Genomic DNA, 127844 nt, shown 5'->3' on the forward strand with positions numbered 1-127844 from the left:
ACAGTAGTATACCGCTGTTCAAAACTCATAAATCCATGGACAAAAAACAAAATCGGGGTAACAAACTAAAACCGAGGGAAACGCATTAAATATAAGAGGAGAACAACGACACAACACCGAAACGCAACACACACAGAAACGGACCAAGCAACAGACAAAACACCACGAGAATAACAAATATAACATCAAAACCAAATACATGAATTTGGGATAGACAAGTACCGTGCCACGTCTTATCTAAAAAATAAGAGAAAACACAAACGACTCAACGTTAAAATGCAACACACACAGAAACGAACAATATTATAACAATGGCCATCTTCCTGACTTGGTACAGGACACTTTTAAAGGGGAATAAAAGTGGTGGGTTGAACCTAGTTTTATGGCATGCCAAACTTCGCACTTTAATGGCAAAGTTAAATATAACATTGAAATGACAACATAATATTACAGGACTACAATACAAATAAAAAGGAGACCATATTAGACAAAGAAAAGCATGATTAATAGATAACAAAAAGCATCAGGTTTAAAATTCAATACGCCAAAAACGCGTCTTGTCCACACAAGACTCACTAGTGACGCCCAGATATAAAAGATCGAAAGTGAAAAAAGTACAAAGTTGTACAGCACTGAAGATCAAAAGTTGAAAAGGTTTTGCCAAATACGGCATTGTTTGTATGCCCGGGATAAGAACATTCTTATTATATAGAACAATTCATGCTATTGCAAACAGTAAATTTTAACAAATGAAAGAGATATACATAATGAAACTGAAGTATAAACTAATTACAGAAAACTAAACCCGAATACATAACGCCCAGATATAAAAGATCGAAAGTGAAAAAAGTACAAAGTTGTACAGCACTGAAGATCAAAAGTTGAAAAGGTTTTGCCAAATACGGCATTGTTTTTATGCCCGGGATAAGAACACTTTTATATAGAACGATTCATGCTATTGCAAACAGTAAATTTTAACAAATGAATGTGAAAGATATATTCATAATGAAACTGAAGTATTAACTTATTACAGAAAACTAAACCCGAATACATGATGCCAAGTTCAATACAGCATAGACACACCCGAATCAGTCCAGGCGTCAACGCAATTAAAAAAAAAATGACGTCACATACGATGGCGAAAAGGCAAACGTTATGCCACATTTGAATTTATGAAATTTAGAAACAGCATGACGTCACACATGAAAAACTATAATTCAAAAGTGAGATAGAATTAGGATTGCTTTAAGATTATATTAGAACTAAATACTGATGATTTATTAAAACAAAAAGCATATTGCAATTCTTATTAATAGCAATTAACTGTAATATATATATGTCCAGTTTGTTATGAATCCAACTTCAAACGTAATTAATCGTACAAAATTAAATATAATAAATAAAGGCGGTGATTAATTTTTCCATCCGTAACACCTAAATATAATAAAAAGACGTCAACACATTTGACAAAATGAGAATTACAAATATAACATTAAACATGTAAACTAAATACATGAATTTGGGATAAACAAGTACAGAAACACGTCTTATAGTAATACGAATTCACATTCAGCAAAACAGTCACAATCGGGAATAAGTCACGTTTGGTAATTAAAAGATTAGACGACATAATGACAAACCACAATCTACCATGTGGTAAAAATGTCCTTAGCTAGTTTGGTTAAAGAGACATCATTTTAAATGTGTTGCATACTAACCACGTATATGGTGTGTTCATATATATAGAGATCAAATTGTTCACCTCTACAAGTTATTTTTATTTTCTACAGGCCCATTGTATTTTTGCATTTTATAAATATTAATAACTCTAAAAATTCTTACACATCTACAGTGTACATAATTTTGAACCCCTTTAAGACATTAATATTTTGTACGAAACCAATAAATCTTATGGCGCCGAATAATTGAGAATATAATTTGAGCTTGCTTGGTAATATGATATTGGGTAATTTTATGATAACCTAAGATAAAAGGAGGATTTAAACATTATAGTATACCTACTAATATGATTATATCATCGGATGTCGATTGAATATTGTATACAAAATGAAGATTTGTAACACTGGACGTTAAACAACCCAACAATATATCAATCGTACCTACTGTAACGCATGTATAGTCAAGCATCTGGTTTCATATCTGTAAACACTCTTCATTTACAACTTCATATTGGTTTTTTATTATGACATAAGTATGGTTTTGTACCAACATCAAGATGTATTCCTAAAATTATTTACAATTGTATATAATGATAAAACAGATATTACAAAAACATATGGACAGTACAATAGATCACACCAACCACCAACATTGTCTCTTCAAAAAGACAAGAAATATGAACAACGCATAGTAAAGATACATCCACTTTGGTACAGACACAAAATGTGCCGATCTAAACCATACGTGGAAGGTCCAAGCACATAATAAAAAACCTGCCCAGTTCAGTCATGAACAGAATTTACGCACTGATCTTCCTACACGCAGAGGGTCTTTTTCGGAATTTAATTTCAAACCATCATATAGAAAAAGTTATTTCTAGCCCTTTACACCATGATTAAAACCGTTCTTACCAATTTTTTTTTAGCAAAGTCATGAATACTATTCGTACCAATATTCTGACAACATCCTGAAGAAATTATAAAATAACAGTTTTATCAATGAGAAGAACATTATCCACTATCTACGGGGTGCCGAATGAGACTCTTGTGTTTTTTTACAAAATTCAATTCTGTCATAACAAAATCATTTTTGTCTTACAGATACAGACTTGTTTTATGAGAACTTCAATTTTGTGATGACAAAATTCATTTTTTTCATGGCAAAAGTCAATTTTGTCAAAATAGTATGCAAATATAAACTTATTTGCATACCTTTTCGACAAAATTGACTTTTGTCATGAAAAAATTGACTTTTGTTACCTGATATGGAAATTAAAACACAAAAGTCAATTGTGTGAGACAAAATTGACTTTTGTGAGACAAAATTGACTTTTGTGAGACAAAATTCAATTTTGTCAATTTTGTCTCACTAAAGTCGATTTTGTCTCACAAAAGTCGATTTTGTATGCAAATTAGTTCACAGTATCCAAACTAAACTAATTTGCATACAAAATTTACTTTTGTCCCCCAATTTTTAAATTAGTAGGTAACAAAAATCAAGTCTGTGATACAAAAATTAGTTTTGTCATGACAAAAGTAACTTTGTCCACTGAAAGATAATTTTGTGTGACAAATTTAAATTTGTAGTATACTACAAATTTTGTTAAACTGAACTCATTTTTGTTGAACAAAACTCACTTTTGTCCGTACAAAATTGAATTTCGAGTACAAAACCACAAGAGTCCCGTTCAGCGCCCCGTACTATCTTTATAATGAAATTGAAAAATACATTTTTATTTTATTTTTTAGATAAATGACATAGAAGTCAATATACACTTTACTTCAGTTTGATATTCTTTCTGATTCAAATCATGATCAAGTTTCAATCATTATTAAACATTTTGGGTCAATAATTTACTACTTCCTGAAATTTGATGGAAATTAAATTGTTTTATTTCAAATTGTAAAATTTAAAATGTTATAAAAGTTTCAACCCGAATGAAAAAAAAACCCCATACATACAGTGGATTTTTATTCAGCCCACATAGTTGTTCTTTTTATCGAATGATTATTTTCTCGTGTTCCGTTATTTTTTTAACATATATAGACGTTTAAAAATAGTACTGGTGTTAAAAAAAATCCGGGTGAACCTCTGTGTGTTTCTCTCGGTTTTAGTTTATAACCCGGATTTGTTTTTTCGCAATAGATTTTATGACTTTTAAACACCGGTATACTACTGTTACCTTTATTTAACTAAGCAACTAATAGCAACAAATGCATCAACATTTTTTTTTACGGAAATGTTATGCCTTTTTCATGATTTTCGTTTCTAGAATGGAATCGATGTCAATGTGTATTTCTTACCTGCAATATATTATCGTATAGTATTTATGTAGATCACACTGCTGTTTTTACAGAAAGTGTGGATTGTTACCGATCCAATTCATTCCATTATGTCATTTTTTTTTGGATATTTCATGTATCCAGCTCGAAATAGTTTTGCGATAAAATGACATTTGTAATTAAACATGATATTGCTATTAAGGGGTCCCAATTAGGGCTAGTGGGATTCCCTACTTACGGCCGATCAAATGATGAACGCAACATTTCTGTTTGTTAAAAAAAAAACATAATATTAGATGTAGCTTTCAGTTTGATATTACAACTTCTGAACAACATCATAAATACAAAATATTACAGAGAAGCGGTATAATTTGTCCTGCTGTTGTTATTTTTATAATATGGCATATTTTAATCATATCACCGTCATTAATTATCTTTTTCAAAGATGTATATATACATGACGATAGTCCATGTATTTATTTCACTTGCATCATCAAAATCGGAAACATTGATGTCATCGATTGGAATTGTATTTTCTAAATTCTCTGTACTTTTGAAGATATCAATGTTTGTCTGTAATACCAATTATGAAACGGTTCCTATAACAGAAAACAATAGCTAGTAATCTTAAAATAATGAAACAAAATGAGCAACAGGGTACTGAACACAAACTAGAATACATGTATGTACATAGCTGATATATCGAACAAAACACACACTTTTATGCTTCCATTTATTTCATAAAAATGTAAACCTGGCAAACAATGAGTCCAATATATATCTTCAGACACATACAAAAAAGATTACATATGTATTTTAAAACAAAAGAAGGGCGGATCAACTTTTTTAAAACTGCTTTAAAGAAAGGTTGAATTTATGTCCGCAAGAAAACTCGATACGGTGACCTATAGTTGTTAAGTTCTGTGTTATTTGATATCTTGTGGAGAGTTGTCACATTGGAAATCATACCACATCTTCTTTTTTAAATAATTAGTAAAATTTTCAAAAATATGGTTACAGCAGTCAACATTGTGCTATAATCGTAATCACTATAAAAACTATAACAACAAAGAAAAACATATAAACATATAAACAAAACACATTAGCAAAAACGAAAGACAAGCATACAAAGAATTACCATAGTAAGATAACACTATGATAGAATGTAGGAGCACTGAGCTACGTCAAATGGAAATAACACAAAAAGAGACTAAACAGTAAAAGTAATAATTTACAAAAAAAAATTAAATGAACGCTATAATACGTAATTTAGATGGTAAACAACGTCAGTACCTAGAATCTATACTTCAAGAACATCGTATACTATTTATGAAGTTGATACGTAACATTTATTAAGAAGGTACTGGTATCTTCCGATAAACTTTTTTCTACGAAAAAACGATACGTTCTCTGACATAACCCTGGTTCATCATGGCAACTTTTTGCTCAGACACTGAAAAAATATTCAAATCATAAGTCGAAAACGAACTAACAACGCAATGGCTAAAAGGGAAAATGACCAACAGGAACACGAACACAAAACAGGATAGAAAACTGCAGACTGAGCATCGCGAAAGCCACCAAAAACTGGGACGGGGTCGGGGGGTTGATATCAGATCAGATAACAGACCCTGCTTCAGATGTGGCACCCTTCGTGTTGCTTGTGTAGTACAAACCAAATCATAAGTCTTATTCGGTAGGTCTCTTTCGTGGGGAAGGGAATGGGATTGTAGATACGACCATTGGAACATATCCCCGTCGTCATATGTGAAACAGATATTCTATACCGGTCAACAAACTCGTGATCGCATCCGTAAACTTTACGAAAGAATGATTTCAACTTCACCACTAGGAAATCTTGGTTTAAGCTTCCTTGTTAGCAGCTATCCTCTACAAAGGAAATCATGATAGAAAATATAAACACTGGAATATCGTATTAACTAAAATTATATACTTCATTAAGCTTCTGTATTTCGACGAAATTAAGAAAAAAAGTTAAAATCGTTTTAATAATAAAAAATAAAATGTGACAAAAAACAAATGATTTTGGTACATTTATACTATTTTGGATTTTGAAGATGCATTATTGAATTTACTTTGAACAAGTTTCCACATAAATGTAAGAGATGGACTTAGTCATATCAAAACATTCACGTGCATCTTTGCCACCAGTTTTTTTGAGAAAAAAACTTCAAATTGGTAACATTATTTTCATGTATAGAAAGTCAGGTAGACCCGTTATATTCAAGCATGTTTAAGTCACCTGTTTTCTCCTATAAAGGGGCAATAGCTTCGAGATAAATCATAAAAAAAATTGGTTCAATAATTAATATAAGTGAAATAGTGAAATAATAGTTCGTTATTAGCAGCCAGTATGGTTCAATTTTGTCAAAACAAGCTAAGAAGTGTAACGGAAATTGGTCATAGTTCATTTATTTCTATGCGAAACACCAGTTGTCTTTCCCTATAAATTGTGTTTCTATATGTATATAAGTTTTTCCATAGTTTGCGCACCATCTATTACTTAAAACACCCCTAAAGTTGGTATAATCTTGATTTCACCCCTTCAAGTATAATGGACCATTCCATATGGTAGTATATAAACCAGCTCAAGACAGAGAAACTTTGTCACATGGGATCCATCAGTCACGTCTCAGGCATTACAGCTGAACGGACGTGCTGGGCCAGCTCTCCTTTACCCGCTATCTTCGATGAGGGTTTACAGTTAGATGATCAACGACTTACTACTTAAGATGACAGAAACCAATCCATGCCGTACAGAGAGACGTAGTAGTTGGCGTACCCGCGTTAACATGCACTCCAAAACCATTGTATCATGGGGAGTGTTATGCCGATTAACGTCCGAGTGTTGTATCCTAGGCGTTGGGTGATACGACCTTCATTTCACTGCCTCACGGCGTTGGTCCTGATAACGCTTCCTGTCATCTTTAGAACTACGTCCACGATTCATCTACCAGTACTCCATCATCGAGGTTAGCGGGCTGCCAAGCTGACCAAACTGGCCCTGAAAGCAGCCGTTGTGAAGAATAAAGATCCAAAATAGTAAACAAACCAAAATCTACTCACCAAAACCAAGATGGCGGCCTCCATTTGGCGTCCTTTGCTACCTGTTTCTGACCTACGGCACAAAATATCATAAAGCTCAACAAACGCCTTCCGGCACCGATCCGACCGTGCGAGGGCTGAAAAGCCAGTCAAGGTTGTTAAACACTTCCATATATATATATGAAACTTTGTCAGTTATATGTGGACCGTTGAAGTGATAACATCAGTGATTATTTTCCAATTGGTAAGTAGAGTGAATTAAGTGATTCCAGAGGATATATAAATAGTGTTCGGATTTATATGTGGATATTGCAATAGTGATTGTGATACAATGTATAAAGTGAATCTGATATATATAAGTGGTTATTGTATTAATGAGAATACAAGGTGTATACTTGCTGGTGTTGCAAGTTGTACTATGTGGAAGTGTGAATACTTCATAGATTTGTATTAGTGAGAATACAAGGTGTTTACTTGCTGGTGTTGCAAGTTGTTATATTGTGGAAGTGTATTAGTGAAAGTGCAGGTCGTGTTAAACCTTACCAGTTGGATAATATTCATTGTGTGGGAACTCAAAGGGATAGTTAGTGCGTGAGTTCAGCTGTGTTTATATATATATTCCTTAATTGTGAATTGAAACATTGTGCAAGTGTAATTGTGTCATTGTGTTATTGTAGTTAGTTGCAGACTAACAAGGTGATACTACATATTGGTGGACGTTGTAAATAGAAGTTGTATATATGTGATTTTCTGTTCATACGTTTTGTGTAATACTTACTTGATGCATGTAGCAAAGTAATCTGTTGTACTATGTGGAAGTGTGAATACTTCATAGATTTGTATTAGTGAGAATACAAGGTGTTTACTTGCTGGTGTTGCAAGTTGTTATATTGTGGTAGTGTATTAGCGAAAGTGCAGGTCGTGTTAAACCTTACCAGTTGGATAATATTCATTGTGTGGGAACTCAAAGGGATAGTTAGTGCGTGAGTTCAGCTGTGTTTATATATATATTCCTTAATTGTGAATTGAAACATTGTGCAAGTGTAATTGTGTCATTGTGTTATTGTAGTTAGTTGCATGACATGGTGTAATAAAGGGCCGTATGCATGATGCATAATAATCTGTTAGGGACATTGTGAATAAATCGGTCTGATACATGTTGCATAGTGATTGCATAGTGACATTGTGTATATATATTCTGTTATGAAACATTGTGTCTGTGCATTGTGAATGAGGTACTTCACCCGGCATTTTGATTAATGTGCATTGTGTAGCTTATATATTTGACATTGTGAATTCATTTAAGGGTGTGTTAATTGTTTTAAATAGGACAACTTGTTGTGGTGCAAATTCAAGTTGAACACTTGAAATCCTGATTTATTCAGATACATATCCATCGATCGCCCGGTTACACGTTACAGAAACATCGATAATGAACTATTCACTTGCAAGTGAATAATTCGATCTCATTGAATCAGTATTCATGTGAACTTCTATTTAACCTCTTAGCTAGAGATGGCTTATGCATGATTGATGCGTGTTATGCTATTAAATTGATTGATTGATTTTTTTTGGTTGATAACTTATTTGCTTCTGCTATGTTTCCATAATCATCTCCTAATACAATGACGAGACAGGATCAGAGGCAAGTGTGTCGTAACATTTGATGGATAATATACTGAAATATTCAAGTTAATAGATTACCTTAGCCGTATTAGATTGTCTTATCCGTATTCATGGTATTTGGCAGAACTTTTTGGAGTTCTGGGTCCTCAATGCTCTTCAACTTTGTATTTGTTTGGCTTTATAACTATTTTGATCTGACGGTCACCAATGAGTCTAATGTAGACGAAACGCGCGTCTGGCGTATTAAATTATAATTTAGTACCTTTGATAACCAATTATAATGTTAACACGTAAATATATTCAAACAATTTTATTTCTTTTAAAGAACAAATTTCAACATTATTATGACATTTAGTATGGTTTCAGGTTTTATTAGTTTTACATTATCGCATATATTCTGTAACATATTTCAATAGTATAAAAATAAAAAGAGACGCTAAAGACTAAAGTTAAGTGAAATAATTGAAATGTATATGTAAATCAATAGATTCGCAACTCGTGGTAGAATCTTAGTATTAAACGAACAATGAAATGTATCATATGTATAATCCGGTATTTAATTAAAGATTAAAGTAATTCAAGAAATATTGTGTGGAATAAAACTAGCCGCATACAAGGGTTTTGCTCATTGTTGAAGTTTGTACGGTTACCTTTAGATACCAATACCAACGTTGTTTATACAGTTGAGTTGTCTCATAGGCGACCATTCCGCAACTCCTTAATACTAAATAATTCAAGAAATAGTATGTGGAATCAAATCGGCCGCAGGTGAAAAACAATAAACGAGGACTTGCAAGACGATACAAACCGCAGGCATTTTTAATATTGACAAGTAGGTGCTCTTCTGGTAACAGAAGTAACAAAAGTTCCTCTAAGGAAAATTAGAGTGAACGAGGAGCACGACCCCACACTGACGCTAGGCCATAATTTGAATAACGCTTCCTCGGTACTCGGAGGATAAAATTCAAAACTGGTAACAGTGATGAACCGGCCGCTCTGGTAAACAAGAGAAAGCCGTTAATAAATGACACAACTTCCCTGTGGTACCACAGTAGAATATTTTATCATATGGTCTAATGTAGAATTATAGGGTCATGACCCCCCCCCCCCCCCCCCTGTCATCTTGCCAGATCCCGCCTCTACACCAGTACTGCGACAACTGTTTTATTAAAGATAATACTAACAAACAATGAAAAAATATCAAAATGCATTAATAAGAAATCCGTCTTTAGAAACGCGTATATCTATATGTTTTTACAGTTGAATTCCAGAAATTAAAGTTTTCTCCTTTCATAGTTAGTAAAACGTCCACCATCAAGATATCAGCATATTATAAGATGTGTAAAAACTAGCACTGTCTGTTTCAAATCAGTATCAAGTATTTATATAAGACTGTTTCATCCTCAATTTAAAAGCATTCGAAAAAACGTGTAATCGCAATAACAGTTCACGATATAACTTGACCCAACCTCTGCAATATTATGTTGTTATAAAGAGTCGAAAAGTTCATCCTCTTCGATATTTACCATACTCCATTTCAACTTCCAAGCAAGGACCGAAACTCATAAACTCGGCAATCGCAGGACTTCGGGAAAGTTCGGAGAGCCGACAACCTTGCTTCGGAAGTTGATAAAGGAACAACCATGGAACTAAGGAAAACCCGCGTGAATTTCCCCGATACAATGGATAGCAACGTCCGGGGATATGGGTTAGGAGTCTGTTTCCCGGCCGTTATTGAAATTCTTGACAATACCAACCTAATGGGTTAGCAACACTCAGGGTCTATGGGTTTTGTAACGACGTGCGTTAACCAATCAAAATCCTAGAAATATACTAAGCCGGGGATAAAGATTATCTATCCCGTTCCCTATAAATCTTTTTTTTTAGACTTTTTTAAAATTTGGATGTTTTACATTGTTATAAATCCAATACCGGCGTTTCACATCAGCGTATACAAGTAGCTCCGACGTACGCTGGGCGTGGTAAAAAATCATGTAGCCTACGCTACATACGTCTGACGTTTGTCTAACGTAGATGGAATGCACGCTACGAAGGAAAAAAAGTCTCTTGAACGTATTTGAGACGCGTACAGGTAAAATCTGGGACGATAATCCGTGCTTTCGGCGTGTGTACATGGGATGTTTAATTATGGGTGCACACCCGCATACGTTAAAGTCGAACGAGCTTGAAGCGTGTAGAAGGTCATACTTTGACATGTACTTGTTAAAGGGGAACTAGCTGTCAAATTCATGTTCAACGATTTGAATCTAATTCTCATATTTAATTTATAACAATATAAAACATTTATCCAAATTATAAAAAGTCTAAAACAAACAATTTACAGGGCATGGGTCGATAAAATATAGCTTCGCTTTGTGTGTTTTTAGTCAGACGCTATCTAATTAACTATCGACCTCCGATAGCCATATAAGCGATAAAAACATAAATATAAATAGATATAAAATATGTGCCATTGGATTTTCTAGGTCTGTTTAATTTCACATTATAGATAAAAAAATATATGTTAATCATCGTTTTACCTGTGTAAGAATGATTTTTTGTGGATCAAACAAGTCAATCAAATGATTTACCTTTGTCACTTTCAATGTCGACATTCTTTTCCTTTAAATAACTGAACACGGACATTGCATGCGTCATTCGTCTTTAGCTAAGGGGTTAAATTGAAGTTAACATGAATATGGATTCAATGAGGTCGAATTATTCACTTGCAAGTGAATATTCATCATCAATGTTTCTAATCTTATTTTGACCAAATTGAACCTTACTGGCTGCTAAAAGCGAATGATTATTTCACTATTTCCCTTTCATTAATGATTGAACAAAAAATATATCGTGTCTTGTGCCCCTTTAACAGTTTGTCCGCAGCGTAACGGGTTGCGGGGGACAAGGACATACCAGGCGCTCGTCCGTGTGTCCGTCCGTGTGTCTGTCCGTGTTACCGTCTGTGTGTCCGTCCTTTCATACGTCACACAACTGGTTTCATTATCACAATATGGAAATCAAATTAGAATATATGTATTGTAACTGTAGCCGTTCAAGAATTGTGCTCATTTAGAATTTATGTGGAAACTAGGCATTGTGTCCTATGAACACTTTTTTCAATTTTTTTATTTGTTTTTTGAGAAATAATGAAAATTTATAGAGATTATTAAAAATTTAAAAATTAATTTATTTCTCCCACCCACCCCATTTGCTTTAAACAGGTGGATGATAATTTCTGTTTTAGCCATGGTGTTGTCAGTTTATATTCGATCTATGGATTTGAGTGTCCCTCTGATATCTTTCGCCACTCTTTTACAAATTAAAGTGATGTTGCCATTCTGGAATTTGTGAAAACACGGAATAAAAAATAGGAAATATACTTTCGCCTCTATTTTTAGAATCGTCTTATGCTATGATAGTACTATCCAATGGATTTTAGTGTAATCAAATAGTCTACCGGTAAATAAATGACACCCCGTGTTGTAAGATCTTGTAAGAAATCATAGCATAGTAATATGACAGCGTTGCTCTATGGTATATCGAGATAACAGTAAAGTATACAAATTGACCAACATGACATAACAGCTAGTATGGTGACTGAGGTGACAAAATAGTATGAAAATTTTTCTAAATATTATAATTAAGATGTCTTTATAGTATAAAGTGTATCTTTATGATATAGCGACATCGCATAATAGTATAGAAAATGTAGCTCCATTTCTTCACAGTATAAAAGCAAAGTGATAAAAAAAATTTATAGAAAATTGACTATAATATTGCCGCGCGCTTAGCGGAGAAGCTCAAATACCAATTTCAAAGTCATATTTACTCGATGCGAGGACGCTACCACAATTCCCAGCGGTTTGATACTGATTCCAGTAAATGTATAAAGATTGACACATTGTGAAAATGAACTGGTGGGCAATAATATTCAAGTTCAGAGCAATAGGGATCTGCTACACTTTAAGAAAAACTTTCTTTACCAAAACTAAATATGGTGGAAACAACTTGGGTTCTATCTAATTTCAGATCAGAATTAATCTCAATATATCTACAATAAGGTTTTTTTCTGATTTTTTCCAAGTGAGGGAATACATGATACACATGGGGAAAATATTGGCCCTTCCTCTTTAATGAATTTCTTGATGATGAAAGTTTCCCCAATTCATATATTCAAATTAATTGAAATATATAGTATCTATAAAGTATTCAAGATACGAAGAAATCTCCATAATGTTACCTGTTATATATCTATATATATATAAATAATCACCCTCGAGTAATCACCATCAGTTTTATATTTGATAAACATATATATAATATGCTAGCTATAAATAAACACTTGGGAATTTATATTCTAAAAATAAGTGCATCACAGGTTGAGAGGTGTATGCAAGGGCTATTGTATATTTTTTAATTAACGTGCTCTACAAGAACACAACAATAATAAATGATATCAACAGACAATATTTTGAAAATATGCGAAACTAAATTTTTACTAAATGATATCCGCTATATCGGAAAAACCAATCCCCGAAAACGTAGTAAACCTCCTGTTGCAAAACTTTATAAATAACCTATGAAAATTCCAAGATAACTAGAATTGTGAATAAAATAAGTTGATTTTCCCTTGGATTGTTGCACACACGTTTTGAGGGTAAGAACATATATTGTAATTATTCTTAAATGTAGAAAACACCTTGGGAAACCCATTTTCACTGTGTCCATATAGGAAAGTTCTGATTAAAGTAAGTAAAACAAAAACACTTCTCAAACTATATATATAAATTTTGAATTTGCTTACCAAATATGAAAATATGTTGATTTTTTTGGCGTTAAATAGTCATGAACTTTCAAACTTGATGTAGTTGCCGAAATTCACCTAAATGAGCTTACTTTAAATATAAATCAAATATAAACGGTAATAACTGTCCTTTCCTAGGTTCAGATATTTCAGTTTTACACGTGAAACTTCACAAAAATTTACGACAAAAGAGACGATTTTTTGTTCACTATTGTTTATTTTCCCTTTTTGGACAGTGATAATCCTTTTGCTTCATCTTACGTTTTTTTTTTATATATATATATATCGCATCTCGTTCGGTATTTACAATTGTCTGTGGTGACGGTACCGTTTGGATTTTAATTAACATGATATGTATTACTGGTAAATTGATAAGTCGGAGAATGAAGCTTTTACTCAATTCTTCCAAAGATACAAAGTATTTGCCTGTAGAAAAAATTATTCCAAACGGCATAGCACATCAAAATTTTTACCGAGATGTTGTTTACCGAGCCTGGAAACTTAGATACGTTCAGGGTAAACTTATCGATCTTTTAAATAAACTTGTTCTAAGAAAGTACCAATATAACTCTGTAATTAGATATTTTAATATTGTTTTATATGCATAACCAGGGGCGGATCCAGCCATTTTAAAAGGGGGGGGGTGTCCTAACCCAGGACAAAGGGGGGGGGGGGGTTCCAATTACATGTCCCCATTCAAATGTATTGATCGTCCAAAAAAAAGGGGGGTTCCAACCCCCGGAACCCCCCCCCCCCCCGCTGGATCCGCGCCTGATAACTATTGAATTTGTTAACCGTAACTTAAAATTAGAACTAAATTAGTGTAAATGCTTATGCATGCATTGCTCTACAATCTGTCGATACCTTATCTTGACATTGCACAATGTTATGTTTTCCTCTGACAGTTAATGACGTCTTAAAAGTAAATCCATTGGATTTTGTATGTTTACTGATTGATATTTAATTATTTGATACATGATTTCTTTTATTAGTTGATATTTGTTTGAGCTAGCTGTCAGTAATTTCCTTTCAAGTACTCTCATATCTCAGTGTACTTAGTGTCACTTTAATTGTTGGGAATTATTAATACCCCTCGACGTCCTGTTTTTTTTTTTTGGGTAAAATAATGTGTTTCTGTTTTGTATATATCTTTTGTAGTTTGTTCTCATGTTGAACTGAAAAACCAATATCCCAGTTTAGGGGGAAGGTTTGACGCCAGGAAACTAGTTTAGTTTTACCCCGCCACATTATGTGTCTGTCCCAAGTCAGGAGACTGGAGTCTGTATTTCAGTTGTTGTCGTTTTAGCTGTATATCAGTCCGTTAGTTTTCTCGTTTGAATTGGGTTTTTTTCATTTGTCATTTCTGTGCCTTTTATAACTGAATATGCGGTCTGGTTTTTGTTCGTCGTTGATGGCCGTATACGATGGCCTATAGTTGTTAACTTTTATGTCTTTTAGTTTCTGCATGCTGGAGAGTTGTCTTATTGGTTATCATACCACATCGCTTTTTATTCTTATATTTAAGTATTTTATCAACTGAGACTTACAATGATTTTTGTTGGTTGATGACCATTTCCTTTGTTGAAAGTATATATATATACATAAGATAAGATAAGATAAGATAAGATAAGATAAGAATTTTATTAATCTAATCAAGAACCCATAAAGGGCATCATTTTACAACACAATATGATTGGAAAAAGCAAAACAATCAATAAAGACAAGTTTGCTGTTTGGTTGTGATGTCTTTTAATCAATGTTCTGCTTTTTGAAACTAGGTTTGGTTCACAACCAAACAGCAAACTTGTCTTTATTGATTGTTTGATCAAGTAGCATATATGTATCTGAAAGAAATGGAAAAGGTGAGTCTAAAATTTCTAAAACCAAACCTAGTTTCAAAAAGCAGAACATTGATTAAAAGACATCACAACCAAACAGCAAACTTGTCTTTATTGATTGTTTGATCAAGTAGCATGGCTACTGCTCTTAAACTATGGTTATATATGGGAAAAAAGACTTTGCATACTATTTACAATATGTTTTATTTAACCTTTGATAGTATTCCTTTATATATACTATTGGAGCAATTTAATAGTTTCAGGGTTCCTTAATTCTTTTAATTAAAGTTGGTAAAATATAAGCTACAATCCCTGAAGTCTAAACTTGTTGATTCGGAAATTACAACTTACGCAATAGATATGGAATGTTGCCAGCCTAAGTCAGTGTAAACAAAATTATAAAAAGAATATTCGAAATCCCAATTTATTTATAATGATTGTGAAACGTTATTTATATTTAGAAACATTGAAACCCCCATTATACACACACGCAATACATGTAATACATTGTCAGTCAAGGCTAGAAACGACGAATAAAACAGAATGCAAAACGAGAAAAGAAAATCGAGAAATATGCGCAAAAACAACGAAAAACATATGAAAGAATAAATCGAGAATTGACAGTTCAAATTTAACAAGGGTGCCACTATATCCCTTCCGAAACTTTTACTTCCTTATATAAGGAATGTTTCCTTCTTCTATAAAATCTTAATAAAGACCAATTATTATATCGGGACAGGTACGTATACATATTATCTTTCTGTATAACTATGATCTTTTGACTATTGTTTTTATCTGTCATGAGACCAAGCTAAATATAGTCCTATTTTATAAGTTTCAATAGGTAAATCGACTCGCTGTCATTAAATAGAACTAATGAAATATTATGTCTTTGATACTGTTACTGGTTTTCCCACTTAAAGGGGCATTAGCTACGAGATATTATAAAAAAAAACATTAATGAAAATGAAATAATGAAATAATAATTTGCTTTTAGCAGCCAGTTTAATCCAACTTTTTCAAAATAAGCTGAGAAACATCGCTAATGAATGATGTATTTGCAAGTGGATAATTCGTCCTCTTTCAATCCGTATTCGTATGATCTTCTAGTTAACACATTAAATGTGTGAATCAAGCATAAATGAATGATTCGGTCCACAAAATTTCATTCTTAACCTGTTAAAACGATGATAAACATATTGTATGCTCCGCCGTTGCGGAGGTTACGTTTTTATCTTGTGTGTATGTCCCGAAATTAGTTTCTGTTCTCTAACATAAGTAATCGTAGATCAGCGGAATATAACGTCATAATTATTCGGGTTAAAACTCAGATTGCTCTTTCGTATACTTAAGTCAATGTATCTACACAGTGTGAATGGACAAAAAGTATCAACTGAACATAATTTCCCAAACTGAGGGATGAATCAGGTGTAGAACAATATGAAATAATTTTACATACAAGTGAAAATGAACGTTTGAGATTTCAAAAAAAATGTTGTATTCACTGCATGCTTAAACCGACCAAAAACCACTAGTGGCCTTAGGTTTATAAAGATAGCACTAAGCGTAAACGACCATCATATGTATTCAAATTTATTTTATTTCTGAATATTTTACTAGTGTTAGCACTTCAGTTAACTGTGTATGTAGAATTTGAGCAGTGTTAGCAATTGGAGAAATTCTCAAAAGGCTATCGTTATCCCTATATGGGCCCGGTAATACTACCGTGTCTCTGACCTTAAGGCAAATTTTGAAATAATTCCGAATTCATTGAAGGCAAAATAATACGAGTATCGTTTTCTTTTCTGCGCTTTAACAAAAAAAAACACCCGAAACTGAACGATAAAAAGTGTTGATCACGGATTACACGTTGCATGCTATATAAGTGTCGAGATAGCTGTAGGTCACATATTCTTACTGATTAATTCAATATGACAGACGGAGAAGCAAAAACACACACATAAGCTGGTATCCACAATAAAGAAAGTGAATGTGATATTTCTTTGAGCAGAAACACTGTAACGTCTAGTTAATGGTATGAAAAAGCGGTTCATTTATAGTATCCGCACATGGTATTTAAAAAGGCTTGCGTGGCGGGCATGTCAAGAAACACATTGGAACACATTGGACAAGTAAATACTGATGCTACGAGTGAAGCAGATGTTGCTTACCATTCCGGAGAACATGCATGTGTTCACTATTAGTGTTTGAAAGGAGTTAGTAAATGAGACAGCAACATGACTATACTAAAACTACCAAAAACATTTGAATTCAAAATACAATCTTCAACAATAGTCTGTCAGGTGTTTTTACAATGTATTAGCTCCAAATAACAGAAAAAAAACCCACATTTAGGTATGCCATAAGGCCACCACTGATTAGTTTCTGCATTGTTTTCCATTTCAGAGATGTGTGCATGGTCTACATATTAAACACGCTAGTCTATGGGTGAGTCAGTGTTGTTTTATATATATATTGTAAAATTTGATGTGACGGTAAGTTACAATATCATCCTACACAACAGACAAAACACACAGCTGATCTACAATGTACACCATCCTCTTGCCATTATACGTAGTTTTTACTGTGTTACAGTCCTAGATAAAGCCAACGAGGAAATGCATTAGGTACTCGACTAACGAAAGCTCTATTTGTATATTAGATAGTAAATAAAATGGTCAAGGGCCTTAGGGGGCTGGGCACAGTGCAGTCTGTGATCGAATTCTGCTGTCGGAAGAACACCATTTTTTGCAGAATGTATCATTGTTGGGCTAGATATGAGACAAATTGCATATGAATTATATGTTATCCGAATAAGGACATCCGTCGAAAAATTGTCTCATGGTTAGACATATAAATAAATTATATATATTAATAGTGAATAAACTCACCAAAGATACTAGGATTTAATTTTGAAATGATTGTCTTGATACAATAATTACTATTCAAAGCTTACATAATTGTTGAGTTTGTCCAATTTGATGGATTAATCCCTTCGTTAGTATTACGGAAACTTCATACCAAATCTTTTAGTTAATACGAAAAAGCTTTTATTGAGATATGGTAGGATTTCGATCGACACAATATCAACAAAGACCAAAGGACAATGTGTTAACAACTGCATGCCTTTTACAATGACCAAAGAACATACCGTATAGGAAGATTTAAACGGCCCCCAGATAACGAAATGTTAAATTCATTTAAAAAATTCCACTAAAGACCAGATTTAAGCCAGTAACATACATCGGAAAATAATTATGACAAAATAATAGCAATGACAACCACTAAAAAACAGGCTCTTGATTTGGAACAGACATAAACAGAAGGATTCAGAGTTATCCATGAGTGTGCGTTTTTGTTCCGCCTTTAATTTGAACTTCACATTATCAAATAACAAACGCAAATAATTTAAAAGAGGACGAAAAAACGACACAATAAAAAAAAAAGAAAAAAAAAAAAAGAAACAACGAACCGATATAAGAGTACTCGTAGCAACTGCGAGTTTGTTTAAGCCGATTTCAACCAATTCAAAACTAAAATATTATTCAGTACATCACTATCAGATTAGTGATTCCGTTTAAAGACTTCATAACTAGTCTAAGAAAATGAGAAAAAATATGACTTTGACTAGTCAAGCGCAAATGCCTTATCAAACCAACGGTTGTGTTACTTGCTATAAACTTGTTACTTGTTGGCCGTATCACTATGTAAGTCATTAGTAGTTTGTTTAATATGGTATTCCTTTTCTTCATACAAACTTTTTTTTTGTTAATGATTCATTTGTATTCGCATTTGGTAGTTATAGTTGAATATGTTGATGCTTTCTGATCAACGGATTTTAGCAGGAGTAGCGTCAATGGTGAATGTGTCGTCAGGAATTGCTCAACCTGTCTAAGGAAAACAAATATTCCTGTATATTTTATCTTTTAACTGTCATGAATGTCAGCGAAAGCGAACAGCAGCAATGAGACAGCAACACGACTATAAAACTACCAAAACCATTTTAGTTCTAAGAAGTTAAAATACAATCTTCAACAAGACCAGGTGTATTTACAATATGTCAGCCTTGAACCATACCTATTAAAAAAATGTGAATAAGTATTACAAAAGCTATTAAAAATCTACAGTCAAATATTCAATTCTCTAAATAACTATGACATAAGGCCATCACTGATTAGTTTCTACATTTTTTCCATTTCAGAAATGTATTGCTTACATGTTTAACACATTAATAAAAAGGTAAGTCAGTTTTGATTTTTTTGTTATAAATTTGTGCTACAAAAAAAAAATGACAGAAGATTCCATAGGTGCAATATAAAATCTAATTATGCTAAGAAAAAAGAAACAGAAAAAAAGCGTGGTCAAAAAGAAAGAGCACGAAAAGTCATAAAGCAGTTTACAAAACAACAGGAGCCGAATCCATGCTTTGTGGATAGAGGGCGCGATCTTGATAATTTCGCAGCAAATATTGTGACGTTTTCATTTTTAGATTTTAAGGGGTGCACATCTGCTACTCTTCCGATTGAATGTTGACAATATCGACAACATCGCATTGTCTACTTTATCGTGTCATTATTGTGTTTACATTGTATCCTTTCTATATAAATGTTCTGTACCTTTGTGTTTATACGTACACATCGTATACATATAGTGATGATCATGTTGATATATCGTGTCAACATCGTGGTTATGTGGTATATATAGAGTTTTACCTCGTTCACATCATATACATCGGGATGTTGACAATATCGTGTTTATGTTATATATGTTTACATCGTTCACATAAACCTTTCTGTTTACATCGCAATGTTAACAATATTGTGTCAATATCGTGTTTATATTGTATATCTAGTCTATTACTAAGTCTTTCTGTCTACATAATTCACATCGTATACATCGAAATATTAACAATATCGTGTCAACATCGTGTTTATATTGCATATCTAGTCTATTCCTTTCTGTTTACATCGTTCACATCGTATACATCGCAATGTAAACAATATCGTTTCATCATCGTGTTTATATTGTAAATCTGGGTTGCGTTCAATATCGTAGCGGCTACGTAGTGCTACGTAGATTTCTCACTATTGAACGTGTAGCTAGCCTATAGCTTCTACATAGATATTGATAGCAGCTAGGCAAAAATCTACGTAGTGCTACGTAACCGCTACGATATTGTGTATACATCGCGATGTTAAAAAATATTGTGTTAACATCGTTCACAACAGTACTGAAATATTGCAATGTAAACTATGTAAACACGATATCTTTACAACATTGTTTACATAGCGATGTTAACTTGTCAACAATGTAAACAATATGTAAGAGTTCAGACAATGTAAACGATGATGACACAATATTGTATAAATCACGATGTCAACGATGTCAACGATGTTAACAATGTACAAGATTTCAGACGACCAAGTTAAACGATATTGACACGCTATCGTGTTTACATTGTAAATATCGCGATGTTAACGAAATAAACACGGTATCTTTACAAAAGTGTATACATCGCGATGTTAACAATGTCAACGATGTAAAAAATATGTAATAGTTATCAAAAGTACCAGGATTATAATTTAGTACGCCAGAGGCGCGTTTCACTCATCAGTGACGCTCAAATCGAAATATTTATAAAGCCAAACAAGTACAACGTTGAAGAGCATTGAGGATTCAAAATTCCAAAAAGTTGTGCCAAATACGGCTAAGGTAATCTATGCCTGGAATAAGAAAATCCTTAGTTTTTTCGAAAAAAATCAAAGTTTTGTAAACAGGAAATTTATAAAAATGACCACAATCATGATTGATATTCATGTCAATACCGAAATGTTGACTACTGGGCTGGTGATACCCTCGGGGACGAAACGTCCACCAGCAGTGGCATCGACCCAGTGGTTTAAATAGTTATCAAAAGTACCAGGATTATAATTTAGTACGCCAGACGCGCGTTTCGTCTACATAAGACTCATCAGTGACGTTCAAATCGAAATATTTATAAAGCCCAGACAATGTAAACAATATGCAAGAGTTCAGACAATGTAAACAATGTTGACTAGATATCGAATAAACATTAGGTATTATTTAATAGTTATCCCATAAGGACGCGGTGTGTCAGTGTAAGATCACCCCGATGGCCGGAGGCCAGAGGGTGATCTCAGTAACACTGACACACCAAGTCCGAATGGGATAACTATTTTACATCCCAGCTGTTTTAGATTAGACGGAAAACCATTTACAATTCATAAAATCTAGTTTATAATGCCACACAACCATTATAATATACTTTATATATTACTATATGATGTATACCCTCAGTGACCCTCAAACACGATGAGCAGATATCAAATAATGTCAACTCGCCCCACTTGCCAATCGGCCCACACTATATCGCCACTTTATAAAAGAATCGCCCCACTCTTGTTTACCGACTCACCCCAGTTTTGAAAAAGTGTAAAATCAAATTGAACAATCAGTCTGAAAACTCACTTATTCATGTTTTTAACGAAAAAGGTTTAAACCTCACTGAATAAAGGTTTGACAACTCGCCCCACTTATAAAAAGATCTTGCTTCCTTTAAGTATGTCAAATTACTGTTAATTCGTATCCAGTCGTCCTGGTGTAGTGGTATGTGTCGTGGCTTGATATTCTAAAGGTCTTGAGTTCGAATCCCAGCATATTCACTGGATTTTTTCTACGTGAATTTTGATAGAGAGTCTTTTCCGTATAATTAATTACAAGTTTTATAGTGGATTTGACATTCCCGCCAAAATGTTACAGAACAAAGGAAAGCATGTTAAACAAAGAAACTCAAACTGGGGTGATCTGGTAGGGGTGATCCGGCTCAGATCACCCCTGTTAGAACAAAGGAGCTGGGATGTAATGAATGTATCAACGAAATGTATCAATGACGTGTATTTAAGTTGCGTTTGGTCATTTGTAGTGTAAAGAGTAGAAAAGTCATAAATGTCAACAGAATTAAAAGGACCACCAAAAGCATATATTTTATCTAAAACCTCTAAAGATTTGTTATCACTCCAAAAATAAGTAAAACCATTATTTTCATTATAAAAGTTAATGACAAGTTCTTTGATAGTAGTAAGAGAGGTAGTTAGAAACACTGATAGATAAGTAGTAAAACACTTACTAGATGCGGAGATGAAACGGAATTTAAATGTTTTTTTTTCACAAGTGAATGATTCGTCATCAATGTTGCTTAGGTTATTTTGAAAAAATTGAACAGTGGCTGCTAAAAGTTATAGTATTTCACTATTTCACCTTCCTTATTGATTGATAAAAAAAGTTCATTTTTTAAAATTTATTTATCTCGTAGCTAGTGCCCCTTAAAATACGGATAAAACGCGTTGCGCCGGGGGGACAAAGAAACACTACATGTGTGCGTCTGTCCGTCCGTTCGGTCTTCTTAGCGCTCTCACATGTACGATTCTTGCCAGATTTTTTATAAAAGTTATATCATAGGTTTATTTCAGACATGTCTTGGACAAGTTCAAAAATCTCTTAGCCGATCGTATATTTTCAAAAGAGTTATCATGCCTCTTGGAAGCATTAATTATATTGAAAATTGCATCGGCGCATGTCTCAGAAAAATGTTTTCATCTATACCTTAATATAACATATATAATAGGTATAGAAGAGGATTTTTTTCTGAGACAAGTGCCTGAGAATTCTTGCCATAATTTTATGAAATTTTTATCGAAGGTTAAATTTAGCAATATCTTGAATGAGTTCAAAAATCGTTGCCGATAAATTTTCTGAAAGACTTATATACCCCTTGGCAACATGAATTCTATGGAAAATTGCTTCGTTAGCACTCGTATTTGATCAATTTTGTCAGAACTTTATGAAATTTGTATCATAGGTTTATATCAGCAATGTCTTTGACAACTTCGAATCAACGTCCTTGAAAATACTGATTTGATATTTGGTACATAGTTTTATAAGACAAGTTACAGATCAAGTTAGAATTTTGTTCCGGTCGGATGATTTAGTCAAGAATTATGGTCGATAAAAAAACTCCATATCTAATGTTAAACCATATTTCTTTTAGGAGTTGTGTCCCTGGGAAACATTATATATTTGGAAAATGACATAGTTAGTGCTCTCAGACATGTGTACTTGAAACTTAAATCATATGTTTATATAAGCAGTGTCTTTGACAAGTTCGAAAATCATTGACGCTAGTCCATTATTTCGAAATTCTATTTTATAATTTCTTTCACAGTAAATTATTTATACTAATATAGTCAACAACGTATACAAGTTATAATTTATTCCCTTAATTTTCAGACATTCAAAAATGGATATTACCATTGGATGGTCAAATAGTTTATGGTCATCACCTTGCATATATTGCAGTTCTAAAAATGGAACAGTCACCAGGTACCATAAAAGATCATAATCACATCTGGTTACCATTCAAAAATAATTATTCGATTGTCGCACATTTTGTATATTTTTACAATTACATGCATGGTAAAGAATGTCAAAGTTTGTTTTACATGTATCTATAGAAACATGGCATTTTGTGTTTTTATACGACCGCAAAAATTGAAATTTTTTTGGTCGTATTGGTATCACGTTGGCGTCGTCGTCGTCGTCGTCGTCGTCGTCGTCGTCGTCGTCCGAATACTTTTAGTTTTTGCACTCTAACTTTAGTAAAAGTGAATAGAAATCTATGAAATTTTAACACAAGGTTTATGACCACAAAAGGAAGGTTGGGATTGATTTTGGGAGTTTTGGTCCCAACATTTTAGGAATTAGGGGCCAAAAAGGGCCCAAATAAGCATTTTCTTGGTTTTCGCACTATAACTTTAGTTTAAGTTAATAGAAATCTATGAAATTTTGACACAAGGTCTATGACCACAAAAGGAAGGTTGGGATTGATTTTGGAAGTTGAGGTCCCAACAGTATAGGTATTAGGGGCCAAAAAGGGGCCCAAATAAGAATTTTTCTTGGTTTTCGACCCATAACTTTAGTATAAGTAAATAGAAATCTATGAAATTTTAACACAAGGTTTATCACCATAAAAGGAAGGTTGGTAATTGATTTTGTGAGTTTTGGTCCCAACAGTTTAGGAATAAGGGGCCCAAAGGGTCCAAAATTAAACTTTGTTTGATTTCATCAAAAATTGAATAATTCGGGTTCTTTGATATGCCAAATCTAACTGTGTATGTAGATTCTTAATTTTTGGTCCCGTTTTTAAATTGGTCTACATTAAGGTCCAAAGGGTCCAAAATTAAACTTAGTTTGATTTTAACAAAAATTGAATCCTTGGGGTTCTTTGATATGCTGAATCTAAAAATGTACTTAGATTTTTTTTATTATTGGCCAAGTTTTCAAGTTGGTCCAAATCGGGGTCCAAAATTAAACTTTGTTTGATTTCATCAAAAATTGAATAATTGGGGTTCTTTGATATGCCAAATCTAACTGTGTATGCAGATTCTTCATTTTTGGTCCCGTTTTCAAATTGATCTACATTAAAATCCAAAGGGTCTAAAATGAAATTAAGTTTGATTTTAACAAAAATTGAATTCTTGGGCTTCTTTGATATGCTGAATCTAAACATGTACTTAGATTTTTTATTATTGGACCAGCAATAGAAAGAAATTTTCCATTGCACAGTATTGCGCAATAGGAAGAAATCTTCAATTGCACAGTATTGTGCAATAGCAAGTATTTTCAGTTGCACAGTATTACGCAATAGCAAGAAATATATAATTGCACAATATTGTGCAATAGCAAGAAATTTTCTATTTTTTTTTTAGTTATCTTTCTTTGTCCAGAAAAGTAGTTGAATCAACTTAAATCATTGTTTTATACAATATACAATGTATATTCACTTTTACTACCAACTGATAAATTAAAACAATCTTTACCATTCAGTGATAACAAGCACTTTTTTTTACCTTTTGTTATTTTATGATGTATTTAAATGAGTAGTTATTGTTGCAAACTCCATTAGAAATTCGAATTGAGATCAGTTTTGGAATAAGAGAAAGGGGGGATGTGAAAAAAAATTGGGGGGGGGGGGGGGTAAATTTTTCTCATTTCAGATTTCATAAATAAAAAGATAATTTCTTCAAACATATTTTTGAGAGGATTAATATTCAACAGCATAGTGAATTGCTTAAAGGCAAAACAAAAATTTTAGGTTTATTAGACCACATTCATTCTGTGTCAGAAACCTATGCTGTGTCAACTATTTAATCACAATCCAAATTTAGAGCTGAATCCAGCTTGAATTTTATGTCCATACTTGCCCCATCTGTTCAGGGTTCAACCTCTGCGGTCGTAGAAAGCTGCGCCCTGCGGAGCATCTGGTTGATACCGAATTTGATCAACAAAATATTTAGTGAGGCATTATTCTTTTCATCGGTAATTTGTATGTTTCTCTCAATATAATATGAAATTACAATCTATAATGACAAAAACAAGCCCAACATATGTTTACGCCTATAAAATTTGAAAGTGGGTTCCAAAATTATGCTTGATCATGCTTTAACCAAAAAAAAAAATGCACAACATCATTAGCGAAAACCAAATTGGATTTAAAGAAAAATCCCGTGACTCACAACATCTTCACCTTAAAATCTATTTTTCGAAAAACTAAGGATTTTCTTATCCCAGGAGTAGATTACCTTAGCCGTATTTGGCACAACTTTTTGGAATTTTGGGTCCTCAATGCTCTTCAACTTTGTACTTATTTGGCTGTTTAACTATTTTGGTATGAGTGTCACTGATGAGTCTTATGTAGACGAAACGCGCGTCTGGCGTATTAAATTATAATCCTGGTACCTTTGATAACTATTCTATAATAGAAAATAAGAAAAATAAGAAACAGATGGTGTTTGCTGCCTTTGCTGAACTCAGGAAGGCTTTTGATACAGTTTGGAGAAATTTATTATTTTATATCCTTTTGGAACTTAAGGATGTTTGCTTGTCATGTTTGGGAATTTTTGTCAGATTTTCGAAATCCTCGGGTTTTATCCATTTGAATGCCTTAAAAAAATTTGTCCATGAACCCCCATTTTTCTTTTTATAAATCTTTAATTTACATGTATGTCACAGGGTAAATGGCCACTTGGTCTTTGTAAATAGGGCGTCGACAGGTATAATTATAAGCCATTTGTAAAAGTCTTATAAAATCTAATTTATCTTTTAATAGTTTTTGAGAACTTTAACTGGTCAATGATAAAGCTATGAAAAGTCAAGAGAGAACATTTTCCCGCCAAAATTCCAATGACTAATATCTTGAAAACAAGCACATTGACCAATTTTATTTTTTTTTTGCTTTTTTTTTTGCTTTTTTGATTCCTCAATAAATCCCCTATCAATATATACTAGTTTTATGGAAAGTTATTTATTTTGAAACTTAGCAGCAAACATCCTAAAATAATCCTGTAAACTTTTTAAGATAACTCATTCCATGTACGACGATACTGCATGTAGAATTAAATTCCAAAATGGTCTCAGTGAATTATTCGTCTCCAACCGTGGTGTTAAACAGGGAGATGTATTCAGTCTGTTATTATTTAATCTTTACATAAATAATCTGGTTAAAAGTCTCCAAGGTGCTAATACAGATCTAATTGTAATTGGAGACACAACAATAAATTCCCTTTTATTTGCAGACGATATAGTTTTATTATCAAATTCTGAAAAGGGATTACAAACAGCTTTAAATGCTCTTAGTGATTTTTGTCAATTCTGGAAACTAGAAGTCAACATAAACCGAAATCAAAAGTCATTAATTAAAGATTAAAATAATTCAAGAAATAATGTGTGGAATAAAACCGGCCGCATATGGTAAATGTTTTGCTCATTGTTGAAGGTTGTACGGTTACCTGTAGATGCTAATACCAACGCTGTTTGTACAATTGAGTTGTCTCATAGGCGATCATTCCGCAACTCCTTAAAACTAAATAATTCAAGAAATCTTAAGTGGAATAAAATCGGCCACAGGGCCGTGAAAAAAACAGTAAACGAGGTCTGGCAAGACGATACAAACCGCCGGCATTTTTAATATTGGCAAGTAGGTGTTCTTCTGGTAACAGAAGTAACCAAAGTTCCTCTAAGGAAAATTAGAGTGAACGAGGAGCACGACCCCACACTGACGCTATAGGCCATAATTGAATAACGCTTCCTCGGACGGTACTCGGAGGATAGAATTCAAAACTGGTAACATGATGAACCGGCCGCTCCGGAGAAAGAGAAAGCCATTTATAAAGGGGGGAGGAGGAGGAGGAGGGATTGAACAAGCTTCCCTTTTCAAACGTTAAAAAATTTGGAAGTGAGGTCACAATACGATAAAGTCACGTGACAGACACGGTCAAAGTTCAAAATGCAAAGATAAAAGGGGGGACTCGAGAATTAATACGGAATTATAACTTTTATTAAACCTGTATTATCAGTAAACCCATAAACATTATTATATTTAACTCAAATGGAAAAACGCATAATAATTTTTTTAAATATTATAATTAATGAATTCTGGAAACAGTTAACTTTAAATGTCAAGTTAAATCATAAGTTGCTATCTTGGCCTGAAACTGCAGCACACATGCAGGAAATCTAAATCTGTGCAGCTCATTGCTTGTTGAAAAGGGTAGAAAAGCCTTTTTTTAATAAAAAAAAAACCCAATTGGACTGAGTAACCAATTATTTGACTCCCTCGTTAATTGTGCCTATGATTGCTCTATACGGTAGTGCAGTATGGGGAATAGCTAGGCAAATAACACAGGGATTCAGATCCCTTTGAACACTTGCAGTTTAAATTTATTAAAGAAATTATAGGAATACATTGTAAAGCATCAAATGCTGCATGTTTAGCCGAGCTGAATAGATTGCCTTTATCAGAGACATATATATTGAATATCTTCAGCAATTAAAGTAACGCGTATTAATTCAATTCAATTCAATTCAAAGTTTTATTGCCATATAAACTATACAGTTTGTGACATATAACAACAACAAAAACAAATAAAGACAATAACTAAGTAACTCAATATATATACACAAATTCAGGTAAATATAAAGGGTCCCCTGTCCTCAGTTCCATTGACTTTTTTATAAAGGATCCTAGTTTATTCACCTGTGTTGGTGTTGATGGGTTATTATTTAACTTAGGTTTAAATGAGATCTGGTATAACCAAGACAATTTGATTATTGGTACAAATTTATTATTATTTGTAAAAACAAGGATATATGATCAAGCAAAACAGACTTTGAATGATCAACTGAACGTTTCATCCAAGTGTTATTTATATAAATATATTGTCAATAATGTATGTTTACAGAATTATCTAACTAAACATATGAATTTTAGAGTGTATTTAACTCGCCTTACATTGTCATCTCATAATTTGTTTGTTGAAGTAGGCCGTTATCATGGGGTAAATAGGTTAGATAGAAAGTGTACTCTTTGTACTTTGAATATCACTGAAGATGAATTCCATTTTGTTTTACAATGTGATAGCTATAGAGACTTGAGGAGACAGTTTATTACAGCTTTTACATTAATGCTAGCAAGACAAATCTTTGTTTGGCTTGCTTGCTTTGTTTGTATCAGTGTTTGCTCAAGCATGGTAATTAAGATAGGCGGGGCTTCAGCTTGAATACTTAGATTGTATTGGACGTTATGTCTGAGGTGAAGGACACTTAATTTTAAAACATCACATGACAAATATTCTCACATGTTTTCTCACCTGTAAAAATACAATAATTTGTCAATGAAAGAAAAATATAAACTTTTTTCTTGTATGAGGCTGAGAAACTGGCCTTCAACATTAATTGACCTAATATTGTTTTTATAACATAACAATCTATTAGTTCAGTCAGTTATTTCCATGTCTGTTCTTCGATTATGCAAGTCAAGAAAATATTCCAAAAAATGGGAAACAATTGTATCGACAAGAGAAAATCGAGTGCACCTTTTTTTATGTTAGGGTGTGTTTGAGATGAATATTTTGTCTTGAAAATGTACAAAACAAGAGTATTTGATACATCATCTCGCTTCAGACTCCATCATTTTATATAACAAAGCTACAGGTTGACTTCATAACATAAAAAATCACAGTACTTAAAGATGAAATTATAGGGGTCAAGTGAAATACCTATCCAGTGGATCACAAAATCAGAGTAGGTGTGTTTGAATAGCTATTTTACTAAAAGTGCTTGACGACAGTCTTTAAGTTGGATCTCTGAAGAAAAAAAATTGTCTTCCGTTTCTACGATTGTGAAAATGAACTGGCGTAATAGGAAGATAATTTCGACGAAGTAGAATCCTGTCTGTATTGTATATTTAGAGGTAAGGAAACATGTGAGAATAAGTATCATGTGATGTTTTAAAATTTAGTGTCCTTAACCTCCAACATAACGTCAAATAAATTTTAAGTATGATGTATACAAGCTGAAGCCCCGCCTATCTAATTACCATGCTTGAGCAAACATTGATACAAACAAAGCAAGCAAGCCAAACAAAGATTTGTCTTGCTAGCATTAATGTAAAAGCTGTAAACCTTATTATTATAGACGTCCATCGTCGTTCAAATTAGTGCAACTTCTCAGCACTGAAAATGTAAAAGATTTGCGTAATTTGTGTAAATTCTTGTTTAATGCACTTAATCATAGGACCAAACTGTTATTGGTCAATACTTGATATTTATTTGCTTCTCTGATGTATTATGTCATGTTGTGTTATAGAAATGTATTTGTATTTATTGCACTGATAAGCATAATGTGCTTAAAGTAATAAAGAATTAAATTGAATTGGGTTAAGTATTATATATATAACTTTGTCATTGTCAGTGAGATTAGCAAATGAATTATTTTCTCTGTTAATGCAATTAAAATATGTTAATCTAATATTTGAATTATGAGAACAATTTATTAAGAAATGTTTCTCATCATCTAGTACTTTGCATTTTTTGCAAAGTCTCTCTTCGCGAGGAATTTTAAAATGCCGTCCTTCTTCAATTAATAATGAATGGTCACTGATTCTAAGTTTTGTAATTAATTTTCTAAATTCAAAGTTTGGGTTAGAGAGGTAAGGTTTGATCAATAGACTTTGGCTCAAGTCCTTTATAAAAATTTAATTTACTTTTATCATCAATAGATTTCAACTTATCCATCAACAGGTTGTTGTAATATGAGTTTATTTTGGGTTTAATATAGCTTTTAATATTTTTTAATTGTTTTAAATTATTACAGGTTTTTAGTCTATCTATATCGATGTTAGATTCAGAAAGACTATCTTTTAATTAATGCTGAGACTACTATAACTGTGGTATAGTAGTCTCAGATTAATGAGAGCAGCATCATGTTAAATATATGGCAAACCAAAGTGGACAAAAAGAGCTATTTTTTAATATTAAAAAATCATTTTCTAATATTAAAAAATGATTTTTATACGACCGCAAAATTTTAAAAATTTTTCGTCGTATATTGCTATCACGTTGGCGTCGGCGTCGTCGTCGTCGTCGTCGTCGTCGTCGTCGTCCGGCGTCCGAATACTTTTAGTTTTCGCACTCTAACTTTAGTAAAAGTGAATGGAAATCTATGAAATTTTAACACAAGGTTTATGACCACAAAAGGAAGGTTGGTATTGATTTTGGGAGTTTTGGTCCCAACATTTTAGGAATTAGGGGCCAAAAAGGGCCCAAATAAGCATTTTCTTGGTTTTCGCACTATAACTTTAGTTTAAGTTAATAGAAATCTATGAAATTTTGACACAAGGTTTATGACCACAAAAGAACGGTTGGGATTGATTTTGGGAGTTTAGGTTTCAACAGTTTAGGAATTAGGGGCCAAAAAAGGGCCCAAATAAGCATTATTCTTGGTTTTCGCACAATAGCTTTAGTTTAAGTAAATAGAAATCAATGAAATTTAAACACAATGTTATTGACTACAAAAGGAAGGTTGGTATTGATTTTGGGAGTTTAGGTCCCAACAGTTTAGGAATTAGGGGCCAAAAAGGGACCCAAATAAGCATTTTTCTTGCTTTTCGCACCATAACGTTAGTATAAGTAAATAGAAATCTATGAAATTTAAACACAAGGTTTATGACCATAAAAGGAAAGTTGGTATTGATTTTGGGAGTTTTGGTCCCAACAGAATAAGGGGCCCAAAGGGTCCAAAATTAAACTTTGTTTGATTTCATCAAAATTGAATAATTGGGGTTCTTTGATATGCCGAATCTAACTGTCATGACTGTGTATGTAGATTCTTAACTTTTGGTCCCGTTTTCAAATTGATCTACATTGAGGTCCAAAGGGTCCAAAATTAAACTTAGTTTGATTTTGACAAAAAATGAATCAGTTAGGTTCTTTGATATGCTGAATCTAAAAATGTACTTAGATTCTTGATTATTGGCCCAGTTTTCAAGTTGGTCCAAATCGGGGTCCAAAATTAAACTTTGTTTGATTTTATCAAAAATTGAATAAATGGGGTTCTTTGATATGCCGAATCTAACTGTGTATGTAGATTCTTCATTTTTGGTCCTGTTTTCAAATTGGTCTACACTAAAGTCCAAAGGGTCCAAAATTAAACTTAGTCTGATTTCAACAAAAATTGAAATCTTGGGGTTCTTTGATATGCTGAATCCAAAAATGTACTTAGATTTTTTATTATGGGCCCAGTTTTCAAGTTGGTCCAAATCAGGATCTAAAATTATTATATTAAGTATTGTGCAATAGCAAGTCTTTTCAATTGCACAGTATTGCGCAATGGCAAGAAATATCTAATTGCACAATATTGTGAAATAGCAAATTTTTTTTTAATTAGAGTTATCTTTCTTTGTCCAGAATAGTAAGCAAGAAATATCTAATTGCAAAATATTGTGCAATAGCAAGATTTTTTTTTAATTGGAGTTATCTTTCTTTGTCCAGAATCAACTTAAATCTTTGTTATATACAATATACAATGTATATTCACTTTTTACTACCAACTGATAAATTATAATAAATAACATTCAGTGATAACAAGCAGTTTTTTTTACATCTTAATATTTTATGATGTATTTAAATGAGTAGTTATTGTTGCAAACTCCAGTAGAAATTTTAATTGAGATTAGTTTTGGAATAAGGGAAAGGGGGATGTGATTAAAAAAATTGGGTTCAATTTTTCTCATTTGAAATTTCATAAATAAAAAAGAAAATTTCTTCAAACATTTTTATGCCCCACCTACGATAGTAGAGGGGCATTATGTTTTCTGGTCTGTGCGTCCGTCCGTCCGTCCGTCTGTCCGTTCGTTCGTCCGTCCGTTCGTCCGTCCGTCTGTCCCGCTTCAGGTTAAAGTTTTTGGTCAAGGTAGTTTTTGATGAAGTTTAAGTCCAATCGACTTCAAACTTAGTACACATGTCCCCTATGATATGATCTTTCTAATTTTAATGCCAAATTAGAGTTTTTACCCCAATTTCATGGTCCACTGAACATGGAAAATGATAGTGCGAGTGAGGCATTCGTGTACTGAGGACACATTCTTGTTTTGAGAGGATTAATATTCAACAGCATAGTGAATTGCTCTAAGAGAAAACAAAAATTTTAAGTTCATTAGAACACATTCATTCTGTGTCAGAAACCTATGCTGTGTCAACTATTTAATCACAATCCAAATTTAGAGCTGAATCCAGCTTGAATGTTGTGTCCATACTTGCCCCAACCGTTCAGGGTTCAACCTCTGCGGTCGTATAAAGCTACGCCCTGCGGAGCATCTGGTCTAATATTAAAAAATGATTTTTTAATATTAAAAAATCATTTTCTAATATTAAAAAAACCTTTTCTGATATTAAAAATACATTTTCTAATATTAAAAAATAAGATACTTTATGATATTAGAAAAGTTTTTTTTTAATATTAGAAAATCATTTCCTAATATTAGAAAATCATTTTTTAATATTAAGAAATCATTTTTTAATATTAGAAAATCATTTTTTAATATTAATAAATAGTGTTTTTCTTTTTTAATATTAGAAAATGATTTTTTAATATTAAAAAATGATTTTCAAAAAGAAAATAGCTCTTTTTGTCCACTTTGGCTTGCCATAGGCTATTATAAATAAGATTATTCAGAAATATTTACTTAAAAACAAAAACTATGGTTATGGCAACAAATTACAGAAAAACTACAATAACATATATGGGATACCCCTCTTTTCGATATATCGCCCCTTCCAAACAAGTTTTAAAATAGTTTCTAAATTCCCAAATCTAAAAATAGAAAGTAGACGCCATTTGTTAACAAAAGCCACCAGAAGCAAGGAGCGTCACAGGAGTGTGGAAGATGATGTGGCATAATTTGTACTTTGAAATGACGCGTTCTTTACACTGAAAAGGTAATAGCCGAATAGGTGTGTTCTCTAAAGGGAAAAAAATGTAAAATAGATCATTGGTTACCACTTGAAGATAGACTGCGTAGAGAGGTCAAATTCAATTCAAAAAATAGTTTTTGCCTTTGGCAGTTTGGCGGTTCCTATGGTTTGAATCCCCCCCGTAAATTATTATCGAGTAACATAGTGGTGAAGGGAAATTGATCATGTGCAATAATCATATGCACAAGTGCATGACATGGCTACACATATATATCCTGTTTGGAAATTCTAGATTAACTTTTAACCATGCTCTATAGGCTTAGGTTATTTATAGCTTTCAGTCTTGCATAAAAATTTATTATAAATTACTTTATAGTTTATTGAAATCATTTAAATTAGTATGTCATGTTTACAAAAGCAAATACAGCAGGAAACATACTAAAGTTAAGCAAAGATCTATTTTTAGACCTCATTATGTTAACAATCACTAAATATATATCAAATATTGGTAAAACCAACATACAATGGTTGCAAATTGCAAATTCTGGAAGGGGCAGGGTTTCAAAAGCTTATTTAAAAGGTACAGACTTTTGTGGTAATATGAAAAATATAAGTCTTGCAACATATATAAATAAAGCATTTTTTTTGTTAAAACATCGAATAAAATAAGTACTATAAATAATGGCAGTGGCTATTTTCTGGCTCTGACAAAATAGCCTCTTAGGTGCATAGCCTCAATGCTATTTTGCTGGCTCCGGCAAGATAGCGATTTATATAGAGTTTTGCTATTTTGCTGGTCTTATTTCAGATTTTGAATCAAGACTATATGAAAAATATTTTTAAAGGAAACTATTTATGCACAAATGGTATTTGTGGCTAGATGTCAATAACCTTTTATTACCTTCCTTGTCCTTCAACTTCGGAGAACTGCACTCATTTAATTACATGTACATACGTTAATTTCTGTTAAACATTGAACGTTCAAATATGGAAAAAAACAAATTTGACTTTATCAAACAAATTTGATTTTCGACAGATATGAAAAGCTACAGCAGGTTGTTGAGCACTTTGAAAACAACAACTATGTGTATCTGAGGATATGTGAAACGAGGACTACAAAATTCATGAAAACCAGACAAAACTTTAATAATAATCTATAGTCTATACAATAAGTTATAGTTATTGACCAAGCAAGTCGGTAAATATAATTTAATCTGCACAGCTTGAGTGACCTACCTTAACCCGAACAACGTAGGAGTTCGGGTTTTTGTGTCATCTCGTGCTGTGCAGATTAAATACATATACCGATTTGATTGGTCAATAACTGTTTTAACACATGACGCAATAAATTTATGTAAACGTTTTAGAAATTTCGAAATGTGGACGATATTCCGCAATCCACGGATCCTAGAAAAGTTTCTTGTAGGGTAAAGACAGGGAGAAATACGATTTTTGGTAGGTTTTAAATTGATAACTTTTTTATATTTTGGCATATTCAAAAATTGTGATTTGATGGTAGATTTTTTTTTTATCGTTTCTGTTTAATTTATTCCCAATTCTTATTTAATTAGAGGCAATTAAGACTTTGACAAATAGTGTACTTTCAAATCGGTGTATGATAAAAAAAAAAATCATAACTGAAAGGGTTATTGAGTTTAGATTAATTGCTTTTGAATTTCTTTCTCCAATTATTGCTTTGAGAAAGATGTTATATTACCTAAAAAAGTTTTAAATAAACAAAAAATACCTTTCTCTTTCCAATCTTTTACTACCCCAGCCCCCAAATTTCTTTCTATCTACTGTATAATTTTTATACGACCGCAAAATTTGAAAATTTTTTCGTCGTATATTGCTATCATGTTGGCGTCGTCGTCGTCTGAATACTTTTAGTTTTCGCACTCTAACTTTAGTAAAAGTGAATGGAAATCTATGAAATTTTAACACAAGGTTTATGACCACAAAAGGAAGGTTGGTATTGATTTTGGGAGTTTTGGTTTCAACAGTTTAGGAATTAGGGGCCAAAAAAGGGCCCAAATAAGCATTATTCTTGGTTTTCGCACAATAACTTTAGTTTAAGTAAATAGAAATCAATGAAATTTAAACAGAATGTTAATGACTACAAAAGGAAGGTTGGTATTGATTTTGGGAGTTTAGGTCCCAACAGTTTAGGAATTAGGGGCCAAAAAGGGACCCAAATAAGCATTTTTCTTGGTTTTCGCACCATAACGTTAGTATAAGTAAATAGAAATCTATGAAATTTAAACACAAGGTTTATGACCATAAAAGGAAGTTGGTATTGATTTTGGGAGTTTTGGTCCCAACAGAATAAGGGGCCCAAAGGGTCCAAAATTAAACTTTGTTTGATTTCATCAAAATTGAATAATTGGGGTTCTTTGATATGCCGAATCTAACTGTCATGACTGTGTATGTAGATTCTTAACTTTTGGTCCCGTTTTCAAATTGGTCTACATTAAGGTCCAAAGGGTCCAAAATTAAACTTAGTTTGATTTTGACAAAAAATGAATCAGTTAGGTTCTTTGATATGCTGAATCTAAAAATGTACTTAGATTCTTGATTATTGGCCCAGTTTTCAAGTTGGTCCAAATCGGGGTCCAAAATTAAACTTTGTTTGATTTCATCAAAAATTGAATAAATGGGGTTCTTTGATATACCAAATCTAACTGTGTATGTAGATTCTTCATTTTTGGTCCTGTTTTCAAATTGGTCTACACTAAAGTCCAAAGGGTCCAAAATTAAACTTAGTCTGATTTTAACAAAAATTGAAATCTTGGGGTTCTTTGATATGCTGAATCCAAAAATGTACTGAGATTTTTTATTATGGGCCCAGTTTTCAAGTTGGTCCAAATCAGGATCTAAAATTATTATATTAAGTATTGTGCAATAGCGAGTCTTTTCAATTGCACAGTATTGCGCAATGGCAAGAAATATCTAATTGCACAATATTGTGAAATAGCAAATTTTTTTTTAATTAGAGTTATCTTTCTTTGTCCAGAATAGTAAGCAAGAAATATCTAATTGCAAAATATTGTGCAATAGCAAGATTTTTTTTTAATTGGAGTTATCTTTCTTTGTCCAGAATCAACTTAAATCTTTGTTATATACAATATACAATGTATATTCACTTTTTACTACCAACTGATAAATTAAAATAATCTTTACCATTCAGTGATAACAAGCAGTTTTTTTACATCTTAATATTTTATGATGTATTTAAATGAGTAGTTATTGTTGCAAACTCCATTAGAAATTTTAATTGAGATTAGTTTTGGAATAAGGGAAAGGGGGATGTGATTAAAAAAATTGGGTTCAATTTTTCTCATTTGAAATTTCATAAATAAAAAAGAAAATTTCTTCAAACATTTTTTTGAGAGGATTAATATTCAACAGCATAGTGAATTGCTCTAAGAGAAAACAAAAATTTTAAGTTCATTAGAACACATTCATTCTGTGTCAGAAACCTATAATGTGTCAACTATTTAATCAGAATCCAAATTTAGAGCTGAATCCAGCTTGAATGTTGTGTCCATACTTGCCCCAACCGTTCAGGGTTCAACCTCTGCGGTCGTATAAAGCTACGCCCTGCGGAGCATCTGGTTTAAGATACGTCCATCTAAATGAAGTTTGATGGTTCTCCAGGTACCCCCCCTGTTTTTGATCCTCATTAAATTCGATCCAAAAATAGTCGCTTTATAGGAATAGATAATCAAAAAGTCGTTAAAAATTCCATTGAGTCTAAAACTAATCCAAATCAGATTTCGTTTATTCGGATATTCTTTGTTACATTTCTTTTTTGGCAGAAATTATAAAAAAATGCTGAAACTATCTTTCAGACTTAAAACACTGATTTAAGATTTATGTTGTACACAAAATATAATAAAATATGTCCCAGCTTTGATAAAAAAAAAAGGAATGAGAAACCTTTCTTTTTTCCTATTTTGAAACTACGATATTTGTACAAAGTTCAACTTTGTTGTTATTTCAAGTCAGACGGCGGATTCAGGGGTAGGGGCGACTAGGTTGTTCACCCTAGGATTAGACAAGATATCGTGTTTTAGCATTAAATTGTCAATATTGTTTTTAGTCGCGCTACACTCAGTGATATTATTTTAATTTTATTGAATTAACGCCCCCCTCAAAATCCAGGAACCGATTTGAACTGTGCAGTATATCTGAGGTAGTTAATGCACACCTTTGCTGTGCATTATCCAGATTATAGCACAGTAAGAACAAAGGGATTTTACCCATGCCATGTGTTAAAATAAAATGTATTATAAGATCAATAAAAATAATTAATATTGTACACATGATGCATAGAAATATAGCTTTTGACAGAATTTATTCTATGAATGCTGAATACTGAAATGTATCTATCTGCATTTTCTGCAATAGTGATGCAGACGCAAAAGAAAAAAAAGTGTTGTGTTCAGTTCATGTCTGCAGTGGCAGGTGCCATGCAGACTTAAAAGAAATTCACAAAATGAAAAAGCAAGACTTGGTTTTGTAAACCTCATAAACATGATAAAGCAGTTTGATGTTGTTAGGTGTTACTTTTTATTTCAATACTAATAGGATATTTGTATGCCCCACCTACGATAGTAGAGGGGCATTATGTTTTCTGGTCTGTGCTTCCTTCCGTCTGTACGTTTGTCCGTCTGTACGTTCGTCTGTCTGTCTGTTTGTCTGTCCGTCCGTTTGTCCCACTTCAGGTTAAAGTTTTTGGTCAAGGTAGTTTTTGATGAAGCTGAAGTCCAATCAACTTAAAACTTAGTACACATGTTCCCTATTGGTTGATCTTTTTACTTTTAAGGCCAAATTAGATTTTTTACCCAATTTCATGGTCCATTGAACATGGAAAATGATAATGCGAGTGGGGCATCCATGTACTTTGGACACATTCTTGTTTAATAAAAGTTTTAATCGGAATGTCGATTTTTTTATATGGGTTAATTTGTATGCTTTGCTTATGCATGTGTATTATATGTTTTTTAAAAGACTTATTTTCTAGTCTTCCTATTTTAAGAAAAAAAGTACTAGTATCTATTTGAATATTTATGCTTTATTTTAGACTTCCATTAAAGAAAAAGAACTACTAGTAGTATCAATCTTTATAGTTTTTAAAAAGACACGTTTTTAGAGACTTCTTAATTTATATGCATGTTTTGTATAAATGTTTAAAGAACACATATTGGTAAAGAGATTTCTTATTACAGTGCATGTATGTTTATTAATTAAGACTGGCAAAATAGCAAAACTCTATATAAATCGCTATTTTGCCGGAGCTGGCAAAATAGCGCCAAGGAGACTATTTTGCCGGAGCTGGGAAAATAGTACAGGTCTAAGAGGCTATTTTGCCAGAGCTGGCAAAATAGCCACTGCCATAAATAATTATATAAAAGTTGAAATAATACAATGCCTTCCATGTACATGTATACAATAATCAAATATATTCTAATGCAATTTGTTCATAACGATAATTTTCACTGGATGTTGACAAATATGTTGAAGGGAAAAATTCCCTGTTCTACCAGTCCATAACTAAGAAAGCCACCATTATATGAATTCCAATATTTATTGGTATGTAATTTCTCACAGAATACATTTAAACATGAAAGCCACGTTTTGAGCCTCAAAATGTTGTTTTTGCCAATATTGAAACCATTTGAAGTGAGCGAAAGGTATAAATGCGTGTAAGATTTATATGTTTGACATATAGTGAGCATACATACATGTATGACCTCACATTGTTTAGTTGCTAAAGACAAGGCAACAGTTTTGCAGACTTTTTATTTATGTTATTTTAAGCCAAAATATTTGTTAAAAGGTATTTATTTTGATATGCTGAGTTAGAATGGACTTTTTTACCCCATTGTTTTTTCACATGACGTTTGCCGTACCTGCTCAAGGGAGAAAATCACTCTCATTTAGATGATCAACAATAATCTATAATTTAGGAGACAACTGTATTATATTGTAAGCTTGACCTTCCTAAAACTTTACTGTCGCAAATTTAGTGTAACTAGGTACACATAGCAGAGCTAGGAAAACGGATATTTGCGACAGCAAAATCAAGTTTTACTAAGGCCAAGCTTAAAATACAATACAGTTACCTCTCAGTTGAGATGACCAATGATAATGTGTTAATGGATATTTTACTTATGAAGATGTTGTTAATTTCATTGACAACGGGGAAGTGCGTTCATAGTTTCTAGCGATTATTTTTCTTATCAATCTTCTGTGCTGAGAAAGGAAATACTGACAAATGGAATTCACAACAGACTGGAAAAAAATATTGTTGAACATTCAAGGGGACACATTTTCACGGTGTCTGTTAACCGTTCAGTGTTTCCAATACACCCATCAATTCACAGCAGTGGAATGAATGTACCGACTCGACATCCCTACGCGCCTCTTAGGCAGTCAGTGGGCCCCAGGCTTCTGAAATTTTTTGGATCTACCACTGATCATTAATTTCAGAGGCACTATAATAGTAAATCCCTAATTTCAACAAAGTTAAAGGTCAAATTCTGATGTGAAAAAAGGTGTTTCTGCTCCTTATTCATTGTTATTGGGCATGTTGGGTGTACTAAATTGTAGCAATCACTAATATAAAAATACTAACTTAACTTTAATTATAGACAAAAATTTATTCTTAGTTAGGTTATTTTCTGTGTCATTTAGTCTCTTGTGGAGAGTTGTTTCATTGACAATCATACCACATCTTCTTTTTTATATATAAGAAGATATGGTATGAGTGCCCATGAGATAACTCTCCTTCCAAGTCACAGTTTGTAAAAGTAAACCATTATACATGTTATGGTCAAAGTATGCATGTATAACAGGAATAACAGGTACATAAATGGTACAGGTTTTAAATTGCACAATTAAAAAAAAAAAAAATACAGTATATGTGTATATTAGAACTGTAATAGTTGTGTTTATTTTATAAGCTGTCATTTATCATGTTTATCAGATATATAGCTCTATAAATAGCTGAATTTTCTTTTTTTTTAAATTTATAGTATCACTTGGAATGCAAGGAAGATGCAATAAATTTTACAGACATACAAGAGCAAGTTTAATTTTCCATGGGAAAATTTATGGAAGCAGCATATTGACTGTTCAAAGACTACTTATTTCAGTATTCAAGCGACTACCATTGAAGGAAAAATTTATAGAAATAAAACATCCTCCAAGGAGAGACAAAAAGATTGTTCAAATTTTCAACTTGATGTACTATAACATATAACTTTTGAACATTTATTAATATTGAAATTATATACATGTAGTTGTGCATTTGCTGTGTATGTTATTGCTTTAATTTTGTGAATTAGCACCCTCCCCCATAATGAGTTCCATGTCATCCAGATCAATCATATCTACTCCAGCGGAAACACCAGAATTTGTTGAATTAGATCTCAGAAACAATAGTTGCCCTATTTGTAATAATGTGTTAAGAGACTGTGTACAGTTGCCTTGCGGGCACAAGACTTGTGAATCCTGTATTGACCAGTTATTTAATAATTCCATTTCGGAAGGAACCTGTCCAGTGAATGATGAAGACTGTTTTGCTTTTTCAAGGAGCAGTGTAAGTTTGAATACATGTACCTATCACATGCACACTTTTATACATTACTGTAAAAATCAGTTGATGAACAACACCAAAAAAAAAACCACAAAAAGTAAGTACCGGTAACTGCACTTTTATTGCTGTTCTTCATCTCAAAGTCACAGTGTGAACTACAAAAAATGTATGTCTTTTTTTATTGTTCTAATTTAACAAGGTGAATTCTTTTTTCCATGGATAAGCTCGATATAATAAAAAAAGTCTAAAAGGATTAATTGATATAACAGATACATGTGTATTAGTACTTAAATAATCCTATTATATACATGTACAATAATTATACATTTGTAGGGTTGAGACACTGTTAGCTGCAAACAACTTGTTATGCTTGCATAAACTAAAACATCTTTGACACTAATATGTACAGATTTAATGACTGTGGTATACATTTGTATATATGAAATGTCAAATCCATTCTACTACTACTAGCTACATTTAGCTCTCCATGTAATGTACACATCATTACTTGTCTGGACTATATATGGAGATTGAGACTGCATATATTTCAGTACCATATCAAAGAAGTTTTGTCAGTGCATTACTTTTTTAATTTCATTGGTAAATGTTCAAATTCTTAAATGATATAATTTCAAACAGCATCTACAAATGTATTATACAGCATACATGTACAGATTGATAAACAGTTTGTGAAATGATTAATTAAGAATATTACCATTGTTTGTAGGTTGTTCCAGATTATGGCACCAGAAGAGAAATTCTTAAATCCAAAGTATATTGTCCATACAAGACAAATGGATGTGCCACTATAATAGAGTGGCAAAAACTTCAGGTAATGCTCAGTTAAAAAGTTTGTATTAGGTCTATTTCATGTAAAGAAAAAAACAAAAGGAAATTTCATATATTTGTGAATAAAAAGACATACAGGGCAATGGTATATATTAATTAGACAGTAACCCAACATGACAATTCCATAAGACATCTGACATTTGCCTGCAGGGCACCAAAAGTCTTCCACGACAGTCAAATGTCTATTCAAAATGTCAAGCTCTTAAACATCCAGAGAGAAAAAATAACAGAGAATTCAAAGATCAAAGATGTATTTTTTTAAAATTTCAACCTTTTATTCTGAATCAGTTGATTAACTGATTTGTTTTATTTTTCAAATACATAATACATTGTAGTTTATTAAATATCTGAACTATTTAAGGTTCCTTAGGGAGCTACCATTTGATTTTTATGGGGGGGCTAGGATGAAATTTGAAAAAAATAGGCAGGACAGGAGTTCTGAGTAAAAAAAAAAAGGCAGGATGAGACACTTTGCAAAAAAAAAAGGCAGGATGACAATTTATCAAAAAAAAGTCAGGACAAACTAATAAAAAAAAAGGCAGGACCGAATAGAGTGAAAAATAAAAAGGCAGGACAGAGATTACAACTAAAAAAAATGCAGGACAAAATTTTTCATCTTAGCCCCCCCATAAAAATCAAATGGTAGCTCCCTTAACACCATATAGACTTCCAAAAAAGGGTTCATAAAACAGCTAATAAATCTAAGACCATAAAATATACCAATTTTAGTGTACATATATGGATAAAATAATTCATGGATTTGTAATCATTATAATTGTTGGCAGGCCTTTTTAAGAGAAGAAAAATATTTTTGAGATATTTTCTGACTTATGAAGTCATCTTTATATTTAAACATGAAATAGTTCCTGTATAGATAAAAAGTAAAGGAAGTAATAATCATTATAAACTTATTTTTTCAAACTATTTTTGAATTCAGTATTAAATAAAGATAAATGCTGGCTTTTATTAAATTGATATTTATATGATGATATCTTATAATATATTTCTTAAAATAAACATACTCCAGAAGTGCAGTAGCCAGTTGGTCAGGAATTTTCCTGTAAAATTTACAACTAAAATTTTCATGTTAGATTAATGATTAAAATTTGTTTTACTGTAAATTTATAATAAACAAACATAATTCTTCTCTATCATTTTCAGTTTTGATAACACAGAAGTGGGAATTTTGAAGTTCTGATTTGAAAAAAAAAGAAATATTTGCCATTTTCCACTAACATTTGAGATAATTACAAAAAATCTTGGATATAATTGGCTCAAGAATTTTTATTTGAATTAAGGGGAACTTAATATTTCCTTCTGTTTAATTCAATCTAGTAGTGTTATAGCCTTTCTTTGTAATCTTTTATTGTTTAGCACATACTACAGTCAGTTAAACTATATTGAAATATATCTAAATACTAAATACAGATTCACTAGTGTTTTATATAATGACTTAAAAATATTGTTGCAATTTACAATTTAAGTAATGTAAAAATTTGCATATTTATTTCAACAGAAGAATGAATGATGCATCTTGTAAATTATCAAGTAATTTTCAAAGATTAAATTTTCAAAACAAATATATAATGTTTCAATAAAACAGAAGAAATCTACAGGTCAATATATGATCATCAACAATAGACCAATGTATATACAGTGTGTAAGTTCTAAATCACATAGAACCCAAAAATTTGTAAATAAAATTAAACATACACCATTTAAGATATTCAATCTTGTCACTCAACACCAACTTGAAATTCCACAAAAGACATATATCTATAAACTATATGTTATGAATAAAGACACTGACTAAGTTTCTGATTTCTAAAAGGAACATGATACTGAATGTCTTAGCTGTTTACCCCTTCTACAAAAGTGCCCCTCCCAAAGACAGTACATGTACTATAGAATGGATAGCCACTGAAAGCAAGCCTATACATGCTTATATTGAAATTATGTTGTCTGATACTCTTATATCAAGGCTGTACTTCATACTTAAGTATGAACACGATCTAATGCAATGCCTAAAGTCACTGTCTGTAAGAACATTAAATTTTAATGACCTACTAGAAACATAAATAAAGCAAATCTGTATGTATTATTCAAAAAATATATTGTATAATGTTAAATGTTCAAAGGCAATTTTTAATTACAGAACCATAAAGAAAGCTGTGAACATAAACCTAGAGAATGTCCAAACAGAAATGAAGGTTGTCAAGAAACTTTATCATTTAAAGATTTAACAGATCATATCACCAACCATTGTCTGTACTCTCTTGTATCATGTCCAGATTGTCAAACACCTGTCATGAGAAAAGACCTTCAGGTACAATTAATTGCAAAGCAGAATTACCTATTGGATCTCTTATTTGGCTCAGAAAATTATTGTTTTACTTACTTAAAAAAAGTTTGATTTATAACATTAAAAGAAAAATAAATCTACAATTAATTGGTTTCAATATATTTCTTCTCTATTATTAAATTTCAAATTAATAAATACAATTTATTTCTGAAATAGCTATTTTAACAGATTTTTTTCACGATTTTACATATTATTTTTTTTAAAGAATCACCAAAATGATTGCACAAGATTTCCTATTTCCTGTAAATTCCATTGTGATGTAGGAGTGCTACCACGAGAGGAGGTAAGAACAGTCTAAATTTAGGTTGATTTAGAGCCTGTTGCTCTAAATGACCACTTATAATGCTTGTAAAATATTTTTTTTAATTTTTTTTCCAATGAAAGAGTTAGAAAAACATCTTCAAAAATGGATTTATTTTCATATAGAGTTGACAGGATTTTATGACACCAAAGTTTCATCGAAAAAAGACTTTAGCACTAGGTTTAGTACAATTATACATTAAACAAATACCAGATGACTACTGTTGATCAGGAAACAAGGTAGGAATCTATTTTCCCATTAAACTTTAACAATTATCACTATTCATGTACCCTTTTTCAACTTGAATTCCAGAAAGTAACAATAAGAGCCATATTGTATGTTGAAATCAAATATTGTTTTTTGAATAACAATAAACAAAACTCCTTGAGGGTTGTGAGCTTGCTAAAGAATTTTGATTTTTAATTAATATATCATTATAGATGAAAGTCCATGAGAATGCATGTCCAAAGAAGCTTACGAAGTGTCCATATTCCAGTGCTGGCTGTGCCTTTGAGGTAAGTGTTTTTGATTCCTTTCATGAAAACCTTAAAAATATAAGAAAAATAGATCAATATTGTTTTCAATTGAATATTTTGCAAAGCAAAGGCTCAAAATTCTGAAAAAAATATAATTCATTTAAATATGGAATATTGTTAAAAAAAAAAAATTTGAATTTTTGTTTTTTTATTTCTATTTTCTTTTCATTAGGTAACAGAATAATTCGATCATGTTTAAATAATATGTGTAGTTGTCTAAGACCCTAATAATTGTTGACATGCTGCAGTCATTTTTACTGTAAAATTATCAAAGGAATTTCTTAAAATGTACTTACCTACCATTGAGTATTTTTAGAAAAGCTGTGTAATATTGTTTTATGTCAATATCAAGAAAATATATACAACATCTGTGTTAATCATATTTATTGTCAAAGTTCTCTCTCAGCATTCATTTTTATACGACCGCAAAATTTGAAAAATTTTTCGTCGTATATTGCTACAAAATGTATCACGTTGGCGTCGTCGTCTGCGTCATCATCCGAATACTTTTAGTTTTCGCACTCTAACTTTAGTAAAAGTGAATGGAAATCTATGAAATTTTAACACAAGGTTTATGACCACAAAAGGAAGGTTGGTATTGATTTTGGGAGTTTTGGTCCCAACATTTTAGGAATTAGGGGCCAAAAAGGGCCCAGATAAGCATTTTCTTGGTTTTCGCACTATAACTTTAGTTTAAGTTAATAGAAATCTATGAAATTTTGACACAAGGTTTATGACCACAAAAGAACGGTTGGGATTGATTTTGGGAGTTTTGGTTTCAACAGTTTAGGAATTAGGGGCCAAAAAAGGGCCCAAATAAGCATTATTCTTGGTTTTCGCACAATAACTTTAGTTTAAGTAAATAGAAATCAATGAAATTTAAACACAATTTTAATGACTACAAAAGGAAGGTTGGTATTGATTTTGGGAGTTTAGGTCCCAACAGTTTAGGAATTAGGGGCCAAAAAGGGACCCAAATAAGCATTTTTCTTGGTTTTCGCACCATAACGTTAGTATAAGTAAATAGAAATCTATGAAATTTAAACACAAGGTTTATGACCATAAAAGGAAGGTTGGTATTGATTTTGGGAGTTTTGGTCCCAACAGAATAAGGGGCCCAAAGGGTCCAAAATTAAACTTTGTTTGATTTCATCAAAATTGAATAATTGGGGTTCTTTGATATGCCGAATCTAACTGTCATGACTGTGTATGTAGATTCTTAACTTTTGGTCCCGTTTTCAAATTGGTCTACATTAAGGTCCAAAGGGTCCAAAATTAAACTTAGTTTGATTTTGACAAAAATTGAAATCTTGGGGTTCTTTGATATGCTGAATCCAAAAATGTACTTAGATTTTTTATTTATGGGCCCAGTTTTCAAGTTGGTCCAAATCAGGATCTAAAATTATTATATTAAGTATTGTGCAATAGCAAGTCTTTTCAATTGCACAATATTTTGAAATAGCAATTTTTTTTTTAATTAGAGTTATCTTTCTTTGTCCAGAATAGTAAGCAAGAAATATCTAATTGCAAAATATTGTGCAATAGCAAGATTTGTTTTTAATTGGAGTTATCTTTCTTTGTCCAGAATCAACTTAAATCTATATGTATATTCACTTTTTACTACCAACTGATAAATTAAAATAATCTTTACCATTCAGTGATAACAAGCAGTTTTTTTACCTCTTAATATTTTATGATGTATTTAAATGAGTAGTTATTGTTGCAAACTCCATTAGAATTTTTAATTGAGATTAGTTTTGGAATAAGGGAAAGGGGGATGTGATTAAAAAAATTGGGTTCAATTTTTCTCATTTGAAATTTCATAAATAAAAAAGAAAATTTCTTCAAACATTTTTTTGAGAGGATTAATATTCAACAGCATAGTGAATTGCTCTAAGAGAAAACAAAAATTTTAAGTTCATTAGAACACATTCATTCTGTGTCAGAAACCTATGCTGTGTCAACTATTTAATCACAATCCAAATTTAGAGCTGAATCCAGCTTGAATGTTGTGTCCATACTTGCCCCAACCGTTCAGGGTTCAACCTCTGCGGTCGTATAAAGCCACGCCCTGCAGAGCATCTGGTTTTTTAATATAATACATGTATATTTTTTTTTACACCTTAAATGTTGAATTTCAGGGAAAAGAAAATGAAATTCAAGACCATGAAAAATCAGCACTTGTTTATCATCTGTCTTTAAATCAAGATTATGCCAAAAATATGGAACAACAAAACTTCAATATACAGCAAGAGATGCAGGTAATAGTCTACAGAATTTGAAAAAGAAGCACTGCCGTATATATTTTCTTATAAACATAAATCCTTCCAAAAAGTTAATTGCCTTCATACCAAACCAGAATAACAAACTAATGATAAATCTATAGAAAGTGAAACATGTGACTGACAAGTAAACATCAGCAAATTAAGGCAGTAAGCTCATGTTTATTGAGATAATGAATATCTGCATTTCTGAATTTCTTGTTAGTTTGGGAAGTTGAGGATAACTCATTTTCCTGTTTTAATGTTTTCAAGGCTGTTTCATTTCTGGTTGGATATGAGGGTTCATAATAGGGATAGACTTGCATGACATGGGCACTTTTATATGATAAACTTGGCTTCTGCTGCATCCAAAAGTGAACTTTGGTCATGAAACTAAAAACATTTTGTAATTTTCATTTTCAAAACTAATTATAGAATTACTTATCAATATTCAACATTTAAAAAAAAAATAATCCATTGGCCCCAATCTTCCTTTACACTACAAATAATGTCTTAGTTTACAGATAACCAGAACATTATCAGTAGGATGTAAACAAGGCAGCATATCAGAAAAATGAGGCAGTGTTTAGATCAAATATTCTAAAGTATGAACAAGATATATACAACAATTTTTTTTTACTTTATTGTCAAATGGAAATTAAATGTTGGTAATAATTGTAGTTCAAGTTGAGTAAAATGAGGTGTTTTTGGTTTTGCCTTACATAATTTGAGTGTTAAGTCAGAAACATATATATCTTAATAGATCACAAATCTTTAAATTTTAGGGTACTGAATTTATCTGTAAATGTATAATCTATAATGAAATAAAACAGAATGTTATAACATCATTTCATATGTAGCTTGCTTTTTATAATTATCCTTTATAAATGCTGCAGTCTAGTTAGTTGATCATGCCTGAAACTGAAGCAAAAGTAAATACATAACTTATATAAAGTAAACGAAATATAATAATACATAACTTGGCTTCTTGTAAAAAAAAAGTATATTGGGGGATATAGAAGGCAATGTTGTAGCCAAATGTGTATGATGTTCTATGATTTCTGTCCCTTATCACACCATTGCATATGACGATGTACACAATTTATTATATATCACTTAAGTCTCACCATTGTTTTGCATCATTTCTTCAAAGGGAAGACATTTTCTTCTACAGTTTGAAGGAGAATGAGCCTTGGTTTTAAATAATTGACCAGTGAACTTTAAGTAAACTGTAGCCAGATACATCTTTCCTTGTGGGTACTTGTTAATGTAATGGTGTAGTAAATCACAATTTAAAGATGTAATTGTTTATCATTGATCACCTGGATTGTAAATTTTCACTGGTTTACTTTGAATGCTTTACTGAAATAATATTTATCAAATCCCTTTTGCACCATTTTTAGAAAGTCAAATTTAAAAGATGAGCTTCTCCCTTTTCCTTTAAAGAGAAGTAAGAAAGGAATTTAGGCATTTCTTGACTATATATCAATAGGGCTAAAACGCAATGCATGTATAATTCAGATTAAATTTTCTATTCATGTTTCACATTTTTTAATAAAATCATGTGAGACATTTGTTGATTTGTAAACAAAATAAAGAAGATTTCTACATAGACAGTAGAGACATAGGCTCCAAATGAGAACCTTTGTATACTAAAGGTAGCATTCTAAGAAAGTATGAAATATTCTCCTTTTGATGCTGACATTTTATTGTTCCAACAAAAAAGGTTTTTTTTTTTAAAAAAAACTTTTGATTGTCTGATTAGAATATATATATCTATAATACTAAAATTACGAGGTCCTATTTGTCAGCCGTCATCACGTAAAAACAACGAATCAAAGAATTCAACTTTATATACAACTAATATAGTACAAAGGTGCAGATTAAAAATTACACCACTCCAGGCCCTTTTGTTTTCCACGTAATTAATATCGCCAATAATTAGGAAGTTCCGGGTCAAATCCGATACGATACCAATAGTATAATCACCTGTTACCAATTACCTTATCTGTACGTTCCGCATCTGACAGGCGCACCACCAAACGGTGTATTCAGGATTAGTATGCTATATAAACGGGTCATAATCACAGGGTTGACACTACTTAATTGTCAAATTGTTACCTATTGTAGTATTTTAATAGGACAATGCTGTTGATTAAAAAATACTCCATTCCAGGACCTTTTGTTTTCCATATATTTAATATTACAAATGTACCAATAATTGATAAGTTCCAGTTCGATGGGTTCAAACAGAAAGATTTGAAAGCAGAGAAAATTGTGTATCTTATAATCGGCATGACTTTATCAGATGACAGTACTAATACTAAGATAAGGCTTGCGCATAGTTATATACTTTAATTCAGTCACAGACCCGCGATATCACGGGTGTGTTCTAGTTTTAATTAAAGAGACATTTGATGAAGCCAGTATGAACATAAAAGACATGGTAGATAAGAGAATGCAGTTGTCCCTTATCACCAAACTTTCAGGAAATTCAAAATTTCAGCTTTCATTTTGTCTTCTTCAGGAAATAAACAAACACAAATACATGTAAACATTTTTATTATACTTTTTCCAAAGAACCATATGATTTGTTTTGTATGAACTTCAAGGCTTATGGCATTTTATGAATTTGGGAATGCAAGGAAAGTTGAACTGTGTTAAGATGGATGGTGTGCATGTTATTACAAACAAATTTATGTCGTAATGTGTGAAAAAAAAAAATTCATTTGTTTATCATCAGATTTATTATAATCATTGTTTTCACATATTGTGTCGTATGTTTATTAATTTCTTAGAATTTTAACTTCAGCAAAATTCGTTCAACAAGAAAAATACTACAGGAAAAGTGCACATTTCTTGAGATAATTATATTAATGTACTAATGAAATGATAATTTCATAAAAAAAAAAAACTAACTAGTGATGCATATATACTAATGGTGAGAGGAAAAAAGGAGGCAAATGTTGTAGATTTCTTTAGTAGCTGTATAAAAAAAGATACCAAAATCAGATATTAAATCTAAGGAAAACAACATACATTTGTGTATCAGATGGATGATAAAAAATGTAGTCAACAGAATAAAACTTCAGCAATCGTATTGAAGAAGAACCCTGTAATTGCTACTCTGGTTTTATGATACCTGGGATACATCATATTTGACAATATTAGAAAGAGATATTCAACAGTTCTTGGAGGATATATCATACCAGTATTTGAATGCAAATTATCAATGGAGAATTGAGACTGCTTCAAAATTGCAACTTTTGCTCAGCTTTTAAAATTTAGTCAGACTGTACCTTTAATCTGCAGAACATAACAATTGGTACTTTGGTTTTAGAATACCTAGAATACATCATATTTGACAATATTAGAAACAGATATTCACAACCGTTCTTACAGGATTTCCAACTGATGATTTGCCGCAGGCTGAAGGAACTTGCATCAAAAAGCAGGAAAATTTAAAAAGAAGATGTTTGCCAATATTTAGTGGACAACCACCTTACAATAACTTAAATAAGATGAAACACTTGGTGAACTGCTGCCAAGGGCAGATTGTTTTTTGTGAGTTAAGTCAACAGAAAAGTGACTACATAGAGAGAATTGTTAGATGCAAAGTAGCATAAAAAAATAGAAATAGAAACATTTATAAAAAGAAAAATTGAGAAATAATTCAGTTTCAGAGATGGCACAAAGGAAAAGAAGAGGAAGGAAGCCAACTTATATGCAATGGCATTTAAACAGGAATAGAAATGACATGAAGGAACAAAGGAGGAAGGAGGTCAACAAGTATTTGCAATGGAATTTTAGCAGGAATAGAAATGACATGAAAGAAAAAAGGAGAAAGGAAGCCAACTTAAATACAATGGAATTTAAGCAGAAATTGAAATTGCACTAAGGAAAAAGGAGAAAGGAAGCCAACTTATATATATGCATTGGAATGTTAGAAAAATAGAAATGGCACAAAGGAAAAATGGTGGAAGGAAGCCAACTTATATGCAGTGGAATTTGAGCAGAAATGGGAATTGCTAAAAGGTTGAAAAGAATAACAATCATTAATCCTATCTGAACTTACAGATTGTTTTGTTTGCTTAGTCATGATTTGCTTTTAGATTTCATTATAAATTTGGTACGTAGACTGAGATCTGCTTAAATGTAGAGATGCACCAAGTTCAAACACTGGATGTTTGTAAAGTCGGTTTGATAAATAACTTTGCAACAGTGTTTCCCTTATTGTATTCATTATATTTTAATTATCAGACATCCTTTCAGAAAGATTTTTTTTAAGGTTAATCGTATAATTTGGTTAACCATTCTAATAAATTGGATTCTTGCACTATTTCAGGATATGATTTGGATTGTTTTGGGAGAACACTGAAAAGCTATTGTTAAAATTTAAGCTATGTGTTGTAAGGAAAGTGTTAAATGTCTAGTTCGAGATAACAGTAATGGAAGTTCATTTTTTCTGTAATGTAATTGTAGAAAATCGTTGTTGGGAATAAGGCAGATGATGTTACAGTGTATGAAGGCTGGAATTTTTTATATTGACAATATTTTTCAAGCATTTAAATTATTCATCCATTGATCATCTTTTTTATTGCATACATTGTTATCCTTACTTATATATCTAAGTATTGCTTATTCATTTACATGTTTTTTGCTTATAAATGCATTTGTGAAATGATCAAAATGTTGGCCATCCATATCAAGTTAGAAATTTATACAGAGGTGGTGGTACTTTTTGTTTTTGTAAAATTATTGGTTATGTTATTTTTATATGATATGTATACATGGTATACAACTATGGATAAAACCACAGTGAATGAAAATTCTGATTTTTGTCCATCTCTTTTTAGAAATTAATGGTGTCATGGGAAGATATATATAATGTTCTTTTAATCAAGAAAATCAATTTAAAAAAAAAAAGAAATACTTAGTTTTAATGTATCAACTTATACCCTTGTAGGTTAGATAATTTCTTATCCCCGGCTTAGTATATATCTAGGATTTTGATTGGTTAACGCACGTCGTTACAAAACCCATAGCCCCTGGGTGTTGCTAACCCATATCCCCGGACGTTGCTAACCATTATCCCGGGGAACTTCACGCAAGTTTTCCTAAGTTCCATGATTGCTCCTTGTGAAATATTGAATTCTGTAAATTATCCATGATGTTTGTAATTAAATATTTAATTCATTAACGATTTTGTCCTATTATGCCGATCATTGACACTCATTTCATTAAATGCATCACTTGACTGCCACATTTTCAAGGAATGGGACTACTGACCTAGCTATGCAAATTACCCACGTTGACGTCACACCATCTATGGCGTAACGCTCACAACATTGAGCGCCAAATTTGACTCAATCCAGTTTCTCTGTCTCCGTATTAAAAACGTCTTATATTTGACTACCTGTAGGGTTCTACCAAAGGTAGTACCCTACACCCCGTAAAAAATATGTAAAATTTCCAAATTTCAATAAAACTTTTTTAGATAATAAAAAAACGTTGTTTTCGCGTTACACTTTGTACCCGAATTTCCATAAAACTCGCCCGATTCGGACTAAGACCGGGGATAAATTCGTTATCTCCGTTCATATCCGTAGATATGGATATTTTAACACCCTTCAGTACCCTGTACACCCTTCGGCTACGCCTCATGGTGTACTGGGGTACTTCAGGGTGTTAAAATATCCATATCTACGGATATGAACGAAGATAACTTATAATATCTGGTTTGTTTATGAAAAGCCATGATGATAATACCTGAGTTTGTTTGAAAAAAAAATGTATTTTTCAATTTCAAATATGGGTTTAACTTTGAATCATGTGTTAAAACGTTGTTTGTACAATTTTTACTCATTTAATTTCTTCTGTAAACACAATTTTATAATACAAATTAAAGCATAGGGTTTCATGATAATTGATCAAATAAAACTTATAAAAAAAAATTTAATGGTAAATCACCCTAAACATTATTGTACATGTATGTCTTTCAGTGTTGACTTGTTAAGCACAACTGAGTGATGAAACAATTAGAGTTAATTGAATGTTGTATTCTACTTTTTTTTGTTTTGTTACATTGCCTTCTTTTAGAAATATGGTCATATTGTAAATTATAAAATAGACATAATCTTATTTTCTTTGTTATGTTAACAGACTCTGAAAGACCAGAAAGTACATATGGAAGAAGAAATAATAGCCACCAGAAATGATTATAGAACTTTGGTACAACATTATGAAGGTTTGAAAAAGGATTACGTAGATTTTCAGGTAAGAATCAAATAATAAAGCAACAATTTATACTTCTAAGATACTTGGATATAAATGATAGGGATATTTGACACAACCTTTTTCAACTTTTGATCTTCAGTGCTGTACAACTTTGTACTTTTTTTCACTTTCGATCTTTTATATCTGGGCGTCACTGGTGAGTCTTGTGTGGACGAGGCGGGTTTTTGGCGTATTGAATTTTAAACCTGATGCTTTTTGTTATCTATTAATCATGTGTTTCTTTGTCTAATACGTTCTCCTATTTATGTGTATTGTAGTCCTGTAATATTATGTTGTCATTTCAGTGTTATATTTAACATTGCCATTAAAGTGCGAGGTTTGGCATGCCACAAAACCAGGTTCAACCCACCATTTTTTCCTTTAAAAATGTCCTGTACCAAGTCAGGAATATGGCTATTGTTATATTATTGTTCGTTTCTGTGTGTTACATTTTAATGTTGCGTCGTTTGTTTTCTCTTATTTTTGAGTGTAAATTCACATTGCGATAAGACATTTCACGGTACTTGTCTATCCCAAATTCATGTATTTGATTTTGATGTTATATTTGTTATTTTCGTGGGATTTTGTCTGATGCTTGGACTGTATCTGTGTGTGTTACATTTTAGTGTTGTGTCGTTGTTCTCCTCTTATATTTAATGTGTTTCCCTCCGTTTTAGTTTGTTACCCCGATTTAGTTTTTTGTCCAGGGATTTATGAGTTTTGAACAGCGGTATACTACTGTTGCCTTTATAAATATTCGCAACTAGGTTATTTCAATTAAAAAAAATACTAGAACACACCCGCGAAATCGCGGGCAATCAGAGCGTGGTTGAAAGTATGTAAAGTGTTGTAGGAAAAATTTTGCAAAAGATTTAATGACTGGAGAATTTCAGGAAAAGTATCAAAAGTCATAGGTACTTCCTTTATTTCCCAAATTCCCATTTTTTTGTTTTCTATTAATTTCAATATGCACATACATTTAGTATATTAAGAACATTCAAGTCAGGAGCCTATGATTCAGTGGTTGTCGTTTGTTTATGTCTCAGCCTTACATATTATTTTTTTTCGTTCATTTTTTTTGTACATAAATAAGGCCGTTAGTTTTCTCGTTTGAATTGTTTTACATTGCATTTCGGGGCCTTTTGTAGCTGACTTTGCGGTATGGGCTTTGTTTATTGTTGAAGGATGTACGGTGACCTATAGTTGTTAATTTCTGTGTCATTTTGGTCTCTTGTGGAGAGTTGTCTCATTGGCAATCATACCACACCTTCTTTTTTTTTTGTTATAATGAATTTTTGTAAAAGATTTAATTGATGGAGAATTTCAGAAAAGGTATCAAAAGTCAGGTGCTTTGGGACAGGACAATTGTTTTCCTAGCCCTGCTAATTTTTTTATTTTATTTGTATTAACATTAATAACACATGCATACTTTTAGCGCTTAACTGTATACAATGAACATTCATTACTATAAATAAAGTGTATTTGCTTTTTACTTTCAATTCTCAGGTTACTAATCGATCCACGGCGGTCATTTCTATATTATACAGACTCTCTCTCTTTTTAATTTACCCTGTGACCGCCGTGGATAGTAAACTTGAAAAAGATAGCAGATAGAAAATACACTTCGTTCGTAGTATATGTATGTTCAAAGAATACAGAAAAACACAAAACAGAAGTCTAATATGACTTAAAATTTCGCCCAATGACGGAATCAATATCCGGATGCGTTTTTTCTTGTTTTTCTCCCAAAATAACTCAATCTGAATAATCATAAAAATGGATGACAAATGCAACTATGCACTGTACCTATAGGACACAGAGGCATGATGATTACTTTATTGTGGAAAGAAGAGAAGCGACACCCAAAATGAGGTCTTCTCGTTTAATAGTATAGATGATTATTGCTTGTTTTGCTATTTTATCAATACTATAACCATTTAATTTTTATCAGGTAAAACCCTCATTTTTTAGGTATTCCTAATTGGCCATGTTAGACAAGATCAATTTTTTTTTTATAGCATATGTATAGGTCGTGGACTTAACTTCTTCAGAAATATATTCTTATATCTTTTAATTTATTGAAATACATCATTATGTCAAAGTTTTATTTTGTTATTTTGTGAGTTAGTCATAATACAAAAAATCCAGAAGTGCCATTTTAGCTTAGTTTGAATTAGAATTATGTATAAATTTATACATTTTTGCAACTATTTATCAATTTTAGATGAGAGTTGTCTCAACTGTAGAAAAAGTGTTTGGGATGGAAGAACTATTAAAAAATGTTCCAAGCAAACATACGACTGATAACCTTGGACGGGAATTAAGGTCATTAAAAGATAATCAGGAAGAATTAAATAGAAAACTATCAGACTTTGATAGACAAGGTTTTACAAGTGGAGGAGACACAAGACGGGGTAACACAGATCCTAGTAGCACAGGTAATTATAAACAACAATCTGTTAATAGCTTTCCACAGCAGATTGATAAATACATATGCATTTATTGTCACCATGTGACATGAAATAACAATATATAATTAGAACTTAAAGACACTGATGCTTACATATTAAAGCTTGTACTGGAATGTTTGAGTTATGTGTCAATGGTATTCATATTTGGATACTAATATCAGTTTGCTGAAGGAACTAGATGCACATATGAATTGGAATTTCAGTACCAAAATCCAAATGTATTTTTTGGTACCTATCATTAACTTTAAAAATGGGATTCTAAAAAGCCAATCAAAAAACAGTGTCAAGACCATTTAAAGAAGAAATATTAGACTCAGTGTAATCATGTGAACAGAATTCTAGTCTGTTGTTCTGCAAGGCATAATTTATCACACCGCTTGTTTACAAGAAACTATGAGAAGTTGATTATAGACATATGACACCATATGTTATTCTGGTTTGACGATTTGTGAACTAGTCTCAATGATTTATGACTTAGATTACTTATACCCAAATGTGGTATTTTGATTGTTGATGACTGTTATGTACAAACAATGTATTGACCTAATAACTACCAACACAGATATACTTTGCTATGAGATTATTTGCCTTCCACTCATATTTCATAATGAATAAAGAAAAGATCAACTAAATGTATGTCTAGGAACTACCTATACAAGAACATGTTTTATGCTACTTCAATCTATGCTGTCTTGAAAATTAGATAATAAAATCATTTACAGTTACTAGTGTTCTTTATTTTTTCAAATTTAGTTATTTGGTAAATGTTACAACTGTTATCCTAATGCTAGCAAGTTAAAGGTTTGTTTGGTTTGCTTGCTTTGTTTGTGTAGAAGTTTGCTCAAGCATTGTCATTAAGATTGACATCTGCAAACAACATAAGAAGGCAGATTTAAACTTGTATATAGGTAAATTTTATTATTTGATAATGTCCAATCAAATTTGAATATAATGTATTCAAGTTTAACTCTGTTTTTCAGATGCCAATCTTTATAACAATGCTTGAGCAAACTTTAATACAAACAAAGCAAGCAAGCAAACCATTAACTTACTAGCATAAGCATACCAGCTGTAAAATATGTATGACTATGAATGTGACCTAAATGGTCCAATGCCCTTGGTAGCTGATTGTGTCCCGATATTTTGTTAAATATACTTATTTGGTAAATGCTGAAGTATATGTAAATGTGACCTGAATGGTCCAATGGCCTAGGTTGTTAGTTATATGCAGACATTTAGTTTGGTAAATGCTGAAGTATGTGTAAATGTGACCTGAGTGGTCCAATGGCCTAGGTTGTTAGTTATATGCAGACATTTAGTTTGGTAAATGTTGAAGTATGTGTTAATGTGACCTGAATGGTCCCATGGCCTAGGTTGTTAGTTATATGCAGACATTTAGTTTGGTAAATGTTGAAGTATGTGTAAATGTGACCTGAGTGGTCCAATGGCCTAGGTTGTTAGTTATATGCACACATTTAGTTTGGTAAATGTTGAAGTATGTGTAAATGTGACCTAAATGGTCCAATGGCCTAGGTAGTTAGTTATATGCACACATTTAGTTTGGTAAAACTTGAAGTATGTGTAAATGTAACCTGAGTGGTCCAATTGTCTAGGTAGTTAGTTATATGCAGACATTTAGTTTGGTAAATGTTGAAGTACCGGGTATGTGAAAATGTGACCTGAATGGTCCAATTGTCTAGGTAGTTAGTTGAATGCAGATATTTATTCAAATAAAGTTATTTGGTAAATGTTAAAGTATGTGTAAATGTGACCTGAGAAGTCCAATTGTCTAGGTACCTGATTATGTTCAGATTTATTGTAAAATATAATAAAGTAATTTGGTAAATGTTGAAGTATGTTTGATGATCATTATCTGTACATATGGTCCAGTGGTCTGTGTATTTTTTTTTTTTACATATTATTCAGTTTTCTCAAAACTGTCCAGTGGTCTAGGTAGCTGATTGACCACTCATTGAAAAATTGACTGTAACTTATCTGACACCAGTTCACTGAATGACATAAATATCTCTGCTATCTAAACAAATTCTTCGAATTGGGCAGTGTTACAAAATTTGTACATTTGTAAATAACTCACCAGTTGTTGATAGACTGGTTGCTTGTACCAATTACAATGTTTGCCAAAATATTGTGGTATTATAGTAAAAGGGACTAAAAACCATATTATGACACAAAAACACAAAATGCACAACTAGAAAAAAGAGAATTAAACACTATCAAACCAAAAATAACATATATAAGGTTTGAGAAAGTCTATAGAAAAAATGGTTTTATACTGCAATAGACAAATGTATGAAATGATATAGAAAATAGATGCCCTGTTTATTATCACTATAGAATATTCTTAATGTTCTGTTAGTTCAGATAACAGTTTCATTTCAGGAGAGTTTCAATATTTATTTAAATTTGATGATTGTTATGCTTAAAAAATTGTTTTATAGCGGTTCAGACAAATTTTTTTTCATATTAAAAACATGATAGTTTTGAGTTGCATATAGTCCTATCATTCATTTGTGATCATAATATTATTCAGCTCATAACAATATCTAATTAATATTCCTTTCTTTTCATTTTCTTTGACATCTTAAACTTGCTTCTATCTTAATTGTTACTTTCGATTTTGCAGAGGCACTTAAAAAACAAATTTCAAATTTGGAGAAACAAGCAGCAATTCAGGACATTCGTTTAGCAGAATTAGATTTACGATTTCAAATCTTAGAAACTGCAAGCTATAATGGCATTCTTATTTGGAAAATAATGGATTTTGCTCGCAGAAAAAACGATGCTGTCAGTGGTCGCACATATTCTTTATTTAGTCAACCTTTTTATACCGGACGATTTGGATATAAGATGTGTGGAAGAGTATATTTAAATGGAGACGGAATGGGAAAAGGAACACATTTATCGCTTTTCTTTGTTGTTATGAAGGGAGAGCATGATGCGCTTATGCCTTGGCCTTTTCAACAAAACATTCAAATGGGATTGTTAGATCAGCAAGATGGCTCATCACCAGTATCCGATAGCTTTAGGCCAGACACTTCAAGCTCTAGTTTCCAGCGACCAACAACAGACATGAATACTGCTGTAGGATGCCCAATGTTTGTTTCTCATGCAAAATTAGAAACAAGGAAATACCTGAGAGACGATACAATATTTTTGAAAATTGCTGTTGATATATCAGGTCTGCCACACCATTAAGAACTCATTATGGGGGAGGGTGACAAGTCTTGCCACATCTTCCTGTCCAGTTTGAATGAACTAAAAATAGTCAAACAAACTGGACAGGATGGTGCAGCAGGCTCTTTTTCTGTCTTTTTGGGGGGTGGATTATTTGGACAGCTTTTACAGGAAACATAAGTAACAAATAATATTCTAAAAGTTATTTATTTTACTAAATTCCATCAAATTTGAATGTATATTGCTTAAGTAATATTTTACTTTTTTGTAGTTACATAGTTAAAGTTTGCAGTATAAAGAGAATATTGCTATCAAAAACTTAATTTTTGTACCTTCAAGATTAATTTTTAAAATTTCAAGTAAAAAAATGTTGACTTTGATTACCACTTCAAATTATCTCCCATACATCAGTGCTCAAAAATTTAATAAAAAAAGTGTTTTTATTAATATATTGTTGGAACTTTGCCTGTCTTTTAAAGTTTTTTTAAGTGAAAAATGTGTTAAAAAAAGATCCTTTCCAAATGGATTTACTGAACTAGTGATATTTATCCACAGAAAATAGTAAATAAATCTTCAAATTATTTTTTGAAAGTACAAACTGTATTCACAATAAATCAAGGTTAAGTTTTATAATTATATAGCTTACAAACTGTATTCACAATAAATCAAGGTTAAGTTTTATAATTATATAGCTTACAAACTGTATTCACAATAAATCAAGGTTAAGTTTTATAATTATATAGCTTTTTCATCTCAATATTTTAATGAGAAGTATTTTTTCTCCAAAAAAAATGATTGCACATTACAAGGAAAGGGCACCTGCCTACAAATATTGTTGCAATAGTGGAAAACTTTTTTTCCCAAATGCTCAGTTTGAAAAAAGGAATCATAATCCAAGCTTAAAAAAATGTGGCCTATTTGAAAATTAAAACCTTGAATAAGCATATTAAAAAGCAATAGAATAGATAAAGAGGACATCACAGAAGAAAAAGCAGACATGCCGTTTAATGGCTTCAATTACAACACTAGTTTAGAAAAAAAAATATAGTTTATTTCTTATTAAATCTAGTTTAGTTGAAGTTTGGAATTTATATAAGAGATGAACTTTTCATATCTTAGATTCCTTGTCCATGTTTGGCTATTCTTTAAGTTTTTGTTTGTTTTACTAGCTCTTCAACATTAGTATTAAGTATAGGACTTTAAAATTGCCTTCAGTATAACTAAAGAGACACTTACTACTGAAGAGACATGTGTTGTCGAAATGCGCATCTGGTGCAAGAAAATTGGTACCGTTAATTTTATTACTACCACTTGGTCGATGCCTCTGCTGGTGGACTATTAGTCCCCGAGGGTATCACCAGCCCAGTAGCCAGTACTTCGGTACTGGCATGAAAATACGGATTTTTTGTGTTATTAAAATTTGCTGTTACAAAATAGGAGAAATTATTATAAATTAAGGAATGTATCTCCCTCATGCAAAGCTCTGATTCCTTTCACGGATTTGGCTATACTTTTTGGACCTTTTGGATTAAAGCTCTTCATCTTTTATATAAGCTTTGGATTTTAAATATTTTGGCCACGAGCATCACTGAAGAGACATGTGTTGTCGAAATGCGCATCTGGTGCAAGAAAATTGGTACCGTTAATTTTATTACTGTTGAAATGTGCATCTAATGCAATAATCGTGTGATAATGTTAAAACACATTTTGTTTAAAATTAATGATTTTCATAGTTTATAAACAGGCTAAATTCTGTACTCTCAATTTTATGTAAGCAAATTCAGATTGATTTATAGTTCATAAATCTGCCTTATAAAAGGTAAACTGATTGAGTTGAATCAGGACTGAAAAAAAGTATCTCTTTTGATGTACATGTATAACATGAGGAAATACTCATATATTATTAAAATATTAATATTATAGGAATGTATATATCATCATGTTGTTCTTTTGTTTCCATGTAAAGCTGTACCTGTGAAATTTTAAGAAAAATTTAACACTATTTGAAGTTTAAATTATGTTTGGTTTTACAAAAAAAAAAGAGAAATCTTGATATTTAACTATGAATTGAATTCTTGTGAAACATTTATTTCAGATTGGAAATAACTTAGTTAAGATACATTTCTTTAGTTTTCCTTCTTTTGTTAGACAATTTAGAATGATTCAGAAAAAGACATATTTCAAAGGATGTAAATTGACAAAAAAATGCACATTTGTATTTGTCAGATTTTAAAAGTATGTTGTCACATTTCCTTGGTAAAAAACACTTTTTAATGGGAATCAGAACACATTACTTTATTTTTTGTGAATAATTATACATACAAGTACAGATGAATGATGTTTTGATGTGGCAGACTTGAAACTAGGAGCTATCTGGAAAGATAACATTATCACCAAGACTGAAATACAGATTGGAATTTGCTCAAAACAATGTGTTGTTATATATAGTGATGATTATTCTTAAAATATAAACATTTATAACAACCATCTTGGAAACAAGAAAATACATTTTGCAAGAAATTATGAATTCAGTGACTAATGATTTCGACAACCATACTGGTTTATGTACAGGGCATTAAACCTGCAAATCTTGTATTAACATCTAAGATGATTATTTAGCCTGAATGTCAAGAATGACTATTAACTGTTTATTCTGTTTGAAATCTGAAATAATTCAATAAGTGTAAATGCAAATCTAATTGATTGGAGAATCCTAAAAGAAGGATATTGATGTGCATGCTACTGTTTAGTTGAGATACATTGTATATTGTTTGACAAACCAATTATAATGAATGCCTGAGCCTTCTAGATGAAGTAATGAAAGTAAAAATAATATATGATATTGTTTAAAAGTTCAGTTGTAAACTTTATACCCATCACATCTTTGTGTTCAAAGATTGATAAAGACAATATATATTAGATTTTCTGGTGGTAAAAAGTAGTTCTAACTATTATATGATCTCAGTGTGATTTCTGAACAATGCAAGTTTTGTTATTGATGTAACAAAAAAAATGGCAACTGAGTGTTGGTACATCGTTCTCTGGAGTAGACATTTTGATTTATGGAGGGAGTTATCAGTATTATATACATTTTATTAACTTCATGTCAAATGCATTTTTTTTCTTCATTGGAACTCTATATCATATTTTTTTAACAATATATAACTTTCATTTTAGCCATGCAAGCTAGGAGTAAACTGCAATAAATAAATAATTTTTTTTATGGCCCTGCAACAAAGTTGTCGGTGTCATATAGTTTAATCCTTGTTTTAATATAATTCCTTTATGCCTGCATTTGCAAATTATATTCTACAACATGTTCAATATAAAAAAACAAAGAAGATATTTAGCATGTAAATATGTTTTCTTCGGTTAGTTAGGAATTTACTTATTTTCTAATTACTTTCTCAATATAATCACAAATCATCTTCTCGTTATTATATCTTGTTCATTGATAGTTTTAATTTTATATACTCTTGGATGTCTCAAGCTATTTTAGTGTCTAATAACCAGTTATACATGTTATAACAAATATTTTACCATTAACTAGTGAGGGATATATTTGAATGAAACAGAACTATTGGCTATATACATACCTCTATTACTGTATTAGCTATCTATATAACTCTGTTTTATGGATATACAATTAATGTATTTTCCTTTTGTTGTGCTTCATAAAAAGGAGGGACCGTTAAGGCAAAGTGATATAAGTAGTTCAACTTCAGTGATCTTCATTAGTCTTTAGCCTGTAAACTCTGAGGTTGTTAGATGAAACCTTGCTCAGGGCAAGGTGCTTTAGACTCTTTATTCACTATGATTGCCAATTCAGAATTTCCCTTCCAAAACTTGAAAATAAAACTATATTTTAAGGTTTTGACCCAAAAAGGAAATATGTTGCTGGTGGAAGTTTATCCCATCTAGGATATCACCAGCCAAAAAGGTACCTATTACTTTTCTTAATAATTTTTCGGTAGTAAAAAAACATTATAGTTTAACAAAAAACTTAATATACATTTTAAAAATTCTGCACTCAGCAGAGAAGTAAGTCAAAATTATACATAATTGCAAATAAAAGTTAATCAAATAACAAGAAATAGATTGAAATAAACTGCTCAGGACAGTAACTGGATTATATAACTGGTTCCATTATATAATAACACATGCTCATTTATTCTACATGTATTAATAAGATTTTTAGTAAAAATTGCAAATAACATCTCTAGCATATTAAATCATTAGTATTTCACTTGCATTTCAATTTCATCAGAGTCAAGATTCATTACGTTTTAGAAAAGGCATTAACTGAATCAAATTGGATAGGAGTGTTACAGCTGATTGCTTAAAGTGTGTAGGCAAAGGTAATATATTTTGTTAGCTTGGTTGCCAGCTGAGCCGTGAAGTCGGTATTAGGTTGGGTAAACTGCCCTCATTTAAGAGTAGACTAGTCCGACAGATAACCTATCTATCTGTCTGTAGGAATAGACTTCTTTGAAAGGAGGGTTGTATACCTTACCTAATGATGACTTCACAATTCAGCTGGGAAGTAAGTTAACCTAAGATATTACCATTTGCTACACACTCAATACAATCTAGCTGTAAGACTTGTTTTCATTTATCATATAAACAGTAGATAAAATCCAGTTCAAGATTTTGGTCATATTTCTTTCATATTTTCACATGAGATCACATAAATCTCATTTTATTGGGAGACTAGGTAGTTTTCCATTCTTTTATTATTTTCATGATTTTGAGATTTGTTTTAGATCTAAATGAGTCAGAGAAAAATAGGGTTCAATTTTGGGAATTTGGGTTATTTCCATAATTTTTTTTGTCAATATTCATATTTAAAAATTGCATTCATGCGATGTATTTCAAAGCTGTGATAGATGTGCATTTAAAAAAAATTACATGTCAAATGTTCTGTGTCACTTTAAATGTGTTTTTATAGCGGTATGTCAAAAATAAGTTACTGACCGTTATTGCATATAAGGTATTGTCATATATTTATAGGTATTGGCTTTCATTGTATATTTTGAGATAAAAATGCAAAATGTAGAAAAATCTCTGAAAAGTGGTCTTGACAATAAAGTGTTTTAAATCACCAATTGTCAACCCAATATGCGGCAAAATAACTTTTTATGTTTTATGGTATAGAAAAGTGTAACAACATTGCTGTCTAATAAATACATACGGTAATAATATTTATTTATCTGTTTGTGAATGATTTTATGTCACCATTTGATATGTATAGAATTGTTTCCTTATACATTTCCATCCCAGATTTTTTTATATATATATATAAAAAAGATAACTGTACTTTCAGAAGTTTATGCAGTTTTTAAATTTACAAATTGTACCTGGATTAATAATGCAACACTTAAATGTAGCAAACAACTTTAAGAGATCACTTTTGCTTATTTTTTATCATGTTAAATGTGAAAAATATACTTCAAAAGTTTGTACAGTTTACCAATTTTGATGTGATAGGCACACCTAATTATTGTACATGTACAATGTACATGATTAAACACAAGATTATTTATTTGAAATCAGTAAAATAAAAAAATATGAAAATATCCACATTTACTAGTACAATAATAGGGGGAAAAGCCAGACACGAAGGTATGTGTTTTACCTTCAAATTTTGAATTAACAGTAGGTAGATGTAACTGTAGGAACACATACTTAGTTAATTTCTCAGACTATTCCAGGGGATACTTAGATTAATTTTAAACCATATATATTGAACAATAAACAAACCTAATTTATGATATAATATAATTGTCATGTGCACAAAAGTAATACTTGATTATATAAAGTGAAAATAATATGTTTAAATAATCTTTTTTATTATAAACCTTTTTCAATGTAAATATTTAATTTTTTTAATTTTAAAGTCATAATATTTTGTAAGACTTAATATTTGTGAGAAAAGTTTATAGTTAAAAATACAATAAATATGCACCAAAGTAAAGGTAGCAAAAAGCTGAAACCAGATGTATATAGAAAAAAAGTCAATGAGAACAAATTATCATCAAACACATTTAATAAATAATCTTTGATATTCACTGTGATTTGTTTCCTTACTTTTCATTTGGGCTTTGTTGAGGTTTGTGTATGATAGTAAACTATTTTGAAATAATCATATTGTGATGATGAGGAGCTTTTTTTGTTAAAGATCTTGAGCTCATTGCTATCATTTTGTATTTATGTGTATTATAAACATTATTATTGCAGTCAATGCAGTGTATTGTACAATTATATAAATAATTATTGTTAGAATAAGTATTGTTTTCTTTGGTATCAGTACTTTAGAAAGCAAACATGACTTTGAACAGTGTGTTTGTGTAAAGGAGACAACAAAGTATATCAATAATTGAAATAAAAAAAAGAAAGAGCATTTAAAAAAAACCTCTCATATCTAATAGACATTTTGTTTAGGGGCCAGCTGGAGCAAGCCTCGGTGTGCAGGATTTTCAAACTGTATTTAAGACCCATTGGTAGCCTTTGGCTGTTTTCCGCTCTTTGGTCAGGTTGTTGTCTGTTTGAAACATTTTCCACTTCCATTCTCAATTTTATTTTCATAAAATCCTAAATTATGAACTACACATACTCATACACTTCTCAAATGTTCCAATGGCTTATTACTACTGCCTTACTTTGTGGTAACAATTAAAAGTGCTTAGATGAATACTCCATCATTTAGAAACCTCCTGGGTATTTTAAAACCCAAACTATTTAAGTGGGAGGTCTCTTAAAAAAAATTATGCCACATTTAGGGGCATTATGCTTTTTGTCTGTTACACTTCAGGTCAAAGTTTTTGGTTAATTGTACAAGGTGAAGTCGAAGTCTAATCAAATTGAAACTTAATACACATGTTCCCTATAGCTATGATACGATTTTTCTAATTTTGAAGCTATATTCTTGTTTTGACCCCAATTTCATGGTCCACTGAACATGACAAATGAAAGAGCAGGTGGCCCATCCATATACTATGGACAAATTCTTGTTTTCTTAGATTTGTAGTGATCAATTAATGGAACAGGGAAAGTACTGCAAGGAATATACCAACATTTTTCAATTTCACTTTGTTGTCTTAGATTTGTAGAAATCAATTAATGAAACATGGGAAAGCACTACAAGAAATATACCAAAATTTAGCAATGTTTGTAAAAATATTGTCATGAAACCAATTTTACACATTTTTTCATTATGAATTAGGAATGTTTAAAATCTTCTACAAAACTACTCTTATGTAGCTTATCTGCGAGAACAACATGCTAGGTAGGTTGGACATTCTATTTATTGTGTAAATTTTCTGGACAAATGCCTTCTTCTCAAAGAATTCTTTTTCTAAAAAAAACAGCATGTAGGCTCATTCTGACACTGGACACCAAAGTTGAAATTAATTGAGTGTTTTGTTCATTTTGTCAAGTACTTGAGCATATAGGTAATATGTTACAGTTATTTTAACAAGGGGATGATGTCCAGCTGCCTAGACCAAGGTGATTATAAAACCTAGTATTGTAAACAAAATCAATATTTTCAGTTGCATTATGGTATGGTAAAGTCGTTGTTGTTGTCCACACGAAGACAGTGTTTTTCTCAATAACTTAGTTAAAATGGACCAATTCATGTTCCCTGACACAAACAAAAGGGTAACAACAATTAAAAGAATCAATTTGGGATACTTGTCATCATCCATTTCTGGAAGAATGCATTCGAGTGCAAGACAAAAACAAAAAGTGTTTTAGTTCTTTTCTCTATCTCGAAGTCGCAGACAATCCATGAAGATTGAGAAAAAGTTGACACTTCAATTCAAAAAGGTCAACAATGGTTCGAGCGAAAGTATTCAGTAAGTAAATAAAATCATCATAGATGCCATTATTAAATTTTCTACGTAAAACACTGTTTTGTCTACAGAAAAGTTAAAGAGGTCAAATAAAGTACGTAGTGGCAGAGCATTGAGGAACCATTTGGTTCCGAATAGTTTTGAAAATTACAGCCAAGGTAGTCGATTACTGGAATAGAAAATCTTTTGAATTTCGAAAATTCGTAGTTTATTTAACAGTTAAATTATAATTATGACCATACAAATGACAATTCATGTCAACACAGAAGTGCTGACGAAATGTCAATAAAGGTACATACTGTACATTGAAGCACACAGATACACTGGATAGATATCTTTCAAATACTGTCAACATATGAACATCAATCTATTCTCAATCGGTAGAAAAAGGAAAAGTATAAGCTTGAAGTTTTACCTTTTTCATTTCATATGAAAAACTATTTGTTTCTTAATATTCTTTAAGGTATACAATATACCATCACTCAAGTTGATTTAATACTGCTCATACATTTGTTTCCATTTACCAATAATAATAAACGGTAAAAATAAGGAAATTGAGTGCAAATATTGTACAAATTGTTTGATATAGTGCGAATGAACGAATGAAGTGGTTAAACATAATGTACAAGAGATTTGATATTCAAATGAGACTAAAGAGAAAAGTAGAAGTTTGTCGTTCTCTAAAGCTCTCTACTGATGAAAAATGTATTGGGTAATATGCTCTATTGCACTATTGTAAACGGAAAGAATGAGTGCCTCTATATATCTTGACATGTAAATAAAATGTGTCTTAAATTGAATTGGTGAAATTATCTGGTTCTCGGATCTACAGGTATAAGGATGGAGTTTGGTGTAATTGCGACAAGATGATGAGAGATCTTATACATAAGACAAGTCAAGTGTGCAATCAACGGACTGATAATGTTGGCCAAGTCAGTGTTCAGCAGGTCCGATACACTACTTCTATTATTTTGAACATATTGCAGACAAACCGAGCAGATCGCCTTTGGACAATTTCATTTTGACATTATGTTTGTTGACTTGTGTGTTGGTCCCAGACTAAGCTGATGGTTTTGAGATTACGTTTTGTTACTTTTATATGTTACATTAGTTATGTTTTTCTCAGAATTGATTAGAGTGTAAAACCAAGATATTTAGCAGATGGCACTTATTCTAATGTATGATTGTGGTATATAATTATTTTAATAGGTTATTTGTTCTGCATTACAGATAGGACTATGCAGTAATCGGAATGAAAAGCCGTCAACCAGTCCTGTTTCCATGTTGCCGCTGCATCAATTTTAATCTGAAGTCTTTTCGAGACACTTATGGGATCTGATCGACCAGTACATGCTACTGTGGTCTGCAAATAATCTTAAGTTTGCAATGATTTAGGTTTTCAGAAAGGTCATTTATGTAGACCAAAAGTAAGACTTGGCCTTGAACGGTACATTGAAGCACACCTGAAGGGACTGGGAGGTTGTGTGACGACATACCATCCACGACAACTGTTAAGAGCGGTTTAATTATTCATGAGTCGGAGTTCCTTCAGAAACCTATAAAAAAAGAAGATAAAAGAAGCCAGGTTATTTAATTTCGCATTCTGATATATTGATGATGTTTTTTAAATTTACAATCCAAACTTTTCTGATTGGGTTCTATTGATATATCCCACAGAACTAGAAATTGAAGAAACAACAGACACGGCTTCCTCTGCCTGAGTTTTAGACTTATACCTCGAATTTGACATACACGGTGAATTTAGTACCAGAAGCTATGACAAGCGAGACGATTTTAATTTTGAAATTGTCAATTTCCCCAAACTTAGTAGCAACATAGCATGTTCACCAGCATATTACATATACATTTCACAACTTATTCGGTATTGCAGAATTTGTAGCTGCTACTCAGACTTCGTCAAACGTCACCAGTGTCTGAACAGAAAGTTGACGAACCAGGGGTATGTCAAAGAAAGTCTCGTTCTTTTTCTAAAAAAAAATCATCGGAACTTACCAAGACCTTGTTGATGAATATTATGTATCAACTTCACAAACAATACACAATGGTCTTGAAATATAGCTTCTGGGTACTGACGTTGTTTATCATCTTAATAACGTGTTATAAATTCTTTCTGTGTCTTTTTGAAGATTACTTGTCTGTTAAGTCTAATTTAAGGAATATATCCATTTGACGTGGCTCGGTACCTTATTGTGTTATTGTGCTATGGTAAATTATTTTAATTCTTGTCTTTCATTTTGCTTATGTGCTTTGTCTATATGCTCTTTTGTGTTTCTTTGTTACATATTTGTTTGATTTTATAGGGATAAAGATTATAACACAATATTAAAGTCATAAGAAACGAGTGACCGGTGAAAAATAATGTTCTTCCAATTCTTGAACTAATGCATACAAACATCCTAAACTTCGTCTTCTGTGCTCGAATTTATCATTTTTTTCGTGTAAATTTCGTATAATTGTCAATTTTTTTTCTCAATCGGTCAGTGTTGTTGTGAAAATATGGCAGGTAATTAAAGTTCGTAACCCGGCCTATTTTGACATTTTTACCAATTATGTCTTTGTTTTAATTATTCCCACATTGTTGTCAATATAATGGAAGTTTATGCGACTGTAATACAAGTGATAGGTTTAGCTAGCTATAAAACTAGGTTTAAGCCGCCTTTTAATGCATGAGAAAATACCTGTACCAATTCAGGAATATGACAGTTGTTTTCCATGCGTTCGATGTGTTTGAGCTTTTGATTTTTTTCCGGTTGATTGGGGACTTTACGTTTTGAATTCGGTATTTTTGCGATTTTACTTTTTGAAAGTAATAGAGAGATTCAAATTATTGTAATTCCAGAAATACCATAATAATCTAATTTAAATAAAAACCTTTTGATGTGTTACCTCATCGAATGCTTAACCAAAGTCTATTATAAATAGATCAATTTGATAAAATTTATACAGTATTTTGAAAGTAGCAGTACAGCAATATTTATATATAAAGCTTCTCTCTTTTGGAACACCTAATATCACCTCCGGATTTGTGCAACTATGAATATATAAACGATGATGAGATATTCCATACGAAGCGATACTAGGAGCATCGACAAGGAAATCGTCTCCTACAATGCGTGCAAAACTGGCCGTGCCCATCCCAAGTCAAACGACGTTTCGTCACAATAGGAAACGGGTTACAGTGTTTTTACCAATTCTACGACTATTCTGGTATATTTAAATACAAGACCGCCGAGTAATGTCTTTTGATAATTGAGGCTCAAAAACATTGTAAATTTAAACAATTGATGGTGGCTTTGATAACAATTTTCTAGAAGACCGGCTACGTCTCGAAGTACATGTGTATCCAAGGTTGACATCAAATCTGCGACGTCACCTTAGTTTTAGTACGTAAAACGTCAAATGAATAGCTGATGTTTGTTATGTTAGAGTCAGGTAATAAGACGTCATCCCCCACATGTATGGTGCCTTGACTAATGGAGTAACCGAAGCTCCAGTCAATTAGAACGGATTATCGGAGAACCGTTAACAGCCGTTTATGAAAAAATGACGAAGCAAAAGAAAACTCTGAATTCGACAGACAGAGAGGGGCTATTAGTCACATGCAACATGAGAAGAAGTTACTCATCGCACTAAATGAACTTATTGTTAATGGATCGGAAACAGAGACTGAAAATGTAAACAAAGATGAGTATACTACAAATTTTGTTACACCTGTTAATTTCCTCGCAAACTACTAAGAGCATACCTCTCGAATAAGGAGCACATCCATGTTAACACAAATTGAATAATATGCACGGATATTTTTACGTATCAATTGAAATTGAAAAAGAGACATTTATTGCACACCTACATCCGTTAATATTATTATTACCACTTAGTGGATACATCTGCTGACGGACTATAAGTCTTCGAAGGTATCCTCAGTTCGGTCTGTTTCTGTAATTAATTCTAGCATAACTTTTGATATCATAACCCTCAAACCACCATTCTCCATGTGAAATTATTTGATTGTTAATTGTTTTGAATAGACCTTGAACGTCAAAATTTCTTGTTTGTGATGTTTGCATTTTCTGATGCCCAACACGCGACATAAGGAATGTGTTTTTTTAATTTGATAGATGCTTTTTGTGTTTTTGTATATGTTTGTTTGTCTTTAGATTGTAACACAGTGATGACTGCTGTAACCATATTTTGACTATTATACCGATTATGTATGTTTTGTTCACGCATTGTGCAAAAATAACAGAATTTGACGAGACTCATCAAAGTGAGAGGGTTAGCGCTATAAAACCAGGTTTAATCCACCATTTTCTACATTTGAAAATGCCTGTACCAATTCAGGAATATGACAGTTGTTGTCCATTCGTTTGATGTGTTTTATCCTTTGGTTTTGCTATTAAATTAGGGACTTCCCGTTTTGAATTTTCCTCGGAGTACAGTATTTCTGTGATTTTACTTTTTTCAGTATCCAGTACGTCTGTACTGGCCTTCAAATTCGGATAGTATGTTATTATTATTTGCCCTAAATTTTTTATAAAATCTATTTTAAATTAAGGAATATTTTTTCCGCATGCATATTTCTTATTCCTTGCTTGGGTATGGCTATATTTTTTGTTTGTTATTTGGTTTCTTAATTGTTTACTTAGTTTAGAATTTTGGCGTTGCTCAGGACTGAAAAGACAGTTTATTATTGTCGAATTGCATCTGTTAAAATAAACTTGTTAATGGTAAAATAGTTACTTGGCTAGTTTTTTTTAAATTTTCTTCCGATCTATTTTCTCCTCCCTACATCCATGTTTTTTCTCACATGTAATATTTCGCTATTATTATATAAGGTTAAACAAAAATTGTCCTCATCAAAGGTCTCGTTAATGTTTCATATACCAATAGTTATTTCTAAATGTTAAGCTGTATCATTGTAGAGGTATACATCGTGATCAACTATTTATAGTAATAGTACATATATTTATGTAAGTCGTGACTACGTTAGAAAATAATATGATGTGATAATTGATTACAGAAGTTCAGATAAAACGAACGTTACATGACGTTTGAAGTGCCATTTATCAGATTAGTTTTCACAAAATGCCAAATATGGATTATGAATATCCCTGGCATTGGAAATACTTCGATATTTGGTATCATTTGAACGATATATCAGTCAGATTTAGTGAATACCTAGTAAAACAAGAATTGCCCCTTAAAATTACATGTTCTCAACACCTAATTTCTTGTAAATAATAATTTTCTTGTCATTATTGAAACTGTTTGTTTTTTTAATTTTCAAACTTTGTATGACATTCCTACAAACCATTAAAGACATTACAAATATTTTGGCAGAAAAAGAAAACCAGATAGGCTTAGAGTTCCAATTTTGAATTAGGATACCAACAACTGGTTAATATATAACTGCAACACCCAGACACATGTCCTTCTCAAAAACGTGTTTAATTCCCTATAACGTGTCTGGTGTCACTTAATGCCAAAATATGTCTTAAGAGGACTTTTGACGCTTAAGGGGGCTCGCAGGTATACATTTTTTTTTTCAATATAGGATTTCGCTATTTTTTTCTATAAATAAACTGTATCAAAATATGTGGCCACCGTTCATTTAAGCTTACACTCAGCTTCGAAAGAAGCATGCATTTTTTTTAGGTAGTTTTTTTCTATTGAACTAATGGGAGAGAAAAAGATATTATCGAAATAAAAAAAGAACTAAATTACAGAGATCGCTTAAATTTTACAACATATATGTAGTTTAGTTTAACAGCTTATTTGGAAAAAAAAAAAAATATAGGTCCCGGATGAGTAAAAAGAGATATTTTAATTTAAATGCAAAAATGGCATTTTTTTCACTAAAGAATGATATAAATATTTTAAAAGTCAGCTGGGGTCATAACGAATTGATTTTTTTGGTTGATTTTTGTACCATATCATAAAGTAACAAATAACATTTGTGATGATTTGTTTTTCATTTTTTGATGAAATTTTTGTATCCTTGAGCCTCTTTAAACGTGTCACTTCACAAACGCCCTTAGACAAGTTTGCCTATTTGTAAAGACGTCCAAATTTTTTTGAAACCGATTTCGGTGTCACATGGTTTTGAAGCATATCCTGACAAGCTGATTTGATTGGACAATAAACCTGGTTTCACTTACTGTGTACATTGAGGTTTTCATCTAACTTTCGTTTTATAACAGAAATGACCTTGATTGGATTTTATTCGTTGGTAAGTGTAAAGAGAGACGAATGATACCAAAGGAATATTTAGAAACTTACGTCAATAACAAGCTGACACCATAAAGGCAAAGGCTCTCACATTGAGATTTTGTTCTTGTGAAAATCTATACAAGGTTGTTGCTTATTTAAAAAAAAAATATCATTAAATAATTCTGTTTGTGAAATGGTAATAATGATGCAATCGGTATTCAATAGAAAAAGAGTTTGACATCTTAAACGATTGCATCATGGATGAACTGCTTACAAAAATAAATACATAAGCTTCTCAAATTCTTATTATTTTTAAAAAGTCATGAAAAAATAATTCTGATTTGTGTCTCGCTTGTATGGAAGTTTTGCAGTATGCGATACTTAGGAGGTACAATCCGGCATCGGCGACGTATTTAACTGTTTGTTTAAAGCTTAATAATTTAGAAGATAGAAGACCTAGACTTTTAGATTATTACGAAGTTTTGTATATGAAAATTTTTATTGGCCTTATTTTCATGACTTAGCGACTATTCAAGACAATAAATTGGAGTTTTCTTTCTTTGTCAAGAATGGTTGTTGAATCACATAAAACCAAGGCTGGATGAAATGTTCTTTGAAAATTGGAGTTATCTTTCTTTGTCAGAATAGTAGTTGAATCAACTAAATCAATGCTATATACAATATGCAATGCAATATTCACTTTTACTACCAACTGATAAATTAAAGCAATCTTTACCATTCAATGATTACAAGCACTTTGATTACCATTCAAAGTTATGCCCCTTTACAAGTGGAAAAATTGAAGGTTTTTTTTTCGTTTCTGTTCTCTTAACTTAAGTTTGTCTCAACTTAATTTAATGAAATGTGTATATAATGCTTATTAGCTCTAAACTCAGTTTAAGTTCATTTTTGACAGCTTCATTTTTACAGTTCTTGAGTTATGTCTCTTTATAATGTTAAATGTTAGCGAGGGCATCATCTGTATCCCTTTGGACACATTCCCCGTTTATTTTTGAAGTTACTATCAATTAATATTATTAGTTACATAGTGTGTTAGTGACCTAATATGATATATACAGGCTCGAACCCCATATGGAATTTACTTACCCTGTATATATCATATTAGGTCACTAGCACACTATGTAACGAATTTATCTTACCGACTATCTTTATGTGTTGAATTTAGACTAAAGTTGTCTTATTTGCTTTCATAACACATCTCCTTATTTCTGTATTAAAGTGTTCAGGTGTTCAATTTTAAGAACCTACTTCAATTGATATGCCCTAAAAAACTAATGTAAACGATAGATATTTATAATAAACAACCTTGATATAACAGAAACGCGCCTCGTCCACACAAGACTCACCAGTGACGCCCAGATATAAAAGTTCGAAAGTCAAAAAAAGTACAAAATTGTACAGCACTGAGGACCAAAAGTTCAAAAAGGTTGTGGCAAATACGGCTAGGGTTTTCTGCTTGGGATAAGAACATCCTTATTATTTAGAAAATTTATGCTATTGCAAACAGTAAATTTTATCAAATGAATATAAAAGATATACATGATAAAACTGAAGTATTTAAAACTAATTACAGAAAAAACCCGGATACATTACAAAGATCAACACAAAAAATAGACACACCGACTTAGTCAAGGCCTCAACGCAAAAAGTGACGTCACATACGAAGTGGTGAAAATGCACAAAAATTAAGTCATATTTGAAATTCTGAAACAGCACAAAAATGACGTCACATTTGAATGACTAAAACTATATCTCAAAAATAAGATAGAATTAGGATTGATTTAAGACTATATTGTAGAGTGTCGAAAATTCATAGCTGTCAACCGAGTTTAACCGACCATCAAAAGCTACTAGGAACTTATCTTATAAAAAACAAAGATTTTTTTCACTTTAATTTTATACGCTTTAGTAGAAAAGTGTATAATAATTTATTTAATTCAAGTAATGGAACTTATTAATAGCAAAATAAGATTAAAGTAGAATACATACTAAATTTTGAGATAAAACGGTACTTTATCAAACTTTCTGCATTACGTCAATGTTTGAACATTATATTTATACCGGCATTCTAGATCCATTTAATATCTCGTAACAATTTCATATATCAACAGTTTATTTATAAATATAAAGCTTTTACACCATTGCAATGGTATTTCTGTATGATTTAGTTACAATTTATGTAATAATTTTTTGTATGATAGTCAACAGTTTGTTGCTAAATTGTATTTTGGTGATATTATAAAAAATAAAATCAATACTGCAATGTACTTTATCGTATTTGATAGAACTTGTTGGAGTTTTAGGTCCTCAATGTTCTTCCACTTTGTACTTGTTTGAATTTATAATTTTTTTTTATCTAAGCATCACTGATGAGTCTTGTATAGACGAAACGCGCGTCTGGCGTACTAAATTATAATCCTGGTACCTTTTGTCTTACGAAAATGTGAAAAATGGTTTATTTCACTGACATTTGACAAGTAATAAACGTTATTTGCTATATATGGAATTGGGCCATAGCTGTGCAACTTATTCATGTTTACTTGAGGCGGTTTTTACAGTTAGATAACTTTTCGTTTCTGTACGTTCTAATATATTGTGATGCAAAGGATTTCCAATTGTGAACTGTCATTTCTGTGTAGCAATATTCCTTCAGCGCCTGCATATTGAATATATATCAACCAGTTATAATTATTGAAAAAATCGAGACATTAGGGACACGCGTATACCAAACGATGTGTGTTAATCCGACAAAAAAAGAGAACATACACCGGTTAGGTAACTTTTCGTTTCTGTACTTTCTCATGTGAACTTTTCATTTCTTTGTAGCAACATTCCTTCAGCGTCTGTATATAGAATATATATCTTCCAGTTACCACTTGCTTGTACCAAATCAGGAATATGACAGTTGTTATTCATTCGTTTGATGTGTTTGAGCTTTTGATTTTGCCGTTTGATTTGGGACTATACGCTTTGAATTTTCCTCAGAGTTCAGTATTTTGTGATTTTCTTTTTTCTTTTAAATGTTTGGATGAAGGTTATCATCAGAAGTTCTCATATCAAGGTCTAAAATAGACAGTTTGTGACTTTGAACGTTTGAAAAATGAGAAATCCAAGAGAAAATCACTAAAACAATCTTCTGAATTATGCGATCATAATATACCATTCTTATACATGATCATACATCATTCTAGTGATGTTCAAGCTTAAAAGCCGTTTTCTGTATCTAACTGAAATGATATTTTGTTCAGTGATTTTTACACTGACTACTCATATTTGTCAAAAAAGGTCATTCATAAATGAAAAATTCATACAAGACGTTAATGCCATAACCAAAAACTAAAGACGACAAAAAGACGCTACGGTATTGTAATAGGTTATGTTCCTCTCATATATTTTTATGATTGTATGATTCTAAGCCCCTAACGGGAGGGATTTTGCTTGATATTCATATGATGAAGACATAATATTCCAATCAATTAAATTGAGGTCTGGAGCTGGCATATCAGTAACTGCTAGTTGTCCTTTGTTAATTTATGTATCATTGTCATTTTGTTTAGTTTCTTTTGTTCCCTATTCTGACATCGGACTCGGACTTCTTTTAAACTGAGTTCTACTGTGCGTACTGCTGTGTGTTTGTTTTTCTACATTTTCTAAAGGTATAGAGTGGAGGGTTGATATCACATAAAACATATTTAACCCCGCCGCATTTTTCGCCTGTCCCAATTCAGGAGCCTCTGGTCTTTGTTAGTCTTGTATAATTTCTAATTTTAGTTCATTTATATATTTTGGAGTTTAGTATGACGTCCATTATCATTTAAGTAGTACATATTTTTGTTAAGGGGCTAACTAAAGCACGCATCTGATGTGAGGGATGTTCTCGCTGTGTTGAAGAACCCCTTGGTGGCCGTCTGCTGTTTTCTGCTCTTTGGTCGGGTTGTTGTCTCTCTGATACTTCACCCATTTCCATTCTCAATTTTATTTCTGCATTTCCGTGTTAAGACACGTCATTATTCTTTTAGTCAGTTCGAACAACGGTATACGAATGTTGCCTTTTTATTCTATATCCGCCGAATTTCTCGTAATCGTTTCAAATATCAATATTCATTTATTAATATGAAGTGTTGATATCATTGCAGTGACATTTTTGTAATTTAATCAAAGTTCACATCACAATTCAAAAAACCTTTAGAATATTCAACAGTTTGTTGCAATTTTGTGTAAAGGTGATAATTTAAACATTAGAAAAAAATCTTAAAATAAAAATATAGAGATTATTTTTTTTAAAAGCGAAAAATTGCCATTTGTACTGAACTCGACAAGTTATACAACATTAGTTGCTATAGTTGACTAGTCAAATCAAGTTATGAAACAAATGATGATGTTTTATTATCATATGTTTTACTACCACTAGACTGGAAATACTACCAGTGACCAGTCGGTCCATGCGTGTCGACAAATGGTATAACCATTTATTGACATACTTCAAATCATACATTTTTAGTGCTCATTTCCAGTTTGTATATTTATATAATTATGCCAAAGTTCAGGTTGCAGCTCCTTTAAACAGTGTTGACAGTTCTGTTAGGACACTTTTTGTTACTTTACTCTTATGTCTGATGCTTTTTTGGAAATAATTTCAGCCTTCAAATTGTGAACTTTTCATTTTTGTGTAGCAACATTCCAGTAACGCCTGCATTTAGAATAGAGAAACGGAACGGGTATTTATATAAGAGACAACAAGCCGATCAAAGAGCACCATATAAAGCTAGTTAAAGCTTAAGTAAAATTCGATATATCAATGGAAACACATATAAACAACCATTTATATAACAAACAAAAAAACTCAACATAAGGGAAAGATAAATATCGATAAGAATCGAAAGAAAACCCGTTTTCCCACAATTTTGGAATGAAAACAATCATCAGAAATGCTGATATTAAGGCCTAAAAAATTCAGTTCATCTCTTTCAATAAAGAAAAAAAAAACTTTACACCAAAGTTAAATTGATAATACGATCCTTTGAAAAAAGTAAAATCACAAAAATACTGAACTCCGAGGAAAATAAAATCGGAAAGTCCCTAATCACATGGCAAAATCAAATGACAAAACACATCAAAAACGAATGGACAACAACTGTCGTATTCCTGAATTGGTACAGGCATTTTCAAATGTAGAAACCTGGTTTTATAGCAATAAACCTCTCACTTTGTACGACAGTCTCACCAAAGGCCGTTATATTTGGGGTTGTAAAATTCCATTGGCTGACTTGCCTTTAAGAGTTTCATCTGTTAAATACCTTTTTCGGCATTCAAAACTTTTCAAAATAGCATGATGTATGCATGTATGCAAATATATCAAATCATATGTTCTACTACCACTAGACTGGAGATGCTTCTAGTGATCAGTCAGTCCATGAGTATACCTTTCGACAAGTAGCCTAATAGTTATCAAAGGTACCAGGATTATAATTTCAATACGCCAGACGCGCGTTTCGTCTACATAAGACTCATCACTAAGCATCATAATGACATAGTAAGTAGGTTTTCATGTACAATCTGTGTATTTGTGTAATTGTACATATATTGGGCACATTAGTTATAATTCTTATTTTATATTCAGATGTTACAATGTATTGTTGAATCCATCCCATGAAGGATTACTTTTGTTTTGATCTTCTTATCTAAGTGTGAGGTAAGCATTGAGGTTGGTTCTATATGTTTTGTTATCTATACTTATTATTTTGTTTGCTTCTGCTTATTTTTAATTGCTTTGGTATTGTTTAACATAATTTGTTTAGTTTGTTTCGTGTATAATCTAGTTTTGCATGTAATTATATTGAAAGACATTATTTCATGATTGAATATTTTGTAAAATCCACAAGCGATTTAATTCAATTAGATTACATTATAATATTTTGTTAAAATGATGAAATACGAGCATAGATTCAGAACTTGTTTGATTTATTTTAATTGGAAATTTATTGAGTTTATCATTGTACTCATGCTATTATTCTTGAACGTGTTTATAATTTGATATTTCATTACATAGTCTTTTTGTAACCAACTATTTTCATATCGTAATAAAACTATTCCTAAACCTCAGAAGTGTTTATTTGTGTTGTGGTATTCCATTTATAAAACGTATTCTGAACCCTGATGATTTCCAGTTTTGACATTGAATTACACATGATACTGTAACGGTTTATTTCTTTCTCTGTGATATATTATCCTGGAGATAATTTGTTAATTTTTTTCCAGACATTCTATTTCACAGGTAGATTTTTCCAGAGGAGTGAAAATCTATCTGTCTTATCCGAATAGTATGTACCAGTATATATTTTCCTTCAATATTTCACAGAACCTTGTAATATAGAGTCCCGTTGTCTACTATGTAAGTAACTCGCAATCAATATAGACCTGTCCAAAATTATAAATGCTTTACAAAGGTAGAACAAATTTGCATAATTTATCATTCAAAGGGAGGTAATTATGAGCAATTTATATTTTTAAGATATTTTTATTATTTTCCTGAATCTATCACAAAGTGATTTTCATTTTTTTTAATTTTAAATTCATTTATATAGAAAGGTGACTTAAAACATGATTTTATAAGACAGAAAATATTTCACAGGTAAATACTATCCTGCTGTGGGAATAGTATTTTGTACCTCTCTATTGTTTCCTATTTTTTGATTGAATTGTCACTTGCTCTTAGGAAGGAAGATAAGAAGTTAGCACTATCCTTTAACTCTACTTTTCGCTATATAGATGATGTTCTTTCACTAAATAATTCAAAATTTGGTGACTATGTGGAACGCATCTATCCAATAGAGCTAGAGATAAAGGATACTACAGATACAGTTAAGTCGGCCTCATATCTTGACTTACATCTAGAAATTTACAATGAGGGTCGGTTGAAAACAAAACTTTACGACAAAAGAGATGATTTCAGCTTTCCAATTGTGAACTTTCCATTTCTAAGTAGCAACATTCCAGCAGCACCTGCATACGGGGTATATATCTCCCAACGATATTCCCGTGCTTGCATTTCCTATCATGATTTTCTTGATAGAGGGTTGCTGCTCACAAGGAAGCTATTAAACCAAGAGTTCCAAATGGTGAAGTTGAAATCATCCCTTTGTAAATTTTACGGACGCCATCACGAGTTGGTTGACCGTTATGGAATAACCGTATCACAAATGATATCGGATATGTTCCTTACGTCGTAACTACAATCCCCTTCCCTTTCCTGAATGTGACCTACCGAATTAGACTATTTACCGGATTTGTTATCACATAAGCAACACGACGGGTGCCGCATGTGGAGCAGGATCTGCTTACCCTTCCGGAGCACCTGAGATCACCCCTAGTTTTTTGGTGGGGTTCGTGTTGTTGTTTGTTTGTCTTTTTCATTTTTAGCCATGGCGTTGTCAGTTTGTTTTAGATTTATGAGTTTGACTGTCCCTTTGGTATCTTTCGTCCCTCTTTTGCTCCAATGCGGTATTTTTGAGTATTTATATAGTTTAAAATGTCATAATACTCAGATTCTTTGATTACTGTTTACTGTTTACAGTAGTAATGCAAAAATATTTCTACCTTTACTTTTTTGTTTGTACTGATATCTGAAAACAACTCACTAACAAAGGTCTCGATAGCGTCAACTTAGGCAATATCCTTAATAATAAATTAGTTCAATCGAAAATACCTCCTTATTTCAATAAATTTCTTATACCTATACTAAACCTATTGCAACTACAATTTTCAATTACAAACAGGTTTTGCAGGATCTCAATATTGACGACTTCAAGTCTAAACCTCCTGATAGCACTTGTGCTAGTTCCCAATTCACATATAATCCGACTGGCCACGTTATTACAGGTGACATCAACATTGTTAATAACACTTCCCTTCGAAATGTGTTACCAAAAGGTCCAAAATATCGTGAGCCTAAATCCATCACTTGAAAATACAACTTTTAAAATTTTGATGGATTTAGTCGAGGATTATGCCAGGCAATGGGCTAAGCGCGAGAAGGAAGACGTAGACAATCTTTCAGAATGGATTAAGGAAGTGAGGTCGTTGATACAAATCAGAATTAAGAAACTAGATGGGTCTTACAATGCCCATGCTACATCAACTTAAGGACCCAAATGTTACAAAACACTTATTCTACCTCCAGGACAAATATGTTGTTGTCCCCGCAGATAAAGCCCTAAACAACATCGTTTTTGTGTGTAAAACTCATTACATTAACTGCTTGATAAACGAATTAGGTATTAACAATTCACTTGGAAACTCAACATATACCCTCACGACACTTACCAAAGAGGAAATCCTGGATAATCATAGGTCTGTTCTATGTTCCTTTGGAATTTCAACCAAAGATGAAGAACTGGATCTTCCATCACTGTATTTGATACCTATATTACATAGGTGTCCTTACAAACAACGGTATATTGCTGGGTTTTCCAAGTGCTCCACGAAACCTCTTTCTAAATTATTAACATCTATTTTATCAGCAATCGATGACAGGCTTCAAAGTTATTGTGAAACTGCATATTCTAGAGGTGGCGTGAAACAAATGTGGATACTTAAGAATCCCAAAGATCTTTTAGAGTACATACAATCTAACTCTTTTTCATCTTGATATAGTATTAAAACATTTGTCTTTTCTACACTTTACACAAGTATGCCACATTCCAAACTATACGACAAATTGAAAGAGTTGGTATTGCTTTGTTTCATAAAAAATAATGACCAACGTAGATACAAGTATCTTGTTTTAGGGAGGGATAAATCCTACTTTGTAATTTGGCACAACTTTTAGGAATTTTTGATACACAATGCTCTTCAACTTTGTATTTATTTGGCTTTTTAACTATTTTGATCTGAGCGTCACTGATGAGTCTTATGTAGACGAAACGCGCGTCTGGCGTATAAAATTATAATCCTGGTACTTTTGATAACTATTTACACCACTGGGTCGATGCCACTGCTGGTGGACGTTTCGTCCCCGAGGGTATCACCAGCCCAGTAGTCAGCACTTCGGTGTTGACATGAATATCAATTATATGGTCATTTTTATAAATTTTCTGTTTACAAAACTTTGAATTTTTCGAAAAACTAAGGATTTTCTTACCCCAGGAGTAGATTACCTTAGCCATATTTTGCACAACTTTTAGGAATTTTTCATCCACAATGCTCTTCAACTTTGTATTTATTTGGCTTTTTAACTATTTTGATCTGAGCGTCACTGATGAGTCTTATGTAGATGAAACGCACGTCTGGCGTATAAAATTATAATCCTGGTACTTTTGATAACTATTGTAAAGGATCACAAATTTTTGTTCTGAAACTGATATTACCAAGATGCTTGATTTCTTGATTGACAACATATTTTTTACGTTTGGAGGACGTGTTTTTCAACAGACTGTCGGCATTCCAATGGGAGCAAATTATGTCCCTCTTCTTGTCGACTTGTTACTTTATTATTATGAGGCTGACTTCATACAGGAACTTCTAAGGAAGAAAGATAAGAAGTTAGTAATATCCTTTAACTCTACTTTCCGCTATATAGATGATGTTCCTTCACTAAATAATTCAAAATTTGGTGACTATTTTGAGCACATCTATCCCATCGAACTAGAGATAAAGGATACTACAGATACAAATAAGCCGGTATCATATGTTGACTTACATCTAGAAATTGACAATGAGGTTCTGTTGAAAACAAAACTTTACGACAAAAGTGATGATTTCAGCTTTCCAATTGTGAACTTTCCATTTCTAATCAGCAACATTCCGGCAGCACCTGCATACGGGATATATATGTCCCAGTTGAAACGATATACCCGTGCATTTCCTATCATGATTTTCTTGATAGAGGGTTGCTGCTCACAAGGAAGCTATTAAACCAAGAGTTCCAAATGGTGAAGTTGAAATCATCCCTTCGTAAATTTTACGGACGCCATCACGAGTTGGTTGACCGTTATGGAATTACCGTTTCACAAATGATATCGGACATGTTCCTTACGTCGTAATTACAATCCTCTTCCCTTTCATGAATGTGACCTACTGAATTAGACTATTTACCGGATGTGTTATCACATAAGCAACAGGACGGGTGCCACATGCGGAGCAGGATCTGCTTACCCTTCCGCAGCAACTGAATTCACCCCTTGTTTTTGGTGGGGTTCGTGTTGCTTTTTTCTTTTGTTTTCTATGTTGCGGCATGCGTACTATTGTTTGTCTGTTTGTCTTTTTCATTTTTAGCCATGGCGTTGTCAGTTTATTTTCGATTTATGACTTTGATTGTCCCTCTGGTATATTTCGTGACGTCCCTCTTTTTTTTTTACCTGTATTTCACTTACCTTATTTTATACTAATTAAATTAATCATGATATTATTTTACAATTAAGATCTTTGAAAGTTATTCTGGTTTTCTTAAATATGTGTCATGATTATTGTCTTTTGAAAAGAATGATATTTACCTGAATATTTCAGGATATTATTGTCAATTATAATCTGTGAAATTATTTCCCATTATAATACATTTATTTGTTGGTTTTTTTTCTACCAATTAAGCTTATATTCAAATACACTATTATTATTTTATAGTATTTGTAAAGATTAAGGTTTTTTTAATAGTTTAACTACCCAGATAGAATTTCACGACAAAGGAAAAAATATTTTAGCGAAATATTTTTCTCCGGATAAAAAAAATAACAATAACTACTGTGATATTCTTTCCACCTGATCAAATTTCACCCGGATATAACTTTGCTTTACATAACCGCTTGTTGACTAAAACATCTTCTTTTATCTTACTCTGCCAATTGTAAAGCTGTTTGTTTACATTTAGGTGTATTGAGTTTCCCGTGAGATGATATTTTGTTTAGTGATCTTAACACTTTCTACTCATAATTGTCAACGAAACTTCGAGTGAAACAAAAAAAAGTGGCGGCGGATACCGAGATGACATTCTCAGGAAAAAAAGAAACGTAAGTCGAGGGAAACTTACAATGCCGTAGCAGACAACGCTTAACGTGGATTTACCAAGAGATCATAGTTCCAACTTCCTCAAGCAAAGTTGACCTCAGATGAATTTGGCTGTTATTTTTAGATCCTGTTTGGTTTTAAAGCTCTTATTTTTTTCCTTCTGCATCGTAGGGTTTCAAATATTCGGCTTTGAGTTTTCCTGGTGAAATCAAAATCAGAAAAGAACTACAGACGAAAGTCAATTCAATTTGACAGCTCAAATAGCACAGTAACTGTGCAAATGAGTCTATCGGACATCAACATTTTTATTTTAAAATTTAGTTTTTCAAGTTTCCTTAACGGATTCAAACTTGACTGCAAAAATGCAAAACTAAGTCTCAATTGGAGATACTCCCAGTTATATTTTGATATGAACCAAAGGTTATCATAAACACACATTCTTTTCCGTAAGATGTAATACACAATAACGCTAATGGGTGTACAATATCGGGTTTGCTAAGACCTAGTCTCATATTAAAAATTTATTCAATTTCGATATGTCCAAGACTTCATTGTTACAACACCTGAGATCTTTCTCCACTAATCTTTCCACATTATATCAATTGGATCATTTATTATTCAGATATTACAACACTTTGATGAGCAAATTTCAGGGGCAAAACAATTGTTTTTATCATTCCTCCTATTATTGTACATTTCAAGGTATAATCATAATATCAGTCAGCAACAGACAATTATTTTTTTTTAAACATAAACGACTTTTAGAAGACACAGTGATTATTTACGAGGAATATACAAATATGATAGGATATTAGTTTTCTTCGCAAAAATATATCATCAACTTAATAAGCTTCTGTAAACAAATAATATGAGAAATATTTTCAAGTTTGGAAAATAAAACCAGTTACAAAAACATTGAGATTAATGAGTTCTTTTAATAAATAAACAACATACGCGATCTACGCATTCTACAAAGTTGGCAACCTCAAAATAAGACAAGTTTTTCAAGTTTTGAATTTCGCTATTTGCTACTTTCGGAAAATATATATTTTTCACTTAGGACTTTCACTTCCTGATATGGCCAACCAAAACAGTCTTTACCCTTCAGTGCTTGTAAGCACTTTGAATATATTGATTAAGATGATAACACCATGATGTTGACTGCTGTACCCCAATTTTTGACATTTAACGATTTTGGTTTGTTCACACATCGTTGTAAACATAACAGAATTGTATACGACTGTCATACAAGTGAGAGGTTTAGCTAGCTATAAAACCATGACCAATCCACCATTTTTAATTTAAAAAAATACTGTCCCATGTCAAGAATACGACAATTGTTGTCAACTCGTTTGATGTGTTTGAGCTTTTGATTTTACCATTTAATGAGGGATTTTCCGTTTTGAATTCTTGTGATTTTATTTTTTCCTAATATTTGAAACACTCTTGTGTCTATGAAATGTTACTGAATTCAAAACAGCATTTGTTTTAGCGATATTCTGCAAGCCCTTCAAGTGAGGCTACTTGAGTACGTGCTAACTCGAATAATAAGAAAGTATTAAGGTAAAAAAAATGATTGAAATTTATAAAAATATTTGTTGAATTTGGAGGTAGACTTTTTCAACAAATTGTCGGCATTCCTATGGGAACGAACTGCGCGCCTCTCCTTGCTGACCTCTTCTTATTTTCATATGAATCGGAGTTCCTTCAGACACTTGTCAAAAACAAGAAAATAAAAGAAGCCAGGTTATTTAATTTCACATTCAGATATATTGATGATGTTCTTTCCATTAACAATCCGAACTTTTCTGATTGGATTCCATTAATATACCACCAGAACTAGAAATTAAAGAGACAACAGACATAGCTTCCTCCGCCTCGTTTTTAGACTTATACCTCGAATTTGACATACACAGTCATCTCAGTACCAAAATCTATGACAAACGAGACGATTTTGATTTTGAAATTATCAATTTCCCCCACCTTAGTAGCAATATACCAACTTCACCTGCATATGGAATATACATTTCCCAACTTATTCGGTATTCAAGAGCTTGCTGCTCCTACTCAGATTTTGTAAAACGTCACTGGTGTCTGAGCAGAAAGTTGATGAACCAGGGGTATGTCAAAGAACGTCTCGTCCTTTTTCTAAAAAAAAGTTCATCGGGAAGGTACCAAGAACTTGTTGATAAATATTCCGTGTCAACTTCACAAATAATATACGATGGTCTTGAGGTATAGATGTTGCGTACTGACGTTGTTTATCATCTTAATAACGTGTTATATTATTCTTTTATTTCTCTTTATTAATATTACTTTGACTTTTAAGTCTGTTTTTTGAGATATCCATTTGACGTAACTCTGTGCTTATGTATCCCATCATACTTTGAACGACAAAATTATTTTATGATGTGACTCTTTTCCTATGTATCTTGTCATACTTTGAATGACAAAATTATTTTATTTATTAATATTACTTTTATGTTAAGTCTGTTTTTTGTGATATACATTTGACGTGACTCTATACTTATAGTTTAAACATATTTTATTGTTCCAAAAAGAGACAAATGGATTAGACACAAGTTTTTCAACTTAGTAACGTCTTCTCCAATATATACATAAATATACACATGAATGAACATTACATAAAAATGACTTTAACCAATTATTATTTAAGCATGAAGATATAAAAATAAATTACATATAAAGTTTAAGAATCGAATCAATGGATATTTACCACTTAATATAACCAATCGAATGCGCCTATTTTCAGAAGAAACAAATGCAAACACACCGAACTGTGTAAATTAAATATGTTAGTGTACATGACAAGTGACTTAAGTCATGTGTGTATGAATTTGTTTAAATGTAAATTACACACTCATAGTTTATAGTTACGGATTAACAGAAAAACGGAATAAATATACACGTAATTGTAAGTATCAATTTTGTTTTTTACTTAAATCCATTGAAACGTTTCAGAATACAAAAGTCAATCATAAAGATCATTCGATTATCGTACTCAAAAGAGCATACATACATTGATCATGTTGTAGTAAGATCTGTTACAGAATAAGGTTGTCAAATGTGAGAAAAACGCTTGGTACTTTTTATATACTTTTGTACAGATAGAAAAACAATATCATTTTCTTCAGAACTCAAAGACTCATCACCAGCGAGCAATAACTCAACTGTAATATTGACAGCAAAAACATTGATTTCATTTATCATTAAAATCCTTTGTGATGAAAAATTGTTACAATATAATAAATAATGTTTAGCATCTTCATTGATGAAGCCACATAAACAATTGGCATCTTGTACTAAGTTTGCATTAAACAAATCAGATTGAAGAGTGCTACAATGGTTTCGCAACCTTGCATGTAATACAGATAGTAAGCGGTCTCCAGAGCAAAAATGCCTCGGAGGTTTTTTATTCTTATAGTATAATATGTGCAATTTGCTTTTAAATGATGAAAATGTAGGACTTTGTCTAATAATAATATCTAAAGTGTTCCACAATGTTATGGATGCTGGGAAATAAGAATGTTGATAAACCGACAAACGATTCACTGGAATAGTGATATTGTGTCTGTTTCGTAAATTGTAATTACTAATATCAGACACAAATTCTGGAACCAAGTCATGTAAATAATCTGGAGCCTGATTGTTAATAATTTTATAAAACATGGCTAACTTTTTTACCTCCCGTCTTACGCTTAATTTTCCCCATCCCGTCTCCCTGTAAATAGCGTTTCGGCTAGCATAACTTGGTAATCCAGTAACTATGCGAGCAGCCTCGATTTGAATATTTTCTATCCGATCAGAATTTGTGTTCCCACAATTATCCCAAACTTCTGATGAATACTCAAGTATCAGACGAATAAAAACCATATAAATTTTTTCCAAATAATCCCTTTTTAATCGATATTTTAGTTTGCGTAAATAAACATTAAGCTGCTTCGTAGTTTTCTCAATCAGTTTATCAACATGCTTATTCCATTTACAATCATTACTAAATATGACACCTAGGTGTTTGTGCGCACTAACTGGTTTCAATGTAGCACCTCCAAAATCAAAAGTAATATCACTGTATATATTTTTCAAACTAAATATCATAATGTCAGTTTTATTAGGGTTAAACTTCACTAGCCATTTTTCTTACCACTTACTTAAATAATCATGATCTCTACTGATTGAATTTTTCAAAGTGGATTCATCAGGTGCAGTATGACCTATTGAAGTATCATCTGCAAAAAGCCTTCCGAATCCCGACATACCATCAGCTATATCATTTATGTATATTAAAAACAACAAGGGTCCTAATACTGACCCCTGAGGCACACCAGCGTTAAGTTTTCCAATGTTTGATAACGAATCTTTTATGACAACTCTCTGAGATCGTCTAGACAAGTAACCTTTCAACCAACATAGCAAGTCTCCTTTTATACCATATTTTTCAAGTTTATGTAATAAAGCCTTAATCCAAACAGTATCAAATGCTTTGCTTATATCAGCAAATGTAATGCTTGTTAAAAGCTTTTCATTTAGTGCACTCAAAATTTTGTTATACAATTCTATCAACTGATGCGAAGTTGAGTATCCTGGAATAAATCCGGATTGATAATTGTATAATAATTTATTTCCATGTAAATGGTTAAAAATATTTTTGAAAACAATCTTTTCTAAGACTTTACTCACACATGACAATAAGGAGACTGGCCTGTAGTTAGACGGTAATGACTTGTCACCACTTTTGAATAAGGGAATAACATGTGCAATCTTCCATTGGTCTGGAAATATTTTATCATTTAAAGATTTGTTAAAAAGTAGACATAATGGTTTGGAAATTTCATTTCTAACGGCAAGTAACATTCTGTTGCTAACGATATCTGGCCCAACAGCTTTATTAACATCGAGCGTTGAAAGAATATCAAGTACATCTTGTTCACTAACTACAATTTGTGAAATAAATTCAAGACATCGGTCGTCAAATTCCGGCAAATCTTTACTAGCGCCATCTAAATTAGAAATTGAACAAAAATATTTATTTAAAATGTCGGACTTTTCGGTTCCCTCATACGCAAGTTTAAAGTTGTGATCAGCGTCCGTCATGGGTGGTAAATCATGAGACGGTGTATCACTTTTAATTAACATGTTAACCGTTTTCCAGTATTGTTTACAGTTGGTAACTTTTAGTTCATCTAAATTTTCATTAATACTGGTAAAAAAATATTTTTTAGCTTGCTTTTTCAAGTTATTTACTTTGTTTCTTTGTTGTTTAAATTTCTTTTCTGCGGATGCACTATTTGAGCGAATAAAAATATTACGAAGCCTGTCGCGTTTTCTCGTTTCACGCCGCAAATTTGAATCATACCAAACTTTATCGTCACATCTTATAGTTACTTCCCTTGTAGGTATGCACTCGGAGGCTATATTAAGAAATGAGTTCGTGAAATTAGTCGCAGCAACATGAACATCACTTGCATCAGAAATTAAATATTCCCAATTTGTTTCAACTACTTTTTGTTTCATAAGGTCATAATCACCTTTTTTGTAATCCCATATCGATCTATTATAAGTTCGTCTTTTACTAAAACCACAATTAATTGTGACGTATGTTCCATCATGATCACTAATACCTCTATCAAAAGGTATTGTGTCTTTATCTAAAACCGGTATCGAATCAGTGACTAAAATAGGATCAAGTAAAGACGTGCTACCTGTTCGTGTGTCAAAATGAGTAGCTTTGTCAGTTATGTTAACAAGGCCACTGATGAAAAAAATATCTCTTATATTTGACGGTAGATCTGACATAAAGTTTTTATTCAGGTAACCTAAGCAAATTATGTTATTATTTTCATCCAGGGCATTTTTCAACATTTGATCAAAATACTGCCAGAAATAAACTGAAGATTGCCGTTCCGACCTATAATTGATGTTTATCAATATTGATCGCAATTTAGTTTTTAACTCAAACCACATACTCTCAAGTTGGCAATTCTCCAAATCATGTCGACGAGTTATGCGAACGTAACTTTTATAATACATAATAATGCCACCCCCATGAGAATTTCTATCTTTTCGAACTGGTATTTCAAAACCTGATATATATAAATCAGAATCTGTAATATTTGAGTCTAAATGGGTTTCTGTCAAGAATACGACATCGTAATCTTCAATAATATCGACAATAAAATTCAGTTTATTTCTAAGGCTTCTTGTATTACCATGGAAAATTGACAATGTTTTCTCAGATATTTCTGGTGTGCGCTCAGGACCCGGGTTCGGTTCGATGTCACCACATATTAGCAACAACCATAATAACAGTATGTACAATGAAATCATATAAGCAGAAGATCTGTATAAATTAAATATACATAGTTAGAGTCTTGAAATATTCGTAAATAAAACGGCAAGTAATTCATACACTGAGAAAGATACAAATGTTTTTCTCAAACAACCCAGACTTATCTTGTGATAAAACAGTCCTATTGTCATTCTATATGCTACGATGTCATTACCCATTGTCAAATACAAGACAATACATGTAAATGACAATTAGAAAATAGGACTGCTTTGTAAAACATGATGCAAGATATAAACACATATAAATCGAATGATCATTCATGAAATTCAGGAAAATAAAAAATAAGGGACAACAAAAATGTATGTACAAAAGGCAAAATTGTAACATCATAAGAATGTTCGATGCAGTTGTAATGAAATCAGAGAGATCAATTTAGTTAAGATGAATTTAGTTTCGATGTCATTTGAGGGGGCGGAAACAATAATATTCAAATAAATCAGAAAACAAAATGTGAAGTTTTTTAAAAACGGAAGCTCATTTGTGAAGTGTTAATATAAGGTAAATAGATTAATCTATCTTTTCATTTAATCAATACAGGTAAGCTATAAAAACGTTTGAAGAACGATCATTATTAAAGTTACAGGAGCGTAACAAGTTCACGTGTATGTAAGTTATTTAAATCACTCAAGTGTAAAGAGTTGAGTTATAATTTCATGTCACATGTTTTAAATTGCAAATAAATGAAATATAAATAAACAAACACAGACACGTGATACTTAACACGTGTAGCGAGAAAAGAAATATTCAGCACAGCAATACATAGAAAACGAATATATCTATACAAGACTAGTGTATATAATCAAATTGATAAAACAATTTAAGAATCGTGTTATTTATACAAATGACAGTCAACGGACATAAGACTATATGATGTAACGGAATGTCTAATCCTCTTTCTGGTCATCACCTTCAAGGACTTCCCCACCAAGCTTATATATGTCCTGCCTAGAAATTACCACTTTCGGACGAGAATTCTCAGATTGTTTAATCAATATGGACCCGTCATGTGTCCAAAAGGAATTTATTTGACCTTTCTCACGCAATGTGTTAAGTCTGTGCAGAAGATTGTATCTGTGTTTTGTAAGGTTTTCAGCAATGAAAGTTTTGTTTGTGTTTCCTTTCAATTTGCGTTTATTGCTGAAAACCAACTGCCTTTGACGATACGACAGGAACCCTACAATGATGGAAATTTTCCCGTCTTTAATCTCACCTATGGGATGGGATCTGCCAATATCTCTCGTGTCTAACTTCAATTTCAATTGCTTATGGCAAATACCAAGGATAAGGGAATCTGTGTCTATAGGCTTGATAATATCGCCTTTGTCGTCAGTTGGTGCAGGAACATTATGGAATCGTAAACTGGTTCTTCGAGAATACTGTTCCTGTTCCTCGACTCTGGCTTCGATCTTATCTAATTTGCGACTTAAAGAATTTATTTGCTCTTTTTGATTGTTAAGTTCAACATCTTTCAAAATAAGTGCTTCTTTATTGTGTTTAATAGTAAGTAAATGAGGCTGAATACATTCGTCAACGATCAGTGCAATTTTAGGTTTGACCATTTCAATTACTTTTTTCAGTGATTAGAGGAATGATGGAGTCTAAAAACTCTTGATTTTTTTAGCGTAGCACAAACAACATCAGATAGCTTGAATACAGTTTCATTTTCAATGGATGATATTATGTGTTCAGAACTGTCATGTTCAGAAACGATAGAGCCACTGAGAGATGAATCAAGGTTGGCTGTTCTTGCTACCTTTTCAACTTGTTGCATAGAAGGCGATAAATTGTCGGGACTACTGGATGGTTGTAACCTTTTACCACTATGTTTTGGTGTATTTTTAAAATAACTATCTAAGTTTGATTGTTGTTGTTGTTGTTGTTTGTCTTTCGTTACCTGGTCAGCCATTTTGTGTGTTGTGAACTCCGATTAATCACTTTCGAAAATCTTTACAAAAGTCACTATTTGGTCACTAAAAATTCGAATAAACTATAAAAGCTTCACACATAATGTCTATTCTGATAAAGAATCAGAAAACATCTCAACATAAAACACTGGAAAATATATTTTTTCTCTCTTTTAAGTCTCCCAAGATTTTCACACCTTCATACTCAAGGGCACATCTCTATACTTATGTATCCCGTCATGCTTTGAACCACACTATTATTCTATTTATTATTATTACTTTTACTGTTAAGTCTGTGTTTTGTTATATCTATTTTACGTGACTTTAAGTATGTATCCCGTCATACTTTAAAATTACCTTATGTCTACCTGTGCGAATTTTAAACGCGCAATGTAACACCAGTACTTAAAACCTTTCATCCTTTATGGGTGCATTTTACATAGATAAATAAAATCGTATAATATAAGCAAAATGAGGATGTTAAATTTGATATATGCCTTTTTGTGCTTGTTCGTTACATTTGTTGTTTTTATACCTAGTGTGTCTGTTTGTTTTGTTCACGCATCGGTGACAATATAATGAAATTTGATGCGACTGTCATACATGTGAAAGGTTTAGCTAGCTATAAAACCAGGTTCAATGCACCATTTTCTACATAAAAAAATGCCTGTACCAAGTCAGGAATATGACAGTTGTTATCCATTCGTTTGATGTGTTTGAACTTTTGATTTTGCCATTTGATTGGGGACTTTCCTTTTTGAATTTTCCTTGGAGTTCAGTATTTTTGTGATTTTACTTTTTATAAATATTCCTGATTTATAACTAATCAACAAAAATATTGAACTCAATGGCAAATTTAAAGCAAGTCAATGAAAATTACAAAAATTAAACATTACCAACCAACGGAACGAGTCGAAAACAAGTTTCATACTTAGTATTCCTGACTTGGAACATGCAAAAAAAATCGGGGTTAAATTTTATTTAATAACTTTCTAGACCACCAAATCAACAGCACATACGTTAATATTTTCGTTGTATTAATAACATTGTTTGAGTAAACCAAACAACATAATCGGTTAAAGTGACAATCATTTGGATCTAGCAACCACAAATGTGCAAACATACATCACGGACATACAACGCAATTGGCTCAAAAATTTAAACAAAGATAAACTTATGAACATTAGAAAAAGTTTATTAAATGGAACGATAAGCCAACATGGGTTGTATCTGAATTAACGGGTTCATCTTAAAATCATAATGTGATATCCCGAAAGTAATATTTTTCTACAGGCACAATAAAATATCCTTGTTTCTATAGAAGAATTTAGGACAGTTTAAGTTATTTATGATAGTTTGTTTTGTTAATTTGTTTTTTGTACCTTTGTTGTACATGTTGTGTTGGTTGGAATTGTAGTTATAAGTATGTACTTGTTTTAGCATCTATTGAAACAATATCATAGACACAATTTCTGAGTAAGAGTTATCGACACAGTATCATATCTTTGCCATGACAATTTCCCGGCTGACCGAATAAAATTTACGTTGATCATGCGTCTTTGAAAACCAAAAATTATCGAAGAAAGACAATAACAATCAAAACCAAGGAGTAAACAAAGAATCATAAAACCAAAAGATTTTTACATCAACAGTTATAGATAATAAATAAGAAACAACATGAACTCCACCAAAAACCGGAAGTGAAATCAAGTGCTCCGGAAGGGTGAGCATTTCATGCACCGAAAAGCACAAAGTTAATAATTTATTTGAAGAAATGAATTACGTCTATACAATTTTATAAAAAAATTTTCTTATGTCTTCACAAAATAATAATCTGGTAACTTTGAGATATGTGCTGCCTTTCAGCACTTAAAAATCCCTTTTATGGACGATTCATAGTTATGGGTTCATGCAGAATAGAGTCGATCTGATCTCCCCTTTTTTGCTGACTTGCAAACAATTTTTTGAGGCTGTCTGTTAGTCAAATAATTACTTGTTTTATAATCTAATATAGAACCTATTATTGTTCAGGAACTAATATTTATAAGATAAAGATAAAAAAAAGAAAGAAGGTTAAGATGAATTGATGACTCCAAAATGCCATTGTCTGTCTTCTATTAAATGTCAAATACACACACACATATATATGGATAGTTTCTTCACGTAATGGAATGACACACTATTTAAATGCTGCTCCTTGATTACTCCCAAAACAAATTAAATCGTTTGATGCATACTTAATTAATTTTTTTTAATATATTTTTTAGTTTAATTTGAGAAAAAGGAAATAACTATGTCAATTAGACGTGCGAAAACACGTCATTATATACGGGGGTGCAACTTACCTTCTTCCAACCATTTCATACCTGATAACAGAGAGGCGGAAGATACCAAAGGAATATTCAAACTTATAAGTCGATTATATACTGACAAGTCCATGGCAAAATTCGAAAAATTACCAAAAGATTACCAATAGAATACAAAAACACAAAATAGAAAACGAAAGTCTTATAAGGGAAGAAGTACCGAGATAACAAAATGATAACAGAACAAAATGCATTTATCAGCAAACTAACGATTTAAACACAAACCTTATAAACAAAGGCTCCTTAAATCTACGCGATTTCGTCTTCACTAGCGACACTGTTTGGGATAAGCATTGTAATTCTATTGAAAGTGCCATTAAAAGGTCTTCGTTATTAGAAGAATTTGGTGATGTTGAGAAATCTTTATTGTTATTGTTTATTTAATTCACAGAATATGGACGAGTTCAAGATGTAAATCTGTATGGACATCTATCCGTTGTTGGCGTGCATCTTGGAATCTAGAATTTTTTTTTTGGTCATTGGAATGCTGCATTATTTACGATTTCTACACTTACTTACTTACTTATCCTCTTCATCCCCAGTGAGATATAAGGCTACAACAAACTGCCTCCAGTCTTCTTTGTCCTTAGCCATGTACTGGGCTTGGTCTCAGGTGTAGCCCATTGCATCTAGTTCTACTGTAACAGATCTTCGCCAGGTGATTCTAGGTCTCCCTGGTTTCTTTTTTCCTGGTGGTGTCCAATATAGAGCTGTTTTTGGTGTGCGGTGTTGTGGCATTTCAGTACATGGCCTAACCATCTAAATCTTCGTTGTTTAATTTCTTCTGTTAGCTCTTAGCATTACAAAGGCTCTTGTTGCTGATCTTATTTGGCCAGAATATTCTGTTGATCTTTCATCGGCAGCTAGTATAGAAAGCATCTACTTTTTGAAGGTCACTAACTAGCATATTAATCAATTGTAATAAAAATTCATAATATCTAATACAATTTGTAGATTTAGCTAACAAGGTCCTTATATTTGTATAAAATAACATTTGTTTATAGTGGAAAGTTTTAACGTTAATTAAGCTACAATTAAAAATTGCTTGCTAGTCCCTCTCTGTGATTACCTTTAGAGAACTTTGGTTCATTTCCCAATCAATCTATCATGAAGGGAAGATAATTTAAACGGATTTCAATCATAGTCTTTTTCAAAAATGATGAACGGTTCTTTATATTGGTATGTAATCATTTTAAAAGTTTCAAATTTATGAAATTATATTCGCACATCAATGTTTTTGATACACCAATAACAAAAACTGAAATATATTGAATCGATACATTTTGTAACTATTCAAATTAATATCAGAAACCTAAACTTAATTATAAAATAATGAACCTGTTAAAGGAAGACAATACTCGCATAACTTTTTCGAATTGGCACATAATACAACGGAATGTCACTCTTGCATACAAATGGCACATCAATATATTAATTAACTGTGCAATCGCGCTCCACCGTCAATGATGATTCTTAATTATAAATATAACCAACAGTTGTTAATCTATAGATAGTAAAGACTAATGAAATCTAACCCACTGTTAAAATATTTCTTTGCTTTTTTTTAAAACTTCCTCAGTAAAATGCTTGAGCCACTTGACTGTCATAGCTCATAATTAACGTTTTTACACAATATTTAAATAAAGTAGCTAAAGCTTATTCGCTTCTCAAAGTGTAAGACGCAATAAAAATCGTATGCTTGCACCATCTTACCCAAAAACAGATTTAATTAAGTTCTGAACATTTCGACATTTCTTCGTTAAAACCGGTTTTAAACAAATCACAAGTACGTGTTAAGATCCGACTAAATACCCATATCCCGATATCGTCAGGTTAATTTGCTACACTTACTAAAACTCGCCAAGTTTCTGAACCAACCAGTAGGACAGATTTTATATTGCTGTTGTAAATTCGCAGTTTGGTCCTTAAACTGTACTGGTTGGACTTCCAGATTGTATGAAGTCTTGCAAATGTTGCACGTACCTTGGATAGTCTTGCCTTTATATCCTTCCCTGTCCCATTATCTTTGCTTATGATACTTCCAAGGTAAGTGAAATCTTCAACACTGTCCACTGGCAGATCATTGATTGTTGTTGGTGTTTTATTCCTAGTGTTTATTGACATTACATTGGTCTTCTTGGTATTGACCTTCAGACCAGTTTGCTTTGCATAGTTGTTAAGTATGTTGGTCTTCTCTTGGAGGTGTTCACTTGTTTTTGATAATATGGCAATTTCATAAACAAAATCAAGGTCTTCTAGCTGGTTAAACATGGTCCACTGTATACCCCTTTTCTTCTCTGATGTTGTATTTCTTTGTTTCCAGTCAATGGCCAATAAAAAAAAATAGGATTGGTGACATAATACATCCCTGTCTTACAACAGATTTAACTTCAAATGAGTCTGAGATAGAGCTATCAATGATGACGCTGCATTCAAAGCTGTTCTAGAAGGCATTATTAAGAATCAAAATTTTAGGCGGAATTCCATATGATTTTACAATTTTCTAAAGAGTTTCTCTGTGCATACTGCCTTTTTGAAGTCGATGAAATTAATGAAAAGTGGTGTGAGCCATTCAATGCATTGCTCGATGATGTCCATGTCTTCAATGATTTGATGGCATTTCTTACTTCTTCTATAGTTGGTGGCTCTGTATTGATGTTTAAATCATCTTCTAATGGTTTAGGGGTAGCTAAGATATCAGGCTGAGGGCAGTTTAATACCTCTTTGAAATGTTGGACCCACCTTTCTGCTTATTCCCTTTCCGTTTTCAATGCTTTGCCATTTTTGTCGTTTACATGTGCTGTCTATGCATTAGATGTTCCACAGAGTTGTTTGGTGGATTTGTAAACTGTACTCAACTCTCCCAGAATGGCTGCCTTTTTTGCTTCTTTTACTAGGTCCTCCAGATCTTTTCTAGCACTTCTTTTAACCTTTTTGTCTTTTGCTCTGTATGTTACTTATAGTTGATCTTGTAACCTTTGGATTTTGCATTTACTGATTTTTGTTTTAGTCTTTTTCTCTTCAATTTTTTGCCAGGTTCAAGATGTTAACTAATCTATTCTTTTTTGTCTTGTGACCAACTGTCTTTTCTGCCGTCTTTACATAAATATCTTTGATGTTATCCAACTTCTCTTGTACACTACCTTCCCAATTATCAGAGTTATCTAGCATACTAAACCGATTTTTCAATTCTTAACAGCTTACTTGACATATGGTGACTTCAACCTTGCTTTGTCTAGTCTGTTTCTGTTCTAATTTTAGTAGGAACCTTTCTTAATTTTAATTTGATTTGTAGCTTTCAATAGATAGTGATCACTGTTTACATCTGCACCCCTGAGTACTCGTACATCTCTTAATGATCTACGCCACTTGTTGTTCACCAATATGTGGTCAATCTGGTTAACTGATATTCCATCAGGTGATTTCCATGTTAGTTTATGGATGTTTTTATGTGGAAATATGGCCCATCCTATCACCAGTTTATTGCAAAGACAAAGATCGATAGCACGTTCACCATTCTTATTTTTTACCCCGCAACCATGCCTGCCCATGACATTTTCAGAATCAGTGTTGTCGGATCCTACGTTTGCATTAAGATCTCCCATGATTACCAGCATGTCGTGTTGAGGTACTTTAGAAATAGCAGTCTGCAGCTGTTCATTAAAATCATCCTTGGTATCATCTTTGGCATTATTTGTTTGTGCATAACACTGTATGATAGAAAGTTTACAGTAGTCGGAGTTAAATCTTGCTGTAACTAATCATCTTTCACTGATTGGTTTCCATTCTAGAAGTGATCTTGCCTTTTCTTAGCATATAATTATTGCTACACCATTAATATGTCTGTCAGTGTTTCCAGAGTGTAGGATGATGTTTCCACTATTTGTCCTTATCTTTCCTGAACCAGTCCAACGACATTCGCTCACACACATTTCCTTGATGACCTGTGCAGTCTTTGATGTTTCATACATGGTTCGAACATTCCAGGCTCCTATATGTATTTGCGCTTTAGGCCCTGAAAGACTCATATTCATTTTCCTAGTTTCCACAATAGGGCTGTCACTAGGAGAAGTCATTCCTCTGTGGTTTGAGTCCCTGTTGGACCCGTTGAACAGAGGGTAATCTAATTTCATTTGTTGTGGTTTCTGTAACTGTAATAGTTTTTACAGGATTGGGGAGTTAAGCCCATGCCCAACACTTCAACCTGGAGGGCCAAGAAATTTGTATTCAAGGTTTCTATCCTTTAGAAGGGCTGCTGTCCTGAGCTAATGAATGCATTATATCCAGGTTTGTTTTCGAAGTTTACCATCTCCTAGATGAATTGCCTTGGTGGGCTACGACTCTCATCTAATCGCCTATTTTCCCATAGTTAGGACAAGGTCGAGTGCTAGGGTATGTCCACACACCGGTGGGCATACACACGGCATCTCTAGGGCCCTTGCTGCTCCGAGATCTCCTGCAGTTTAGCCTTAGGTACTAGATCCCAGCTTACGTGTACTGTCGAGGGGAGGCACTGCAGGAGTCTTGGTAGCGTAGAGGCCATGTACTGACAGATGAAGCATATATGTGGTTGTATATGACCTTTTTTCTGTTTATTAGAACAAAAATATACAGCAAATATAGCATGTAATATCTAAGAAAAATCAATAAAATTGAGAAAGGAAATGGGGAATGTGTCAAAGCGATAACAACCCGACCATAGAGTAGACAACAGCCAAAGGCCACCAATGGGTATTCAATGTAGCGAAAACTCCCGCATCCGGAGGCGTCTTTCAGATGGCCCCTTAAAACATGTGTATACTAGTACAGTGATAATGGACGTCATACTAAACTCCGAATTATACACAAGAAACTAAAATTAAAAATCATACAAGACTTACAAAGGCCAAAGGCTTTTGACTTGGGACTGGCGCAAAATTGCGGCGGGGTTAAACATGTTTATGAGATCTCAACCCACCCCCTATACCTCTAGCAAATGTAGAAAAGTTAACGCAGAACAATACGCACATTAATATTCAGTTCAAGAGAAGTCCGAGTCCGATGTCAGAAGATGTAACAAAAGAAAATAAATAAAATGACAATAATACATAAATAACAACAGACTACTAGCAGTTAACTGACATACCAGCCCCAGACCTCAATTAAACTGATTGAAAGATTATGTCTTCATCATATGAATATCAGGCACATCTTTATAATTTTATTTAAAAAAACTTATTTTGTGTAGTCAGAGTCATGATGATCTGTTATAAAGTATAATTTGTCCCTGACTTAAAGGTTATAAATACATGTTTGAAAACCAAAACACTAATATAAATTTTATGAGCCAATGAAATCAAAATTGTCATCCTAGTACCGAAGTACTGGCGAGTGGACTGGTGATACCCTGGTCAAGTTTCTACTTGAAGTTTAAATATCCATTTCCTTCATTTAAAAGGTTACTATTCTTAATAAAACCAATGCCATTATCAATTGCCTATAAGTTGACATTGACGTACCCTTCAGCATTTCCTTTTTGGTCATGCACTTTTTATGTAACACCTTTCTCAAATGAATCATTTAATACGACTGTGACGTATATTACGAAATAGGTCGCCTCGATGAGTAAAACAATTTGAAAACATAAGTGTTTAGGTTAATGTACGACATTTAAATACCAGTCTGTTCTTCTTTACGTCTAAAAGTATTGAACAGCGTTATACTTATGGTGGGTTTATACATATGATTTAAAAAATCTAATGACGGAATAAACTATTTGATTTGTTAATAGTAAAAATATCTGAATCTAGTTTAAGCATGAATAATGCATGTGGACTAAATAAATTCATTGAAAATATATTTCAATCAATAAAAATGAGAATAAAGAACAAGATTAAAAGATTAAAAAAAATATGACGCATGATTCTCTAGATTAGCCATGAATGAATTTTTTTAATATAAAGTACATTTGAAAACCCATTATGAAATCTTTTTCAATTGAAAAATACGAAGTAATTTATTTTTATTGTAAGTTACACTTGGTTTTATCAGCTCTTTAATTTTTCAAATATTTTAGCCTCGAGCATCACTGAAGAGACATGTATTGTGGAAATGTTATTAAACAGTCGATTTGTAATCCTTTACACCTTTCGAAAACGACAGTTATTGGTAGAATCCTTGATTGTATTATCCAGAAGTTATATATAAAATTTACAATGAGAACTTAACTAAAATTTGAATTTTCTTATGTTGCCCTTACTATTTCTGCGCAGTAAACCTCAGCAGCACCTGTATATACACGGAAAACATATACCCAACTTGATACTTTATTCCAGAAAAGGAGAGGAAGTTTCCCACTGGAAAATCAAAATTCATAAATCGAAAAAAAAAAAAAAAAATACATAATAAAAACGTAAAAAGACGAAATCATAAGCAACAGTCCTCAAAGACCCTTCAAAATACTATATAGAAAACAGAAGCCCAACTAACACCAGAGGATGAGTGTCTCTGGTGGTAGGTAATAATTATCTTCTCTTCTCAGTTGTTGCTCGAAAGATTGCACTCATTGTCGGGTACTTTTACCTTGATCCATGCATGTAGATTTTGAATTGTTCAGTCAGCTGTGTTATATGTTTATGATTTATGTTTTTAACTATATGACGCTAAATCCTTAACATGAGGGGTTGAACGTGATTTTCATATGATGAAGACATAATCTTTGAATCACTTTTATTGAGGTCTTAGGCTGTTATGTCAGTAACTGCTAGTAGTCCTTTATTAATGTATGTATCATTGTATTTGATTAGTTTCTTCTTTAACCTATTCTGATACCGGACTCTGTTTTCTGTTAACATAACGTGTTCAATCCGGCAACATTTTTCCAAGACAGAAGTCTCCGACCTCTATTCGTCTTGCATGTTTTTATTATTTTTTTTAGTTCAGTTATATATTTCGATATTTAGTATGGTGTTCCATTTTACTATTGTGTATTTTTGTAAAGGGGCCAGCTGACACCCGGATCATGTTGTGGTATTTTCTCGCTGTGTTGAAGACCCATTGTTGTCTTTGGGCTGTTTTCTGTGCTTTGGTCGGGTTGTTTGGTTGCGTATCCTGACTCGTGTCACATTTACTTGCAGTGTCTGTTTTAATTGATCATCCGATTTATTATTAATTAAGCGGAAAGTTTTATAAAGAACTGTCATATAAATTGGAGGTTTAGCTAGCTATAAAACTAGGTCAAATGCATGTACAAAGTGTACAAAGTCATACAATTGACATACGTACTGCCGAAGAAAGCAAAAGCAATTTCCAATAAATTTGCTAAAAACTAATATAAATTTGTTTGAATAAACCCAGGAAATATATAAAATATTGTATTAGCCTTGTATAACCAATATATATATATATAGGGCTAAATACATGAAACCAATATATCATTAACTGACATACCAGCTCCAGACCTCTATTAAACTGATTGAAAGATTATGTCTTCATCATATGAATATCAGGCACATCTTTATAATTTTATTTAAAAAAACTTATTTTGTGTAGTGAGAGTCATGGTGATCTGTTATAAAGTATAATTTGTCCTGACTTAAAGGTTATAAATATATGTTTGAAAACCAAAACACTAATATAAAATTTTATGAGCCAATGAAATCAAAATGGTCAACCTAGTACCGAAGTACTGGCTAGTGGACTGGTGATACCCTGGTCACGTTTCTACTTGAAGTTTAAATATCCAGTTCCTTCATTAAAAAGGTTATTCTTTCTTGGATTGATTCACACAAATACCAGAAAATCCTTTCAAACTTTATCAGAGACAACAGTGATGAAATGATTGTCGTACAAATGTCTATCAAAAGGTCTGAAAAACACTATAAATCTTTTCCTTGTTAACGTATCCACAAATTAAGTTCATTCAATCATAGTATCTTTGTCTTCTTTTATTTATTTTTCAATTGTTTGACATAGACTTCGACAAAATGAAAACAGTTTCGTCTCAATGAAAGGATTTCAACTCATACTATTCTTAATAAAACCAATGCCATTATCAATTGCCTATAAGTTGACCTTGAAGTACCCTTCAGCATTTCCCTTTTGGTCATGCACTTTTTATGTAACACCTTTCTCAAATGAATCATTTAATACGACAGTGACGTATATTACGAAATAGGTCGCCTCGATGAGTAAAAAAATTGAAAACATAAGTGTTTAGGGTAATGTACGACATTTAAATACCAGTCTGTTCTTCTTTTCGTCTAAAAGTATTGAACAGCGGTATTCTTATGGTGTAACCAATATATATATATATATATATATATATATATAGGGCTAAATACATGAAACCAATATATCATTACTTATTACTTATATTTTTTAAATTACACGGCTGGTAGCAATGAAAACCGTGAGAGGATTTCCGGTTGTGCTTGAGTAGAGTAATTGTCACCGCTTCAAAAGGTATGTACATTTCTAAATCGCAATTTTCTTATTCGACTGATAAAAATATTGAAAGTCAGAGAATGCTATGATGTGGTGAATACTTAAACGAAGAGATACATGTATCATTTACTGTTGTGCGCGGAGTCGATCTCCTACAAAATCAGTTGCCGCACGAGAATTTGCCTAAAAAAGTGACATTTAAATTTTGAAATGGTTCTATTAACAAACCTACAAGTTCAAATTTACTTTTTATTCGGTCAATTGGTATGAATGTCGTTCTGGGCGGCGTGGACGCTGTCCGGTGTTGATAGACATCTTAATAAATCTAAAAACCTCATATTTTCATTTTGTTATGCGTGAAGGGATCGGTTCTGATTGAGGACATCATGAATGCGTGAGGGGACTTGAAATCATATCTTTATATACAAGCCATCAGTCGTTGAAAGTTGCCTTAATATGGTTAGATTTTTTTTATGAAAAAACAAATTTGTATGTGTTCCAGACCATACGAGTATTTGGACCGTACGCGTACGGTCCGGACCGTATACGTATACTCGTACGGTCGGACCGTATGAGTATACGCGTATGGTGCAGTACGAGCTGACCATACATGTTATTAGATCATATGGGTTAAATTTTAAAAAATTAACATTAATTACAATCTTTATTTTCAGATTTACTAATTTAATATTATTACAATTACACGGATAAAATGAACAAATGAACAATTGAAATTAAATATTTGTTTAATTGTATATCTTGATCCTAATTTTGGTACTCTCAACCAATGTTACATTTGCTACCACAAGTAACGTACTGATATTTTTTACATTTACATTTTTGCAGTTCGTGTATGTTCCTTAGCAAAAATATTTTTTGGTAAAGTTGCAAAATATTCTAAAACAATTGTCCTCCCACATTTTATTTACTTCCCATATTTTCAATTTTAGTGATCATAATTCAATTATTTTACTGAGTGATCGACATGTCAAATACAAGAGATTACCAGATTCAATTAGCGTGAATTTATTAAATCATTAAAATATATAGTTGTCTTTTTTCAATTACAAAATGTACAATTCAACTTTTTTTTATATTTATTTGAGAGTTAAGTTATATTGATCTGTTATATGGATCTAATTAACTTTGACAACTTCTTAATATTAGTCAGACCGTACGCGTACGGCCCAAATACTCATACGGTCTGGAACATGTGCATAAATAAAAATTATGAGATAGAAGTTTGAAATAACAATAAATCCTCAAATTTTCTTTTATGAATAAAAGTCTAACCAATAAATTTCGAATATGTGTCCAAATTCGTGGATTTGGGAAAATAATCGATATAGTTTACTACCACAATTTGATATTAATTAATATTGTAATTTTCATTGTTTTTGATAAATGTTATATCAGTATTGCAAAATTAATCCTCAATTCTGTCTATCCTATTTTTGGGATATAATTGTTTAAGAAATTTATATGGGACGTCACTTTGTGCGTTTATGGTTTTGGCTAACTCGGCTGTGAATTTTTATGTGCTGGTTTAGGTTGTTTTATGTATCCGTTTTTATTCTGTAATTAGTCATCACTTCGATTTTATTATGTATATCTATAATATAGTCATTTTATAAAACATCACTGGTTGCAAAATTATGATTTATTTGAAATTAAAAGGATGTTCTTATTCCAGGCAGAAACGCTAGCCGTATTAGGCACAACTTTTTTGAACTTTTGATCCTCAATGTACTTGTCTGCTTTCGAACTTTTTTCATCTGAGCGTCACTGGTAAGCCTTGTGTGGACGAAAGACACGTCTGACGTATACATTTTTTTTTAAACCTGATAACTTTTGTTAGCAATAATTGGAGTGTTTCTCTGTCCTATATGTTCTCTCATTTATATGTATTGTAGTCCTGTCATGTAATGTTGTCTTTAAATGATATATTAACCATTGCCGTAGAAGCGGGAGGTTTGGCATGCCACAAAACCGGGTTCATCCCACCATTTTTTCTTAAAATGTCCTGTGCCAAGTCATGAAAATGGCCATTGTTAATTGTAATTCGTTTCTGTGTGTGTTAAAGTTTAATGTTGTGTTTCTGTTGTGTCGTAGTTTTCCTCTTATATTTGATGTGTTTCCCTCAGCTTTAGTTTATAGTCCGAATTTGTTTTTTCTTAATCAATTTATGAATTTTGACAACGGTTTACTACTGTTGCCTTTATTGGAGACATATTTGCAATTTATTGGTTAGACTGTTTATTCATATACAGAAACTTTGTGATGTATTGCATACCACAAAATATTCAAACAAATATCGAAATTTGTGTTTTCGCAATCCATTTTTTTAAAAATACGCAAAACAAGGGCAGTTAACTCTTTTCGTAAAAAATATATACTGGGCTGATATGAAAATTTTCAACTTTTATTTGTAGCTGAAAACAAATCGTTGACAAAAATTTTCCTTTTATTGTTCGTAAAACTATCTTCCAACATTAATGTATTTCAAAATTCTATCTCATTAATTTTAATGTGTTTTTTCATGAACAGTCTGACCACATTTAGGCAACTTTCAAAGACTCATAGTTTGGATATAATATTATGATTTCATGTCCCCTCACGCATTCACGATGTCCTCAATCAGAACCGGTCCCCTCACGCATGACAAAATGAAGATATGAGGTTTTTAGATTTATTTAGATGTCTATCAACACCGGACAGCGTCCACGCCGCCCAGAACGACATTCATACCCATTGACCAAATAAAAAGTAAATTTGAACTTAAGGGTCTGTAATTACAACCATATCAAAATTTAAATGTCATTTTTTTAGGCAAATTCTCGTGCGGCAACTGATTTTGTAGGAGTTCAACTCCACGTACAACAATAAATGATACATGTATCTCTTTGTTCAAGTATTCACCACAGCATAGCATTCTCCGATTTTCAATATTTTGGTCAGTCGAATGAGAAAATTGCGATTTAGAAATGTACATACCTTTCGAAGCGGTGACAATTGCTCCACTCAAGCACAACCGATCCTCTCACGGTTTTCATTGCAGAACCAAATGTTCTGCGTGTGTAGATTACCAGGCGTGAATTACCACAATTTCAAATCAATTATTTTATGCAAGTGATTTGCAGAAGTTATTAAGAAGTTATTTTTTTCTTATACATTTAGAAATATAATCACTGCGGATAGTCGTTAATCAACATCTCATACAGTAACAGATATATTACATTTCCTCATTTTGATAAAAAAAAAAAAAAAAAGGAAGGAGGTATTTTGGTTTAAACTGATCACAGCTTAAATCCCCATTAATTTACAATATACAATATACATCATTACAAAACATGTTGACAGTTTTACTCTTAATAACATAAACGGTGCCAATGTTTCTGCACCAGATGCGCATTTCGACAATCAATGTCTATTCAGTGGTATTCGAAGCTAAACTATTTCAAAATTCAAATCTTATTGAAAAGAGAAAAAGCTTTTTACCCCTAAAAAGGACAACAAGATTAGATAAAGCCGGGCAAGGAATAAAAGCTTTGCATGAGGGAGATACATTCCTAAATTTTGAATAATTTCAACAATTTTGTAGCAGCGAATTTTAATAACACTCCGTATTTTATGCCAGTACCGAAGTATTGGTTACCGGGCTGGTGATATCCTCGGAGACTATCAGCCTATTAATAGTAGCTTCGTCCCAGTGGGAGTAATAGCATAAACGGGTCAAATTTAGATGTGCATTTCTATAATCAATGTCTCTTCAGTATTGCTTGAGTAAATGTTTTAAGTAAACAGTTCATGGGTAAATCTTAATCATATATACGGTGTATTATATGATTAACTACCTATTGACAAAATTTTATATATAGCGACCCTTTGCTCTGTGTATGTTTTTAAAAAGTCAGAAAACCCCAAGAGGCTTATTAAAAAACTATAAATAAAAATAAAGACAGAAACATAATTTCCTATAAAAAAAAAGAAGACAAAATAGTGCACACAATATAACATACAAACTCCACCACAATTTATGTTCAATCTTGAAACAGTATCACTTGTGAATTGATGCAAATCAAAACCAGCTGATATGTCGGGTTGGGGATGTTAAATAGGCAGAAAACAGAATGGAACAATTGCGTTATGTGCAATTATAAATATATTCTGTAAAAGTCAACAAATTCATAATGACATTCATAAACATTTTAAGAGGTAAAAGCTCTTAAATTTAAGACATGTTCGGCTGTCTGACTATTTTGATCTGAGTGTAAATGATGAGTCTTATGTAGACGAAACACGTGTCTTGCGTATCAATAGTTTTAGCCTGGTACCTTTGTTAACTATTTACACCACTGGGTCGATACCAATGCTGATGAACGTTTCGTCTCCGAGGGTATCACGAGCCCAGTAGTCATTGCATCGGTGTTGATGTGACTATCAATGATATGGTTATTTTTATTAATTAACTGTAACCAAAAGTATGAAATATTCGAAATACTAAGAATGTTCTTATCCGAGCCTTAGATTACCTTAGCCGTATTTGGCACAACTTTTTGGAATTTGGGGTCATCAATGCTTATATACTTTATAATGAGATCACCTCTTGTTTTTGGTGGGGTTCCGTGTTGCTTATCCTTTAGTTTTCTATGTTGTGTCATGTGTTCTATTGTTTGTCTGTTTATCTTTTTGTCTTTTTCATTTTTAGCCATGGCGTTGTCAGTTTATTTTCGATTTATGAGTTTTACTGTCTCTCTGGTATCTTTCGTCCCTCTTTTATACTTGTTTTGGCTTTCTAACTATTTTGATCTGAGCGTCACTGGTGAGTCTTATGGTGGGGTTCTTGTTGCTGAGTCTTTTCTTTTCTATGTTGTGTCTCACGAAGGATGCCACATGAGGAGCAGGATCTGCTTACCCTTCCGGAGCACCTGAGATCACCCAAAGTTTTTGGTGGGGTTAGTGTTGCTTATACTTAAGTTTTATATGTTTTGTACTATTATTTGTCAGTTTGTCTTTTTCTATTTTTGGCCATGGTGTTGTCAGTTTATTTTCGATCTATAAGTTTTACTGTCACTCTGGTATCTTTCGGCCCTGTTTTATGTAGACAAAATGCGCGTCTGGCGTATCAAAATTATTAGCCTGGTACCTTTGATAGCTAATGATATCTTATAAAGAAACAGATATGCTTTATTTCTGTACTTTGATAAAGGATTTGTTTGTTTTTTTATTATTACAACTGTTCTCGGCTGATACTCGTTAATGACCATATATGGTATACAAAATTACAAAACATGTTGACTCTTAAATACTGTGATTAAACAATTCATTGGTAAAAGTTATTCACACATAAGGTGCATTGTGTGATAATCTACCTATTGGAAAATGTTATATATACGGCGATGTCATTGCTCTTTATTGGTTTTTAAGAAGTCAGAAGGAAAACAGAGGGAAAAACAAACTGTAAATAAATAAAAATGACAAAACTGTCATTGGCTTCAGAAAAAGACAAATGTTGCACAAATAACGACAAAGAAAATCAAAGATATAGCAAATCAAACTCCACATTTGTTTCTGATTCTCTAATTTCACATGTGATTTTTTGATGATTTAACAGCTGTTATGTGGTTTTCGGGTATGTCATGCAGGAAGAAAACATGATGGTATTGCGAATTTTACATATGGAACAAATACAGTTTGGATTATAAAAACATATTATTTTTATCCATGGTATATCTGGTTACTCATTTTAAATAGTTTTGTCTTTCGCCCCTCTTCCAAATAATGTTATTACCAAGATCTAGTTTTACCTCGACGGAACAAAGTTCCGTAGAGTATAACTCCTTCTCTAACATAACACAATAGATTTTCATACAATGTGTGAAAAATAAGGACATACTTTGTAGATGTGGATATCGACCGGAAATGATGACTCTAGGAGTTAAGTCAATTTGAACTTAGAATCTTGTCGTTGCAACTATTCTGAAACAATATAATAGATTTTTTTCCTTGTTTTTATCCGCGGTGTGTCTGATAACTCGTTTTAAATTATTTTATGTTTTCTCTTCTAATTAATTTTATTACCAAGATCTAGTATTAACCAGGTTTCAGGGTGTATTAATTTTTGTAATCGTTCGTCTGTCTGTCCGTTCATCAGAATGTTCTTGTAAACGCAACTACTCTAAAATCACACAATAGATTTTCATCAAACTGTTATGAATAAAAACATGCTATTTAGATGTGGATATTGACCGGAAGTCATGACTATTGGAGTTAAGTCAATTTGAACTTACAATTTTGGCCTAAAAAAATAGTCATTAGACAAAATTGAGTTCCAATTAAAATCATCTCAGCTAATATTGATATTTTTCCCAAAAAAATAACGAAGTTACTTTATGAGCGATTTGTATAAAATAGATACCATAAGATGCATAAATATGTGAAGTTTAATTGTTTATTTGGCTAAAATCCCCATGAGGGTTGTTTTCATTTTCTAATGGATTAAACACAAATGCATTTATTTACAATTTCAATTTGGTTAGAAATCATAGTAAACTTTTCCAGAAATATTTTCTTTCATGTTCACCTTATCAAAAAATCAATATGAGCATGAATAATATCATAATCAAATAAACACTAAAACTTTTGAAATTTCTGCATCCCATGGAATTTATTTTGCTCAAATTGGTAATATAGTTACTTGGTATTATTTTCTTGAAAAATATTGAACTCAGTTGAATATGATAGGAAGGTTTAGGAGTAATAACTTACTTTTATCCAATGACTACTGCAACAGCTTGTCATTGCAATTCTTCTGAAACAACACAAAAGAATTTCATTAAATTTTGTAAACAATAAGGACATATGTGAATTGTGAAATCGACTGCAAAATGTGATTTTCTGTTCATCGTTGATGGCTGTACGGTGACCTATATCTGATTACTTCATTTCGAACTTTTAGATAATTTTCTCTTGAACATCGTACCGCATCTTTTTGTCTTAATAAGGTACTAAATATATTTAACTATTTTAACACATTATTATAAAAATGAACTTTATCGGTGTCTTATATAATATTTTAGACGCTTAGACCATTTCTGTGACGCGACTTATTTATCAACCGTGGTTTTAAATAAAAGACACATTTTACCTGCTAATATATATCACAGTGAAATCACTCCGTGTGTAATTATCTATATTTGAAACTGACAAATTCAAGAGTTTTATCTAATCACAATAATAACAACGCGAAGAAAAAAAAAATTACTCAATACAGAAAATGATAATGAAGCAAAACATTTATATCTGAAACTTGCATTGTTTGTTATGTTGTAATCTAATAGAAAATAAGGTAAACTGTAAAATTTTGAAAATAGTTCAAGGGACACTAGTAACGATTAAGAAACCCAAAGAGTGAGATGGATCTGGTTTCCCCTTCAAGATCCCTTGTTTTCAACTCCTTTGTTAAAAGTAGGTGTTTGTGGGTAGAGTTTTGTATTCCGTTTTTATCTTTTATTCTCCTTCTTTTTATTCGCAGGATATCTGATAACTCGTTTTGAACAGTTTTATGTATTTCTGTGCTGACATGGATTATCATTGGCATGGTCATATTTATAAATTAACTGTTTACAAAACTTTTGAATTTTTTAAATACTCAGGATTTTCTACCTCGGGAATAGATTACCTTAGCTGTATTTGGCAAAACTTTTAAGATTTTCGGTCCTCTATGCTCTTCAGCTTCGTACTTTTTTTGGCCTCAATAACTTTGTTTGGATTCGAGCGTCACTAATGAGTCTGTTGTAGACGAAACGCGCGTCAGGTGTCAATACAAAATTTAATCCTGGTATCTATGATGAGTTTATTTACCCTTCCAAATTTTTTATTACCAAGATCTAGTTATACCACGGTTTCAGGGTGTATTAATTTGTTTAATCGTCCATCTCTGTCCGTTCATCAGACATGTTCTTGTGAACGCAACTACTCTAAAATCACACAATAGATTTTCATGAAACTGTTATTAATAAAGAAATATTATTTAGATGTGGATATTGACCAGAAGTCATGACTATTGGAGTTAAGTCAATTTAAACTTAGAATTTTGGCCTAAAAATACAGTCATAGGACCAAATTGAGTCTCCATTAAAATAATGTTATATCATTTCAGCTAATATTGATATTTTTCAAAAAAATTAATACCAAGTTACTTTATGAGCGATTTGTATAAAATAGATATCATAAGATGCATAAATATTTGAAGCTCAATTGCTCATTTGGCTAAAATTCTCATGAGGGTTGTTTTCATTTTCTAATGGGTTAAACACAAATGCATTTATTTACTATTTCAATTTGGTTAGAATATATATCAAACTTTTCCACAAATATTTTCTTTCATAATCACCTTGTCCGGAAATCAAAATGAGCATGAATAATTTCATTACCAAATAAACAATACAACTTGAAACATTTCTGCATCTCGTGGTATTTATTTTACTCAAATTGGTTACAATGTTTCTTAGTTATACATTTTGGAAAATATTGAATTCTGTTTAAATGATAGGAAATTTTAGGAGTGGAAACTCACTTATGTCCAATGTCTGTACTACTGCAACAGCTTGTCATTGCAATTCTTCTGAAACAACACAAAATAATATCATTAAATTTTGTAAAGACATATATGAAATTAGGAAATCGACTGCAAAATTTGGTTTTCTGTCCATCGTTGATGGCTGTACGGTGACCTATATCTGATTTTTTCAGTTGGACACTTGTGGATAATTGTCTCTTAGACATCGTACAGCATCTTCTTATTTGTCAGAAGTATGGGATAACTGTGGACATGCAAATTCTGATCGGTTGGAAAATATCCAAATCGAGGTTGCTCGAATAGTTACGCTAGCCGGAAAAGTATCTATTTAGAGACGGGATGGAAAAAATTAAGCGTCAGACAGGAGGTTAAAAAATTATCTTTGTTTTATAAGATCATAAATAACCAAGCGCCAGATTATTTACACGATTTGGTTCCGGATCTTGTATCAGGTATTTGTAATTATGATTTGCGTAACAGTCAAAACATTACTATTCCCGTAAATCATTTATCAGCTTATCAACAGTCTTATTTTCCGTCATCTATTGCACTGTGGAATTCTTTAGACTTAAGTATAAGACATATTCCTACATTTTCCTTTTTAAAATAAAACTTGCACACACTATACAATAGAAATAATAAATCTCCGAGATATGGCTCTTTAGGAGATGGTTTGTATTCTGATTTACACACAAGGCTGCGTAACAGATGTAGCGCACTGCGTGCTGACTTGTTCAAAGCAAATTTGATACAAAATGCAAATTGTTCATGTGGTTTTATTAATGAAAACGTTGAACAATATCTACTATATTGTATTAATTTTTCAGATCAGAGAAAGCTGATGTTTAACGAAATTGATGTCTTTAATGTCAATATTACTATCGATTTATTATTATTTGGTTATGATGCTTTAAGTACTGAAGAAAATAATAATATTCGTTTATCTGTTCATAGGTATATAAAAAATACCAAACGTTTTTCTCTGCATTGACAACCATAATTCTGTTCACAACACATGTGATTAAAGATATTTCTATATACATGTAAATAAATGACAATAATCGAATGATCTTGATGAATATCTACTGTTATGTTTTGTTATCAATAACGATTCAATGGATTTTAACGAATATAAGAATAAGTTTCAAATCTATACTTACCATTGTGTAGCTGACATCCTTTTTGAAAACTTGGATAATATATTAAGATCCCACGCTTTATTATTAGAAAAACTCACACACTTATTTAAGTTATGTCCACAAGAATAAAATTTGCGAATAGGTAATTCCACTAACTATTCGGTGTGTTTGTGTCTTATTTATACTGTAAAAAGATGCACTCGATTAAAATCCATTGATTCGCTTCAAAAGGTTTTCTTTTGTTTTCATGTCTTTATTCTTAAACTATTTGTTAGTATGAAATATTTGATGTGTTCATTATTAAGTGTGTATATTTTGTTTTTGTTTTGGAAAAGACGTTACTAAGTTGTAAAACTCGTGTCTGACTCTTTTGTCATTTTGATATTGATTATTTCTTTTTGAGTCTTTTTAATTTGGAGTTACGTATATTATAAAGATTGTGCTGTTTGAAGTAGACATTGTTTATCAAATAACCAAAATGTAATTGTATTTTCGTTTTCTTGTTCTATGGTATAACTGAAATTAAGTTTATTTAAAAGAAAAGTACAAAAGAAAGCAGATAGACAATTCGATCCTCGACAATATTTATATCCCAGTAAAGGAGATGTGGTATCAATGCCAATGTAATAACTTTCCACCAGGGACCAATGATTCCATGTAGGCAACCATAGATAACGGTACTACCATTAATCATGAGCAAAACTAATATTGTGTAATTATAAAAGGCCCGTACATTAGAAAAATTTTGATTTTACCATTTGGTTAAGGGCTTTCCGTTTTGAATTTTCCTCGGTGTTTAGTATTTTTGTGATTTTACTTTTACAAAGGTGTCATGAACATAATTCTATCCCCTTTTACTCTAATATGACATCCTCGAATAGGAATTTGTATTTACATGAGCAACAAGGCGGTTGTCACAAGTGAATCTGCTTCCTATAACCCTTCTGAAGCACACAAGATGACCATTTTGGTGGGGTGTTTCCTGCTTAGTCGTCTTAACTTTTCATTGTTGTGTTTTGTAGGCTGTTGTTTGTCTTTTTATCTTTTTACCATTGCGTTGCGTTAATTATGATTTTAAATGTTCCTATTATATATATCTTCCGGCTATCTAGTGTTTATCTCCCATACCCGGGATCCCATCACCTCCACTAGGTCTGTAATAATTATTTAATTTCAGTAAGCGTAATTAATGTACAGCAGTTCGTTATCAGGTCGGATTTTCGTAACCATAAATAACTTAAAACCTTATTTCATTATAACAAATATTTAATTTGGAAGTTTGGCGTCTCTTGTATAAATCTCTGTGCTAATGGGATTTCCGCCCTAAATGTAACGGTGATGGTGTTTGAGCGAATGAATGAAGTAATATTTAATGACAAAAAAAAAAACGAGATCTATTAACACGAAATTGATAGACAGCAAAGAACAATTGTAATGTGCTATGGCAAATGTTAATTCATCAAATTTATAAGATCTTATATTTTAATTAGTTTTTATAATTTTTAGCTACGTTTGAACAACATGTTTTCAACCAGTAATCTGCAGTCCTATTGGAATCACTTGTGCTCTTCTTCTTCTTTCCGAATTTTTACTTTATTCATATGAGGATTAACTTCACACAGGAGCATCTTAACATGAATTAACAGAATCAAGTATTATCTCTTAATTACACGTTCCGCTATAAAGATGTTGTTCTCTTTTGAAATAACAGAGATAGGTGACTATGTTGAACGCATCTTTCTAATCTAGCTTGAAATTAAGGAGTCTGTCTCATATCGATGAAAAGAGATAATTACAGCTTCCGAACTATAAACCTCTCATTTATATAAAACAATTTCAGCACCTGAGTATAAAGAATTTATTTCCCAAGGTGTCTTCTGAAATGGACTTGGTGTGGCATTAAAGACAATTGATTTTTTTTCATTTAGAAAATAATGATGTTCATAATTTATATTTTATAACATGCAGTGTCCTCATGAAGTCAACATTTTTTTTTATTATGTTTTTTTCGTCAAATACATTTTCCCTAGATTGGCATTTGCCCTTTTGTAAGATTTAATAGTTAGCCAAGAAAGGTTATATTAACACCTTTAACATGTTGCCTTAAAAACAATCCCAGAGGACAATCCAATCATTTTCATACAGATTTGCTTTTCGAAATGGATGCCTACATTATTCTGTCGTCAACATATAACAACCCTACAGTGTTTTGGACTTCAGTTTTCTGTAATATAGCTGGTTTGGGTTTAAATAGTTTGTTTGCATACATAACCATTAAGATTGCCGATAAAAGAAAATCAGTTGACAGGGCTATGGTTGCTGCCACGTTTGTAAAAATAATCCATACTGCTGTTATAATTGTGAAGTCTTCGTATAAATATTCTCTAGGCGAAGCTGAATTCGACATTACTCCTCTCTACTTATTTGGTAGGTACCATTTTGCTTGTAAACATATGTAAATACATTTATGAAAAGTCAAATCAGGTATTCAAAGATGAAACAAACATGTTTACGTACTTTATAATTGTTATTATGTATCATTATCGCATTCACTCATCGGACTATGGAATTTTAGTTAAAGACAAAACATCAGAAGGTATAAGCGTTATTTGGTGAAACAATCGATCTTTGTGAAAAAATATAATGTAATTTTGTTAAACATTTCGGTTTTAAAATTATAAAAAAAAACCACATATTTTGAAGAGACAAATCATTTCCATAACAGCATGGGCAACAGCAATAGTTATGTTGGTAATACTACTGAATCATTTACTTTTAACTTGTTTGTTATCGGCTACTGATAACTGTGATTTTACGCTCCTTCAGTCTGTCAGAGGCCGTCAAATTTGGATTTAAATATCAATAAAGAAGTACATGCAGGTGCGAGAGAATAAAAAAAGTTTAGGTATTCAACAGTTATATCAACACACGAGGAATAGTCCTCTGCTAGTTATTCGTAATATTTGATTGAGGCGTTTAGAACCTTTGTGTAAGGCCTTTTAAAAAATTCATTATCTGCTGATGAGTTCTTTTGACAGTTTAAGTTAACAAGGTGAAGTGTAAGATTATGAGATATTCTTACTATAGTTATAACTAGTTTCATTCGACTATTCATAAAATTGTTTTGGCCTGGTTTACCGTTAAACATCCATAATAAAGGAACAATAACACATTACTTTCAACTGGATGTAACAAGTTATAATTTTTAAGTTGTTATTGACAATGCGTATTGTGCCTTTAGGTTTCTTCTTATCGACAAAACTCAAAACAGCATTTTATTTTCCTGAATAGGTTGGAGGCGGAAGAATATTTTTGGATTCAGTTTTCCTCTCGTTTTTTTGATAATACGGCTTAATGATCACTAGACCAGAACATTCATTTTCAAATACTTCCTCTCTGCAAGGAAAATCAAATAGTCATCTCTGATTTTTTTTTCGAATTTATGTCTCATCCTACGAATTTTTCTGTATGATGTTGTTTAAATTAATAAATATTTGAATTTCTTTCAGGAATATTTGACTTCTTGCTACGTGGACTTTATACTTGGTTTCTGTTATCATTGGCAATTGCTAGGATCTTAGTTTTGAAGAAAATGTACATCATACAGAATTCAAGGAAAAGAGTAAAATTCTCGAATATTTTTATGAGTATATCAACCATTTTGACGATCATTTCAACTACATGTTATGGACTTGTTCTATTTTTCCTGCACCCAGTTCATAGTACAACTGGGTATATCATAACTAGAACTTTAAAACATGTTTTCATTGATGCTTCATGGGTGGTTGTGATAATCCTTAACATAGTGTTGATTATCTATATGATTTTGATATATATTAAGAAAAACAAAACCAGAAGACATCATATGTCACAATCTGGTTATAATGACGTTAGATCGCGTTCAAACAACGAAACCTATCCACAAAATCGTGTGTCTGATCAGTTTAATACTCCGCCACACAACATGCATTATGGCATAGGAAACGAATTACCATCTGCATCTGCCAATCTTATTCGTCAAGTTTTGATTTCCATAGTATCGTTGTTAATTTTCAATATCGTTCCACGCACTTATGTGTACTCTATTGAAATTTATATAGAAGTTCGGAAATATCAAGTTAACAATTTCCAAGATCATATTGTTGTGTACGGTATTATATCTGCTTGTTTAACAATTTTTAATCCTATTTCCTTCGGAATGTTTTCTAAACAGAGAAGAAATACTATTTCAGCCCTAGTAGAACCTAGCAGACTAGCAAATATGCTACAACATTTCAGAAGACCCAATTTATCAACAACAATAAATCCAAGATTATCAACGATTACTGAACCGGAAATGTCTATTTCTGTTGTAGGGATACAAGAAAATGAACTTATTAGTATTGAGACAATTGATTCAGGAAAGGAAAATACTAGTCAACTACCTTGCAAATCTATCACTTCTTTAAATTGATTATACACCTAAGTCTAATATATACTTTTAAGAGATGTTTAACTTGTCTTTGTATATAAGATGAATAGAACTCGATCGTCATGTGTTTAAGCTTTAATTTTTATCGAAAAAAAGCTTTTTTTGAAATAATGTCTTTCAAATGTAGGCAACATTAAACAGTGAAATACATGTATGAATACTTATGTTTAAGTTTATCATTTCGCGGTTAAACACAACACAAATATCGAATATGTGTCACGAAAACAACTCGTACTTCTTAATAAATAGGCTTAGAACAACACAATGTATGATATTGCATTCGATATCATATGAAATCTTGCCGAAATGAATTGACCTACACACAATCAGTCTAGAAATTATAATAGTACACTCGAGGACCACCACTTTGTCCAAAAACGACCATAAAAATGTGTTACCAAATCGATTTGTAGACATTCTTGTCATTCATGATGGAATACTTGTCTCATATGCCATCATACCACACCTCATTTATGTATTAAATTTGATGTTCTGTAAAAGAAGAGGGACGAAAGATACCAAAGGGACAGTCAAACTCATAAATCTAAAACAAACTGACAACGCAATGGCTAAAAATGAAAAAGACAAACAGAAAAACAATAGTACACATGACACAACATAGAAAACTAAAGAATAAACAACTTAAACCCCACCAAAAACTAGGGGTGATCTCAGGTGCTCCGGAAGGGTAAGCAGATCCTGCTCCTCATGTGGCACCCGTCGTGTTGCTTATGTGATTACAAATCCGGTAATAGTCTAATTCGGTAGGTCACATTCGTGAAAGGGAAGGGGATTGTAGTTACGACGTAAGGAACATATCCGATATCATTTGTGAAATGGTTATTCCATAACGGTCAACCAACTCGTGATGGCGTCCGTAAAATTTACGAAGGGATGATTTCAACTTCACCATTTGGAACTCTTGGTTTAATAGCTTCCTTGTGAGCAGTAACCCTCTATCAAGAAAATCATGATAGGAAATGCAAGCACGGGAATATCGTATCAATGTAAGAAATGCATTTGAAATAAAACATTTATTGAATGTTTATTGTCTGCATTGGAAGCAACTTGCACTTTAAAACAATATTCCCTTGATTTTATTTTTTGTTCTTTGATATTGTTAACATAACCAATACGTAAATAGGAAACTATTTGTATCATGACTAATGTGTTAACATTTTATCGGTGAACACAATGCTATTATCCGAATGTGTTAATTAGAATTGATTTTTCATCAAAAAAATTAAATGTAATAAATTATTTTCTAATCTTTTTTTTATAAAGAGCAGAATTCACACAATAAAATTGAGAATGGAAATGGGGAATGTGTCAAAGAGACAACAACAGAAGGTCACCAAGATTGTCTTCAACAAGAAACTATCCCCAAGAAAAATAGGTGGAAAAAACTATCTAGCTAGTATCTTAAACTTCACTTTCTGGTATATTGATGATGTCCTGTTCCTCAATTACCCAACTTTCAGTATGTGCATAGTTAGTTGATGTGTTTCTCTCGGCTTTAGTTTTAACCCGGATTTGCTTTCTCTCAATCGTTTTAAGACTTTTGAAAAGCGGTATTCTACTGTTGTCTTTTATAAATTATTTTGTCGTCGTTTTTCTATCTTAATCAATATGTACTGTGTATCTGTTGTTCCGTTTAGGTCTGCATAAAAGAGATAAGGAAAACAACGGGGTTTAAATTTCGGTTCCTTCTATATAAAACATTAATAATAGTGTTTATTTTCCCCACAACCTTGATAGGTGACATAAAAATATCAAAAACAATTTAGATAAAAAAACAACGTAAAGATTAATACAATAATCACAAAAATATAACAATACGATAGAAAATTGAAACGGAGAATATGTCAAAAAGACAACAACACGATCAAAGAGCAGAAAATATTACAAGGCCCCCAATATTTAAAGATGAAAATTAGTAAGTAAAAAAAGCAACGGAACACTACATCACTACAGTTACGAAAAACAACAAAAAAATCAAACGATGTAATGCAACTTACCTAAATGAAATAAATTTAGACTTGAAACAATAAAGTTCATTGATGAAAACAAACTTTATTTCCATGAAACAACTAAAACTATAAGACAAATCTTGTTTGTAAACTAACAACAACAACAACGAAAAACGATTAAACCAAACCATCGGCCTTAAAGGTGACCTCCGACTATTTTATACATATACCTAGAATGTGACATAAGCGGTCATCTAGGTATCTAAGTCGACAAACGAGACGATTTTATTTTGATGCATTTTGAATTTATCCCACATTAGCAGCAATATACCAACTTCACTTGCATAAGGGATAGGCATTTCCCAGCTCATTAGGTATTCAAAAGCTTGCAGCTGCTACTTAAACTTTGTGAGAGTCATCAGTTTATGAGCAGAAAGTTGATGAACAGGAGTTATGTCAAAGAACGTTTCGTCCTTAATTTTCTAAAAACAAACATCACCAGAAGATATCAAGACCTTGTTAATGAATATTCGGTATCACCTTCTCAAATAATACATGTTTGTTATACAGTATTGATTTTATGTACTGATGTTTTGTATCATTTTTTAATTAATGTTCGAGTATTCTTGATATTTGTCTTTGTATATTTTTACCTTACAAGCTTAGTCCATTTTTGGTAATAGCTAGCATGGCTCGCGATCGGTATTTTTACATCCCGCAATTTTGTTATTGTTTTATGGATGTACGTAGGTGAGATTAGGTAAAAATTAAGAAATTTAGACATTAAAATTGATACTATAAGCTGGTAGAGCATCAATTAAGGATAAAGATAAGCTAAAAATATTGATAGGTCATGGACCTCCTTTTAGAGATATTTGAGATTTAAAATATGGCGGGAAAAGGCTGAATCGGACTTTTACCTTATATTTGCATTGGTATTATTTGGGTCTCAAAATAAAAGAAAGAAAATCAAGAATCTTCTTAAATTTGGATAAATTACCTATCATGAGCTATTAAGTCTTATATAAAAAAATAAATGGGTGTTATGGGGCAAAATATTTTACATTGTATTGTATGGAAAAACACCAAGGAGTCCGAAAATTTGACACAAATTCCAAAAATTCACCTAAGAACATCCTTATGGTCACTTTTGTATACTTGTCTTTCTTTTTTGCTCATTTGCTTTATCAATAGGCAGTCTTTATGGCATTTTCTTTGTCTTTGACATGGTGGTTTATTTTTGTTGTGATTAAGATTATAACACAATGTTGACTGCTGTATCCCAATTAATGTTATGGTTTACCTATCATAACTGTTTGTTTTTCTCACTTACAGTGACTTGACTGATAGTGTTGCTATCCACCAATTGCAATTCATTCAAAATTTTGACCAAATTGCAATTTGTTTTATTAAACCAAATTGTTCAACTGGTCAGAAATTTGAACAAATTGTTCAGTCAAAATGTGAAAGTGCAAGGTGATAAAATAAATCATACTTACAATCCTATAAGACTTTAACTCCACTGTGTTGATGTTATTTTTAAATTAGTTTATCAATCTGTATAGTTATATATAGCTATTACCATACTAAAGGTGAACTGTTTTATTTGTAATTGCTATAAAAATGTCCAAACTAAGCTTTTATATAGTTTTTCTTTCAAAATGTATTCTATATTCATAAGAATCACACAGTATATGAATAAAAACATCATATTCAGTAAAATAATTTGTAAAATTGCAATATCTTTGTAGGAAGGGGAGATAATCTTTTTTGGTTTCAAAAAGTCTTTATTCAAAAGAATAGTATTTTAGGTTATTTCCCCAAGGAAACTTATCAATAGCATATTGTTATTTCACATATAGTTTACTGAATATATGATGTATTATTTTAAATGATATATGATTCTTATAAATATAAAATCCTTTTCGAAAGAAAAACTATATAAAAGCTTAGTTTGGACATTTTTATAGCAATTCAAAATAAAATAGTTGACCTTTAGTATGGTAATGGCTATAATATAACATATATGATATAATATATCAATACAGTGGAGTTAAAGGCTTATAGGATTGTAAGTATATTTTATTTTATCACCTTGCATTTATGAATATAGAATACATTTTGAAAGAAAAACTATATAAAAGCTTAGTTTGGACATTTTTATAGCAATTACAAATAAAACAGTTCACCTTTAGTATGGTAATAGCTATATATAACTATACAGATTGATAAACTAATTTAAAAATAACATCAACAAAGTGGAGTTAAAGTCTTATAGGATTGTAAGCAGAGGCGGATCCAGGGGGTGGTCATCCGGTGCCGGTGACCACCCCCTGGGTTTGCAAAAATGGTGCACCATGTACCAAAAAATGGTGCACCTTGAACATTTTGAAAAATAATTTCGTCGATCAAATCAATTGTCTATCGTAATCACCAGTCATAAAGTTGTCATTACTTACCTTAAGGCTAAATACATGTACTTTGACAGGTATGTTTATACAATGAACATGTAATCAACAATCGCTAATTACTTGGTAGATTTCTTTGATGTTAAGGTGTAAAAATGGGGCAGAATCAATTTGCGCCAATTGCAGTTTTGAAATATTTTATTTTATTGGCGCAAATGATACCTATAGTTTTGAAAATTAGGTGGCGCAAAAGAGGTATTGGCGCAATTAAGTTGTGGCGCACATGAGTTACTTTTTGGCGCAAAAAGATATCGCCCTAAAAATGAAGGGACAGTCCTCAATCTTAGATGTTTTTAGCAGGTAATTTATACCTTTTTACATTACGTTTATCTAAGTTTTTAAAGTTTGTATTATAACTTTTCTCGACCAATAATATTTTTTTACTGTGATGCCAGAATTCAAAAATAATTTTAAAGTTTTAAAGTCACATAAATATTCTATATTGAATGAATACCCCCGTTCCATCATCTGTTTGTCTAAAAGTTTCGTTCATTCCAATTTTTTAGTAACTTATACCCTCTTTCCTTCAGGAAACGCCACACATCAGCCCCTCTGAAGTACCAACGACTTGTAATGGACCTAGCATTGATACGAATAAAAGTGATCAGATTAAAGAAACAACCCCCGACTTACATATAAGTAAAAACGACATTGGTTTTGTAAAACAATCAACACGTAAATTACAAAACGAAGAGAAATTTAATTTGATTAGAAATCATTTCCAACCTGGAATAAACTATAACTTTCCTATAAAAAAAATATGCAGGAAAGAACAGACTGTTTCAGCTGAATTGGCTAAATCGCTATGATGGGCTAGTGTACTCACCTTCACAAGAAGGAGCTTACTGCATATACTGTGCTCTGTTTGGGAACATTATCATGCAAACCACTAACAGATATGGCACATTCAAGTACAAGACTTAACGATCATTTCGGCCGTGATGAGAAATCATGTAAAAAAAAAAGTCATACTGAAGCTAGAGCAAAAGCTCAACTTTTTCTTGACAACATTGAGCAAAGGACTACTGATATTCAAACATTTATTGATAAAGCAATGAATGAACGTATAAAAGCAAACAGAACTGTTTTGAAATCTATATGCAAGTGTGTTTTGCTTTGTGGCAAACAGAATCTTCCTATAAGGGGCCATAAAAAATTGAATTTTAATTTAGTTTAAGATTTCAAAAGGTGACCACCCCCTTATAAATTCCTGGATCCGCCCCTGGTAAGTATAATTTATTTTATCACCTTGCACTTTCACATTTTGACTGAACAATTTGTTCAAATTTCTGACCAGTTGAACAATTTGGTTTAATAAAACAAATTGCAATTTGGTCAAAGTTTTGAATGAATTGCAATTGGTGAATAGCAACACTATCAGTCAAGTCACTGTAATATTGTCAATTTTAAGCGACTGTCATAAAAGTGAAATTTTTAGCTTGCAATAAAATCACGTCTGAGTTACCAATTTGCACACAATAGACACTGGTGGTAAGCGGATGGTCGTAACTAAAAGTTACGACCATCTGAATATGGGAGACAACTCTAGGGATAAGTTTTTCTTTTCCGATTTTCGTGCAGTAAAAGGTTCATTTGAGTCAAGCCGCTTGTGTTATATACCCATATCGTGAGTGCGCTGTTTTTGAAACCAAATTTGACGCATAAAATCATTTCAATTTTCGTAAAATAGTCATTCAAAAATTCGAACATGATGGTCGTAACTTTAACTTGTGATGGTCGTAATGTCAACTATAGTATTTTGGATGATGGTCGTAATTGACAAAAGATGGTCGTAACTTTGAAAGATGACCGTAACTCAAGTATTTAGACGAACTTTTATCAAATTATTTTAAAAGTACTGTGCATATGCATAACAATGTTAATAAACTCAGTTGTTATATAAAGTTTACTACAAAAAATATTATTTCATTTGTTACTCTGATAATGGTATGCAGAAATTAAGTTAAAGAATTATCAAACATACATTTTTGATATGTTCCAAACGACCATCATTTAGGAGAAACATTGAAAACTAATCAACTCGCATTAAGCCAAATAGTATGTTAGGGTTGAGTATTAATATATTTTTTACTGTACGTTAAGGCATAAAATTGTTGAATATTTGCTTTCAGATTTTTTTTTATTTACGACTTTTTATTATCTGCAATCATGTCGGCAGATGAAATTATTGAACGTACAATTTTGAACAATCCTCTTTAATTTTTAATCAGCTATTGCAGTTTTTATAACCATTGGCTTTCAAATATTCGGCTTTTGGTGAATCATGATTAATGAAAATCCACAAATGCCTGGTGTTTTTAAAGTGTTGTCTTTATTTTTTATCGATTGCATGACGATCTTGCGGTATATCATTGATATTTGTTATAAGTATTGGTTTAGAATAAAAAAAACTTAATCCATGGTGTCGCAATGAACATTGTGTTAACCTAGAAAGTATGAATAAGGTTGGTATATATTTTACAATGCTACACGCGTTGAATTTAAGAGTAAGATCAAATATTAGTAGTTTATAGACAGGCTTGTAGCCAGGATAATATTACAAGGTAGAACTAAATGTACTGCGGCAAATATTACATACATATGCATGTAAATATTTTACAATGCCACACGCTTTGAATTTAAGAATAAGATCCAAAAAAAAAATATTAGTAGTTTATAGCCAGCCTTGTAGCTAGGATAATATTACAAGGTAGAACTAAATGTACTGCGGCAACTATCACATACATATGCAGGTTGAAAATAATGTTTATATTATATGTTTATATTGTATAAATGTACTCAGATTTAAAAAACCAGCACGCTGAGTTGAAGCATAAAGTTCTATCTTTTAAATATTATCCTGGCTACAAGCTATGTATGAATACTGTTTGCTGAAATTCAAAAAATACATATAGTAAACAATGTAAATTGCTAACCCCTTTGATATTCTTTAGAAAGAAGATTAAGGATTCATACTGTGAAGGATTTTTTTACTCGTGTAGTAATTTTGACTCTAAATATGGCTCCTCTAGTAGTTGAAAGATGATCCCAAATTGTCAAGCCTGAGCTAGTATCTGATCATAGACTTTGCAATGTCAAAATACAGAGTGAATCTACCGAGTTAAGAAAGATTGGCAAAATGTGTTGCTCTTTTGGGTACACCAAGTAAATGTTTACAAAATTTCATGCGTAGTCTTTCTGAAAGAATCTTAGGATAAGCCTGATCTACATTTGTAGTGATAGATTTTTTTTTTTTTGAAAGGGTTGAAATATCCCCAAATTTTAGTACTATATAAGAGAATAGGTTTTATTGTATGCTCAAAAACATGAAGATTGTTTTTTTAAATTTGGATTTAGTGACAGAATGTCCTTGCGTAGCTTATAGTAGGCTTTTAACGCTTTATTATAAAATTCTCTCTGAGCGAAGGAAAAAAATCCAGATGCACTAAAAGTTATTCCTTAATATTTACAATGTTGAGCACAATCAATAAGTCTGTTATTAAAAATAAAAATCATGTTTGATATGTCTGCCTGTCTTGTTAAATACAAGTACCTTGGTTTTAATGGGATTCATTTTCAAACACCGATCTTAATCCATCAAGTTTACTTTGAAGTCCTTTTGCTGAAGTTGAAAAAATGGCAATATCATCAGCATATATATATAGTAAAGAATAAACTGGTCGTGAATAAACAACAGCTTGATCAGGGGAACTTTAAATACAATCAGGAAGTTCATTTATACAAATTTTAAACAAATTTGGAGTCAAATTGTCTCCTTGATTTACTCCAACTTTAGTTCTAAAGAGATCTCTTACCATACTCTTTAACTATATTCAATAGCTTAAGTTTTATCCCTGGGAGAATGACAGTATCAAAAGCCTTCTGGAAATCAACAAAGCAGGCAAACACTCTACCTACTTTTGTATTACAAATAATTATTAATAATAGTTTTTAGAATGAACATATGGTCAGATGGTCGCGTTTTTTTTTTGGTAAACCCAATTTGGCTATCACCAATGATAATTTTATGATATTTATCTAAGAATTTACAAAGATGTGTATCTTATTAAAAAAGCTTCCCCAATGAATCAGTAATTGTAATTCCTCGATGGTTATTAAGATCGGATGCATCATTCCCTTTGTGACTTTGGAATAAAAAAAAACTGTGGTCCAGGGTTCATGGTATTTTCCATAAGAAACACAAAGATGTATAGCGGATATAGCATGGTACCAATAGGCGTATTCAGAACTTTCTAAAACCACGGGTTATAATTATACCTGAACTTCGAAATTGCACCTTATAATCAGCTTGACTTTATACCAAATGACAATACGACCTCTCAAAATCCAAGCTAAGAATAAGATGTATGTTCTTTAATTCGATCACGGACCTGCGAATTCGCGGATATGGTCTTGTCTCTATAACGACCCCCATACCATTATTTTGATTCCTTACTTATGCTATCTCGACTTAAAGTATCAATTTTAAATTGTAGATTTTTCTTTTGAATTTCACCTAGTAAGTACATACTAGTTTTTAAAATGTTTATCTTTTCAATACATGCAAAAAATAAAGAAAATAAATCAGGATACTGTTATTTCATGTGATGTCAAATTTGTTAAAAGCGCCTTTTCTTAATTCGTAACTAAGAATGATCATAACCAGAGCTGTGTTTTAAAATGAATTCTCCACTTTTGAGAAATTTATATTGTTATTAAACTTAACCGCTTATAATTAGTTGCCTCTTGGTCGATTTTATACATTATATTTTAAGTAACAGTGACTGGTCATTTCATTTTGTATTGGTTTTTTTTCTTTTCGATTCATTCCAATTTTCTTTCCTTTCGCACTTTTATACAGGTATCCCTCTCTTCATTCCTTTTAGTTTTTATCATTTAGTGAAATCAACTCCACAAATATATCATATAATATATTCATATAACAAAAGACACATTTAAAACTCTTGACTTGTCTTATTCGTTCCTATTTAATAAAGAGTTACGACCATCACAATTTTAAGTTACGACCATCCTGAACTTTTATGTTTTTTTAGTTACGACCATCATGCTCGAATTATTGAATGATCATTTTACGAAAATTGGAATGTTTTTATGTATCAAATTTTGTTTCAATATCAACGCACTGACGATTAGTATGTATGAGACAAGCGGTTTGACTGAAACATTTTTTTTACTGCACGAAAATCGGAAAAGAAAAATTTATTACTAGAGTTGTCTCCCATCTTCGGATGGTCGTAACTTTAAGTTACGACCATCCGCTTACCACCAGTGAATAGAATGCCTGTTCCATTTCAGGAATCATCTTCGCTAGCAAAGGGTTACGATCCACTCCCGTTCTCTTCACCCTTGGCGGATTGAGATAAAATTTCGGAGACACAAGGTAAGGAATTTTATTGGTTGCAGTCGAAACTCGCTGCATCCAATCAAAAAGCGCCTATAACATGATCACGTGTAAATGTAGAAAGTGTTTGTAAACAATTGCCACATGTTTATTGTGCAACAAGTCTCTACATTCTATAAATAAACGACTATATTTAGTGACAACTTG

At 31.9% G+C, this 127844-nt stretch overlaps 3 protein-coding genes across 4 annotated transcripts; 1 reads left to right on the forward strand and 2 right to left on the reverse strand.

The window, feature by feature from the left end:
- Positions 1 to 17705: 17705 nt before the first annotated feature.
- Positions 17706 to 65778, forward strand: LOC139514445 (TNF receptor-associated factor 3-like). 2 transcript variants are annotated; one of them, XM_071303729.1, is made up of 12 exons: positions 17706 to 17747; positions 19501 to 19538; positions 23607 to 23699; positions 40666 to 41231; positions 41956 to 42060; positions 44233 to 44403; positions 44645 to 44722; positions 45181 to 45255; positions 47418 to 47537; positions 53700 to 53813; positions 56038 to 56251; positions 58929 to 65778. In XM_071303729.1, exons 4-12 carry the CDS (start codon positions 40992 to 40994, stop codon positions 59498 to 59500), a joined length of 1689 nt encoding a protein of 562 aa, XP_071159830.1. In that variant the 5' UTR covers positions 17706 to 17747; positions 19501 to 19538; positions 23607 to 23699; positions 40666 to 40991; the 3' UTR covers positions 59501 to 65778. The 2 variants fall into 2 exon arrangements, with proteins under 2 accessions (XP_071159830.1, XP_071159831.1); XM_071303730.1 differs by lacking the exons at positions 17706 to 17747; positions 19501 to 19538; positions 23607 to 23699 and adding an exon at positions 33542 to 33649.
- Positions 65779 to 97055: 31277 nt separating this feature from the next.
- LOC139515371 (uncharacterized) lies at positions 97056 to 97493 on the reverse strand. Its single transcript, XM_071304938.1, has one exon. It carries the CDS (start codon positions 97491 to 97493, stop codon positions 97056 to 97058), a length of 438 nt encoding a protein of 145 aa, XP_071161039.1.
- Positions 97494 to 98479: 986 nt separating this feature from the next.
- On the reverse strand, positions 98480 to 99298 carry LOC139515372 (craniofacial development protein 2-like). Its single transcript, XM_071304939.1, has 2 exons — positions 99149 to 99298; positions 98480 to 98932 (listed from the first exon to the last, which is right to left on the reverse strand). Exons 1-2 carry the CDS (start codon positions 99296 to 99298, stop codon positions 98480 to 98482), a joined length of 603 nt encoding a protein of 200 aa, XP_071161040.1.
- Between the last annotated feature and the right edge of the window lie 28546 nt (positions 99299 to 127844).

This window comes from Mytilus edulis, chromosome 3 (genome assembly GCF_963676685.1).
Source record: "Mytilus edulis chromosome 3, xbMytEdul2.2, whole genome shotgun sequence".
In the NCBI taxonomy this organism is placed as follows: Eukaryota; Metazoa; Mollusca; class Bivalvia; order Mytilida; family Mytilidae; genus Mytilus; species Mytilus edulis.

Bases quoted from the DNA above. Each gene is read 5' to 3' on its own strand.
- LOC139514445 (XM_071303729.1), top strand. From the start codon at position 40,992: ATGAGTTCCATGTCATCCAGATCAATCATATCTACTCCAGCGGAAACA. The intron at 45,256-47,417 runs GTAAGTGTTTTT...GTTGAATTTCAG, and splicing joins GTGCTGGCTGTGCCTTTGAG to GGAAAAGAAAATGAAATTCA. The intron at 56,252-58,928 runs GTAATTATAAAC...TCGATTTTGCAG, and splicing joins CACAGATCCTAGTAGCACAG to AGGCACTTAAAAAACAAATT.
- LOC139515371 (XM_071304938.1), bottom strand. From the start codon at position 97,493: ATGTTTAACCAGCTAGAAGACCTTGATTTTGTTTATGAAATTGCCATA.
- LOC139515372 (XM_071304939.1), bottom strand. From the start codon at position 99,298: ATGACTTCTCCTAGTGACAGCCCTATTGTGGAAACTAGGAAAATGAAT. The intron at 98,933-99,148 runs GTGAGCGAATGT...TCTATCATACAG, and splicing joins AGGTCATCAAGGAAATGTGT to TGTTATGCACAAACAAATAA.